The sequence below is a fragment of the Lontra canadensis genome, unplaced genomic scaffold (assembly GCF_010015895.1).
Source record: "Lontra canadensis isolate GAN:19392208 unplaced genomic scaffold, GSC_riverotter_1.0 scaffold35, whole genome shotgun sequence".
NCBI classification, from domain to species: domain Eukaryota; kingdom Metazoa; phylum Chordata; class Mammalia; order Carnivora; family Mustelidae; genus Lontra; species Lontra canadensis.
In genome coordinates this window covers 5,667,206-5,805,097 of record NW_022631029.1, presented here as the reverse complement: position 1 = coordinate 5,805,097, position 137,892 = coordinate 5,667,206, and the positions used below count along the sequence as shown (strand labels likewise).

Genomic DNA, 137,892 nt, shown 5'->3' with positions numbered 1-137,892 from the left:
GACCTGCCAGGGGGAGCGCAGGGCTTCCTTGTCATCTTGGAGAGCCTCTGCGAGAGAAGACCCCTGATGAGCAGTGAGACAGCGTGGGACCTGGGTGTGGTCTCAGGCTGTCACCTGATCCTGTGTTGAAGCAGTCAGCTTGCTGATTGTGCAGAGAGAGAGCGGGAGAGGGTGTCACCCCGTCCCTGCTGAGGTGTGAGGCCTGGGGTTTCCACAGGGGACTGGAGCATCTGGGGCTGGGAGATGTTTCCCTAGCATCCAGCGCGGATCCTGCCACATCCTGGAGCAATCCCGCGGTGGGCCCCCCTTCCTCAGTCCCTAGTGGCCCCATCCAGGCTCAGCCCAAGCCATGTGGAGGCATTAAGGAGTGTGGAGATCTTTGATGTCAACTGAATAAATGTTTGGAGTGTGTTCCTGTTCACTCTAAGTTCTGGTCTCCTGAAAGTTGTGGGCTTGCCTATGACATACTCTGTAGAGAAGTATGTTGCTTAGAACGCACTTCCTGGCATCCAGTAAACTCTAGAATTCTAGAGTCAGAGGTGGGGCACTTGTCTACCTTGATACAGATCTGATGGATGGCCTTAGCCAGTGGGTCCTTCTGCCTGTCCTCCTGTTAGAGCCACCAACATCTCTGTGGATGGAAGTATTGTAGTTGAGTGTGGCAGCCTCTGCAGTCAGGAGCAGGGTGGCAGGGGCAAGAGGACAGAGACGGGGGTGTGGCCCACTCACACAGCCTTGTGCCTCCCTTTGCTGCCCTGTGATGGACATGCCTTGAGGAGACACTATGGGCTGGGTGTCAGGACCCCTGAGCCCAAAGAGCTCCCCACAAGGAAAAGGTAGGTGGGAGGGCCTGGCTCATATGTGTGTGTGTGTGTGTGTGTGTGTGTGTGTATACAGTTTCTTTTTCCCAATCACCAGGTCTTGCGTCCCACAGTCACCTGGTACTGGCTGCTGATTCTCCCCCAGCCTTTCTTGCCCACCCGTCCTTCCAAATGCTCAGTGCTAAAGCTCCCAGTTATCCAGGACCTCAGTGGGCAGTCTGTGATCATCCCACCTGCTATCTGAGGGAGGACCGAGTGGGACACTCTGCTTTGCAAACCCCAGCTAGTTACAGCTAAATTCAGTAAAGGCAGTAAAGGCAAAGAGGGAATCCCACAACGGGCTAGCCCGGAGTCATAGCCGCGGCTGTAGGAACATATAGCTCTGGAAATTTATGGCCCAGATGGGATGCCCTATGGCATGCTGATATTAGACTGTGGTTCTTGCTGGGGACAGAGACAGGAATTTAGTCCCGTGGCTTAGTTCCTGAGGATCTGCCTCTGGCTGTCTGAAAAGCTAGGCAGAGCCTCCCCGAGAGCGGGGCGCCAACTGCCAAGTAAGTGGCAGCCACTTTTTGTCTTCCCGACCAATATTCCTGGAATACCTTTTGTGAACAGGCACTGGGCTGCAGCCATGAAGAAGATGGGGACTGCAGGCGGGAGGGGAGAGCCCGTCAGTAGGATGACCCTTACTCGGGTCAGGGGCTTGGTGGCTAGGCAGAGCCTCTGAAAGACATAGATGACATGGGCAAAGGAGGAGGTTGAGGGCAAGCAATGAGTTCTCCTGAAAATATTAGACTTTAAAAAGAAACAAATAGCGCTGGGGGTTTCTGGTCATAAGAAGAAAGCTACATCTAGCAATGACCATTCCTAGGGCCCAGATCACGGTCTTGAAATACAAGACCGTGGGGGATCCCAAAGAAATCAGTGCCTCTTGGGAAAGCGGTCTGCAAAATGTCCAGGTGTGGGGCAGGGAATGTGTCCGAGGAGACGGTAATGTCGTGTTGAACCAGATAGCAAGGAAGTCATCCAAATGGCCAGGATTATGTCAGAAGGACTCAGCAGCCAACCAGAAGTGGTACCCCTGGGGGACAGGTGGTGTTGCCACCCCCCCACCCTTATTGCAGAGAAATTACGTCATTCTCCCAGCTCTGGAAAATACCGCCTCAGCTTCAGCCCTCACAAAAGCTGCACTTGGCCGTGGGAATGGACACACTCAGGATCCCAGCTTTGTACAGGTGCAGCCCAGGGCAGGTGCTTGGCCTTCTTGCCTTTGGGGCCAACTTGTCGGGGCTGCTTGGAGGATCAGTTGAGACTCAGTTGCAAATGCACTGTAGCTCAGCTTCGCCCATTGCCCAGTTCTGCCTCCCTTGCTCCCTTCCCCGCGTATCTCCCGAGAGCCCTCCTCCACACAGACCCTCGGCTACAGTTCCTGCTTCCGGAGAACCCCATCGGAGACACTTGGCCAGACCAACATGGGACAAGAGTTTCAATAAGGGTTTCAGTTCCCTATTGCTGCCTAACCAACCACCCCAAACCCAGTTGCTAAAAATAACGTGGCTTTCTTTTTTCTTCCTTTTTTTTTGTTTTTTATGTTCTATTAAGTAGCCATGAGCACTGAGCTAGCAAATACCTAACAACCGGTCCTCAGGGAAATGCAGAAGGAGATTCACAGGAGTCTCGCCGCACAACTTTGTCATCAGGGGGTCAATATGTGACTTTATTTTCTGTTGGTTTCTGACTAAAGACACCTCATTTAACACACTCTGTTGATTCACTATCTTTGAACTCAGGGCCCACAGAAGGGTCTTTCGTGCCTGCACGAAGCTCACCTAACATGTCTTTTCTCTGCGACCCGAGAAAGCCCCTAAGAAATATCTTGGGGATCGTTTTAAACAGCAAAATCAGCAGAAAAAAAAAAAAAGCGCGCACAAAAATGGAACGATACAGCACACGATAGACGGGGAGCAGGACATGGGTGACCCTATGGGAGCTGAAGCTAGAAGGCATGGCGTCATCCTGTCGACCTCAGCTGAGATCGGCTCTTGCCTTGTTTCTGATGAGGCATCTACTGTCACCCTTCCCTTCACATTGTCATTGGTTTGGAGCCATTTCCTGAGGTTGTGCTTGGTCCAGTTTCATTTGTTTCGCGTTCATTGAGCTGCCAGGATCTCCGAGGCCATCGTTTTTATTAAATTTGGAAAAATGTTGGGCCATTATTTCTTTTCTTTCTTTCTTTCTTTTTTAAGATTTATTTATTTATTTGACAGATAGAGATCACAGATAGGCAGAGAAGCAGGCAGAGAGAGAGGAGGAAGCAGGCTCGCCGCTGAGCAGAGAGCCTGACTCAGGGCTCTATCCCAGGACCCCGGGATCATGACCCGAGCCGAAGGCAGAGGCTTTAACCCACTGAGTCACCCAGGCGCCCCAGGCCACTATTTCTTTAAATATTTTTGTTTCTCCCACACCACACCTCTCCCTTGTGGAAGTGCCGTGAGCCCACTGTGTTCTATGTTTTCATACTCTCTCTTCTCTCTGTGTTTCATTCTGGCAATTTTTTTTTTTTAAATTGTCATGTCTTTAAGTTCATCTGTCTCTTCCTTCTGACATGTTTAACATAGTGTTAATCCCATCAGTCATTGTCTTTTGTTTATCTCACACATGGTAGTTTTTATATCTAGCTGTTTGATTTGTGTCTTTTTACAGCTTCAATATCTCCACTTAAGTTTTGAGCCTCTATTTATAACTAACAGTTAAAATAATCCTGCCAGTGATTTTTTAAAAAGATTTTATTTATTTGATAGAGATTATAAGTAGTCAGAGTGACAGTCAGAGAGAGAGGAGGAAGCAGGTTCCCCGCTGAGCAGAGAGCCTATGCGGGGCTCGATTCCGGGATCCTGACACTATGACCTGAGCCTAAGGCAGAGGCTTTAACCCACTGAGCCACCCAGGCGCCCCACCTCCCAGTGATTTTTAACACCTGTGTCAGTTCTGGGTTGCTTTGGATTGACTGATTATTCTCATTATGCATTGTATCTTCATGCTCCTTGAGTGCTGGGTATTCTTTGATTGGATACCAGACACTGTGACTTTTACCTAGATGTTTGATATTTTACTAGAAATTTTCTCAAGCTTTATTTGGGATGCAGCAAAATTACTTAGAAATGGATATTCTCAGGGCTCGCTTTAAAGAGCTGTTAGGACTGGAACACTTCTAAGTCTAGGAACTGTTATTTCCTGTTGCTGAGAGAAGACCGACCTTCCTTCCTTTAGATTTTATTTATTTATTAGAGAGAGAGAGAGAGAGCATGAGCAAGGGGGATGGGCAGAGGGTGAAGGGAGCCGGAAGCTGGACTTGGTGAGACTTAATCCTAGGACTCTGGGATCATGACCTGAGCTTAAGGCAGACGCTTAATGGACTGAGCCACCCAAGTGCCCCGCTTGAGACAAGACCTTTCTGAACATGCTACCCAGTGCTCTGTGAGTCTTGGGTTTTTCCCAATCTGGCTGATGGAAACAGGCACTGTTCCTGAGCCCTGGTGAATACTGGGCATTGTTATTTCTAATCCTTTCAAGTGGTTATCTCTCTAGCTTCAGATAGTCCCTCTCCAACCCCCGCTCACTGATCATCAGTGCACAGGGGAGTACTCAAGGGGGAGTGTCTGCAGATCTCTGGAGTTCTCTGTGCCCCCTCCCGTCCCCTGTTCTCTGCATAGATGCCTTGCCCCCCAACCTCATAGCTTTACTTGCTCACTTCAGGGAGTCTCTGGGGTTCTGCCTAGGTTCCCCTCTCTGAACTGTGGCCCGGAAATGCTCTGAAGGCTGCAAGCAGAGCCATGATAGAACTCATCCCATTTGGTTTCTAACTATCAGTGGTCCTGCCCTTGGGGGCCTGGCATCCAGTGTCCTGAAAATGGTCATTTCGTATTTTTGCCCATCTTTTGTTGTTCAGGTGGGAAGGGCAATCCTTGGTCATCTATCTTGGCCAGAAGGACAAGTGAGCAAATGCATTTAATCATATTTTTCTATAATTAAAAGAAAAAATCTGTAATATCTTTAAGTTCCTTCCCTTTATTCTGTATTTTCCTTTCTTTTATTCATTCTTCCTAGAATGTTGTCTCTTATTAAGCTTTTCAGAGAACAAAATTCTGATTGTGTTCACCTTCTTCATAATTTTGTCTCTATTGACTTCTGCTGCTGTTTCTCTCTGTTCTTTCTTTCTTTTTTTTAAAAGATTTTATTTATTTATTTGGCAGACAGAGATCACAAGTAGGCAGAGAGGCAGGCAGAGAGAGAGAGGGAGAAGCAGGCTCCCTGCCGAGCAGAGAGCCCGATGTGGGCCTCGATCCCAGGACCCTGAGATCATGACCCAGGCTGAAGACAGAGGCTTTAACCCACTGAGCCACCCAGGTGCCACAAGATTTTTTATTTATTTATTTGACAGAAAGAGAGCTAACAAGCAGGCAGAGAGGCAAGCAGAGAGGCAGAGCGGGGGAAGCTGGCTCCCCGCTGAGCAGAGAGCCCGATGTGGGGCTCGATCCCAGGACCCTGAGACCATGACCTGAGCTGAAGGCAGAGGACTAACCACTGAGCCACCCATTGCTGTTCTTTCCTTTCTCCCAAGCCCTGTCGTGGGGATTACTCCATTGACTGTTTTCACTTTCTGAGCTGTATATTTAGCTCATTTGTTATCAGTCTTTTTTATCTTCTGATATGGTCGTAGCTTTACATTACTTTCTAGGACTACAATAGCTGCTACACGATATTTCATGTGATGCTTTCATTGTTAGTAATCTTTAAACTGGCATTATGTTTCTCATGATTTCCTTTTTAAAAATTATTTTATTTTATTTTATTTATTTATTTTTTTAAAGATTTTATTTATTTATTTGACAGAGAGATAACAAGCAGGCAGAGAGGCAGGCAGAGAGAGAGGAGGAAGCAGGCTCCCTGCTGAGCAGAGAGCCCGATGTGGGGCTCGATCCCAGGACTCCGAGATCATGACCTGAGCCGAAGGCAGCGGCTTAACCCACTGAGCCACCCAGGCGCCCCCAAATTATTTTATTTTAAAGTAAGCTCTACATCCAACGTGGGGCTGGAACTCACGGCCCTGAGATCAAGAGTTCCATGCTCTACCGACTGAGCCAACCAGGCACCCCTCTCATGATTTCCCTTTTTTTTTTTTTTTAAGATTTTATTTATTTATTTGACAGACTGAGATCACAAGCAGGCAGAGAGGCAGGCAGAGAGAGAGGAAGGGAAGCAGGCTCCCAGCTGAGCAGAGAGCCCGATGTGGGGCTCGATCCCAGGACCCTGAGATCATGACTTGAGCTGAAGGCAGAGGCTTAACCCACTGAGCCACCCAGGCGCCACTCCATTTTTTTTTTTAATTTTAAGATTTTATTTATTTATTTATTTAGAGCGCAAGAGATTGGGGGAGGGGCAGAGGGAGAGAGAATCTCTAGCTGACTCTGCCCTGAGCACGGAGATGTGGAGCCCACCTAGGGCTTGATCCCACCACACTGAGATCAGGACCTGAGCCAAAATCAAGAGTCAGATGCTCAACCAGGCACCCCTATGATTTCCTTTTTAATAGGAGGCCCATTTTCTAGGCTTTTGTCTTTGTTGCGGAACTACGGGATTTTTTGCAGAAGTTGATTTTGGTATTAGAGCTGTGAGGCTCAGGAATAGAAACTATAGATGTTGATTCCTAGAGTTTACTGGTCTTCATTTGTGACCTTCTTTCTGAATATTTCTTATGTGCTCAATGAGAATGAATGTTCTGTTTGTAGTTGTAAAATTCATCATACTGCTATCAGATCAAGATTATCAGTGGTGAGGTGCCTGGGTGGCCTGGTCGGTTGAGCGTCTGCCTTCGGCTCAGGTCATGGTCTCGGGGTCCTGGGATCGAGTTCCACATCGGGCTCCCTGCTCAGTGGGGACCCTGCTTCTCTCTCTACCTCTGCCTCTCTCTCTCTCATGAATAAATAAATCTTTAAAAGAAAGCTTATCAGTGGTCTTAGCCAAATATCCTGTAATTTTTGCTTAATTTTGCCTCCATAAGCTATTGGCTTCTTAAAAGGAATGTCTCAAAAACTCTGGTTTCCCATGAAGTTAGTCAACTGTTTTTTTTTTTTTTTAACCTATTAAGGGCTCCTCACTGCCTCTTCTTAATTATTTCTTATTTTTACTGTATCTAAATCTCTCTGTCCTTTATGGAGTCTTTTAATTAGTCAATTAATTAATTAAGACAGAGCACACCAGCAGGGGAACAGGCAGAAGGAGAGGGAGAGAGAGAATTTCAGCCGACTCCATGCTGAGTGTGGAGCCCAAACGGGGCTCTTACAACCCTGAGGTCGTGGCCTGAGCTGAAACCCAGAGCTGCAGACTTAACTGACTGAGCCACCCAGGTGCCCCCCGCCTCGGCGTAATCTTTGCCTTTGATCCTATGATCTGATAGAAAATTACTATCCCACCTTTCCTTTGCATCAGATTTGTCTGGTATTTCATTCCTATTCCTTTATTGCCGATGTATCTTCCTCTCTTTTTTTAGTATCTAGTATCTTCTGAGAGTCTATTTCTGGACCTTATTTTTTCTACCAACGTGAAAGTTCTTGTTTGTCTGCTGTGTCCAATCTGTTCATACTTAACTGCAAATACCATCGTGTTAGGACTCGATACTGCTCTTTGGTTTTGTATTTTCTATTTATCCTACTTCCCTTTTGTTTCTCGTCTTCCATTGTGTAGAAAGCATGTCCTCGTCCTTTTAAGGGCTCCAGTGATTAGGTTACTCTGGGGGCGTATGATCCAGAAGATCTCTATTTTAAGGTCCGTACAAGCAATGACATCTTCAAGCACCCGCGGAGCACCACCTGGATTGTTTTCGGTCGAATAACCAGGAGGCGGGAATCCTGGAGGTGCCACTTGGTGGGAATTGTGCCCCCTGCCCCTGGGTCCGTCCAACATGAGCGCAGGGCCGCGGGCCGCCGCGAGGGGGCGCCTCGAGAGGGCTGCAGCGCAGGTGGGTCCATGGCGTCCCGGGGTGGCCCCCTGGGTCTCAGCTCTGGCTTCTGCTCCTCCAGCCAGTGCTCCCGCGGGGGCGGGAGGTGGTGGAGCGTGGAGGGGGGGTGTTTGATGGCGGTGCCGGCTGAAGGGGCAGGCCAGGGGGTACGCTCGGGGCCAGTTCCTGCCTCACTGATCTTTGCCAGGTGAGCGTTATGGCCCCAGCGAGGATTCTGCAATGACTCTGACAAGCCCAGAGGCTCCCTCGCCACCAGGGCCCCTGGAGTCACCGCCCACCCCAATATCTACGACTGGTGCAGGGCCTCTAACGCTCACAGTGGAATCCAGCCAGACCACTGTATCTGGAACGTTCCCTCTTCAAGGTACTGCTTCTGGGCAGGTCTGGACAGGTCTGCCTGGGAGGCCAGAGGGGACGCTACTCTGCCCGGGAACTAGAAGGGTCAGACTCTATTTGAAGGGTTGGAGAGGAAACCTGAGTCTGCATGCTGATGGGTGTCCAGGGGCCGGCCGTGGGAGGAGGGGGGGAAGGAGCCTCTAGCTTCAGCTCCCATCCTTTCTCTTTAGTGAGCCAATCAGGATGCAGCCAGAGGTCTATGAGGATAGGGGGTGGATTGTCCGTCCCAGACAAGAAGTGGCCTTGGCAGGTGAGCCTGCAGGCCCAGGATAGACACATATGTGGAGGCTCCCTCCTTGCCAGTCGGTGGGTGCTGACCGCTGCCCACTGCATAACTGAGTGAGTGTCTGGGGCTCCAGGCTTGGCCCCCTGCAGGCTCTGTGACCCGGAGCTAGTCCTGTCCCCTTCCCCGAGCTTCCTCTTCTTCCTCTGAAAAGGAGTCACAACCCCCTAAGTTTTATTCAGTTTGGAGTGAGACCTGAAATGCGCATGGCCACCAAGTTTTGGGGGGCTGCTTTGGTAGTCGTGGGGCCTCACCTGGAGAAGCACCGGCTGGAGTAATTAGGGTCTGGGGACGGGATGTGCTTTGCAGGCAGGCAGGTGCCAGATGCTGGCCGAGGAGACAGGACCAGGCTGGGACGAACTTGGAAAATGTGGAGGGGAGTGCAGACCCTTCCGGATTTCTGCGAAGGGCATGTCCTCTTCCCACAGCCGGGAGGAGTATACAGTGAGGCTGGGAGACAAGTCGTTACATTCTCGCTCTTAAATAACACCGGTGGTTCTGGTACAAGACATCGTGTGCCATCACTTTTACGATGAGAAGAAGTTGAGGCATGACACCGCCCTCGTTTTGCTGGCCTTCTCTGTGAATTACTCCTCGTACATCCAGCCTGTGTGTCTCCCTGAAAGGGCGCGCCACGTAGAAAGTGGGACAGAGCGCTGGGTGACTGGCCGGAGCCGAGTGGTGGGAGGTGTGACAGGTAGGTGGGGAGCCGAGGGGGCAGCCTGGTACGCTGGTGTTGGCCTGCAGCCTGTCCCACAAGGGACAGGGAGGCTGATTCTTTAACAGGCGGGCAAGGGAGGAGGAGGGGGAGGACGGCCCGGAGCAATGGAACCTCAGTAAGAGTTGCTTAATGAGGGGTGCCTGGGTGGCTCAGTCCATGCAGCGTCTGACTGTGGCTCAGGTCATAGTCTCGGAGTCCTGGGATTGAGCCCCGTACTCAGTGGGGAGTCTGCTTCTCCTTTTCTCCTTGCCCTTCCCCCCACTTATGCTCTCTCTCTCTCAAATAAAAAAAAAATCTTAAAAGATTTTATTTATTTATTTGACAGAGAGAGACACAGTGAGAAGGAACACAAGCAGGAGGAGTGGGAGAGAGAGAAGCAGGCCTTCCACCCAGCAGAAAGCCCGATGTGGGGCTCGATCCCAGGACCCTGGGATCATGACCTGAGCTGAAGGCAGACACTTAATGACTGAGCTACCCAGGTGCCTCCTGCCAAAAAAACTTAAAAAAAAAAAAAGAATTGTTGGAATGTTGGCACCTGGGGGGTTGGGTGCCAGGGATGGTGGGTTCTGTCCAGCATGGATTTCAGCTCCCCTGGGATGAGCTGGTTGACATCCAGAGCTGTCCCTCCATGGAAGTCCCTGCTTTGTAGGGAGGGAGCTTCTCAGAGCAACCCTACTGGTGAGGCTAGAGGGCCTCCTATCTCAGGGAAGAGGCTGGACCGGAATCTTTGGGGGCACTCCCTGTCTGAGAGTCTGTGAGTCTGGCTGGCACAGGACACCTGTCACTTACTCTTGGTACTCAAGAGTGACACTTGCTTTTCTCTTCCGGTTGGGAAGGCCTGGACTCTTTCTGTCCTGAGGGGTCCCTCCTGCTCCTGTCATGGCTTTTCTCCCTTCCGCCTCTCTCCTCGCCACCACTGCCTCGGGTCCCTCCTGTCAATGGGACAGCATCCATTGCCCTGACTACCTCTGAGGGTTCAACAGAGTGGGTTTCGGGGACTACTATGCTGTCCCCTCACGCAGACCCTAACTTCGTCTTTGTCACTCCAGCTCCGGAGTCCATTCATCTTCAGCAGACCGAGAAACTCATCCCTCAATACAAGAAATGTAACGACACAGTGTGGACACAGTTACGATCACGGCGCAACCTAGTGAAGAAAGGGGATGATCTGCGGCTGTCAACAAGGGAAGAGGGTCTGCAGGGTCAGTTCATGGCTCTGTTGTGGCCTCTGCAGTGACGATGGCCCCCCCAAGCTTCCTCATTCCCAGGTGCCAGGGCCTGGGTGACCTGCCACCACCTCATTTCGTTCCTTCGCGAAAGAGATTCATGGGCAGAACCTGGCCCGCCCTCCTCTTCCTGCCTTGAGTGCCTTCTGGAGGAGGGGGCGTTTGAGCCTGAACTCAGAGGATGAGTCTTGGGATTTCTTGGAAAGAGGAGAACAGCACTGTAGGGAGAGGGAGCAGCACAGACGGTGGCTCCAAGGTGTGAGGGAACTTGTCACGTGTAGGGCCCACCTTCCAGGTCTGGAGCAATGAGGGGACCAGAGAAGAGGGCTGGAGTCGGGTTACGTGTGGACTGGGGCATTGGGCCGAGTTTCTCGATGCCATCCGGGCAGGACTGTAGGCTAGGTGTTTGTGTCCATCATCTAGGTGATGACGCGGAGTCCCGAGCAGGACCTGGGGCGGTGAGGGGGTGAAGGAAGTGTGTCTGAGGTTGAATCCTGACTGCTGGGCGGGTGGAGGCAAGGGAGAGGTTTGGAGGGCTCTATGTTTCTGTCTGAGCTGGTTGGTGGGGGGCAGTGGCCCCCGAGCAGGTCTGGGAAAGGACATGCCAGGTTCCGCATCCGATGGGGTGTCTGTGGGATGTCTGGGACAGTGTGGGGTTGGATATGTGGGTTTAAGGTCAGGGGGAATTTCAGGCTGGAGGAGAGGATTATGGGATCCTCCCATGCAGGGTTGATATTCAAAATATTTCACATCTGTGGAGGCCTGGGACTGGCCAATCAGAATAGGTATGAGCCTTAGCGCTGGAGGAGGGCTCTGGAGGCTGTGGACTGTGCTGGGGGTACCTGCTGGGTCATGGGAGGCTTGGAGAGGACTGTGGGGGGCAGGTCAGGGGCAATGGAGGAACAGGGACATTCAAAGAGGATGTTAAGACATTATTAGCGCTACTACTGCCCTGGGGCCCCCGGCTTTGTATCTGTGTGCATCCGTGAGCACCTGGGAAGGAGGAGTATTTCTCAGAGGCTGTTAAAGTTTTCACTTAGTTTTCATCTCTCAAATATTCCTAGGAACCTAGGGCTGGTGGATGCCTGCGGGAGGGGAGTCCCGGGGAAGGCCCTCGCGTGCCCATCTCCCCACCAGCCAGTTCTGATGTTGATTCTCTTCCATTCCTGTGTTTGTTTCTTTCTCTTTCTCCAGGGAGACTCTGGGGGGCCCCTGGTCTGTGAACTTAATAAGACATGGGTCCAGGTGGGGATTGTGAGCTGGGGCATCGGCTGCGGTCGCAAAAATTTTCCCGGAATATATACAGAAGTTAGTTTCTACAAGGACTGGGTCATTGATCGCTTGAGTCAGGCTTGCTCTTGGGACTCAGCAGGCTTCCTCCCACTTCTGTGCCTGGTGCTGCCCCTGGGCATCCTGGTGGCCCCGTGATCACCCCGGCCCACTCCCCTCCTATTTCTGCGTCTCACACCGGGCCTCTCCTCTGACCTCCCACTCCTGCTCAGACGCCCTTTCCTCCAGTTCTGGTTGGCATCCCCTGACCCTGTAGAGAGCCACACAGTAGGAACTGGCAGCAAAGCTGGAGCCCCAAAAGCATCCCAGTCTGATGCCCTAGTCACCTGCCAAGGCCACACACACGACCTTGGCTGTGCCCTGCCCACCTGGAAGGAGGGGGTCAGACATCCCCCAGGCTGAGAGCCGGCTGACCTGCCAGGGGGAGCGCAGGGCTTCCTTGTCATCTTGGAGAGCCTCTTCGAGAGAAGACCCCTCATGAGCGGTGAGACAGCGTGGGACCTGGGTGTGGTCTCAGGCTGTCACCTGATCCTGTGTTGAAGCAGTCATCTTGCTGATTGTGCAGAGAGAGAGAGGGTGGGGGTGTCACCACGTCCCTGCTGAGGTGTGAGGCCTGGCGTTTCCACATGGGACTGGAGTGTTTGGGACTCCAGACACTCAGCTCGGATCCTGCCACATAGACCCTCCTGGGGCAATCCCGCAGTGGGCCCCCCTTCCTCAGTTCCTAGTGGCCCCATCCAGGCTCAGCCCAAGCTATGTGGAGGCATTAAGGAGTGTGGAGATCTTTGATGTCAACTGAATGGTTTGGAGCGTGTTCCTGTTCACTCTAAGTTCTGGTCTCCTGAAAGTTCTGGCATTGCCTATGACATAGTCTGTAGAGAACTAGTTTCCCACGTAGAAAACGATCTGTTCATGGTTGTAATTAAGCCCTGTCTCCACCAGCTCAGATGGGAGTCCTCTGTGGGGTTTTAGCTAGCTGGGTCCTGGTCTCTGTACTCCTGTCTGCCCGGAGCTCTGTGGCTTAATTTCACAGCCTCTGCAGCTCTGAAAAGAGGACCACAAGAGACCAGAAAAGGGAGCAAGAATGAACTTAGGGCACTTCTCTCCTGCTTCTTCCACTTGCTGCTGCTGTCCCCCCTTCCACTTTTTCTTTTCTTTTTTAAAGATTTTTATTTATTTGAGAGAGAGAGAGAGAGTGCACAAGCCAGGGGAGGGGCAAAGGGAGAGGGAGAAGCCGACTCCCCACTAAGCAGGGAGCCAGATGCCAGGACCCTGGGATCATGACCTGAGCCAAAGGCAGACACTTAACGCACTGAGCCACCCAGGCACCCCCCACTTCGTTAACAGACATCTGCACTCCTACTGGGAGAAGGGAAGTGAGATTTATTGTTTTAGACACTGGATATTTACCCTCATTCTCTGGCTCTGTGTTCCAGCGTCTCTCTTTCTGGCTTGGTAAAACACACATCACTGGTCCCCTGCCAGAGTTTTCAGTCCTGTAGGTCTGGGGTGGGCCCTGAGAACTGCATCTCTAACCAGCTCCAAGTTGACAGTTCTGCCGCTCTGGGCACAAGTGCTCGGCCTGAACATGAGCAAAGAAGGCATTCTCCTCCCGACCACCTTGACACAGAAATGTCGCACATCACTTCTACTCACCTGTCTGCGGTGGGGACTCATTATGCGGACTCCCTTAGAGTACCTTAGATACCAGGCTGGGGAATGTGGTCCCCAGAACTGGACACCCCCTCCCTCCCCACTAGACAAAAGAAGTGGGAATCTTCTGCTTCTTGGTGGTCCTCTCCCAATTTTGCCACACCCACAAGATGCAAAGACCCCGTCCTACAAAGTTGCTCTGTGAAGGCCCAAGGCCTGTCATCTGCCCCGCCCCCATCTCTTTCAGGTGCGTCCATCTGCTTGGTGGTCTGTAGAGGAGGAGGAATGCCTTTCCTTTCTCAGGACTCCCCCAAGACTCCATATTCCAGTTTTACATCCAGCTCAGATGCCACTTTCCTAAAGACATCTTCCTAGATTCCCCAGCCTTACTGTTCCTTTCTTGTGCTTTTCAGATTCTCAGATCAACAAAATTTGTGAACCTTTCCAACGCACCAATCCCAGGGGACCAAGGGTGTGGTCAGAGGCTGGGTGACAAAGGTGCCCTCAGAGGTCCAGAGGTTGGGGACACTGTCCCCATCTTAAAGCAACAGGGGGGTGCTTGGCCACCCTGGAGACGATCCTGGATCCTGGGCTCCGATGCCATCTTCACGGAACAGGCACGAGGTGAGGGTGCGGATGCAGAAGATGTGCCCATGGGTGCGGGGAGCGGGGCGGGGGGAGTCCGGGGCGTCATCACGGGCTAGTGGGGCCGTCTTGTGCCCAGAACTCCATCACGTGCTGGAGGTGCCCTTGCGCGCGGCAGGGTCGCCATCACCTGCCGGGGCTCGCGGCACCGTGTCTGTCCCGTTAGGTGGCACCTCCCGGCCTCATGGCCGCCTTGCCGTTCAGCCACAGTGCTGGGCCTGGAGCCTCGGGGCTCTGGGGCCTGAGCCGCTGCGTCCTGCTGCTGCTGCCGCTGCTGACCTCGGGTGAGGCAGCGCCTCCTCCACCGCCCTGTGTCCCTCCGTCGGCCAGTCGGCCACCTTCCCCGTACTCCCCCCACCCTCCCCTCTGCCCCCCATCCCCGCACTTGAGCACAGATCCCTGCACGTGGCTAGCTCTTTGGCCACCTGGGACTCTGTCCCCCAACCCCACCATGCTCCCCTGTCCTCCACTGCCATCCTCCCCCCACCCCTTGTCGCCAGACTTCTGCTCGCCCCCCTCAGACTTCACCAGCAGTGCGGAGGACCCTCGTATCTTCTCCCGATGTGCAGCCACTTCCTCCGGCCTCCACGCTGGCGGGCATCGCGGCTGAGGCCAAAGGCACCCTTCCAGGCCGGCTCAGGCCGCCCGCTGCCCCTTCTCCTACCGCCCCAGGCCACTGCGCATGCGCCGCAGAGCGGCCGGCCCCACGCGGTCTCCCCCCTCTGAAACCCGGATCCCACCTTCCCGCTTCTCCCCAGCACCCTGTTCCCCCTGGAGTCTGGCTCACTGCTGCTTTACTCACCCTGAAGAACGCTCTCCCCCTTGACAGCCTCCAGCCCCCAGGGGCCCCTCTGAACCCCACTGCTCGACACCAGCCTCCCCCATTTCTTTAGCAATCAGAGACTCCCCTCCTGTTCAAGGTCAGCCCGCTCGCCCTGCCCGGGACCGCGGGCTCTCCCCGCGCTGTGCTCCCTCTGCCATCTTCTTGCTCATCTTCATCCTCTTCCTCTTTGCCGTGGTTGCTTCTCCCTCTGGGTTATGAGGCCCCTCGTGGTTGACCCCAGCTCTTCTTCCGTGGCATCATTTCTGGCCATCCTTGGCCTTGTCCTTCATTCTCATGGCATGCATCACGGTGTATCTTTTGCAAGGAATGTGATTGTGTTTTTACTGTCTTCTCATTTTTTAGTCCTGACCCCAAAACCCTGCTTCTCAGGATCTTCCTTGTCCCCCACTTCTTCTGGGCTCCCCTGAAACCTGTGGCTTTGTCCTTGCATTGATTTCACACAGGTGGTTTTGTTGACTCCCATGCTGGACAGCGTGTTATCTGTTTGATACACTCTGTGTCGTCCTCCCCCCACCCCCTCCACCCCCCGTCTTGGCTGGGAATGGAGTGGGAGGTTAGGAAATATTTGGTGAATGAATGAATGAAATAATTCATGATCTCTTGCTCATCTTTGTTCCCCCTTTCTCCTTCAGGTTATAAAGAAAACACATCCATACCAGGTGGGTAGGCTGAGCCGCTGCTTCAGAAAAACCTCAGCTCCTGGGAGGATGTGTTCTGAAGAGGGTCAGAGAGGTAGTGTTTCTGGGTCCGTAGGAAGCAGGAATTTAGTCTGAAGGGCCTGCTTTCTAAGAAGTCTTTTCCCTTAGACGTCAGGGATGGTGGGTTAGGTTGCTCACTGGTTCATGGGCTTCCGTTGTCATAGGTCCTCCCTAATTGGTTATGAATTGTTCGACTGATTAAATTAGTTATTCCTCCTTATGTCCGTGCCCCTCCTCTGCCTCCTTTCAGCCTTTCTTATATGTTCAGTGTGTGTCTCTGCTTATGTGTGTTCTTGTCAAAATACATATTGTGGTTTTGTGTGCACGTATTTTTAACTTACATAAATGATGTCTACCGTAGATCTCTTTCTGTTTCCTTCTCTTTTCACCAGTTCCATTAAAATTTTTTTCTATTTGGAAATAATTTTAAACTTACCAAACACTGCAAAAATACAGATAGGTCAAGAAACACATACATAAATTTTCCCAGAGTCAATTGAGGGTAACTTACAGCCTGACTTCTGATCTCTAAATACCTAGGCATGTTTTTTTCTAAGACTATTCCCTTAGATAACCACAATATCAACTGATTAACTTCACTTATCACATATCAGCCACTTCTCAAATTCAAAAATATACATTGAGGGGTGCCTGGGTGGCTCAGTGGGTTAAACCTCTGCCTTCGGCTCAGGGTCCTGGGATCGAGCCCCACAGAGGGCAGGGAGCCTGCTTCTCCTCTCTCTCTGCCTGCCTCTGTGCCTACTTGTGATCTCTGTCTGTCAAATCAATAAATAAAATCTTAAAAAAAAAAACAAGACCTTGGTTTTGATGTAATAAAATTAATCCATTTAATGTTTTATGGTTTGTTTTGAAATTTTGTTTAGGGAGCCCTTTCTCGCCCCGTGCCATATGGTCTATGGTTAGCTTAAGACTTTCACTTTCCTATTTAGGTCTCCAAGTGCTGCTAGGGAGGAATCTGGTTTTGTTTTTCTTAATTCTTTTGTTGTGAGTCAGTTTCCCCAGCACCATCTACTCAACATCCATCCTTCACCCACTGATGGTGGTGACTCCTTTATCTACATTAAGGTCCTGGGTCCCCAGGACAGTCTCAGGCTCTCTGTTCTTTTCCATGGCTTCATTGGTTTGTCCTTGTCAATACCACACCGTTTTTGTTGTGACGGCTTTGATGTGTGTCTTGATAACCTGCTAGGACAAGCGTTCCTTTATGTTCTCCTTTTTTGGAGACTGAGCTATTCGTGGACTTTTGTTTTTCTACTTGAATTCTAGAGTAAGTTTATAAAGCTCCCTAAAATTCTCACTTGGAAAATGACTTTATAGTTTAGTTTTGGGAAAAAGTACATCTGAAATGGTTAGTTGTTTATTTAAAAGCAAGGGATGTCTCTCCATTTATGCTGTTCCTTTTCCGTGTCCTTTATTAAGTTTTATTTATTTTTTTTTCTTTATTAAGAGTTTTAAATGTATCACCACGATAAACTGGCCTAATGTTAATTTCTTGTTACTTAAGATATTTTTGTTGTTGAAAATATATCTTATTTTGAATATATTTTCTCGTTGATTGTGCTGGAGTCAAGAAGCATAACTGATTTAAAAAGTAAGCCATTGGGGTGGGTGCCTGGGAGGCTCAGTGGGTTAAAGCGTCTGCTTTGGGCTCAGGTCATGATCCCAGGGTCCTGGGATTGAGCCCCACATCGGGCTCTGTGCTCAGTGGGGAGCCTGCTTCCTCTTCTCTCTCTGCCTGCCTCTCTGCAAACTTGTGATCTCTGTTTGTCAAATAAATCTTAAAAAAAAAAAAAAGGTAAGCTGTTGAAGTCTTACATACATGCACAACAGTACACAGATTTGAAGTGTCCAGCCTAAGAAATGATCACACAGTGAACCCACCTGTGTTAGTTACTCTCTTGGTGAGAAAGTAGAACTCTCCCAGCCCCCGATAGCTCCCTTATGCTCTCTTGCTTACTTCCCCAGCCCTCCTCCTGCAAAGTACCATTATTCTTGGCTTCTGACCATATAGAATCTTTTTGCCTCTTCTTTAATGTTATGTGGTGCTTGCTGTAGGTTTGTGGTCTCTAACTTTCATAAAGTTAAGGATTTCTTTTCTGTTCCCAAAGTAAGAGGTATTTTTGTTTCTGATTTGTTTTTAGTCGTAAATATATGTTGAAGTTTTCAAATGTCTTCTGTGTTTTTTGAGAAGAGCACATGGTCCTTCTCTTTAGAGAAAAAGAACTGTTTATGTGGCAAATACAGGGAGGGCTTTTCTAGTGCGGGACCTCCCTTGTGCTCCTGAGACAATCTCTACGCAATCGTGGTGCGTTATTTTTTCAAAATATAATGTTGAGTAATGCTCTATTTAGAAACTTTAGCATCTGTGCTCATTCATACCGCCGTACCACTTGCCTGTGTTGGAATGTGGTGCAGACAAAACTGTAAGCTGTGAGCGGGGTCCCTCCGTGGGCTCCACGCTGGTGGGGCTCTTTCTTGAACAGCCTGTGTAAAGGTTTCTGACACAGAAGCCTGGAACTTTTCTCAGCTCCGAGCAGTGGCCCTTCAGGAACATGGCCTTGGGATTCAGGCTAGACACAAGAGAATGCAGGGCTTGTGCCAGGACTCCTTCTATGCTTTTCCCTTGTTTTGGGGTTCCCTTTGAATCCCCTGTTGTCTCGGTATCTCTCTCTCTCTCGCCTGTGATGTCTTTATGTCTCTGTCTTACAGCCTTGTATCTCTGTCACTGTCATTTCTGTCTCACACAGTGCCTCTGTCCTTCTCTCACCCTGCCTCCCCATCTTTGAAATGAGGACAAGCCCCCGAGTTTACAGCTTTGTGCACATTGTCCCGGGGTGGGGGGGGCATCTTAGTCTCCGTTGTTCTCATCCTCCAATATGTGGTCCCTGTGTCTCCCTGGCACATCGTTCCTGAAGTTTGCGGCAGACCCTGGTGGTCCAAGGATTTGGACATGACCCGCCACTGGCCCTGGGAGGTGAGCCTCCGGCTAGAGAGTGAACACGTATGTGGAGGGGCCCTCATTGAACTCAACTGGGTGGTCACTGCTGCCCACTGCATCCAAGGGTGAGTGTGGCCCCTGTGTCCACGGCCTGGAGCAAATCAGGGGGGGCTTCTGCTAAGGGAGGGGGTTCTTGGTGGAGGTAGGAGCGTCGCGTTGTTTGCGAACCTGACTGGCTAGCCAGGGCAGTATGTCTTCTGTAGCACCAAAGAGTACTCAGTGATCCTTGGCACCTCCAAGCTGAAGCCCATGCAGGCTTCCTTGATCCCCGTGAAGGACATCATCCTGCACCCCAAGTTCTGGGGCCGGACCTTCATCATGGGGGATATGGCCCTTCTCCAGCTTCACAGCCCCGCCACTTTCAGCAAGTACGTGCAGCCCATCTGCCTCCCGGAGCCCAGCTACAACCTGAAGGTGGGGACCCAGTGCTGGGTGACTGGCTGGGGCCAGGTCAAACAGCGCTTCTCAGGTGAGCACAGTGGGTCAGGGTGGGGGTGCGGAACCACAGAGGGGGACACCGCCTTCCTGCTGGGGTCTTGCCTGCCGGACCCCTTCACGGTGCCTCTCAGGAAGCATGCGGCTGTCACCTCCGGGCCCTGGCTCTTTGGACGTGTTAGGACTCTCCTTGTCCTAACACGTCTCCAGGTCTCCACATCCAAGGCCACCGTGCTTGCCGTGGGCACCTCACTCCGGTCTAGCGGCGCTGGGGCTGGGCATGATCTTTTGGCCTCTTACAGCAGCTCAGAGTCCGGGAATCCTACACTTACTCGTCCTCTCACTCATTCATTTGACGGGTGGCTCACCAAACCCTTCGCGTGGGGAACACGTGCCTTACCTGCAGGGTGCTCGTCACTGAGTGTGGGCGGGGGCCCAGGCCGGTGGGGAAAGGGGGCTAAGACTTGGTCAGGTGATCTTAAGATCAAGCTGGGAGGAATCTGGGATGAGTCTGGCCAGGGGCACATCTATCTGAGATGCCTGAATGGGGAGCGAGGGTAACCAGGTGACAGAGGTCACAACCTGTGCCAGACTCAGAGGTTGGAGAGAGAAGCCAGACGTGGCTGGGGTCTCAGTTCGTCAGTGGTTGCACTGAAACTTGGATTGTGGCCTGCTTGGTGTGGAAGCCAAAGCTTCCCAGAGAAAGGGATCCTGAAAGAGAGCCTGAGAGGGTGAGGGGCTTGCCAGACGTGGTCCCCCCAGCCCCCTGCAGGGAGACAGACTGGTGAAGGAGAGCATGAGGGCATGAAGGGGTGTGGCTTGGCTGAGTCTCAAAAATGGAGGCGTCAGGACCCTGGGAGGAGGCCAGGGCTGAGTGGAGTGAGGAGAACTTTCTCACCCCGCTGGGCTCCCCCACAGCTAACTCTACACTGACCACGGAGCTGCAGGAGGCTGAGGTGTTCATCATGGACAACAAGAAGTGTGACCAGATTTATCGCAAGAAGTCCTTCCTCCCCCACCTTGTCCCCCTTGTCCTGGGGGACATGATCTGTGCCACCAATTACGGAGAGAACTTGTGCTCTGTGAGTGGCTGGGAGGCAGCTCTTCTATCCAGAGCGACTCCCGGGGTGGGGGTGGGGGTGGGGGACGTTCCCAGGGAGGGCTTTGCTTTGCGACCATCACCAGGCAGCGCTCTGCTCCCCAATTCCTTCCCCTGTGACTTTGATTTTGCCTGGTATTCTGGGATGGGTCTGAGGAGCCGAAGGGGGAGCTGAAGGAGGTAGTGAGATCCTCAGGGAGCGAAAGAATCTTCCAAGAGGAGTCAGAGGGGTGGGCATTCTCGGTCCTCCAGGGTCCTGGCTCCCAGAGCTTCCATTATTCCTCTCTCTTTACCTAGGGGGATTCTGGTGGCCCACTGGCTTGCGAAGTCGAGGGCCGATGGATTCTGGCTGGGGTGTTGTCCTGGGAAAAGGCCTGTGCCAAAGCGGAGAACCCAGGCGTGTACACCCGCGTCACCAAATACAGCAAATGGATCAGGAAGCAAATAGGCAGTGAGGCTCTCTCAGGCCCCCCAGCCTCCGCCTGGCTCCTACTCCTGCTCTGGCTGCTGCAGCCCCAGATGGGTCCTTAGTCTCCTCTCTCCCTTCTTCTTCCCGTATTGCCTCTGCCCTATGGGTCCGGATCAAGGTTAGACCAAGGTCATGTGTCTCTATTCAACAAGAGTCAAGGTGGGGAAAGAGGGGCCCCTGGGGATGGGGCTCTGCATCGGCATCCCAGTGGGGAGAGACACAGAGGATGACTATGCCCTGTGTGACTCCAGGAGAAGGAAAGTGTGGCCTCGAAGGGCTCTGGAATGGGGGACCAGGAGAGCAGGGATTAAATTTGTGCAAGTGTGAGCTGGCTCTGTTCTCTTTTGTGGGTGACCCTGGGATCTTATATGTATTGTTAGTAGTCTACATTTAAAAAAAAAATCACACACGTTGACAAACTTTCTCCGTCAATACCTAAAGCTAGTCATCATGTGATGTCATTGTGTATGTTCTGGGCAGCTGTGACATGGGTTTTGTAACCAGCACCAGGTTTTGGGCTGCTTCGGACTTGCCCCCCTGGCGGCAGTCCTGCATGTGGGTGGTGGGGTGGGGAGAGGACACTCTGAACCATTTCTGCAGCTGTCTCCTTAGGAGTGGGCTGAGGGCAGGACAGTCATCGAAGGACACACAAATTTTAGTACTTTTGGATGACTACACTCAAAGAGTCTTCCTTCCCAAAGCTGAGCCAGTTTACAGTCATACCTACAGCATGGGAGAGTGAAACATTTCCCCTTTTGCTAAAGATGGATATTATCAGTCTTTAAAAATATGTCCATCCAATGCTAGAACGTTCTATCATTGCTGTATTCATCTGTATTTTCCTGATTGGAAATGTGTCTTTTCATGTGTTTATTGATGAAAAGATATACCTTTTCTCGAGTGAATCCTCTATTCATAGGCTTTGCCTGTTTTTAAGATTGGGTTGCTTTTCTTCTTCTTAACGAAAGTTTTTATCTTTTCTGAGTACTAAGCCTTTGTCAATTATTTTACAACTATTTCCTTATCTTTTAGAAATATGTGGAATGGATGGAATGATGGAATTTTCCATAAAGACCTTTAAAATTATCATGGAGTCAAGGGGCACCAGGGTGGCTCAGTTGGTTAAGTGTCTGCCTTTGGCTCAGGTCATGATCCCGGGGTCCTGGGATTGAGCCCCGCATGGGGCTTCCTCCTGAGGGGGGAACCTGCTTCTCCCTCTCCCTCTGCACCTTCCCCTGCTTGTGCATGGCACACTTTCTCAAATAAATAAAATTTAAAAATAAAATAAAATTATTATGGAATCAAATCAGTCAATCTTTACTTTCCTTATGGGTTTTGTGCCTAGTAAAATGTGCTCTTCTCCATATCCAGGTTATAAAAGCTGTCTTCCCATATTTCTTTTCATCTCGATAAATTTATTTTTTATGTGTAACTCTGTGTGGTGTGAGGTGGGGATCCAACTGTTATTTCCAACTGGAGAGCCAATTCCACTGATACTATTTCTTGTAGCACCTGTCTTTTTCCTGCTGATTTGAATATCTGCATTTATATTAAGGAAATCTTAATATATCCATGTGTATGTTTTTGAAACCTCTGTTGTTTTCCCACTGATCTGTTTGTCCCTGGGTTAGTGCTGTATTGTTTCAAGTAGCTTTATGTCATATTTTGTTAAGTGGTAGCGAAAGCTCTCCTTTAAAAAAAATATTGCCTAATTTACAGAGTTTATCTTCCATGGAAACTTTACAGTCAGTGTGTCAATTTTCATTAAAGATACTATTGGTATTTTAATTGAAATTAGATATGAAGATTAATTTTTACAGTGTTGAATTCCTAACAGAGGTATGGTATATGTTTCCATTCATTCGGCCCTTCTATTCATGGATGTCTGGAAAAATACTGAGTGTATTTCTAAGCATTTTACAAATTTTGATTATATTCATTGTGGATGATTATCTCCTCCCATTATATTTTTTTCTAATTTTATATGTTAGGTATTTTAAAGCTGCTGATTTAAAAAAACAGTGATCATGGGGCACCTGGGTGGCTCAGTGGGTTAAGCCTCTGCCTTTGGCTCAGGTCATCATCTCAGGGTCCTGGGATCGAGCCCCGAGTCAGGCTCTCTGCTTGGCAGGGAGCTTGCTTCCCCCTCTCTCTCTGTCTGCCTTTCTGCCTACTTGTGATCTCTCTCTCTGCCAAATAAAGAAAAAAATCTTAAAAAAAAAAAAACACCAAAACAACAAAAAAAACCCCATAGTGATCTTGATTCCTGGTCATCTTGCAAAACTGACTTATTTAACTCATCAGTTTCTCAGTGGATTCTTTTGGCTTATTTTTGGCTCGTTAAATTCCCTAAAATGGTGAGAGTTACATCTTGTCCTTTTTGAAAATCCTACCATTTATTTTTGTTTTCTCATTGCCTGTGACCCCTAACACAAGTGTGAAATAGTGGCCATAATGGTGGGGGTTTATGTGCTGACCCTGACCTCATCCTTCATGTGCTTCTCAGACACTCACTGGGAACCTTTGCTGTGTGAGGCAGATTTGGGCCCTGGTGATGCAGTAATGAACAATTAAGATGATTATATGGTTTTTCTTATTTAATTTGTTCACATAATGAAATTCATTGCTAGATCTCAGTGGATTTCTTAGATAAATCCCTTAATACATTGTGGATTCCATTTGCTGGCATTTTGTTTAGAATTTCTGCCCCAAACATGGTGGGCCTCCACTTTTCCTCTCTGTTCCACCATTGTTCAAGTTTGGTGTCATTGCTGTGCTAGCCTCTTAAAACAGGTTGAGAAGCGTTGTAGTATTTTTCCTATGCCCTAGAGCAGTTTATATAAGGCCAACATTATCAGTTCCTGAGATTTTGTAGATTGTGCACATGAAACTCACTGGGCCCTGGAGGGGAGGGGGATGGGAGGGAGGGGATGGCTGGGTTATGGGCATTGGGGAGGGTGTGTGCTATGGTGGTGCTGTGAATTGTGTAAGACTGATGAATCACAGACCTGTACCTCTGAAACAAATAATACATTATATGTTAATAAAATTTAAAAAAATATTGGGAAAACTCACTGGGCCTGATAGTTTTTTGTAAGGGATAAATCTTTGATTATTTTTTAAAAAATATTGTATAGTTAATGGCCTAGTGGGTTCCTCACTGTTTTTGCATTAATTTGGTATAGAAAATCACTTACGTTAGCTTACATTCTTACATTTCAACCTGATGTATAAAATTTGAACCCACAGCCTTTTCCCATTTCTAATATTATTTATATACGTACTCATTCCCCTTTATTAATTATTAAAGACTAGAATTGCCAAATTTTTGTCTATTTCATAGGTGTTTCAAAAAAAAAAACAACCCATCTGGTAAGGGCGCCTGGGTGGCTCAGTCGGTTAAGTGTCTGACTTGTGATTTCAGCTCAGGTCATGATCTCAGGGTGGTGGGATCAAGCCCAGTGTTGGGTCTGCACTCAGTGGGGAGTCTGCTTGAGGTTCTTTCTCCCCCTGCCACTCTCTCTCTCTCAAAAAAATAAATAAATGAATCTTAAAAAAAAGAAATCCATCTGGTATACCTTATTGGTTAGCTTTATGGTTTCCATCCTTCCCACATATTACCCCGGGTCATGGTCTGCAGCCCTCCCACTCTGCCATGCTGTTCATGTTCTTCAGGGTGAAGCTGTCACCCTCCCAGCTCCCAGGAGTCTGATCAAATTAGCCTAGTCCAGTGCCCTGGCCAGCTGGCTCCAGTTGGGTTACCAGCCAGCAGAAGGTATGGTTAGAGGAAAGACATGCACACTTCTTCTCTGAATGTGGGTGAGAAAGCAGAAGGATGTGGGCTGTCAGCAACCATTTTTTAAACATTTTTGTATAAATTCCACTTAGTGCTCATACAGTGTGAGATTAGTTTCAGGTGTACAATACAGTGATGCAACACTTTCGTACATCACCCCGTGCAGTTGGCATCCATTTCTCAACAAGGGGACCAACTCAGGAGGAAGCCGCCACCACGGAAGGGAGGGGAAAAATTTTAAGCCTATATGAGTAGAAGGTTCTCTTCTTTGGGGACGCCTAAATGGTACAAACTAACCTTTGGTTTTGTAATAAAATCTTTTTTGTTCATTTCACTAAAACTCTTTTAGTTTTAGTAATTCTAACCTACTTTGGGGGGCACTTATTTTACTGTCCTTTTTCTAACTTCTTGAGTTGTATACTGAATCAGTTATTACAGACTTCTTTGGTTTCCAATATTTTCACTTAATTCTATGAAATTTTCTCTGGGTCTTCCTTTGTCCATATGGCACACGGGTTGATATGTACTGACCTCATTATCATTCATTTATGTATTGTTTCTAATTTCATGTGTATTTCTTATTTAACCCAAGAGTTCCATAGATGGGTGTTATTTGGGGAGGATGGGGACTTCTTTTTTCCCCCATTAAAAATTATATCACAGTGTGAATTTAATTATTTTTATGTTTTTCAATTTATTGATGTTTTATTTAGGCCTAGTATCTGCTCAGTTTTAGTGAATGTTTCATGTGTGTTTGAAATGAAAACATTGTGTGTTTTGAAGCAGAGTTCTAGCCATAACTGATTGAACCAGGTTTGTTGACTGTATTATTCAAATCCGTTCAACACTTCAAATATTTTATGTCTATATAACCCATTGATTTCTGAGAGGCTTACCATGAGAATTAAGACTTCTTGTAGTTCTAGCAATTCTTACTTTATGTATCAAAGCTACTTTGGTAAGATGCAAAGTACATGCATACTACACAATTTTGGTGGGTTATACCCTAGCGGTATAAAATTTGTCTTTGTCCCAATTGATATTATTTGTTTTTTCAAAGATCCAGATCATAGAGTTCATTCATAATTCTGCTGTCCTAATTGATTAGGGTATAATTTTATATTTTGTACATGTTTCCAAAAGATTTTCCTTGGTTTTATTTTTTAATATTTTTATTTTAAAAAATATTTATTTGAGAGAGAGAGAAGGTGAACAGGAACAGGGGGAGAGGCAGAGAGGGAGAGGGAGAAGCAGGCTCCCCTCTGAGCCAGGAGCCCGATGATGGGGCTCGATCCCAGGACTCCAAGATCATGACCCGAGCCCAAGGCAGAGGCTTAACTGGACTGAGCTGCCCAGGTGCCCAACTTGGCTTTATTTTATATCTTTTACAGTTTCCTGATTTGAGCTTTTAATTCATTTGCTTTCTTTGTTATTCAATAACGAATATCCCTAAGGTTGTAGATTTGCTTTGAACACACCCAGTAAATTTTTAATGCATTGCTCTAATTATTAATATTTTCTGAAGAGTTTATAGAATGTTATTTCATCAAAGTAAGTTAACAAAGTTTATTTTTAAAAATTTCAGCTAAGGCATTCACTGTTTTGTTATTAAATCCTTGAGTCATCATATCGTGGTACAAAAGTGTGGCCCAAACTGTTCAGGTTTCAGGGCAGTTACTGTGGTCCTGTTACTAGTCTAATGGGTGCTTCATTTTTATACCTGTTCCATTCCCCCTAAGATAGTCGGAGACGCCTGCCCCCTAAAGGGAGGTGTTTCGGTTTCTCGCAGATCACTGATTGACTTTGCTTTATGTGATCGATGTTATGTGATCGATGGAGAGAACTTTATGATGTTACGTAGTCATTCTAATTTTTATCTTTTCCCAACATGAAATAGCCTTTTCTGTGTAAAGCTTTTGTCCTGAATCACATCTCTAGCTAGCAACACTGCCACGTTTTCACTTGCATATAATTATATATTTTTACCTCTCTTTTTACTTTTATGCTTCATGTCACTTTGTGTTAGGTGGCTCTCTGATAAGTAGCATGTGAATGGACTTTTCTTTTACCCAATACAAGAATCTTTGACTTTTAAAAGTAAAGGGTTTTTGTATTCACATCAGTGGTGATGGTGGATATGCTTGGTTTTTTGTTGAATTTTCTTATTTTGTTTCATTGATTAACCCCCTCCCCCAGAGAATTATTTTCCACGAAGGCAGGAGAGTAGATAGGGTTTTCCTTCTCTGGATTTTTTTCCTCCCTTCCCCTCCCTTTCCCTCCCCTCTTTTCTCTCTCCCTCTTTCTCACTGTTTCCCCCTAGAGGAAATGTGCTTGTAGGGAGAATCATTTCCTTGGTTTTCTGCCATGGATCTCTAGACATAGTTTGTTTTGCCTGTTTTTGAATTTCACACAGTATGTACCTTTCCGTGTCCGGCTTCTTTCACTCCGTGGCATGTTATGACATTGGCCACGTCGCTACGTGGAGCAGGTCACTCACTGTTGGCAAGCATTCTGAGCCTCCTCCCTGCCTTGGTTAGCTTTCAGTTAGGGCTCTAACCAGCAGCACTGGTGTGAACCGTCCTTAGAATCTTCCTGTGCATCTGTGCATGACCGTGTCCAGGGCATGCAAGTGGGAGGGTGCGTACAGGTTGTGGGACAGGCACACACTCTGCCTTACTAAATGATCCCATAGTTCCCCACCATGCTGGTCCGGTCCATACCCCAGCAGCGTGCCAACAACCTGGTTACCCTGCATCCTCGGCAACCCTGGCGAGGAGGGGCAGGAGGGAGCTGTCCTAATGGATAGTGTGAAGAACATGGGGTCCCTGGGGGGAACGTGACTTTCGGAGAGGAAGAAGCTTACAGGCCTGGGTCTTCATGAGCCAGCAGAAGAAATGCCTTCTTGGGGACCTCAGTGAGGTGCTGGGGAGGGCTCCTCAAGAAGGCATTTCTTCTGCTGGCTCATGAAGACCCAGGCCTGCAAGCTTCTTCCTCTCCAAAAGTCATGTTCCCAGGCCCAGAACACCTGGCCTCCCTCTACCCAGGAGCCAAGGTTGTGGGGAAAAAGGAAACCTCCAGTTCCGGCTCAGGCACCCCCAGTAGGAACTAGCCATCGTCCCCTTCCAGTTCCTCAGTTCCCACACCTGCAGGGTGTCCTCAGAAGGGTTTCATGGAGACTGGACTGGGCATCGGGGTCTACAGGTGGTATAGTGGGCTCAGGACTAGGCACACAGGAGCACCATCAAGGTCAAGGCTGAGCCCAGGAGGCACTGTCATGAGCCAGATACCAGCTGCTGTCACAGGCTCAGGGCTAGGCACTAGGCGCATCATTCCAGGGAGTGGCCTGGCGGCAGCATCCCATTATCACGCAGGCCAGCCCTCACCATGACCACACTCTCTCCTTCTCAGGATCCTGCTTCTGTCCCAGCTGGGTGAGCCCCCAACCCTGAGGCAGAGGCCCACTCCCCGCTACCGTGAATAAACAAACCATGAATTCTAGAATTCTCACATAGTGGAGATGCCCTGCCCCACCCCCACCCCCCACGTCCCATTGGGGACCACTGCAGGCTAGGCACCTGCTAGCCATGGAGTGTGGGCCAGGAGATCTTCAGAACCTCACATCTCCACTTGCCTCTGCCAGAGTTGGGAACACCCTGTATTTTGAAGGTAAGGCTTTAAGGACATGGGAGAGAGGCAGGGGAGGGGGGTGCTGTCCTCATGCCTCAATTTCTCCATATCCTGATGGGCACATCATCACCAGCCTGCATGGTGTGCCAGCCTAGGGACCCAGAGGGTGTCGCAGAAGTTCTGGTTCACAGAATGGCCACGACCAGAGGGAAGTGCCTTGTTAGAACCTGGGGAACAGGGGTGCATGGGTGGCACCTCAGTTGAGCATCAGCCTATGGCTCAGGTCATGATCTCAGGGTCCTGGGACTGAATCCCGCATCAGGGTCCCTGTTTAGTGGGGAGCCTGCTTCTCCCTCTGCCTGCTGCTCCCCCTGCTTGTGTGCTCACTTGCTTCTCACTCTCTCTCTCTCTCACACAAATAAATAAATAAATAAATAAATAAATAAATAAATAAAATCTTTTAAAAAAATTGGGGAACAAGCTAACAGCCATGGACCAGATGAGCTTATTTGAGGGGCGTGATCTCGGAGAACCAGGACAGTGTGAGGTGTGAGTGACGGCTTCATGCTACCGACCCATGGTCTCAACCATGTGAGCTGGGCTTTACAGTGCCTCCATTTCACAAGAGGAAACTGAGGCCCAGGGGACTTAACGCGACTTGCGGAGTTGGAGTCAACACCAGTTTTCAGGAGACTCTTCTGGGTGAAACATTTGGGGCGCTGTGTGGCAGAAGTCCTCTCAGCTGCCACGTGTGATCTGGCCGTGGCAGCCCTGGCTCAGGTCACCAACCGGCTGACCATTCAGCCCCTTGTCAGGAAACATGCTGGTGTGGCGTCTATGGGTAGGGACATGTCCCCCAACGCAGGGACCTCACCTTTCTTTTTCCCTCACTGCACGCCTCCCCTTCTCATACCAGTGCCTTATACAGTGAGTGAGTGAGTGAGTGTCCTGCTCAGGGCTGCCCCTGGACATCAGGGATGTTTTAGGGCAGTGAAGGTGGGCTCTGCCCCCCCAGAGCTGACTGCGGTGCCTATGATGATGTGGGAGTTGGGGTGGGGTGGTGTGACCTTACAGAGACAGAGGTCAACGAGCCAAGACACGTTTTCCTGTTGCCACAGTTGAGCGTGGGCCGTGACGTCAAGGTGCGGCTTGTAAGTGGGCGTGCTGTGACTCTGGGCTCTAAGAAGGGGTAGAGGTCGTCTGCTGTGGAGTCCGTTTGAGCCCCCGAGGGTCCCCTGTGTGTGGGTTAGTGATGCTGGGCCTCTGGGGAGGGTGATCTGCCAATCCATCATGGCTTCCCCCAGATCTGGGGGAGTCTGGCATCTCCAGGCAGAATCCTGCAATTCCTGTGTGAGGTTTTGAGGCAGAAGGTTGGAGTAGGTGTTGTTATGGATGTGAGCCTGGGGAACGCATGCGAAGCCCATGCCTGCCCCTAGGCCAGTCACTTTTTAGGTGCTGAAGGTCATTGTACAGAACCCTGGCTCCGCAGGGCCCACAGCTTTGTGAGGAAGGAAAAGGCAGGCTTCTGGAACTCTTCTTTCCTCCCGGAGTGGGACAGTGTCCGTTGGGCAGGCTGTCCTCTGAAACAAGGTAGCCAGAACCCTACCATAGCACATGAGAGGAGCTGGAAATGTGGCTCCCTGCTGGGGGGAGATGGAACATCGGACAGCAAGCCACTGGACAGAGACATGAGCAAGAAAGGAACAGCGAGAGAAGGCAAGACAAAAGTCCATGGAGATGTGGGGCCTCGTGAGGGTGCCTGTGGACCCCTGTGGAGGGCCCTATTGTGGGCAAAGGTGTCCAGCCATCAAAGTCTGTGGCAAGGGAAGCGGCCATCTACATGTCATTGTACCAGGAGCCCTGGGACATGGTTGAATGGTTTGGGGGGACTTCTATGAGGCAGGGCTCACTAGATGTTTCTGCTAAAGTATATGGACCACCATAGATTATTAGGCTTGTCTGATTATTATTTTTTTTTCCAGGAACTTAAACATATAATATATTTTTATCCCCAGGGGTACAGGTCTGTGAATCGCCAGGTTTACACATTTCACAGCACTCACCATAGCACATACCCTCCCCAATGTCCATAACCCCACCCCCCTCTCCCAACCCCCCTCCCCCCATCAACCCTCAGTTTGTTTTGTGAGATTAAGAGTCACTTATGGTTTGTCTCCCTCCCAATCCCAACTTGTTTCATTTACTCTGGACCCCTCCACCAGCATCATGGACCCTCCCTAGGCAAAGACAAGTCTTGGTTACTGCTTCTGAGTCCCTGATGATCTGCTTGGCATGCACACTGAGGGAAACAGACTTTCTGGAACCACACCAGCTTCTGACGGCTGTAAACACATGTCTAGCTTTCCCTCTGATCCGTGATTGTGTGTTAACAGCTTGTTGGCCAGCCCAAACGTGACAGCAGGCTATATGCATAAAAAACCTTATTTGTCTTTCTTCTTGGTCTCCAACCTTTGTGGTAGCATTTTTCCCTTTCCTGTCCTCAACAATGTTCAGTTATTAAATCCCAGTGCAAGACGGTCCAATTCAAGATCTCAGTCTCCAAACTAGTTCCATGAAGCTCCTTCTCCTCCCACCCCTCCCTGTTGGGGACAGGAAGGGTCAACGTGGGGACTGACAAGCATCACTACTCACTTCCACCTATGGTCACACAGAGCACACCTCCTGGGGCGGGGCTGTGAAGGTGGGCCCTGGAGTTGTACAATATGGCATCACTGTCCAGTCCTTTCTGGCTGGGCATTTGCTGCCTCTGGGCCTTTGGGTGTCATTTTTAGGGCTGTATGAGATTCCCTTGGCCACCTGTGTGGTGGCTAGAATGTGGTGCTCTCTGCCTCGATGGTCTGCTGTGCACAGCAGTGGGAGGGCCATTTGAGAATCTGCTTTGGGCTGGTATAGTCCCCTTTTACCATTTTCCCTAGATCCCTGGTTCCAGACCTGTGGTCATACCAACACTGCCTGCAAGATGGTGAAGGGGAAGCTGGTGGAGGTAGGCAAGTGGCCTTGGCATGTGAGCATCCTGTTTCTGGGAGCATACATCTGCAGCGGCTCCCTCATCCACCACCAGTGGGTCCTCACGGCTGCACACTGCCTGCAGAGGTCAGTCAGAGTGGCCAGTGGGTCCCAGGGGCTTTGCTTTCTGGCCCCAGGGGGAGCCCCATGGTAAATCCGGGGATATGGGACTAGGGGGCTGGAGATGCTATGCTGTACTCAGTCTGTGTCTCTCCAAACACTTTTGGCCTCACTGCTGGCTACCTGCCTCCTACCCCTGGCCCTGCAGATCCAAGGACCCCAAAATGTACTCTGTGAGTATGGGAGTCCAGCACCTCCCAGGCAACGACACTCAGCTCCTGCTCACCCGCGTTGTGATTCATGAGGATTTCCGCAACCTCATATCCCAGGACATTGCTCTCCTGAAGCTCAGGGACCACATCTCCTGGTCCCCCCTCATCCAGCCCGTCTGCCTTCCCAACAACAGATTCAAGCCATCTGTCGGAACCTTGTGCTGGGTGATCGGGTGGGGACGTAAAGGCACTCGAGGTGAGTGAAGGCAGGCAGAGGGGCCAAGACCCTGGACTCTTCAGAACACAACTCCAGCATGGGCTCATTTTATCAGTCTATCTATCTATCAATCATCTATCTATCTATCTATCTATCTATCTATCTACTTGAGACAGAGAAACAGAGAGTGAGTGGGGGCTGGGGTTGGGGTGGGTGAGGCAGAGGGAGAGAGAAAATCCCAAGCCAGCTCCATGCCCATCCCGGAGCCTAATCTGGGGCTTGATCCCACGATTCCCGAGATTATGACCTGAGCCAAAATCAGGAGTTGGATGCCCAACCGAATGAGCCACCCAGGCGCCTCTTTTTGTTCATTCCTTTATTCACTTGTTCCCTCCATCAGCAGACATTCCTGAGAACTCACACACACTGCACATTACCCTGACCTCTGTTACTAGGAAGATACATACAGGGCTCTTGTGTAAAAGACATACATAACCTTCATGAACCTCTGTTGCCAAAGTGGGGTTAAATCCAGTGCCAAGCCCACAACTTGCAACATGGCAGGGAATTGATCTTTAGCTATTAATGGGGTTCTCTGTCTGCAAGTGGTATATGGACCATGGTCTCAGGAAGCATTAAGGCTTTGGGCAGCATTCATGCATACTCATTACCGCCAGGCACCAATAATTCCTGGAGATCTGGCCTTTGTGGGTGTCACCCTCGAGTCCTAGAATCGAGGAGTGTTTGTGGGATCCTGCCTTCCAGGGGGTGGCGCACTTTGGGCTCTGGGGTCTTGACATCTTACCAGGTAGCCATGGAGCTGTCAGAGTTTAGCCTCCACCCTCATGAAACCTGAATTATTGCAGGAATCTCTCCTCGTCCTCATTCAGTGCCTGGGTGTTGCTCTGAGCCCCCGGGGATAATTTTGCTTCAGTCTTTGTAATGAGTTTAGTGTTTTTTTCCCCCCAAAAAGTCAGGCATGGGGATGGGACCTTCACAAATTACCATCCCAGGAAACAGCCCTGCCTCCCACCCTAGTGAATCTGGGCAACTTCAAGTTGTAGGTGTGCCCGACAGTTGCAGGGATGACAAGGAAGGATCTCTCTCTCTCTCTCTCTCTCTTCAGTAACCCCAAAGAACCCCTACAGTCTTCATGAGATGGCTGTCAAGATCATAAGCAGTGAAACCTGCCATCAGCAGTATCAGTTCCTCTTCTTGAAGGACAAGAAGGATTTCATTGGGAAGGACATGCTGTGTGTCAGCTCAGAATGGGGCATGGACTCTTGTCAGGTGCGGGGTGTGTGGCCCAGGGCAGGGAGAGGGCTTTCAGGGGCTATGTCTTCCTTTTCACAGGGCACTATATGACCTTATAAAAATCTCCTTTCCTTGGTCTTCATTTTCCAAGTCTGTAAAATAGGGCAGAAAATAATCTTTGCATTTGTCCCCAATAATGGTAATAATTGGCAATACATCTCAGGTCTTTAAAAAAATTTTTTTTAAAGATTGTATTTATTTATTTTTGAGAGAGAGGGAGAAAGCAAGCACGTGCATGCACAGGGAACAGGGGAGGGGCAGGGGGAGAGAATCTCAAGCAGATTCCCTGCTGAGCATGGAGCCCAACACAGGGCTCCGTAGCATGACCCTGAGATCATGACTTAAGCCAGAATCAAGTCAACCGACCTAGCCACCTAGGCGCCCCAGGTTTCAGTTCTTTTCATATCACACACTGCTAGGTAGTCTCACACACATCTCCCCATTTACATGTTCCAAAATTTCTCGATGGGATGTATCCTGCAGGGAACTTGTGGGTCATAGGCTGTGCATACCTTCATCTTCAATAGTTATTGCCGAATTGTTTTCCAAAGTGATTGTATGAATCCATATTCTTAGAGCAGCATTTGAGAATTCTGCTGTTCCCTATTGTTGCCAACATTTTTGGTACTGGCAGACTATAACACGTTTTCCATTCTGTTAAGTGAGAAACAGAGCGATAGTACACCATTGTGGTTGCCGTGAGCATGTCCCCAGTTACTAGTACAGTTATACATCTTTTCCCATGCTCGTTCTCCATTCGTGATTCTTCTTCTATGAATCACTATTTCAGCTACTTTGCACATTTTCTATTGTTTGCCTTTTTCTTTTTATTATATTTTTATATTTTGGATACTGGTTCTGTCTTCATTGTATATATTTCAGGTATCTTGTCCCAGTTTTTCATTATGCTCCCACCGTCTGTTGCTGAAGAGAAGTTTAGGTTTTGTTTTTTTGTTTTGTTTTGTTTTTTTAAAGATTTTATTTATTCATTTGACAGAGAGAGAGATCACAAGTAGGCAGAGAGGCAGGCAGACAGGGGAGGGGAGGAAGCAGGCTCCCCACTGCGGGGCTCAATCCCAGGACCCTGAGATCATGACCTGAGCCGAAGGCAGAGGCTGAAACCCCTGAGCCACCCAGGTGCCCCAAGTTTAGGTTTTATGGTATCAAATGGAGATCCATGTTTTCCATTCTGGTTTATGCTTTCTGCACCTTATTTAAGAAATCTTTCCTTTTCCTGAGGTCATAAAGACATTTTCCTGTATTATTTTTTTCTTAAAAGTTTGGAAATTTTGGTGTTCACATTGACATCTTAAATCCATAGGCATTCATTTTGTGAATGGTGTAAGATTGAGAGAGAACTATTTTTATTTATTTCCTCATGTGGACTTGCATTTGTCCCAATGGCATCCATTGCAAAAAAAAAAAAAAATCATATACATAAAATGTGGAGGTGATGGGGATATAAAAATGTAGTGTTGAGAATATGTTCAAACTTAAGTGATGTTAACTTAAAATAGATTGCTATATAGATAGGATGTTATGAACCTCAATGGTAAACACAAGTCAAAAACTTATAATAAATACCCCCCCAAACACACAAAGAGAAAGGAATCCAAGCATGACACCAAAGAAAGTCATCAAATCTCAAGAGAAGAGAACAAGAGAGGAAGAAAGGAACAGAGAAGAACTATAAAAACAACCAGATAACAATTAACAAAATGGCAGTAAGTATATAACTATCAGTAATTACTTTAAATGTAAATGGGCTAAATGTGCTCCACTTAACTGAATGGATTAAAAAAAAAAAAGCAAGACCCATTTATATGCTGCCTATAAGAGACTCACTTCAGAACTAAAGATACATACAACCTGAAAGTGAAGGGATGGAAAAAGATATTCCATGCAAATTGAAGCAAAAAGGAAAAAAACCTGGGGTAACAATGCTTATATTAGACAAAAGAAATAAAAAAAAACCCTAATGTAATAAAGAAGGGGACTACATAATGATAAAGGAATGAACCTAACAAGAGGATATAACAATTGTAAATATCTATGCACCCAATATAGGAACATCTAAATACATAAAGCAAGTATTAACAGATGTAAAAGAAGAAATTAACAGTAGTACAACAATTTTGGGGTAATTTAGCAAGGAAACAACCCACTAGGTCAGATGGACTTTAATATAATATATATGCTGCTGAATGTTTTATATGTATAATATATATGTATGTGTGTGTGTATATATATATATATATATATATGGTGTATATATAATATATATATTATACATACATATATATATATAAGACATCCCATCCAAAAACTGCAGAATACACATTCTTTTCAAGTGCACAAGTGCACATTCTCCAGGATAGATCATTCTCCAGGATAGATCACATGTTAGGCCCCCAAAACAAGTTTCAGTGAATTTAAGAAGATTGAAATCCTATCAAGCATCTTTCTGACAACAACAGTATAAAACTAGAAATCAATTACAAAAAAAAATAAATAAAATAAAAAACCAATACCCTGGAAAAAAATGGAAATGTGGAAGCTAAACTACACACTCCCAAATAAGCAATGGGTCAATGAAGAAATCAAAGAGGAAATTAAAAAAATAACTTGAGACAAATGAGAATGGAAATGCAATGGACCAAAATCTTTGAGATGAGGCAAAATCAGTTCCTCTTTAAAAATATTTGTTGTTTTTAATTTTAATTCCAATATAGTTAACATACAGTGTTACATTAGTTTTAGGTGTACAATATAGTCATTCAGCAAATCTATGCATCACTATGCAGTGCTCTTCATGGTAAGTGGACTCTTACTCCCCATCACCTATTTCACCCATCCCCCCACCTCCCCACTGATATGCTTTATTTTTTTTTAAATTTTTATTTTTTTATTTGACAGAGAGAGATCAAAGGTAGGCAGAGAGGCAGATGGGGGTGGGGTGGGAGGGAAGCAGGCTCCCTGCTGAGCAGAAAACCCCATGCAGGGCTCAATCCCAGGACCCTGAGATCATGACCTGAGCCCAAAGGCAGAGGTTTAACCCACTGAGCCACCAAGGTGCCCTTGATATGCTTTATTTTAAATGAGTACCCTCAGTTAAAGTTACTATTTTTTTTTTCAAAAAGAACATTTTTTACTTGAAGCATATTTCAGAATACATGGTTCTAAGAGATGTATAGAATATATTCCATCCAAGAAAAATACATATTTTCCTCAAGTATACATAGAAGAATACTCTGATCAAAATATCATATTTAAATATGATAAATATTACAGATTTAAGACTGAAATCATACCAAAGGTATTTTCCAACCACAATGGTACAAAACTAAATATAAACAATAAAACAAAACTGGAAAGTTTACAATGTAAATATATTAAATATTTAATACATAAATATTATACAACACTCTTCTGCACATGCAATGGGTCAAATAAGACATAAAATGGCAAGTCAAAATATGTCTCAAAAGGAAAGATAAAGAAAACACTATTCTAAAACCTATGAGATGCAGCAAAGCAGATGTTAGAGTGAAATTTATGTTATAAGTGCTTATATTAAGAAAAATTTCAAATAAACAACATTACACCACAAGGAGCTAGAAAAAGAAGAGTTGTAGCTGAAATTTAGTAGAGGAAGGAAATAACAAAGAAAAGTCATAAATAAATAAAAATAAAGACCAAAATAAACAATAAAGTAACATTGAAAGTAATGACCAGTTTTTTCAAAACAAAACAAAACAAAGCAAAAAACAAAATTGGCAATGCTTTGACTAAAAAGAAGTTTATAATATACAGGCTTACCTTGAGAAACAAAATGTCAGACAATCTAAACTTACATCTGAAGGAACAAGAAAAAGAACAAATCCCAAAGTTAGTAGAAGGAAACAATAAATATTGGAGTGATATAAACAAAATAGAGACTAAAAAAGCAATAGAAAAGATCACTGAAATTAGGAGCTGGTTCTTTGAAAAGATAAAATTGATAAACCTTTAGCAGGCTCATCAAGGAAATGAGAGAGGGCTCAAATAAACAAAATTAGAAATGAAAGAGAAGTTCAACTAACATCACAGAAATACAAAGCATTATAAGAGACAACTGTGAAAAATAATACACTAAAAAATTGGACAACCTAGAAGAAACAAATAAATTCCTAGAAAAATGTAATTTTCCAAGAATTAATGAGGAAGAAATCAAAATTTGGAACAGGCTGATCGCTAGTAATGAAAAATGAATCAGTAATAAAAAAAACTCCCCCCCCCAAAAAAAGTCCAGGACCAGATGACTTCACAGGTGAATTCTACCAAACATTTATTTTTTATTTTTTTAAAAAAGAAGTTGGATTCTTTTATTTTATTTATTTGACACAGAGAGATCACAAGTAGGCAGAGAGGCAAGCAGAGAGAGAGGGGGAAGCAGGTTCCCAGCTGAGCAGGACCCTGAGATCACGACCTGAGCTGAAGGCAGAGGCTTAACCCACTGAGCTACCCAGGCGCCCCTCTACCAAACATTTAAAGAAGAGTTAATACCTGTTGTTCTCAAACTATTCCAAAAAATTGAAGAGGAAAGAATGGCTCCAAATTTATTCCATGAGGCCAGCACTACCCTGATACTAAAACCAGACAAAGACAGTACACAAAAAGAAAATTATAGACCAATGTCCCTAATGAACATCAAAGCAAAAATCCTCAACAGAATATTAACAAACTGAATTCAACAATACATTAAAAGAATCATTCACCATGATCAAGTGGGATTTTTTCCAGGATGCAAAGATGGTTCAATATCTGCAAATCAATCAACATGATACAACACATTAACCAAAGGATAAAAATCATATGATCATTTCATTAGATGTAGAAAAAGCATTTGGCAAAATTCAACATCGATTCATAGTAAAAACTCTCAGCAAAATGTGTATTGAGGCAAGATACCTCAACATGATAGAGGCCATATATGACAATCCGCCAGCACAAAATACTCATGATGAAAAACTGAAAGCTTTTTCTCTAAGGTCAGGAACTAGGCAAGGATGTTCACTCTTGCCACTTTTACTCAACATAGTACTGAAGTTTTAGTCACTGCAATCAGACAAACAAAAGGAATAAAAGGCAACCAAATTAGTAAAGAAGAAGTAAGACTGTTTCTATTTGCAGATGATATACTATATATAGAAAACCCTACAGACTCCATAAAAAAACTAACAGAATAAAGGAATTCAGTAAAGTTGCAGGATACAAAATGAATATATAGAAATCTGTTACATTTCTATACACTAATAATGAAGTAACAGAAAGATATTAAGAAAACAACTCCATTGCATCAAAAAGAATAAAATACCTAGGAATAGATTTAATCAACAAGGTGAAAGGCTTGTACTCTGAAAATTATAAGACATTGATGAAAGAAATTGAAGACAACCCAAATAAATGGAAAGATATACCATGCTCATGGTTTGGAAGAATTAATCATTAAAATGTCCATACTACCCAACTCAATCTACAGATTCAGTTCAATCCCTATCTTAATACCAACAGGAATTTTGACAGAACTAGAAAAAAAATCCTAAAATTTGTATAAAGCCACTAAAGACCCAGAATAGACAAAACAAACTTGAGAAAGAACAACGAAGCTGGAGGTATCACAGTCCCAGATTGCAAGCTATACTACAAAACTAGAGTAATCAAAACGGTATGGTACTGGCACAAAAATGGGCACAGATCAGTGGAACAGAGTAGAGAGCCCCCAAACAAACCCATGCCTGCATGGTTAATTAATCTATGGCAAAGGAGGCAAGAATATACAATGAGGAAAAGACTGTCTTATCAATAAGTAGTGTTGGGAAAACCAAACAGCTACACGCAAATGAGTGAAACTCAACCCTTTTCTTACACCATACACAAAAATAAACTCAAGATGGATTAAAGACCTAAATGTAAGACCCCCAAACCATAAAACTCCTAAAAGAAAACAGGCGATAAACTCTTGCATATCAGTCTTAGCATTATGTTTTTGAATCTGTCTCCTCAGGCAAGGCCAACAAGAGCAAAACAAAAACAATACAATTGGGACTACACCAAACTAAAAACTTTTGCACAGGAAAGGAAAACATCAACAGAATGAAAAGGCAACCTATGGAATGGGAGAAGGTATTTGCAAATGATATTTCCTATAGTGGGTTAATTATCCAAGATATGTAAAGAAACCATCAACATAAAAAAATACCCCAAACCAACAAAAAACCCAAAAATCTGATTAAAATGAGCAGAAGACCTGAAAAGACATTTCTTCCAAAGAAGACCTACAGATGGCTAACAGACCCATGAAAAGATGCTCATCGCTCATCATCAGAGTAATACAAATCAAAACCGCAATGAGATATCACCTCATGCCTGTCAGAATGGCTAAAATTAACAACACAAGAAACAGCAAGCAACCGTGAGGATGTGGAGAAAGGAGGAACCCTCTTGCACTGTTGGTGGGAATGCAAACCGGTGCTGCCACTGTGGAAAACAGTGTGGAATTTCCTCAAAAAGTTAAAAAGTAGAACCACTCTATGATCCAATAATTCCACTGCTGGGTATCTACCTGAAGAAAACGAAAACACTAATTTGGAAAGATAAATGCATCCCTACACAGATTGCATTATTTACAACAGCCAAGATATGGAAGCAGCCCAAGGGCCCATCAATAAATGAGTGGATAAAGAAGACCTCCAATGTATTTTTGAGCTTTTTTCTTTTCTAATAAAGGTGTTTAAGGCAGGGTGCCTGGGTGGCTCAGTGGGTTAAATCCCCTGCCTTCGGCTCAGGTCATAATCCCAGGGTCATGGGATGAGTCTCTCTGCTCAGCAGGAAGCCTGCTTCCCCCCTCCTCCTGCCTGCTGCTCTGCCTACTTGTGATCTCTGTCAAATAAATACATAAAATCTTTAAAAAAAAGTGTTTAAGGCTACAAATTTCCCTCTAAATACTGCTTTAGCCTAATGCCATGTATTTTAATATGTAACATTTTTACTGTTATCCAGTTTCAAGTATTTTCTATAATTCCCATTCTTATTTTATTTTGACCCATGACTTATTTAGAAGTGTTTTTTTTTTCCATCCTCAAATACACGTGTGCTTGTTTGTTTCATTAATGATTTCTGACCAAGTCGTCACGTGGTTATACATGTGGTAATGCATACAGCAATACCAATTACATGGAATATGTTGCAACTTGCCTAGTTGCCTGGTATGTAGTTAAGTTTTTAATATTTATCTCATTGTTTTCTATTTCTCTTAATTTTTCTCCTTCTTCCCTTGAGCTCGATTTTTTTTCTTGAGCAAAAAGATTTTGATTTAGATTTTGATTTAGCAAAAAGATTTAGTTTTGTGTTTGAAGTATTTAAAACCATGAAATCATCTTTTAATTAAATGTGGTTTCATCTCTTAAATTTTGTACTATTGTGATTCCTTTATGGCTACCTTATTTTAAAAATATATATAGTGTGATTTGAAAGGAAATGCATGCATTTCCTTCAAAAGGTAGTACATAAATGAAAAAATTGGGAAACGAAACTCTCCTATAATCAAACTACCTAGAAATTTCCCCTCTAAGTTGTTTAGTTTCTATCCTTAACACTTTCTTTCTATTCATATATGAACCTCTAAAAAAGTTTTAGGGTCTCTTCTTAGTTTTTAATCTTTAATGAAAGACTGTATTATAATTTTATTCTCCAAATTTTTTCTTTTACTTGAAATAGATCCTGAGCTATCTCAGACTGTCTATATAAATACAGTCCTTTCTTCCTAAATACTGAACAACAATTCTCTCATATTGTTATGGCAGAATCTATATAATCATTCTCCTATTGATAGACTTATTAACTCATTTCAGTATTTTTCTACCATGCCAGAGTAAAAATCTTTATTCATAGATCTTTGCACATTTGTTCAAATATTTCTCTAAATAAGTTTTTAAAAGTGTAATTACAAGATCAGTTGTATGCACATTTAAAATGTTTAAAAATATTGACAAATTAGCTTTCTCAAATATTTGATCGATTTATATCAATGCCAACAGTATTTTCTCTATGTCATCACCAGAATTAGGCATTATTTTTATTTTAACTTTTGTTCCTCTGGTAGACTAAAACTTTTATTTCTGCTTTAATTTCATGAAATCAGGTAATTTTGTAAATTGCTTGTGCAACAGGCTATTAAGTGGGAAGTTTCAATGAAGTCATCAAAATACACTGTGTATCAAGATTCAAAGGTAGTTGTGTGACTGACGTTCCACAATGTGTGTGTATCAAAGGATCAAGATGGTAAAGTGGGAGGTGATTTTATGAGAATTTCCCAGGAAAGAGCTGCTCCTGCGCACTCACTCCTCCCCATCTAAGGGATGGGGGTGGGGGTGGGTTCCTGTCCCACAGTCAGATCTCCTGGGAGGGGTTTCAACAAGACCACTCAGAGTATGGTGCTGGCCCACTCAGTGGTAGTCAGGTATCAATCTCCCCAAGATCCAGAGAGCAGGAAGTGCCTGGGGGATGAGTGGGTTTCCTTGCCTCTTCACTCTCCTGCTTTAACCTTGGAAGGTTTAGAAAACTGGTTAGCAAGATGGGGTTGGAAGGGTTGCTGAAGGGAAGGAATGGGGAAAACAGACCTGGCTTCCTCCTTCCCAGGCCTCCTGCTTGCCAAAAGCCCTAGATAGCAGTGGGGAGAAGTTTTACTTTCTGTTAAGTGTGGCATCGTGACTGTTGTGTGGGAATGGATATTCTGATTTCTGAATTGAGGTATGTTTATGTGACTGTGTCATCACAGCGACTATGATTACATTAATCACATGAGCAAAGACTTCTGGTTCTGCCCAAGCACTTACTCAGGGTCAGGTAAAGAACTCAACTTCTAAATAAATTGTAAAAGAACAGAAGGAGTCCAGACTGAGATGCTTGAGTTGTTCAGTGGACCATTAACACTTTTCTTGGTCCTTTGCTCCTGATTTTCTATTAAACTACTTTTTTTTATTGATTTGTAAAAACTCTGAATGTTATATGCTGTACTTATTATTGGTGAAGGAACATCATGTCTTTTTCAACGTAATTTAAAATGTTTTATAAATATGTATACTTTTTGTATAAACACACATACATACATGGAGAGAGAGTATATAAAACAAATATGGTAAAATATTAACAATTAGTAAATCTGGATAAAAATATACTTGTAACTTCTTTGTGAGTCTCAAACTACTTCAAAATAAAAAGTTATTTAAAGCTTTGGGAGCTGGAAGTTTTAACCCTTTATAAATGCTTTATAATATTTTACCCTATTTGTCCATCATTTGCCTTTTTTTTGGTGTGGACTTTTTTCCGAAGAGTTATTTAAAAATTTGATTTATCATTATTTCCCTTGATGATAGTGGTTTTTGTGCTGTGCCTAGAAGTACCTTTCCCACTCTAAGATTATAAAATTATTCACTCATACATGTTCTTAATTCTTTTCTTTAAATATTTTAATTTCGATTCATCAGGAAGTTTGAGAGAAGGAATATATTATTTTCCTCCAAATATAGCCTTTCCTCCAAATATAATCTTTTATTGAATACTTAATTTTTTTGGCAATGAATTAGAAATGGCCCCTTTAGGGGCTGCCTGGCTGGCTCAGTCAGTGGAGCATGTGCCTCTTGGTCTTGGGGTTGTGAGTTCGAGCCCCATGTTGGGCTTAGAGCCTACTTAAAAATAAAATCTTAAAAAAAAAAAAAGAAATGCCCCCTTTATTATAGTCTGCATTCCCATCTTATTTTGGTCTGTCTCTGACTCTTGCAGTCTCACTCCTCTGCCAACTCCACTCTTCTTAAATTATTGTAGCTTTTTAATTCCTTTTTTTTTTTTTTTTTTTTTTGGTATGTGGTCAGACAAGTCCTCCTTCATCATTTTCCTTTTAAAGAATTTGCCTGGCTGTTCTCCCATGTTCATTCCAACTGAACAATCTCAGTAGAATGTTAAAAAGAAAATGACTTTGGCGATTTTGGTGGAAATTAATAGATTAACTTAAGGAAAATAGACTATTTTGTTTGATTTCTTTCTGTCTAGAGCAAGGAATTTACGGTTTCCTCTGCATAGTTACTGCACGCTCCTGCTTAAGAATATGCCTACATGATTTATATCTCTTATAAGCAGTATGTTTTCTTTCATTGTATTTTCTGCTTGAATTATATATTTGGTTTGTGCGTGTGTGTGTGTGTATGTAACAAGCATTCTTTCTGGACCTAGTTGATTCTCTTTAATTTCACAGGTCCAGAGACAAATCATCTACAGTGATGACTTTAACTCCTTTCCAATGGGTAGACTTCTGATTTTTCTTGTCTACTGCAGTGCAAGAACTATATTCCATGGCTCTGTCTTCCAGGAGATATGGTGCCATTTTGTTTTGAGTGTGTTTCTCTCTCTTTCTTTTTTTGAAAGATTTTATCTATTTGAGATAGAGCAAGAGCAAGTGAGCAAGAGGGCACAAGGAGAGGCATAGGCAGAGGGAGAAGCAGGCTATCCACCGAGCAGGGAGTCCGACATGGGGCTCGATCCCACGACCCTGGGATCATGACCTGAGCCGAAGGCAGATGCTTAATGACTGAGCGACCCAGGCACCCCGAGTGTGTCTCTTGTTAAATGGCATAGAGCTGGATGCTGCTTTTGTCAGCATATCTGGGAGCATATCCTTTAATTCATTTACCAAGAAGAATGTTTCTTTTTGTTCCCCCTCATGTTTCTGGTTGATTTTTTTTTTTCCACTCTACTTTTCTGCTGTAATAGTTTAGAAGTTGTCACGTCTCAATTTCAGGCTGCTACTGGTCACTTTATATTTCCCACACACATATTTAGCCTTGAATTAACAAAATAGAGTCCATCAGCATCTACAGCTTCTTCCTCAGCAGGACAAGACCTTCCTTCATTTTCACTTTCTTTATTTCCTTCCCCCAGACTCATCCTTTTGTTGAAAATATCTTGTTGAAAAGAGTGAGCTGAACTCTTTTGTTATATCCAAGAATTTTTAGTTGACTCTCTCGGGCTGTGCAGGCCTACAATCCCAGGAGCTGTAATTAGTAATGATTTTACCTCTTTGGTTTTCACGATGTTTGGTTTTTTCATTCCTTTGGGTATGTCTCCCCCAAACAACCTGGAATTTGTAGCTGGGCCTTATCTTGTTGCTGGCATTCACGGATGTTCTCCCCACACTTCATCACGAAGCACGATGTTAATGTGGCATATCATCTATCAGGGAAAGAGACGTTCCTTCCTGATCTGCTCTAGCATTTTATTCCAGGACTGAATGCCTTGCTTCATAAGACATATTTTCTGCAGCTCTCAAGATGACTCCTCACTCTGATCAAATTGTCGAGTCAGCCCAGAGAGCAGACTCCTCATGTCCGCCTAGCCTGCTCGCCAGGATGTCTTTCCCTGCTCACCGTGTCCTTCTGCTTCACTCATCTGTCAGATTCAGATTTATAATATCCTTTTTTAAGAACATGTTTAATTTGTTTATTCATCCAACAGACAGCCCGTGCTGGGCCCTGGGCCAGACACAGGGCCATGTTGGGTGCAGGGCCCAGGAAAGGTACTGGCCTGGGAAGAAATGTCCTGGGACAGCCATCCATGCATCATGACCCACCTGGCCTTTGCATTTTGTTTTCTTCCTCCAATGAGGCTGGGCTTCTTTTTAAGGCATGCTGAGGAGGTCACCCCCTGTATCAAGATAAAGAATCGAGACTAGGCTTCACTTGAAAAATGTTAGCCCATGTTCTGGAACATTTGAAACAACATAAAGGATTTGCTCCTTGAATGCTGGATAGAAGTTGCCTGTGAAACCACGTGGGCCTGTTTTCCTTTGAGGGGTAGGTTGTGGGCACAATTTTAAGTTGTTTTGCCCGTGGTTATTGGACTTATGTGATTTGCATTTTCTTAGAAATTACTCATTTCGTCCAGAACTTCAATCCACAAAGAGGAGGTTACAAACATTCTTCAGATTCTGAAGAAGTGTATTTTCCCAGGATGCGGTTCTTGCCTCTTTTCTACTCACACCATGAAGTATTTGCATTTTCCTTCCCTTTCTGTTTTTCTTGGCAAGATTTACAAGGTGCTTATCTATTCTGTTGTTTTTTTAAGAACAAACTATTGATTTCATTTCTCAAGGTGATGATTTTCTGCTTTCTACTGCACGGATTATCCCTTTTTTGTCTTTATTAATTCCTTTTCAAGTGTCTTGAGCTGAATGTGAGCTAATACATAACTGAGAACAATAATGAATAAATTATTTTCATTCTCTCTTGTTTGAGTAAAACATTTAGACCAAGACTCCTCAATGTGAAATTCAGGCCCATATGCCATGGGCTTGGCCACATGTGGTTTTCTTATCGCTCTACATAATAATCATAGATTTTAATTCTGTTTTTACTTTAACATTTTTGAAAGTTAATTTCTTTTCCTTTGTTAGGGTAGTTCACATTTTGTTATGGGCTCTGGTTTTATTTCACTGTGGTAAGAAAATGTCCACATTTGAGATCTTTCTCTCTCCACACTATTGTCTCTGAGTTCTCTTTGTCTCTGGGCCCTTGGAGTCCAGTTAATCTTCTCTCTCAGGTAAGGCTCCTCACGTTATCATCATTAGCTGGATTATCACTGTCTTGATTTCCCCCTTCATCATCCATATTCTCTCCTGCAAAGGCACCTACTTAAATCTGTTTATTACATATCTTTAAAGATGCCTGTATCTTTGAAAAATGCATAGTGTTGCTGTATGTGTATTTTCACATGCATAAATGACATCGTGCTACTCATTCCCTCCTGTATTTGTTTGTGGAGCAGTCTCAGTTCGTTAGAAAATCCACACTAAATGGCTTTATTCTTTCAAATCTCTGTCCACTCCCTCAATCCAACGTGCCTTATGTCAAAGCTTCTTCCCTCCCTCAAACATCACTTTGGGCAGTCACTTTTAGTTATTACATGCACTGTCTGATTAGAAGTCTAGATTTAAATTGATTTGATTTAAATCTTGCCAAGCCCTACCACTTTGCCCTCCTTTGGTCTCCTGGGAACGGGGTCCCCACTTCACCAAACTGTCAGGGATCTGGAGACTGGGGTGGACACTCTGGAGTCTCCCTTAACCCTCTTTCTACCCCAGCTTCCTTTTCAATTCCATTTACATGATCAGTGCTTCTCCATCCCCTCACTTTCAATCTGCATGTGTCTTTAAATCTGAAAGTCGTCTTCCGTAGGCAGCCTATAGATGATTCTTGCTTTTTTTTTAATTCAAAGATTTTATTTATTTATTTGACAGAGATCACAAGTAGGCAGAGAGGCAAGCAGAGAGAGAGGGGAGGAAGCAGGCTTCCTGCTGAGCAGAGAGCCCAACTCAGGGCTCAATCCCAGGACCCTGGGATCATGACCTGAGCCGAAGGCAGAAGCTTAACCCACTGAGCCACCCAGGTGCCCTTGATTCTTGCTTTTTTGTCTGATTCTTCACTGTACGTCTTTTGATTGGAGCATTTACTTCATTTACATTCAAAGTCATTATTGAGATTTATGTACTCATTGCCATTTTGTTACTTGTTTTATGGTTGTTTCTGTAGTTCTTTTCTGTTCCTTTCTTTTCTTGCTGTCTCACAATTTGCTGGCTTTCTTTAGTGGTACACTTGGATTCCTTTCTCTTTATTTTTTGCATATTTACCATCAGTTTTTTATTTGTGGTTACCTTCAGATTTGTATGTAACATCTTCTGCATATAGCAGTATCTATTAAGTTGGTGGTCACTTAAGTTTGGACCCATTCTTTACTCCTCTCTCCCCTACCTAATGTTTTAGATACATGGTGTCAAACTTTACATCTTTTTATTTTGTGAGTCCTTGGATTAATTTTAAAGATATAGTTATTTTACTGCTTTTGTGCTTCCTACTATTCTTTCTCCTGCTTATGGTCTTTCCTTTCCACCAAAATGTCACCTTTAATATTTCTTGTAGAGCAGGTTTAGTGGTCATGAATTCCTTAACTTTTGTTTGTTTGGGAAGCTCTTTATCTCTCCTTTTATTCTGAGTGGTAGACTTACTGGATAGAATATTATTGGTTGTAGATTTTTTTTTTCCTTTCAGCACTTTGAATATATCAATATATAGGTCTTCAAGGTTTCTGCTGAAAAATCAGCTAATAGCTTTATGGGGTTTCCTTTGTGTATAGTTATATAGTTCTTTTCTGTTGCTGCTTTTAACATTTTCTTTTTTTCACTACTTTTTGCCATTTTAATTACTATGTGTCTTGGTGTGGACCTCCTTGAGTTGATCTTATTAGGAGCTCTTCATGCCTCCTAGATGTGGATCTTTGTTTCCTTCCCCAGATTAGAAAGGTTTTCAGCTATTATTTTTCAAATATATTTTCTGTCCCTCCTTTTTTCTCTTCTCCTTCTCGGATCCCTATAATGTTATTACACTTAATGGTGTCACCGAGTTCCCTTAATCTATTTTATTATTACTATTTTTCTCTCTCCTGTTCAGCTTAGTTGCTTTCCATTTTTCTGTCCTCCAGGCCACTGACCCATTTTTCTGCTTCCTCTAATATACTATTAATTCCAACTAGTGTATTTTTCATTTCAGTTATTGACTTCTTTATCTCTGTTATTTTTTATGTTTTCTATCTCTTCTATCTCTTTGCTGAGGGACTCACTGGGGTCCTCCACTCTTTTCTCAAATCCAGTGAGTATCTTTATGACCATTCCTTTATTATTATTTTTTTAAGATTTATTTATTTATTGAGAGAGAGAGAGAGCGAGAGCGAGAGAGAGCACATGAATGGGTTGGGGGGGGGGGGCGGGAAGAGTGAGGCAGAGGGAAAGAATCTCCAATGGACTCCCTACTGCCCTGTTGAGCACAGAGACTGACACGGTCTCAAACCCATGGCCTTGAGATCATGACTGGAGCTGAAATTGAGAGTTGGTGCTCAACCAACTGAGTCATCCAGGTGCTTTATTATGACCATTACTTTAAATATATTATCTCCATTTTGTTTAGCTCTCTTGCTGTGATTTTTGTCCTGTTCTTTTGCTTGGGACATATTCCTCTGTCTCATTTTGTCTAACTCTCTGTCTGTTTCTATGTGTTAGGAAAGTCAGCTACACCTCCTGCTATTGCAAATAGGAGATTTCTGAAGAAGAGGTTTTGTAGTGCCCTCAGTACAATGTTCCCGGTTCACCAGAACTTGGCATTTCAGGGATGTCTCCTATGTGTGTTGTGTGCACCCTACTATTGTGGTTGAGCCATGTTTGCCTCCAGTCCAGTCATCCGCAATGGCTCTCTTCACCTGCTATGGGCAAGATTTGGTACCTATATTGTTACTGGGTCAGTCTGGGGCTGCCATGGGCTTGAGTTGAGTCAGAGCAGGTATTTGCAAGAACTGTAGTAGCATTGAACTGTAGGATGCTCTTTTTAGGTGTTGTCCCCTGAAAACTTTCACTGGTGGGTGGGGCCTCTAGTCAGTCCTGATGTCTGCCCCCAGGCCACTGCTGGGGGCTACAGCTGGACTGGTATGTGTGGTTATCTTCCCCTCTCCCCAGAGCTAGAGTCACTTTGGAGTGGTGCTGGCCCCTGTTGGGCCTGGTTGCACCCTGCCAAGCTTGTGGCACTGCTTTGGATGGTCTCCTGCCAAGGGTGTGTTGGAAGGGGTGAGTTTGCAGGAGAATGTGGTGCAGGTTGCACAGTGCCACTAAGGTCTGTGCTGACCCACTGCAAGAAGATGATCTGCAGCTGCCTGGGAAAACTCCACTGAGGCCAGCTTGGATGGAGGAGTGGGATGAGGATGCACTCTTAGCAAACTAGATGGAGAGGGTTCTCAAGGGGCTGATTCCTGCCAGTGTCCATGTATCTAGGCTGGAAGAGTGGGGGTGAGAAATGCACCTGCTGGGTCTTTCCTTCCTGGAGAAGTCTCCCCAAAATCTCTGCCCCTCCAGCACACACTCTGAGATTAGTAAATGAATCTCCTTCTCATATATGCTAGGTGTTTTTTAAACTGCTGCTTCTATGTTGTATTTCCATGGCTGTTTGTTATGCTATCTCTTTAAGAGCAGGGGCTCAACTTCCTATGACCCTCTGTCTCTCTCAGAGCTGAGCCATTGATTTTTTAAAGTTCCAAGTGTTAAGCTCCATGGATTGTAAGAACTCACAAAGTTAGGTCCCTCTGGTTTTCAAAGCCAAATGATACGGACATTTGTCTTCGCAGAGGGGATCCCCTGTGCCTGAGGGACTCCTCTCTCCTCCCTCCACCTGTGGCATGCCACCCTCCCACAGATAGTCTTATAGGTCAGTTTGGCTCCTGACTGGGTCTGACCCTTCCTACCCTCTTCAATGTGGCTTCTTCTCTATATTTAGTTGTGGTGAGTTTGCTCTGCCAGTCTTTGGGTCATTTTCTGGTTTATTTACTCTGATGTGGGTGATATCTAGGTTTATCCATGGGATGAGGTGAGCCCAGGATTTTCCTACTCTGCCAGCTTCCCCAGTCTCTCAATTCTCTTTCTCTGCTTGTTAACATTCAGGGTGTCCTTACAATATATTAAATATTGACCTCCCCCTGGTTTTAAACAGAGTAAATGTCCTATCTTAATTCATCATCTATCTTCAATGAGATTCAGTGTCCTTCACTGAATAGTCATAATTTTGATGTAATTAAGCCCAACACATCTTCCCTCTGCAACTTGTGGGCTTTGAATCTTATTTTAAAACATGGGCTTCATCTCAAGGTAAAGTCATGGCCTGCATGTTTTTAATGAGCCTTTAACTTTACACGTTGAGAGTTTTAATTCCTCTAGAGTTTTGTTAGGTAGGATCCAACTTCATTTTTCTTCATCAGTTTCCCACCATTACCACAGAGATCTCCTTTCCCAGAGCTTTCTGGAGCACGTGCTACATCTTCTCACGTGCTGGCATTGGGTTGGCTCTCCAAGGCATGACTTATCTGTTTTCCTATTTTTATGCCAGTACCACAGTTTCTGTAATTACAGATTTGAAATACATCAAACTCTGGTGGGTCAAATCTTCCCCCAGCTTGACTCTCCCATTTGCTCTTCTTTCTCAGACCTGTCATAGAATCCATGGACTCATACCCTTCAATATCAATTTTAGAATCAGATCATCAAGGTCTTGAAAAAAAAATCCATCTGACATTTTATTTGGAATTGTTTGAACTTTAGAGAGTGACGTAAGGGGGATTGACACTGTTATCTTTTAAAATAGTTTTTGCTTTCTATTGAAGAGACAAAAGCATATTTATAGAACATATATAGAGAATAGAGAATAACACAGCCAACACCCATAGCCTCCCTCCCAAGCCTATGAAATAGTGCTGCATTTCCAGAAACACTGAACCTTCCCTGGGTGATAATCCCTGAGTCTGAAGCCAAGAAGTCTCTAATTATGTTCTTTTTTTTTTTTTTTTTTTCCCCTGCTGCTGGCACTTGCTCATGGTATCTCCACTTCCCCATGTGTGGGATGATGCTTTAAAGAGTGAGGAAATGTTCCTTAGGGTGTCCTCTGTGAGAATTCTCTGGGCACATGACAAACCCAGGACAACTTTGAACGACATCCTTGGTTGGGTTTTTGGAATCACACACATAGTGTGAATTCGAATTGCAAGTTCACATGAGGGGCAGGTGTTCCTAGTTTCTCTGTCCTCAGAGGGCATGGTCCTTTTTTGGAGGCGTAGCTTTTTGCAGGAGGTTTTGCCTTGGGCTCCCCTCCTTGCACAGGCCCTGGGTTTTGTCTTTTATCTCCGGCACCAGTGAGGAACACTGTGGAAACAGAAGCTCAGTTTCACCGGGTTTGGCAAATAGCCTTGGGACCAAAGCCACGTGGGCTTTGCTGACCTCTCTGGGTTTTAGCCCTCCCTTGGGTTTTGGACTCTGAGGAGTCTTTATTTTCTTTCCAGCTCATTTGTGCATTTAAAATGAGAACTTTTTAACATCACACATATTTAATTATCTACAGCAAGGTCAGATAGGGTATCTGGCCTTGCATACTACAGAAAGCCAAACGTTGAGCATTGGTATTTTTATGTTGTTTTCAGCCGTCTCACCTAAGAACCAAAATATATCTTTACCTAGTTGTCAGTCTTCTTTTAATTCTTAGGTATAGTTTTATTATTTTTTTCCTTAAGTGTCTCGTGCATTCTTAATTAGATTATGTTCTTTAAATCTTGGTTTGAGTTACATTAAATATATATATGTATATAAATGTATAGAGACAGCTCTTTTTCTGATTTATAAAACTTTTCAACAATACAGAAGAGCATAGAGGAAGTTTAAAAAAAATCATAAACCTGCCTTCAGCAGACATAACAGCTATGAGTTTTTGATGCTTGTTGTTATTAACATTATTCTTATACTTGCACTTGCTTTACACAAAAAGAGGGGTCTGGTTTGCATTTCAAATAGTCACTCTGCAAGCAGGAGTGTGGGAAAGAAGGTAAGGTGGTCAAGGGTGGCACCTTGGAGGCCCACCAGAATTTAAGGGAGCACAGAGGTGGGGACGGGGGTTGGGTGGAGGTTCTGGTCAAGAGTTAGCAGGAGAATGAAGAGGAAGGCCAGTGTGACCCTGAGCTGGGGCCCCAGGGCAGAGCTCCCGTGTCACAGAGCAGGTTCCTAGCCATGCCTCATTAGCAGGGATGACACAAGCCCAAGGCAGCTCGCACTCAGGATCTGGTTCAAGAAGGTGTGAATTTCCACAGCGCCAGCAGTGAGGTCCTCGTGCTGCCTCCCTCATGCCTCCCCTCCTCTGATCCACAGGATAATTCTGGCAGCTCCCTGGTCTGCCAGGTGAACAACACCTGGATTCAGATGGGCGTGGTGAGCTGGAGTCCGAGCTGCAACCAGCCCCGCCACCTGAGCATCTACACCAGCACCTCCCACTTCACCTACTGGATCAAGCAGCAGATCACCAACATGATGTTCATCAACAGGGCTGGCCTTGCCTTCCTGAGCCCAGTCGCCCTCATGGGCTACATTCTGCTGGTGTCCTTGGGCTCCCTGTGGCTCCTGTGAGCGATGTCTCTGGGGCAGGCACTCGCAGAGGCCCCTTCTTCCTCCCGCCGTCTGCCCTCAGGAGCCATGCAGACCCAGGGAGCACGTGACAACAGGACAGAGAGCCCGTGGGGGAGGGTCCCAGAGCCACCGGTTTTTAAGTTGTTCAATGAAGATGCTCTTGAGTTTTACGCCATGGAAGTCCTCTTTCTTCTTGACCGGGGCCAGAACCCTTCAGGGCCTCCCCAGCCCCGAGAGGCTTGTCTGTCGTCTCGAGGGGAGCCTTCCCTGAGGGGCTTCCCTGTGCCACTGCTTGCCATGTTCCCCGCCCCCCAACTCTGGGAAGCAGTTTCCTCTTCTGCCAAATACCAGGTGGGACTCTGTGGGCCCCACTCCCTATTTAATCATCTCAGCACCCCAGCAGCCCCAGTCCTCATGGCCCTCCTCTGGGTCTCTGACCAGCAGTCCCCTCAGGCCTTCCAAAGAGAATATGTCATCATCCCAAGAAACTCCGTGACCCGACTTAGATTTATGGACTTGGTTCCAGAATCTGGGAGCCTCTCCCAAGCATTCAGCTCCCCCTAAGGGTCTCCAGAACCCCACCAGTTCCTCTTCTCTCCCTGGCAGGGGTGGACGTTGGGGTGAGGGGGAGAAAAAGGGGCTGAGGAGGAGTGCTTGCTGGGATGAATTGTAGGAGATGACGGCACCTGGAGCTCCCAAGCTGCCTCAGCGACCTCCATCAGACTCTGGAGGTCAAGGCCAGCTGGCCCAAGGGAGCCAGAGCCCTGCCTCCAGAGTGGAGATTGCCTGGGGGCGGCTCAGAGCTGGTGGGCCTTGGGTTCAGAGCCCCTGTCCTTCGGGTGCCACAAGTGTCGCGGGTATGATTTGTTGTCTCCGCAGAGACTGGAGAGCTCAATGCCTAACCTGAGTGTCTCCCAAGACAGCAGGTCCCGGCAAAAGGTAGAGTGTCCTAACTTGATTTCACGTTCACCTAGAATTTCCCTACAGCTTTGAACCAAAGTTGCTCATAGGATTTCCCCACACTACTTATTAGATGTGTTATCTATGTCATGGAGCCATCAAAATGTTCCCCCAATTCCAGCATACCTGAAGGCACCCTTCTGCTCCCAGCAGGGTCTGCTGGCTACCGTCACTCTTCCTTTGTGACCAGGAACATCGCCTACACAGTCTTTCCCAAGCAGATGGATCTGTCAGAGAAGAGCATTTGCTGAATGGAGGGAGGGCGGGTGCTGCTTAAAATTATGCCATCTTCAAACATCGTTCCTGAAAGCCTTTCCAGCCGCTCAATTTCAGTGCCCTGGGGCAAAGCCCCACTGCAGTTACCAGGTTGGGAGGTGCGGGGAAAGTGGGCCCTTTGGAAATCCCGGAGGACAGCCCCAGAGGTTGGGTCCCATTTCACGGGGGTGGGGGGACAGAAGCACAAACCCAGCCAAGGGCGGTGGGCTGCAGGAGCGAGGCGGTACGGGAACTGGCTGTACTAGCCCGAGGGACTCCAGGAAGTGCCTGGCCAGGTGCAGTGAGCGAGACCGAGGGGCGGAGGAGGCAGAGGGCAGAAGTCCTGAGTCCCTCCCAGGCGCCCCTGGGCGGACGCGGAGAGCGCCACCGCGGGCTGCCACGGGAGGGCGCTCAAGCGGGACGGGGCAGCGGCACCGGCCTTGCCCACACGGCGGACGCCCGCGCGGGCGGCCGATGGGGGGCGCCGTCGCGAGAGGAGCACCGCGGCGCCATCGCTGCCACTCCCGAATGGAGTTCCCGTGCAGGACGCCGGCCCGCACGCAGGGCCCCCAGGGCCCCGGGGCGTCTGCTCTTCCTCTGCTGCTGCTGCTGCTGCTGCTGCTGCTGCTGCTGCTGCTGCTGCCACCGAGGCCCGTGGGTGAGCCCCGTCCTGCCCCCCACCCCCAGGCCCTCGCGGGGCCTCGTCTGACCACCTCGCCCGGCCTAGCCTGACCCTCACTGCATCCTTCCTCAGGCTGCCTGGCAAGCCAAGCCCCAGGGACACTGCCTGAGCTTGCTTCCGCCGGCCCTGGCGTCCCCTGCACCTCCAGTGCCACCTGTCCCTCAGACGAGCCTCGCCTCCCCCGCCAGGCCCCCACCGACCTGTCGCAGCCCATGCCCCTCCAGACCCAGACCATGTCTGTTTCTACCGGGTACAACAGCTTCCTCAGTGAGTACTGTGGACTCCCTGGGGGAGGGGCGTGCAGGAGCCATCTGAAGGACTTGTGACCCCTGGGGACCGATGGGGACGGCAGAGGAAGGTGCAGGGAGGAGTGAGAAGAGAGCTTCCTTTTACAGGGGTTTACCGAGCATCTACTGGGGGCCAGGCCTCCCGTCCTGGAGAGGTGGGAAGGAAGGAGACTCGGAGGAGCCTGGGGTGCGCTGCTGTGTCCCCCAGCTGAGAGCTGACCCAGGCTCCCAGCCAAGGACTTAGAGGATCTCCGGCACAGCTTTCAGGGAGCCAACCCATGGGTGTCTCGGGAGCACCCCCAGGTGACCTTCTCTCCAGCAGTGGCTTTCCATCGTGTTGAACAGAAACCCCCAGAATGATTTCTTATCTTGGAACTCAGTGCCCACAACTGAGCTGCCACCAGAAGCCTGTCTCACAGGGCCCAGTGCGTGCAGACACCCCCTCTTCTATGCCAACACGTGCTGGTGCTGGCCCATGCACGCTGATCTCCCCATCCACAGACACCCCCCCCCCCGCCACCAGGAAAACCCTGGGGGTGGGTTACTCTGAGGTTGGATATGTGCATTTTCAGTTTGAGAAGTTTTCCAAAGTGGCTGCACAGTCCCCGCAACCGGGAGTGAGCGATCTGGGCCAGTAACCCTCACCCATCCTTGGGGCCAGAGCCACTGAGTTTCGTCGGGCAGGTGGTGTGGAGGGGACCCTCCCTGTGCTGAGGTCTGCAGGGCTCCCGGAGGATTCCTGGGGCTCAGCAGCTTCAGGGTTGGCTTGCTGCTGGGGTGTCATCCTTGGGATGTGTCTGTTCACGCCCATGGCCCGTTTTTCTCTTGGGTCGTCTCACTGAATCACAGGAAGTTTCCCAGAGGAGGGAGAGGGGTCTGGCTGGGCCGATGTATGGGGGGTGGGTGCAGACAGAAACACGGATGAGTTTCTGAAGGGTCTGGTCAGAGTCCCAGGCCCAGTTCCATACCAGAATGGGGGCTGGGAATGCTCTGGGCCCCCGGTCTTGGGGAGGAGGGACAGGGGTACCTGGGCAGCGCTGAGGGCCTTTAGAAGCTGCAGACCTCCATTTTCATGTGCAAAAAAGAGAAATTCCTGTGGGAAAAGAGAATCACTGCCTGAGTGTAGGCCACAGCTGGAGAGGCAGGAGATGGTGCTGAGGGGAGGGAAGGCGCCTCGGGGAGGTGTTGCAGGGTCCCATCCTCCAGCAAGCTCTCACCTTCCTCCTCAGCCTGCGGCTCCTCCCACGAGAAGGACCCCACCCTCAGGGACCCAGAGTCCATGGCTCGGCGGTGGCCATGGATGGTCAGCGTGCAGGCCAACGGCACACACATCTGTGCGGGCACCCTCATTGCCTCCCGCTGGGTGCTGACTGTGGCCCACTGCCTGATCTTGTGAGTTGGGGCCTAGGCGGGTGGGTGGAAAGGTGTCCAGAGCCACGGGGCCTGGTCATGCTGCCAGCTGGGTCTTCGGCGGCAGCCGTGCTCTGGTCCCAGCCCTAGCCTCTCTCTTCAGCTCTCAGCATGTGCAGGCTGAGTCCTGCCGATTTCTGATTCCTTCCCAGAGGGCTGGGCACTTGCTCCCCTCCTCTTGGCTCCCCAGGCCCCAGCAGTCCTGCTGCAGATAGGAGATGGGGGCTTGGAAGCCACTCTCCAGACCTCCTTCCTCCTTGCCACACAGAGGAGGTCCTAAGTCCTCTGTCCCACACACCATTTGCTTCACTTACTCATGCCTGCCTTTCTTCTACCCATAGCCTTTGACCCTCCTTTGAAACCCTGGCCTGGGCCCCAGGGGCGCATCACTCCTCTTGGCTTGCTGGGGCCGATAGATGAGAAGACAGGTGCTCGCCTGGGAGTCCGGGCAGCGTGGGGACAAGAGAGAGAGCATGCCCGCGTGCCAGGGCCAGGGGAGGGCCTGAGGGCAGCATCCTCGGAAAAGCCTGCTCTAAGCCTAAGGGCTGACCTGGAGACTTGAGAGGCATGCTGGGAAAGGAGGCTGGAGGGCGAGGCTGTGGCTGATTGATTGTGCCTGGCCTCTGCCACTTCCAGGGCCTGCACTGGGTGCCAGACAGAGTCCAGAGTTTGGAACTAGAGAAAACCAGGTCCACGTCCCAGCTCTGCCACTTCCTGGCTGTGTAGCCTTGAGCTGTTTGCTGGGCTTCTCTGAGCATTGGTTTTCCTTTCTGTAAAGTAAAGGGTTGTTGTAAAGGGCAGGACCACACAGCGGGTGTGCAGAGGGCCCTGTTCACAGCTGTTGGGAGAGAGGGGCTCGGGGGGCTTGAAGTAGGTGGGTGGCCTGCCTGGACTGACTCGGAGTGCCACAGCGGGGTGGAGGCCCAGGTGGTTTGCCTGGACCTGAAGACAGACTCCCCTGTGGTCCCCTAGGCAAAATGTTACCTATTCAGTGCGGGTGGGGAGCCCGAGAATAGACCAGAAATCCCCGACGACCTCCGACGTCCCAGTGTACCAGGTCATCTTGAACAAACGGTACCGGCCGCATCGGTACTGGTCCTGGGTGGGTCGGGCCCACGACATTGCCCTCCTCAAGCTCACGTGGCCGCTCAAATACAACAAGTACGTCTGGCCCATCTGCCTGCCTGGCTTGGACTTTGAGGTGAAGGACGGCTCCCTCTGCACTGTAACGGGCTGGGGACTCCCCAAGTTTAACGGTGAGTCAGAGCCTCTCCAGACCCGGTGGGGGGCGGGGTGGTGTGTGGGGGAGGACCGGGGGGCGGGCGGGGAAGGCTGGGGTCTCTGTGGACAGCTGTTTCTGAGACCTCTTCCTGTCGGGCTCTGGTCTCCTTCCCCCTGGGGGGTCTTGGCCCCGATTGCGTCATGACCACTCAGGCCTGAAGGGTCCCAGATGGCCCATGAGCCCTCAGCCCCAGGCCAGGGCCTGTAAACGGGACTTCCTTGAAGGCAGAGGGGCACAGAGTGACAGCTTGCCTTGGGCACGCAATCCCAGGATTTGAAGCAGAAATTTGCCGTGGGAGGAGCAGGGTTTGGTGACTGTAGAAAGTTCCCCCAGCGGCCCTGCTGGTTGGCTAAGGGCAGTCTGCAGCCAGTGAACCTCAAGGCCTTTATCTTCCTCGGGGATGGAGCAAGGCCCAAAGTGTAGGAGTGTCTTCCCAGGCCCACCCAGGGGCTATTTTCTTAGGAGTTTTAGGAAGGCCCAGTCCATTCAGGGAGCCCCTCTTTTCCACAAGGCAGGTGCTCGTCCCTTTGGCTTCACGGAGCCATCTTGCCTAAAAATAGTCTGCAGTGGTTCCAGCCTGGGGCTGGGGGTGGCTGTTTGTCTTTCCTGCCGTGGCCTGTCTGGGGAATGGCTGAGGATGGTTGGAAGTCTGGCCGCCCAGGGGCTCCAGCTAGAGACAGAGTCACACTGGAGAGAGGGAGGAGGGGAGAGGAAGAGGGAGGGCCTAGGGCCCACAGAGCATGGGGGTCTGGGCTAGCTAGGGTGAAAGAGGCCTTTGCGGGAGGCTTAGCAAAGGAGGGATTTGGACCTGAGAGGGGCTGGGCAGGCCTTCGAGCTGGAAGGGCAGAAGCCAAGCTGCTGAGATGGGAACAGACCCCGTGGACTGGAGTCTGGTAGGGGTGAGACCAGGCTCGGCGAGGCCAGGCTGAGGGCAGCCTGCTCCGAAATCTCCAGGAGGGCCTCCTCAGAGGCTGGGAGAGCAGGCCAGCTGCAGAAAGGACAGCCCCCGGGCTGGCAGTGGTGAGAGCACCAAGCCTGAATGATGGGGGACCTGTCCCCGCAGGCGTGTGGCCCCAGTTCCTGAGCATTCAGGAGAAGGGAGTCACCATCCTGAACAACAAGGATTGTGACAAGTTATACCACAAGGTCTCCAAAGTGCCCTCTCTGGTTCGGGTCGTGGACTCCCAGATGGTCTGTGCGGAGGACTTGGACAGGGAACACTTCTGCTACGTGAGCACCTTCCTCCTTGCTCCCTCACCTCCAGGGGCGCCTGCAGAGATGGGGGGGCGCTTAGAGGGGAATGGAGGATGGAGGGAGAGATGGGAGAGGAAGATCGGAGAGGAGAGAGGAGGGGTGGTGAGAAGAAGGGGGGTGGGGAGCCTGGCATGAGAGAGGGGAGGTGAACCGCTCTGAGGGAGGTCTCCTGGGTCTGGACCTTGAGGGCATCTCTCGGCTAGTTGACCCCCTGGGTTGTAGGGGGGAAGCTGCTGTGGAAGAGAAGTGGCGTGAGGGTACCTTGCTTTGTCCTTGAGCCAGAGCACATCTCCCTCTGGCCACACCCGGGCCCCCTGACCCTTTTCGTTACACACCCCTCCTGCAGGAGATAAGTGGTGAGCCCTTGGCCTGTTCTGTGGACTCTACGTGGTACCTGGTGGGACTGGTGACCTGGGGCCCAGGCTGCGGGAGGAGCGAGGCCCCGCCCATCTACCTGCAGGTCACCGCCTACCAGCACTGGATCTGGGAACGGGTCAGCGGGCAGGCCCTGTCAGCCCCATCCAGGGCCCTGCTCCTGGTGCTCCTGCTGTCCCTCAGCCTCCTTGCTGCCCTCTGACATCCTCGTGCTGTCCCCTGGGGGTGCCGTCCTCACCCTCTGGGCCCAGCATGCTGCAGGTGTAGCTCTCCCTGCCCCGCAGGGCAGGGCAGAGCAGAGATGAGGTGCTCAATTAAAGGCTTCTCTTCCCCAAGCTGCTTCCTTCCTGGGTCTGCTTGAGTGGGAGGTGAGCGAGCCGGGGGGGGGGGTGGGGGGGCGGGGGGGAGAGGGGACTCCAGACTGTCTCTCCTGAAAGGCGCAGAGCCCCCTGGGTCTGTCTCCATCTATAGGTTTGGGGTGGCTCCCGCAGAAAGTGGAGGGAGAGTATAGGAATGATACTGGGGTCCAGAATGTACTCTATGGGCTGAAATGGGGCTGCTGGGACACAGGGTGAGGCTGGGGTGAAGGGGCGGCTATATCTGGGCCGGGGTAGGGAGCGTGTTTTCTGGGCTACTTTAGTGGGAGTCAGGCTCTCCTTGACTTTGACTGGAGCCACACCCCCTCCCGCTCCATCTCTGCCCTGAAGCACTGTAGTGAACTTGGACCTTCCAGCCCTGTGCCCTGCCTAGAGCCTGAGGCAGGTGCCCACGGGGCTCAGACGTTAAGGGTGGCAGCCCTGCCTGTCCAAGAGAGACCAATAGAGGCCTTAGGTCAGAGACCAGGGAGCAGGGCAGATGCAGCCCCGGCCTGGACATCCCCCAGTCTTTACCAGCAGCTTCTCGGACTTCCGGTGGCCCCTGCCCCTCTGGGCCTCTGTTGACTGGGCCACACAGGAAGACTCTGGCCTGTATGTGTCGTAGGACCTTAGCCACAACCTTAACTTCCTGCATGAGAAGCCCGTAGGCTAGACCGTGAGGACAGAGTCAGGGTTCTGACTCCAGGCCCACAGCGGGGCCTCTGGGGTTTCTCTGTCCCTTCGTGGCTCCGTGACCCGTGTCTTCCCGGGTTCCTCTCCTTGCATCACAATCATCCAGCTCCAGGTCAGGATCCACATTGGACCCCTCTTGTGTCCCCAGAATGGGGCTCAGGCCACAAAGTGGAAGGGAGAGGAGGAGAGAGGAGGCAGCTTCCTCTCGGTCTTGATGCCCAGCTGGCCGCCGGAGCCTCTCCCTCCAGCTCGTCCCAGTTCAGGCTGGGGGCATAGTTAGGGGAGAGAGCTCCTGCTTGGCCAGTGCCGCCCGCCAGCCTGTCACAGTGCGTCACCCTCTGCGTATATGCTCCAGGGACAGGGCACCCTGAGGGATCATCTCAGGCCACTCAGGTACAAGAAGGCATTCAGCTTTATTTACACATCCGTCGCAGGCCACCAAGGCTGCTCGCCCCAGCTCAGGAACCATGGCGTCTCCTCAGTTTCCAGGCCCAGACGTGTGCACCTCCGCGGAGGTTAGCCACCATTGGGAAATCCCTCTGTATGTTCCCTCCCCGAGAAGTCAGCCTTGGGGTGAGGGCTGTGGGCCTCCCCGACTCTGGTCAGCAGTGACTCCCTGAGGCACCACTGTTGAGGTGGTAGAAGAGGGAGCTGGATGCTGTTCTGCACAACGGGTGGAAGGCCGCCTGCTGCCTTGGCGCCCTGACTGTCCCCTGCGGTGACCCCAGCAGGGGGGGACTCTGACGACCCCCACAATGCTCCCCTAGGCTTCTCCGGGACTCCCTGGATTCTCCCAGATGGGGCCCTGCTACCAGCTTTCTTCTGTGCTCCCTTTAGCCCGCAGGCCTCAGCCTTCTGCACCCCGACCCACCCCTGAAACCCCCCGAGCCCCGAGTCCCTAGGCCTCACACTCGGCCTCCCAGCAGCCTCAGGTCCAGTGCAGCTGCCTGGCATGTGGGGCTGGAGTTCCCCTGCCTCCAGATGGGCGTTCTAGTCACCTCCCCGGCCAGGACCCCGGCTGGGCCTGGGCAAGCTCCCTGGCTACCAGGGCTGCTGTCTGGAGAAGGCTGAGAGCCTTGGCTCAGCTTCCCCCAGTGACCCTCTTCTCCCCCGCGGCCAGCCTGGCTGTGGCGTCACACTCCAGCCCCTCCAGTTCTGCCGTCTCCTTCTAAGAGGCAAGCCACGTCCCATCAGCCCCGTAGAGCCACTGCTGTTCCTGGAAGTAGGGACAGAGGCATGTCTGGGTGGGCGCAAGGCCACCCCACTCCGGATCTGCAGGGGGACAGAGGCCCAAGACCACCTTTGCTGAGCGGCCACATGGGTGGGGTGAAAGGATCGGAGTCCAGGCTGGGAGCCAGGATGCCAGGTGCAGTCCGGGCCCTGCCCCCCAATGGGCTGTCAGGATGGGGCCTCAGCAGGCCCCTCGGAGCCAAGAAGAGGGTGTTCTGCAGTCTCTCTAGTCCATGGATGTGCTGGGAGTCCAAGATGCCCGGACCCTGGCCAGAACTTGAGCCCCAGGGCTAGCCAGCCTGGGCTGCCACCTCCAGGAAGCCCTCCTCATTTCTCCCCTTTCTTCTTCTTGGCTTCATTCTTCTCATCCTCCTCTACCTTGATGGCCACGGTGTCCACACTGTCCTTCTTCTTCTTCTTCTTCTTATCCTCTGTGGGGTAGAAGAGGGGCAGGGGCAGGGGTGAGGCAGGGGGGGTCATAGGACCCACACCAGAGCCCCCCACAGCCAGCCCTTCACTTCTTCCTTCCAAACCTCTCCCACCTGCAGAAGAGCTCCTTGTGTTACCTGCCTCCCTCAGGCCCATTTGTGCACTCTGGTCTCCAGGGACCAGAACCTCATGCTGGGGGAGGGGAGGAGCAGGGCCACTCTCGGTGGCAGGACTGAGAAAGGGGCTGGTTCAGGCAGGACAGGTGGTGGGGGGGCGGGGTTGGGGGACCCCTGCCTGCTCACCCCCGGGGATCTCCGTGAGCTCGTTGAGGGGGGGCACCGTCTCGAGTTTGTCCGTGTACATCTTGGCGGCCTTCCGCTGCAAGTAGCGGGCTTCAATCTCCTTCCGGGTCCGGGGCACGCGGCAGTTGAAGATGCAGCACAGAGTGATGACTGTAGCAGGGGTGGGGGGGGGGGGGGGGACAGAGCAGGCTTGGCCAAGGCTGGAGCTCAGACATCCCAGGAACGGTCCCCACATTTCAGACCTGCCCTAACCTGCCTACGTGCATCTCACCCAGCAATCGCTGGCAGAAAGCTCTGCGTTTGCACGAGATCCCTGTAGGCTCTGGGATTCTTCCTGGGATCTCTTCTCCTGAGCGGGACCGACTTCAGAGAATCACGCAGGGGCCCGCTCTCCGAAGGACCTGGCGCTGGGCTTAATGGGCTGCTGTCGCTGTTCTTAACAATTTCTGAACAAGGGGGTCTCGTACTTTTTGCACTGGCCTCTAAGTCCTGTTGCTGATCTCGCTTTCTGACTAGATCGGGACCCCTGGAGGACAGGGCAGAGGCCTGCACAGTGACTCAAACAACAGTCACCCAGATGCTGGCCTGTGTTCCCACCCAGGCCTCTCAACTCCTGGTGCTTCCTCTCCAGGCTCCTGAGAGGATCTCAGACACTGAAGGATGGGGCCATGTCTTCCTCAACCTCCTTGAGGACAAGCCTGGGCTTCTCCTGGCCATGAGGGTCCCCCAGAGGGCACAGACCCTGCCCTGGGGTGTTTACGCAGATAGTTATTCCAGGAGCAGTTTTCCGGCTGAAGGCAGCTGTGCCCACGCAAGCTGGGCCAAGGAATGGAGCTGGCCTGTCTAGTGATGGGCAGGGCTGGGCACGGCTGCCAGGACCTGGCTGGACTGAGTTTGTTTTTCTAAGGCCCCACAGTCTGACCACCCTGGCCCCGGCCTCAGGGGAGGGGACCGGGCTGCCGCTTATTATAAATCGGATGACAGGACATAACTTCCTGGCAGACTCCTGGGGGCAGGATGGCCAAGCAGAACAAGCCAGGCCTATTTTAAGGAAGATGGATTAGACTGATGTAGCCGGGGCTGGAGCACCCTTTGGGGTCAACTTACGCAACCCCTTCAGCCAAATCTTGTGGCCCCACTAAGTCTCCCCCAGATTCACAGAATGAGAAAAAAAAAAAGAATGAATGAATGAATGCATGAGATGCTCTCAAATCCTTTGTTCCTGAAGACAACCAGATTCCCGAATGGATGGACAGGGGAGCTGACAATAATCGGGAACTCTGGGGGACTGCACGAGACCCCAGCAGTAGGTCTGACTGCACAGGGCTGTCCAGAGGCATGTGCTTCTCCTGGCACCTTGGATAAGCCTTTCTTATCCCTTCAAAGCTGGGTTCTAGTCTTCTCCAGGCCCCAGTGTGTATGCCCACAGCCCTGATCCTGCTGGCTTACGCCACCCCTTCCAGCCGCCCGCTGGGCACGTCCTCTCATGTGCTTGCTCAGGCTCTCACCAGAGGCTGGTCCCAGGCCCTGAAAAGCCTGGGCTCCAAAGGGAGCTCAGCTATTGGCACCTGGCTCAGGGCTCAGACGCCGCCCCTCGTTCCAGGCCTGCCCCACCCAGCCTGGCCTGGTCATTTCTCATCAAAGAAGGAAAAAAACAATGTGCCTTGGATGGAGTTCCAGGGCCCCGACAGGGGCTTGCAATGTGAGTCCCCAGGCTGGAGAGACCTCCCGAGGCACCCCCATCCAAACCCAGCCCCTGTGCACAAGGTTCTGGAGTGACACGCCACCAACAGCGGTGCCACTAGGCCCAAGTTGACTGAAGTCAGGAAAGATGCTTCATCCCCAGGAGATGGGGCTAGGCCATCTCTGCTCCCTAGAGCCTGGCACAGAAGGTGACAACGAGTAGAGACCAGCTGCTCAGAGGCCTTTGGGACTCTCCCTTACCCTTTTCTAGGAAATAGGGTGGGGTGTAGGAGCTGGTCTACATGCTTCACGTCCAAGCTCCTCTTTGGGTCTGACATTGCAACCTCCTTGTGTGGCCCTAGGCACCTCCTCTGTCTGGGGCCGAGCAGGGCCCGGAGAGGATAGCCTGTGTCTAGAGGCCCTTTGGTGTCCTCACTCCTACTCCCTGGAGTACCCCAGAATGGCTCCCTTGACCTGCACCCTACACTGCTCCAGCAGGCAGATGCCTCCTGGAATCCTGCCTCTTGGTGCTGGGGTGCAGGTGTGGGGTGGCGGACAGGGCCATGGTTTCCCCTCTGGATGCCTGGGCTGGGGCCGCAGCCACAGCTGGCTGTCCACAGGGCCTCCACGGAGAGGACTCAGTAGTTCTTGCCTTGGCCAGGAATGAAATGTAGCCTCTTGCTCGGCTCCCACTCCCACCCCAGCGGTGAAGAAATGGTGATGGTGGGGTGTGGATTATTTTCCCACAAGGAGGGCCTTCCTGGTGCCAGGAGAAGCACATGCAAATCAGATGTCTTTGTCTCCCTTGGAGTCCTTACATCTGGGTGGGCCCTCTGCCGGGACGCTGCCCTCCAGGGGACATCCTGGGACAGCTCCAGCTAGAACTTAAATGACATTTTCGCTGCCCAGACCCAGGGTGCAGTCAGCAAAAATCCTATAGCGGAGATCTGAGACTTGGTGTCGGGGGCATTTCCTCCCACCTCTGCTTACACCGTCCTCTCTGCCTGGAATGCTTTTCCACTTGCCCACCCGGCAAAACTATGCATTCTCTCACTGATGTGCAGCTAAGAGACCCTTCTCCATGAAGCTTGTGTAGGGGGAGTGGGTTTTCTTTCTCTTCCTTGCCTGCGTCTCCTCCGATCCATGGTGTATGGAAAGTGTTGTCAGACTCTATGTTGTACCCTGGCGGCCTCCCCCTTCCATTGGCCTTTCTCTGCCCCTCTTTCCCCAGCGGCAGACCCCCTACTCTGGAAGGGCCGAAGAGAGCATGCCAAACCCATTTCTGTTGTGAGTTCGCATCCAACAACTCCCAGTCCCGGGAGAGGAAGGGGTCTCCTGCTTTTAATTGAGGGGGGTGTGAGTCATTCCAGGGGAGTGGGAGTTGACAAGGCACGGTTTCCAGCCCGGGAGCCACATCTGCCGGGCGTCTGGGGAGCCTCTAGGCTGAGCTGCGGCCAAGGATGGCCTTGCTGGGGCCTCTGGGTGTGGGCCCTTTAAGCGGGCCAAACTGCAGGAAAAGCACCGGGAGGCCAGCGATAGGGAAAAATGACACGTCCTCATCCTGGTTCAGTGGAGTCCCCTGTAATTACCGTAATTGCCGTGTGGCTGTGTCCCAGCCGGGCAGAATACTTCAGGTCACCACCAGCCTGTCAGCCCTCCACAGGGACTCTGTGTAGAACAGGAGATGCCAGAAACCACAGTGGGCCTCCTGCGGGCGACTGGCCTGCTTGCACTGCCCGGAATTGCTGCTCTGAGCCCCTGGGGGGTGGTGCTGGTAGGGATGGGGGTGGGGACAGGGGGTGCTGGGCTTCTGCAGCGGCGTGGGAGGGGGCGGGGAGCAGCTACTCACTGATGGACAACACGAAGAGCGAGAAGATGCCCACGACGTGCCAGAGGCGCATGTCCCAGAACACCACCGTCTCCTTGGTCAGCGGGGGCGGCTTGGGCTTGGGCGGGGCTGTGCTGGGCTGCAGGTCGGGAGAGAGGGAAGTGAAGCCAGGCAGAGACCAGGGGCTGGGGCTGGGGCTGGGCCTGGGCGGAGAGAGGCCCAGGTTTCAGTAAGGACTCCGCCCGAGTATTCCAGAATCATCTAGAATCAGGTGTCTTAGACAGTCACAGCCAACGCCCTGGACCTTGGGAGGTTCCAGGTTTAGAGCAAGAGAAGAAAGCAGAGCCCCAGAACCATGGAGCCAGTGACCTGGAGTACCAGGGTGCCTGAGGACACCGAGGCCTAAACGGGCAAAGGTGGATGGATGGCTTGTCCCAATCAGGTTCAAGTCCCCTTCAGGCAGACTGCTAGTCTCCCCTCCTGCTCCAGTCCGGGGCCCCACAGGCAAATGGGGTCTCAGGACCAAGGCCAGAGACAAGGCAAGGCCAGTACTGTCCTGGGGGACTTTGCTTCCAAGCATCCTCAGTGTGGGGTGGGGTGTGGAGCTGGACCCAGGTCCCGTGGCTCTGCTTCCTGGCCAGGACCCCCACTGGGTGACCTCAATATTTGCCCCTCCTGCCAGAGTCCTCTTCTGACTATGGGCTAGGCCGGAGCCCTCCCAGGACAGGACGAGATAAATAGTCTGCAAGGCGGCAGCGACACCTAGAGGCCAAGCATTGTAAGCATGGCTGGAACATCCCACCTCCCAGTGGGATGCCTCCTTGCTCTGGGAGTCTAGGGGACACTGCCCTGCCCTGGGGGACTGAGGGAACAAGACCCTGCCCAGTGGGTCTGGGCAGGACCTGTCCCTAACCTGAGGGACTGAGAGGGCTATGACCCTATCTCTATCACCGAATTAGGCTGAGGGATGTGGGCCATGGAGGGGGGGGGAGATTGGGGGCGGGTGGGATTGGTTAAGGCTCAGAGGGAGAGAGGACGCTGGGGCATCTGTGGACTTCGCTGTCTCCTGACTAACTGAATCAGGACCTGCAGTCTCCTCTGGCTCTCTAGGAAGGAAAGGCAGCTCGAAGCTCAACCATCCATCTGGTCTTTCCCCTGGTCCATGAGCATGCGCTGTGCACCTACCACAAGCCAGCAGCTTCCTCATCTCAACAACACCGCCCTTTAGCACGTTCCAGGTAACCTGTGAGCTTGGGATTGGTATGTGATTCCCCAGCACTTTTCCCTGGGTCAGGGTAAACTTGTTACCTCTAAGCCTCAATTTCTCCATCTGTAACTTGAGCCAGGTGGTTCCTGGGCTCTCTGAGAAGCTCTCTCTACCCAATCAGAGTGGTAATGATGAGAAGATACCCTTCCTCAGCATCATCCCAGGGGCCTGGATCCATTTGTAGGGTGAGACACATGTATGTGGGGTCAGGAACCTCTGTGGGTTCAGGGCACATGTGTGTAGGTACAAGGCATGCATACTGTGGGGGTATGCATCTGTGGTCAGTCATAGGTCTGTAGAATCAGGGCCACGGTCTGGGCAGTGGCTGGCTTCCCGATTCTAAGGCTCAGTGTGTTTGGTGCGGATGGGCTGTATGGCTGGAAGGTTCTGAGGTCCAGAGACGAGATCTCAGATTCTGAGCCCGGGTAGCTGAGAGCCCACTTCTGACACCTCCTCATTCTAGCCTTGTTCCAGGCAGAATTGAGCTTCTAATCTCACCTTGATAGGGATCTTGGGTAGAGGGTAATAGGCAAGAGTCGGCCATCTCTGTGGTGGGCACTGCGGAAGGTCTAAACCTAAATCTTGGGAGCCCCAGGCTCCAGCAGCTGGAGAATGATGCCTGGAGGGGCTGTCATGGGTGGTGTTGCGGACTCCGGCCCTACCCATCTTTCTGGTGCTTGCCTGGATCCCCTGGGCTCAGCCAGGCCCTTGTTCAGGCTGTAGGCAAATGGCAGGCAGATGGACTGCAGATGCAATTTCCCTTGATGAGCAGGGAGAAGATGAGCTCCCGGGGGCTGAGGGGAAGAGTCCTTGGCTCAGAACTGACATGACTGCCACCCTCCACCTTCTCCCGCACCCAGGCCAGCTCAGTTTCTGCACCCAAGGCCTTGGGGCCGCCAAGAAGGGGTCCAGGTACACTCTGTGTGACTCAGGCCAGCCTGGCTCCCCTTACAGGGACACTGGAGCTGACACCTGACTCCAGCCCAGTCTTTTGATCACACCCCCTGGTCAGGAGCATGGACAGGCTTAGTATTGGTGAACGCAGCTCTGTCTTCTTCTCCCTCGGACCCTCAGGTTCAAGGCTGTGTCCTCTTAGGTCCTCAGGATAAGACTCTGTTCTTCCTCTCCCATCCTGTCCCCTGGCACCTGCTCCCAAGGGCTTTCCTGGACGCCTCACTGTTTCTTGTCCTTCTTTCTCTCTGCTCTCTCCTCTCTGCCCCTTGCACAGGCTCCGAATCCTGCTCCTTCCTAGCCCTGCCTCTTGGGCCTTTCCATCTGGCCTCATGTTTCAGAATTCTGGTTCTGGTCTGCCTCTTTGGCTCCCCTTCACGGCTCAGCAGGAACTGGGGACAGAGGGGACAGGGAGGCTGCAATGGTCCCCACTCTTCCCCTCCCAGCCCTTCCTGGCCCCAGCCATGCTCCTGGCCATCCACCCCACCCATCCTCCTCACCTTACCAGGCTATCTCAGCAGTGCCCCCAGCTCTCCCAACTACATGCCCTCTTCCGGTTTATCCTCCTCCTTCCACACCAAAACTCATCCACGACTCTTCCCTGCTCAGAGACCTTTGCTGGCTCTCCATGATCACCATGACCAAGTAAGACCCCCTGAGTCCTGGGTCCCGCCCTGCCTGTACCTCCCCTCTGGGGCCAAGTGCTCCACATGGGAGCTGAACTCAACACAGAACTCCTCTGTAAACGGTCTCGGTCTCGTCTCCCTGACCCCACCCTCCAGCTTGGAAAGCCCTCACCTTCTCAAGGCTATGTCACCCCCATCAGCAGAAGCTTTTTCCTCCAGCAGACCCTAAGATCAGGGACTAAGATCAGGGACTAGATCTAAGCAGACCCTAAGCTCAGGGACTAAAATCAGTGACTAGATCTCCCCTATCAGACTAGAGGTCACTGACACCAAGGACTCTGTCTCCCCCAGCCCTCCCTGGCCCTCATTAGACCAAAGGCAAGAGGGTAAGGGCTGACTGAGCATAGCTGTATCCCCGGACTGGGAATCCATATGATCAGAGTAAGTCTCCCCCACCAGACTGAAATCTGGGGCTGTACCCTCCCATCAGGGACCCTAAGTTTGGGGGCTGAGTCTCCTGCACAGCCTGGAAGCTCAGGGGACAGAGCAGTGTCACCCCATGATCCAGGTCTGCGAGGACAGTTGGAAGGGAAAAAGCCAGCTCCCAGGCAGAAGGGCTTTCCCTAAGCCTCTGCTGGCGGGCCACAGCCTCCCTGGCCCTTCCGCGTCGCCACGCCTCACCTCCACCAGCTGCCCGGCGACCCTCGCAAGGCAGAGCCCCAGCGCCCAGAGGGGCCCCGCGCCCCGTCGCCGCCTCGCCATCTTCGCGCCCGCAGCTCCGCGCCCGCGGCCGCAGGTGGGGGGAGCCGGTCGCGCGGGGCCGGGCGCGGTTGGCCTGGTGACCGCCCCACCAGCCGGCGCTCGCGGCGGCGATCTGGTCGCAGGCTGCGAGTGGGCATCATTTATTCATCGTTGGTGTCTGGTTCCCGTGCTGCCCGCCCAGGGCCCGCCCCCCATCCCTTGGGGGATACGAGTCTGGATCCCCCTCCTCTAACCTCACCCAGCCGGCCCGAGGGGTGGGAGTGGGTGGGAGGAGGAGGATGGGCTGGGGGCGGGTCCTTGAACTACAGGTCCCACCCCCACCCCACCCCACCCCACCCCCGCCCCAGTCGGGCCTCAGTTTCTCCATCTGGGGCAAGGGGAGGGGCTAACATCTGCTGATCTAGGAGGCCCTTCCCAGTCTGACGTTCTGAATTTGAAAAACCCTACTGGACCCAGGCTGGTGATGGTAGTTTGTGCGGGCGGGGGGGGGGGGGGGGTGTGGGGGGGGGGGGTAGGGGGGGGGGAGGGGGGGGGGGTTGGCAGGCAGGTTGCCATAGGGACGGGCGCTCAGGGATGTCCTGGGCTTTCTGGGCTGGCTTCCTGCCCAGAAACGGGTCTGGTCACTCTGGACACCAGAGCTAGAGAGGGGGATGGGGAACCTGGGGATGGTATGGTCAGCACTCTAGTTGTGGGTACTGTGGAAGGTTCCTGAAGAGCCAGCATCTGCTGCCCCACGAGACAGGGAAGTCTCCACCTGGAAGGGCTGGAGGGCCATTTCCTAACTCTAGCTGACCCTGAGCCTCTGCCACAGTCTGAGCCCCCATTGTCACTCCAGTCTGAGGCATGATCCTGACCTCACACTCAACCTGGCCCACATGTTCTCTGGTCGTCAACCCACGATGAGCCTTGACAACCCAGGGATGGAGGGAGGGTGGGTCTGAGGAGCTGTAGAGACCACAAGGGCTCTGAAGGAGGAGGAGGGAGATCTGGGGTGGGGAGACTTCTCTGGTCCATCCTTCCTCTTCTCCCCTTTCCTACTTCCCTCCCTCCCTCCCTCCCTCCCTCCTCCCTCCTTCCCTTCTTCCCTTCCTTTCTTCCTCCCATCCTCCTCTCTCCTTTTTTCCATTGTTATTTATCTTGTGCCTTCAGAGTGCTGGAGAACCAGCCAGCTGTTGGACCCTACATTCTTCATCACCATAGACAGGGGAGAAGGCTGAGGGGCTTCGAGCATTGGGTCCGCCCTCAGAACTAGGAACCTAGGGACAGAGCATAGAGATGCAGCAGATGGGCGAGGACCAAGGCGAGTGACAGCAGAGAGCAGAGGGCCAGCTATGGACACCCACAGGGGACAGGTCTGGGAGATCACCAGGCAGGCAGAAACAGAAGAGCCACTGGCAAAGGACAGCTGGCTCAAGGGATCCTTGCCAGTGGGGTGGCCAAGGCTGAGGGCTGGGTGGACTCGGCCACCCCATCCTCCCCATGCTCGCCCAAGCCAGGCAAATTCTACTAAGGCTCAAGTCACTTGCTAAAGTTCCCACTTCCTCGTGCCATCTGTCATAGGCCAGGCTAGGGAAAGCCACACTGACCAGCCAGGGAGGTCAGCCTTGGGACGTAGGGTCAGAAAGGCCTTGGCTGGAGTGGGCTGAGGTTAGTGGGCCTGACAGTGGCATTGGGGAAGCCATTACTCCTCTCTGCTTTGAATTCCTCATCTGTGGAATGGAAAGGATAAGACTGTATCAAGGGGCTGTTGGGAACATGATATTGAACTAAGGATTATGGGAGTGCTGAGCATAGGATGGCTCAGCCCAGGAGAGGTATTTCCCGCAAAGTTCAGTCTTTCTATCCAAGAAGTAGGGCAAGCTCAGTGAAGAAATCTGAAAGGGAATACAATCATGTGTGTCCCTACTGTCCCCTGAGATAGCCATTGTTCCACATGGGTTCCATTTCTTTGCAGGCTTTTTTTTTTTTTTTTTACACCCAGAGCTTTTACCCAGCCTGACAATCCTAGACCCACATGTCCCCCAAAGGCACTGTCAAATACTGTTGCATAGGCTTTGAAGTCAAACTGACTTTAAAAAAACAGGGAGTCCTGAAACAGGACAGTTTTAAGCTTTTATAACCTGAGAAGTATGAAGCTGCAAATTTACAAGAAACACAGTTCAGAAGTTTATTCAAATTTCCTCTTTTTGCCCTGTAGAGATGGCAAAAGTTGATTGAAAACACTGAAGTTATTATCCAAAGTTCACAAAACTAAAGTAGCATAAGGAAAATTTAAGGAAACTTTTAAATTATGTTTCTTATAGGTTTGTAGCTTTATACTTTATAACATTTAAAGTTAGTAAAGCTTAAAACTAAGACTCCAGGGGCATGGTCATCTTGATGGCTGTGAGACCTCAGTGGGCAACTAACCTCTCTGAGCTTCAATCCCTCATCTGTAAAATGGGTTACAGCAGTATCATGACCCCTGCAGGTCGGAAGCCTTTGGGCCATGCTAGTCGTTCTGTTGTGGTTATTGTGGGGAAAGGCAGTGTGATATCACACGGTAGTAAAACCCAGCAGCATTGGGGGTCCTGGGTGGCTCAGTCGTTAAGTGTCTGCCTTCGGCTCAGGTCATGATCTCAGGGTCCTGGGATTGAGCCCCACATTGGGCTCCCTGCTCAGTGGGGAGTCTGCTTCTCCCTCTCTCTCCTCCCCTGCTTGTGTTTCCTCTCTCACTGTTTCTGTTAAATAAACAAAATCTTTAAAGAAAAACAAAAAACCCAGCACCTCATTCAATGCCTGTCAAATATTTGCATTTTCCCCAGTTCTCCAAAATGTGAAACACCACGGTGAAAAAAACACCCGCAAAGCTAAAAAGGCTTTTTTATCTTGGAAGGCTCTTCTTCCTCTCCTCCGTGTACTTATGAGGAATTGAAGGCCAGAGAGGGGTTGTGCCCTCCGTCAGGTCATGCAGGAACGGAGGACTCAGACTCAGTATCTGTGGCCCCTGACCCAGGCTCTGCCCCTGCCCAGTACTATTTCTAGTCCCTCCCAGGATCCCCCTGCACCCTACCGCCAACAGGGCCCATCAAGTCTGGGTTGGCAGAAATCTAGACCCTCAGGCTCCCCAGCCAGGCTCCCCTGGAAGACAAGTGTCCCCACTCCATGCATGGTGACATGAAGCCTGGCCCACAGAATCCTGTTTGTCCTTTGTGTGCTTTTTTTAGCTCCTGTGGATTTCCGGTGGGGACCCAGTCCCGTCTCCTGGGCCTCTGGGTTGGAGGCCATGGGCAGAGTCAATTGATGGTGGCCAGGGGGAACTGTGACAGCTCCTTCTTGGGGCCAGAAATGCCAGGGCTTGAGGCTCAGTTCTGGTGAAGCAGAGGCTTGGGACTGGGTATCTTCCTGGCCACAGAGCCAGGCTGGGATCTGAGATATCTTGGACTTAGCCTGGGCTGGGGGTGGTGGGGGTGAGGTCAGGTGGGGGTGGGGAACGGGGCCAGCCAGGCCTGTGACACAGTGGCTGGGGCCTGCTGGGTGCTGGCCATCTCTGACCTTGTTGGCCTCAGGTCTGGCCCAGAATAACTCTGGGGCTGGGCTTGGACCTGGTGAGACCTTGTGTCCCAGGGCACGCATGTACACAGAAGTGCAGGCACACTCTGCACTCACCTTTCTGCGGGTCTGACTGTGAGTCTTCGTGTGTATTGCATGATGCAGTGTGTAAGTCTGTGTCCATGGGGATGGGCACGTGGTCCACATGGACCCACACACAGGACTGCCTCCTGAAATGTGCTACATGGGAGTCCTGCCATTGAGTTCAGTAGTAGATGGGTCCGTGTGGTGCGCTTAAGTGTGCACACCACACATCCCTATGACTGTGGAATCATACATGTGTGCAGGGGGACATGGGAGTGGTGTGCACGGGTGTGTGCCGCTCTGTGGTGGGACTGGGCATGGGCCCTTGGCCATGTTGCAGGGGACCAAGGGCAGGCAGACCCGGGGAGGTCGTCCTTCCTATACTACTGGGGGCATTACAGATGACTTGGCCCCATCCGAGAGAGACAGAGAGGCTTGGCAGGTTTTGTCCCATTTGGCAGACAATAATACCACGCTTTGCAATGCTGCTGAGGTCACCCAGCCTGGGGGTGGGCAGTGGTGAAAAGAAGACCAGCCCCAGCCTTCCAATTCCCCTAGATGTGGCTGAACAGGAAGTCTGGGCTGCGGGGAGGAAGCGGAGGGGGCCTGTCCCTTCCTGCTCCAGCCCAGCTCCCCTCTCAGCTACAGGTACAGATGAGGACACTGAGACCCAAAGTGGGGAAGTGCTGGCCCAGAAATGCCAAACACAAAATCAGCTTCCTCCTGCTCGGGACTCTGTCCTGCCTGCCTTGCTTGTCACGCATGGTGAGAACATGTACTCTTGGACAGCCTTTCGCTTGCTGCATGTGGCTGTGGCCACTCTCCAGCCCTTGACCCTTCCTCCCAAGCCCCAGAAACCTGACCACCCCCATGTGCCAGGGGACCTGCAGACCCACCGGGACCTGCTCTTTTGGGAAGGAACCCCTTGAACCATCATGAGCCCCCTTCACTGGGGGATCTCTCTTCAGCTTGATAGGATGAGGCATGACCCCCCACCCCTCAGACTTGAGTAGGAGGTTGGCGGGCTACGCTTTCTGCTCTTCCACTGCCCGCAACCGGTCCTGTTGGCCTCAGTGTTGTCAGCCATGAAAGGGGCAATGACTCCTGTCATCCCCTGGAAGCTGAGTCCCACGGGAATTGATGGGGGTTGGGGGGACTGGCATGGCCCCTGGAGGGGGACCAGACAGCAGACAGGGGGCTCCTTTGTTACAGGCTGAACCTGTCCCCCCACTCTTGGGATTAGGCTTCCACCACCCTTTCCAAGGTCACAGGCTCTGGAGCACACAAGCGCTGGCTTCTCGCTCTACTGGACCATGTAGAGACCCAGCAGTTTGGGCAGGGGGATTTCCCTAAGGTCACACAGAAAGGAGTGGAGGCTGGCCGTACACACCTGGCCCACGGGGCCGCAGGGCAGCCTCGGTTTCCCCCACTCTCGGCTTCAAATTTCTTGTGATTCTTGTGATTCGGTATCGGCGGAGGGGGTCAGGGGCTGCACCCAGGCCCCAGAGCGTCAGAACAGGGGCAAGTGCACCGAGAAGGCTCTGGCAGGACCAGGAAAGCCACGCTGCTTCCCTGACACTGCTTGCTACGCCGGGAGACCTTTCCCCAGGAAAACAGGCTGGCCTGGGCCTGAGTAAGTGAGTGAGTGGGTGTATGTGTGTGTTTCAGGGGGCGGAGGAGTCAGTACCCCTTCTCTCACTCCCATCGGGTCCCAGGAAACTTCGGACCCCGGAGAACTCCAGGTAAAGGCCGTAAGAGTAGACCTCTGGCGGGGCGGACCGACGCAGCGTCCCACCTCCTGCCAGGCGGGCCGGTCGGCGCCAGCTCCAACTTCCACTGGCAACTCCCGGAGGCGGGGCGTGGCGAGGGGCGTGGCGGGCGCCGGGGGCGTGGCGGACGCCAGAACCGGGGGCGGGGGGGCGGTGGGTGGCGTGCGGGCGGCGGGCTGCGAGCGGCCGCGGCAACACTCCCCGCTCGGGGTACCGGCACCGCACAGGTAAGGGCGGGGCGGAGGTCGCGCGTCTGTGGCCTGGCTCCTGTGCTCCGCGTTCCCTCACTCCAGGTGGGACCTTCGCCTAGCGCCCCCTTGGCCAGCGCGTCGCGGTCCCTCCACGACTCCTCGGTCCCAGGCGGCACTCACACCGGGGCGGTCCGAGGTTGTCCCAAGGCCCCCTCCGTGCCAGCGGACTTAAGCCTCGTCCTCCCCGCCCCGTGGTCACCCGGCTCGGGTTTAGGGACAGCGCAGGGACAGCCCCCGCACCCCCGTATGGGGTGCGAGGGCTGCTCCCTGGACCTCACCCAACCTGGGGGACTGCCAGGAGGAGGTGACGCCTGCAGTGAGACCAGCATGGGCAAATGCCTGGTGGCTGGAAAAGGATCCCATGTTTGCGAAACTCTGGGGACTGCGTGTGCCGGGACAGGGAGGGGCAGGAGAACTGTGAGAGCCTGGGGAGGCAGGGGGTGGTGGTGGGGGGGTGCTGTGGGCTGTCTAGGAGGAGAAACTGGGAGCCATGGAGGGCCAGAGAAGGGGTGCGGGGGTGTGGGGGAGGCCCAAGTGGTGACTGAGGGGTCAGCTGTGGCAGTTGAGTGCTGCCTCCCTGGGGCAGCCCCCTTCTGCTCTACTACTGTGCTTGGTGGTTGTTTTAGGGGGCCTGGGCAGCCCAGAAAAAAGTCACCAAGCAAAACTTTCTTGCCTGTTCAGACCAGGAAATACCAGAGTGGGTGCCATGACAGGGTGTGGCCCAGGGGCCTAAGGGGCCTTGGAGAGGGTAGGGGATGTCCCAATGACCCTGCCCGAGAGCAACCTGGCTTGGACAGAGGCCATGAATGCAGGGGAGAAAGCAGGTCTGGCTGCTGGTTAGATCGACACGGGGACGGGCAGCTGACTCACCTGGGCACGCTGAGACTAGCCAGTTCTGTCCTCACCCACCCCACAGAGAGCACCAAGGCTGCCTGAAGAGGTAGGAGGCTGGGCCGTGCTGGGGATTTGCTGTGTGCCCTGAGGCAAGTTGCCCAGCCTTTCTGAACTACCTAGCTCAGGTGAGCCTGGTGGGACATGGAGCCAGAGGCCTGGGTCAGACTGAGCCTTGCACGTGCTCTACAGATAGTGTCTTGGTCCTCCAGTCCCTTTCTAGGCCTCAGTTTCTCCATATGTACCTCCTGTGCAGCCTGCCACTAAGGAACCTTAAACCTGGGTAGAGGGCGAGGGTAAGGAGGCCATGCCCTTGACCACAGCCGGGTGGGTTGGGGGTATGATGGGATTTGATCAGGGATTACTCCTGCTGGGTGCTGGGTCCCTCTCATGTTATGGCTTAACACCTCCCCTCCACCCCCAAACACACTCATACCTGATACCTAGTCTGCTCCCTGCTCTTGCACCCTTGGTTACCTCCAGGATGAATCCCAAGCACCCTAGCCAAGGAGTAGGGTCCCATGGTCAACACCAGGCCAGACCCCCAACCTCATCTACAGCTTTCCCCCCACCCACTACTTCACCAGTCATGCTTAACTTCTGGCCTTTCCTCTGGGCGATGTGCCTCAGTTCCCTAGGGGTAGACATCCCTTTGGGGCCACAGATCTGGAAGGGTCCTAGAGTCGTGTCTGCCAGTCTGTGTCTGTAAGACTCATCCTGAGGGGCCCAGGCAGCTTTGAGCGGGGAGGGAAGCAGAGGACTAGGTCTCCACACCCAGAGCAGCTCCCCGCACCTGTTTGTCCCTTCTAAGGAGGGCTTACATAATTTGAAAGCTCTGATCTAATCAGACCCCCATTTCACAGAGGAGGTGACTGAGGCCTAGAGAGGAGCAGGGCTCTGGATAAGCTGGACCATGACCAGCACTGAGCAGTGGTGGGTGGGGGGTCAGCAGGGAGTCCCTTGAGGGCGGCTGAGGTGTGGGCCAAGGGTGCAGGCAGATAAGTAGGGAGCGGTAGCTGCCAGCCCTGCAGTGGGGAGAGGGGGGTAGTCTGAGGTGGAGAGGGGTAGAGAGCTCCATGTCCTGGGTCTGGCGTGGGTGAGTCCCAGATCAGTGTGAGTGTGGGGCTGCTTGCTACTCAGGACCTCCCAGCCTCTGGCTGTTGACAGCAGGTCCACACTTGCCCTCATCTGGTTCCTATCCACTGGCTTCGGAGGATGCTGGCTGCACCCTCTTCCTCTGCCTTTAGCCCGTGTCCTCACCTCTCAGTTCAGACCCCGACTGACTGGCTGCCCACTGGGGATAGAAAAGTCAGCCCCCAAAGGGTCTTTCCATTCCATCCGTTTCTGGAGATAATGGGGGAGGGTCAGGCGGCCCCCACTTGCTGTACCCTGGCCCCAGGTTGGGGGGGGTGCATGGGGGTTTACAGGGCTGTCACAGGGGCCTGGAGGGGCCCAGGGAGAAAGCAGGCCACAGCTGGGTGTCTAGCTGCTTCCCCTTCCTGCCTGTCCCTCCCGAGGCCTCGCCCTCCTGAAGCTGCAGCAGCAGGAAAGGTGGGGCAGGAATGCCGGGGCCTGGGCCCTTGGCCAGAGCTCTGAGGCACCCGCCCCCCCTTCCCCGGAGCCTGTGCTATGGGAGTTGCAGGTTTTGCCAGGGGCCTGAATGCCCTCTGTGCCGCAGGGCTCGGGTTGGGAGGGATGAGACCCCTTCTTCTTTGCCCTTTTGGGGCTGTCTGTGTTGCCTGCCCATTCCAGAAGCTTCCATTGTATCTCCCACCCCACCCCACCCAGCTAACTGTGGAGCCTCAGAGTGTCAGAGCCAGGGAGAGGCAGTGAGAGGGTCTGGGGCTAAGAAACCCTCCAGCTCTCACCCCTGAGACATCTGGTCAGGTCATTTGGGCAGATGAACTTTGCTTGGTGAGGGCATCCAGCGCTGGTGGGAGAGGGCTGTGTCTCTGGGAGGCTGCAGCCTGGCTGGGGGTGGGTGGGTGGTGTCTTGGAGCCCAGGCCCCCTGCTCCCCCTGCCTCTCATCAGAAAGCTGCATTCCCAGGGGATCCCCTGCCTGCATGGTGGGCCCCTCACTCCGGGGTGGGAAGTCCATAGGCTCAAGCCCACCTGCCCACCCCTGCAGCCCCTCCCTCTTTCTTCGAGGCACAGCAGGGTCAGCCGGGTTGAGGGGCACGGGGGTCTAGCTGTTACCCACGCTGACCTCACCCTCCCACTGCTCGGCACTGTCATCATGCCCATCTCTGCAAGTCTGACTCTGGGTCCTACCGCTTCCTTGCCCTGAGGTCCTCCATGGTTCCTCTGATGACCACTTAGGCCACTCTTACCCATGGAGCCTGGACCCTCAGGCCCATGGTCCTTTGCTCTCATGGTGTCCCACCTGCATGCTTTGTCCATCTCTCTGCCTCTTTATTTCTTGCCCATCCGTGATGGCTCCAGCAGGAGAGCACCTCCCTACTCCCCTAGACCTTTCCTTGCTTACACAGCCCTTTGGGTGACAGGGGGTCCTCGGTCATGGTCTTGAGAAAAAGGCTGGGTTCTTCTGACAGTGTTTCCTCGTTTCAAGAGACTCGGAGAGGGAGTGAGGTCAAAGCGCCATTAGGTATGACTGTGAGCCCTTGGGAGCCATGGTGGATGTTTGAGCAGGGGAATGGCTAGGCCAGAACTGGGCTTGAGGAGCACCTGCTTGGTCAGGTCCCTCAGCTGGGCCCAGGGGCAGAGCAGGGCAGGGGTCAGTGGCCTGTCCAGAAATTCCCCTTTGAGGCCACCCAGGCCGATTGCTCAAACCTGTCATGGGTGGTCCTGGGCACATGGACGGAAGGCATGGCACTGACCCTGCTCTCGCTGGGGCCCTCACTCTTGCTTGTGTCCCTTTCACAGGCCCTGAGGGCAGTGCCCTGGCCATGTGCAGCCCAGAGGAGGAGGCCCTGCGGCGGCTGGAGGAGGTCTTCTCAGCTACCCTCGCCCGCATCAACAGCCTTGTCCTCCAACCCCTGCTCGAAACCAGTGAGTCTCGGCTCTGCAGTGGCGAGGGTGGGGGACACTGGAACCATCCTGGGGATCTGAGCCCTACCCTGTGAGACCTTCCGAGGCACAGCTTTCTCAGCCTCAAACGGGAGTGAGAACACTTGGTATTGGCATCCTCTGACGGGACTGGGGCTCTGCCTCCGGTCGCTGGCTGTTCCCTTCTCCGAGGCATCCCCCGGGGCCAGACTGTGAACCCCTGGCCTAGACCCAGCTATACACAGAGTCAAAATCCCACCTCTTCCAGTGCACAGGCCTCGTTCTCTGCTTGAATTCTCATCCCACTCTCACCTGGGCCATGACCCACTTGGGGGCTCACCTGTGAAGTGACCTTGGTCAGGTGCCTTCCACCTGGGGGCTCTGTCTATGCTTCTGTGGGTACCAGAGGACCACGGGATCTTACAGACCCCATATCCCAGACCTGAGAAAGCCCAGAGTCTCGGGGGATTTAGTGTACTTGGTGCCCCTAGGTCATGAGTGCTGACCCTGTTTTGTGAGGGGGTGGATTGGTCCCCCCGCCCCCGATTCCTCAAGGGCACTGCCCCGCACTCTAGCCTGCCTGTCCCTGCTGAGCTCAGGGTGCCACGCCGGCTTCCTTTCCTGTCCTAAGGACCCCAGCTGCAGCTCCTGGGCTCCAGGGCGCTGCCCCCCTCACATTGCATTTGTGCTGCCCCCCCCCTTGCCCCAGCCCCAGAACCCTCGGACCCCCAGATCAGGGAGTGCCTGCGGCTCGTGCAGCAGCTGCACCAGAGCTCCCAGCAGCTCTGGGAGGTGACGGAGGAGAGCCTGCACTCGCTACGGGAGCGGCTGGGCCACCAGGACACCGTGGGTCTGGAGTCCCTGCTGTTGCTACGTGATGCTGACCGTGTCCTGCAGGTCCACGTGGAGTAAGACATCGAGGAAGGCTGGGGCATGAGGGCTCACCTGGCTTAGGTCAGGCTTAGGCCAAGGTCTGGGTTCAGTCTGGGGTCGGGCTCCGCTGGGGTCGGCCTCAGGGCCTTGGGCTTCACCCCCGCCCCCGGGCACCGGCTCAGAGACCCCAGACTTGAGCCTTGGGGCCCCCCCAGGGAAGAAAGACTAGGTAGAATTATCTGGTCAGGGGCAGGGCTGCAACCAATCAGTGAGTGGGATCTGGGGATCCTGGCATGGCAGGGGTTGGGGAGCGAAGCTGCGGGCTGGGCCTGCAGGCTGTCTCCTGTGCTGCTGGCAGGTACATCGAGTCCTACGCTAGCTGCGTGGCGGTGCAGGCCTTTCCGAAGGCAGCAAAGAAGAGGAGGTGAGCCCGGGACGCTGCAGGGTCCCTCTGCGTGGACGGGGGTGTCCGGGACAGAAGGTCAGGGACGTCCCATCCCCAGAGCAGCGGGTGTCAGAGCCCGTGATTCATCCTGGTTCTGAGAGTTTCACACTGCTCCACACCGGAAGAGAGGGAGGGAAGTCTAGCTGTGAGCACAATCCAGACATCCAGTAGCCAGACTTGACCCTGGAAAGGGGAAGGAGGGGCCGTCCTGTTCAGGGTGGGTGCTTGGACTCAACAATCCCTTCACACGGAGAAACTGCCATTGACTCTCCAATAGGGCGGCTGTATTAACCTGATGGGAGAGCCTTCTGGGGTCTGGGGTTGCCCCTGGGATCTGGGGGCTCAGCTGGGGGGTGGGGACGGCCGTGGGTTCAGGAATGGAGGAGGGGAGTGAAGGTGGTGTGTGTGGCCATCCATCCACCCAGGGAGTTCTGGCGGGGCCAGCGCAAGGCCCTGGGGCAGCTCCTGTCGGGCGTGAGCTCCGAGGCCTCGGTGGGCACCGCACTGACCCAGGCCCTCCGCCAGCCGCTGGCCCATCATGTGCAGCAGTATGTGCTCCTCCTGCTGAGCCTCGGGGACAGCGTCACGGAGGTAAGTAGCAGGGGTGTCGGGGGGGCCATGTACCACTCACCAGGCCTGTTGCTTGTAGGGGAGCCAAAGGAGGAGGTAATAGGGCCCTGGCTCTGGGGACTCACCTTACTCGGTTTGAATAAGACCCAGCCACATGTTGGGGATCATGCAGTGTCCTGGGCCTGGTGGGGGGAGGGGGGGTTGATGGGGCCTGAGGTCCATGGCTGTGCCCTAGGGGGGCTGGCAGAGACCCAGGAGCAGACGGAGAGCCGTGTTACCAGATGTGAGGACCCCTGGCCCAGGCCCAGCGGTGCTCTGGAGCCCCTTCGCTTTGGCCTCACCCTGAAGGAAGGGCTGGCAGGCAGAAAGGGACACACTTCGGCTTCGATCCAGACCTTCCGAGCAGCTGGGCCAAGCCAAGGCTGGGGCAAGCATCACAGGGTGGGGGAGGCTCCGACGAGTCCCTCGTCTCCCCGACTCACCAGCCGCTCTGTGTCCCCACAGCCTCACCCCGCTCGGGAGCTGGTGGTGCACGCAGCCACCCTCTTTGGGAACCTGCAGTCCTTCATGAAGCAGGTGCTGGACCAGGCCCTGGCCACGCAGGCTCTCTGGCACTCCCTGAGCAGCCGGCTGAGAGTGAGTTTAGGGCTTGATGCGTGGTCATGGAAGGGGCCTGCTGGACTCGCTGTGCCTCCATTTCCCCATCTGGGAGTGGGAGCGGGGGCCGAACCAGGTTACTGAGACGTCTGTCCATCCAGCAGTCCTCAGGCACTTGCGGAGCACCTCCCTGGTCAGGGGTCATGCACCTGGTGAGCTGGCTGTGGGGAAGGGGAGTCAGAATTAATGCCACCAAATGATCCCATGGTGACGGCACTGCCCGCTGTGGCATGTAGTGCCCCCGCTGGGGGGGAAAGCCCCCCATGCCCTGGGAGGGTGTGACAGGCCTGGGGCACAGGGTAGATAATTAGGTGAACAGGAGAGGGGACATGACTTGCCAGCGAGAGGCAGGGACTGCAGAGCCCCAGTGAGTGTTGTTGGGGGCTTGGCGGGGGCAGTGGGTCGAGGGGTGGTGGGCGTCAAAGCGAAGCTTCAAGACAGGCTGTGCTGCCCCTCCAGACCTTGGAGCCCCGGTGTCTGCCACTGAGCTGGGGGTCTCCAGGAGATGCTCAGACTGGCGGGGGCTGGTGCGCCTGGCAGAGGCAGGTGGAGGAGTGGGTACAACCACTGGGATGGGGGGTGCCTGAGCCCTGTGCCCCCCTGCTCTGCTCCCCAGGATGTGCTCTGCACCCCTGTGCGCCGACTCCTGCAGGACAGCCAGGACTTAGCCGTGACGGTCACCCCGCTGCGGGCAGAGCGTGTGTTGCTCTTCAACGATGCCCTTGTCTTGCTGCAGGTTTGGGGGAGCTGACCAGAGGTCCTGGGGCCGCAGCAGGGCCCTGGGGTCTGGCCGAGAAGCAGGAGGGAGAGAGCTGGCAGCGAGCGAGAACTCAGACTCCCCGGGTGGGGGGTGATGGGGAGCCGAGAGGCTGGCAGGCCGGGGTGGGGGCGGAGGGTAGAGTCATTCCTGCAGGAGGGGACGCTGTGGGGCAAGGCCGCTCCAGGTGTGTCCCAGCCTCAGCCCTTGCAGGCTGGCATCCCTGCTAAACATCCCCTCGGTTTCCCCTGCAAAATGGGACGCTTGGGAGTGAGTTTGTCCTTCTGCGGATGCCGGACAACTCTTAGTTCTCTTCCTGGTTGGCTCTTGGTGGCTGGGAGGGCTGGATAAAACCTCAGGGCACACAAGAGGCTTCTAGAGAAGAGTGCCACGTGGGAGCAGTGCCTAGGATTCTGGATATCACAGGCCGGGGTTTTGGGATTGCTCCCTGGCCCATAACCTTGACTGTGCCTAGCTCCCCCTGAACTCAGACTGCCCTTGTGTTAGCCAGAGCACTGTCTTCTCTGTCTCCTCTGAATGTCAGTCTGGGACTCCCCTGCACACAGGGAGGCTAAGACCTGGCAGGGAGGCTACCTGCCCAGACCCGTGTCTCCTGAAACCTGGTTCTGGGGTTCTGATTCGCTTTGAACTCCCCTCCACTCCCGACTTCGCTGTCTGTGCTCCAGATACACTGATGGCATGTCACTTACATGCTCTGTGCCCTTTCCTACCTCTGGACTTTTGCATTTCCTGTGCCGGGCCCGCCCTTGTCCCTGCCTGTGTCTGGCCCCCTCCTCCTGCCCTTTGGGCCTGGGCCTGGACCCCCTTTCCTCCTGGGGCAGTGAGGCAGTGATCAGCTTGCCTAGGCCAGGCAGGAGGTCGCTGCATGAAATCTTTTAGAGGAAGGGATGTTCATCAGCTCTCAGAGCAGGGATGGCTTTCCAGGTAGAGGAAGCAGCATGAGCCAAGGGTCAGATTGAGGGGGACTAGGGGAGGCTTGAGATGGTGTGAGTGTGGCAGGGCCATGTTGCCTTGGTGTGGAGGGGACAAGGAGTGGGGACCTGGGAGCCAGGAGTGGTTTTTGTGGTCTCAGGGGTCTGGCTCAGCAGCGAGGTCCCCATCCTCCAGATGGTAGGAGCCTGAGAGGTTTCTAGCAGGAGTCGATGGTATCCGAGCTGTGGACATGATGGAGCAGGATGTGTTGGGTGGGGGAGGCTGCTCCCGAGGTCCCAGCCAGCCCTCAGATAGGAAGGGAGATGGAGAAGCTGCCCTGGAGATGGGGACCAGGCTCAGCTGCCCTGGAGATGGGCATGCTGGACACTCAGGGGACACTCAGTGGTGTGGCCGCAGGTCAGTGCCTGGACCCAGTCTGGGCCACATCAGTAGGGGAGCGTCTGGGCTGGGCCCTGGGTGACCCCGGTGCCCCATCTTCTTCCAGGGTCACAGTGTCCACACCTTTGATCTGAAGCTGGTGTGGGTGGATCCTGGGCAGGACGGGTGAGCAGCCCCCTCCAATGACACCCCGGGCCTTCTCTCCTTCCACCCTCATGAAACTGCCCGCACCCCAGGGCTGGGGCCTCCCGGAACACCCTCCCGGACAGAGCTGGGGCCTACTCGTCACCTCCATCTGTCTAGGTGCACCTTTCACCTCCTCACACCTGAGGACAAGCTCTCCTTTTGCTCCAAGAACCCTCAGGACCTGGTGAGTGTGGGTGGGCTGTGAATCGGGGCGGTGGGGGGAGAGGAGTGAGGGGAGACACCAGGAGGGGCGGGGGAGGGCACAGGTATGGCACCCTGGAGGCCCTCTGGGAGTGGCCAGGCCTCTGGGGTCATGGTCAGAGGGCGGCGGTGGTCAGCCTGGGGTCAGGCATCAGAATGCCACAGAGTCTAGGGCATTTTCCCCCATGAAGCCGGGATTGGGGCCTGTGTGGATCCCAGTGGGTCTGTGTGGCCCCTCTGGGCAGACCCTGAAACCGCACAAGAGGAGCTCAGGTCTGGATGCGGGGCCCTCTGGCGCAGCGTGGGGCGGTGGGAGTTCCCCCAAGTGCCTGAATAGGTCGGGGGTGGTGGAGGCGGTACTCTCTGGAGCTACCCCACAAGGCTTCCTAGAGGGGCCACCGGCACAGCAGGGACCTCTCCTGTGTCTCCCCTGTCCCCACCAGATGGTCTGGCAGTGGAAAGTGACTCAGGCTGTGTGCCAGGCCCTACGTGGGAAGAAGGACTTCCCTGTGCTGGGGGCGGGCCTGGAGCCCTCCGAGCCCCCCGCCTGCCGCTGTGTGGCATACACCTTCCGTGCTGAGGGCCGGCTCTGTCAGGCCACCTATGAGGGCGAGTGGTGTCGGGGCAGGCCCCATGGCAGGTGAGCGACCAGGGCTCCTCCTGGGAGTTGGAGGGGCTGACAGGACCTAATCACCTCCGGCCACCAACCGAAGGCTCTTCCTTCCTACATCCATCAGTCAGCTCTGTTTGTCTCCCATTCTGTCTTAAGCGCCGTTGGACAGGACCTGGCCCATAGTAGGTCTGTGCCACGTGGAGTGTTGATGATGGTGATGAGCCCGGGGCACATGGGACAGACTGTAGTTCTGCAGTTGCTGTTCTCAGGAGGGCGGAGGGGTAATTTTCATGTCCCCATGACACTAGCTGGTGATGGAAATGGTTTGCAGACCTCCTGTCTTCACCAGTCTTTACAAGAACACGCCGGTGGAGTGTTACTGCCCATTCTGTAGGTGCAGGAACTGAGGTCAGAGACTGGCATGACTTGCCCAAGGCCTTAGGGCAGGTTGTAGGGTGAGTCCAGCTTCAGCCACAGGTCTGTGTGACCCCACAAGCAGGACGGCTTTGGGAGCACATGCGCTCCCACTCCCTGACCCCCATGCCACAGCTGGGAAATCCGAGGCCCAGAAAGCAGAAGGGACTTGCCCAGGTGATGCTCACAAGCGTGTTAGTCTCTGAGACCTTGCCTACTTCCAGAAGGGGCTCGAGGAGACAAATGAACAAAACACAACAAACAAACAAGCAAACAAACAAAACCCAGAAAACACAAGGTCGTATCAGAAGAGGAAAGGAGGATGCTAGAAACCACTGACTAGCGTTTGATTTAAGCTTGAAGTTTAGCTTGGACCTTCCTGTTGGTCAAGGGGAAAAGGGAACCTGGATGTTTCCAGAGACCTCTCTGTGGGGTGTGGTGAGTGTGCTAGTGGCTGCTGGGGCCATTGTGTCAGGAGTCGAGAAGGGCTGAGAGTCCCTGTGGGTCAGGGAAGAAGGCTGGGTGGGGGCAGAGAGTCCGCTCCGGGGGGAATGTAGACCTCTGAGGGAGCCCGCGTTGGAGGTCAGCCGGGGGCCTGTGTTTGTTGAAGCGTGGGCCTGGCAGGACTGATATGCGTGGACCTCAACTGTCTTGCAGGGGCACCCTGAGGTGGCCAGATGGCCGGAATCACGTGGGGAGCTTTTGCCAAGGCTTGGAGCATGGGTAAGGCGGGGGGTGGGCAGATGGGTGGCTTTCTCCTCGCCACCGTCCCCAGCCTGGCCCCATCCTCGATTCCCAGACCTCAGGCCGGAACTTAAGGCCATTTGGTCCAGCTCCCCTTAGTGCACAGAAGGGAAAGCCCAGAGAGGGGGCAGGCCATGGAGGGCATGGTTGGGGCTGGAAGGTGCTCCCGGCATGTGTGAGGGGTAGGGACAGGGGTGTCCTGAGAATGGCCCTTGGGAAGTAAAGATTCCTGAGCACCTAGGAGATTCTCCCCGTCGTCTGAGAAGGCCCCTCAGAGGCAGGGACACTCCGGGGCAGCATGGAGGGGTCCTGTGGTGTGTCCTGGGTCAAGGTGACAGCCAGGTGCTGACGGCCCTCCCCCCGCACTCACACTGGCAGCTTTGGCATCCACCTGGTGCCTCAGGCCTCTGAGGACAAGTTTGACTGTTACAAGTGCCACTGGCGGGAAGGCAGCATGTGCGGCTACGGCATCTGTGAGTAAGTGCCCCTCGGCCAGGTGGCAGGGCAGGTGCGAGGGGCGGCCGCGTGCCCCGGGCTGAGCTCGGGGAGGCCAGGCCAGCTTTGGTGACCCTCCGCAGGTATGGCACCGACGAGGTGTATAAAGGCTACTTCTGGGCAGGCCTGCGGCATGGATTTGGGGTCCTCGAGAGCGCCCCGCAGGCCCCACAGCCCTGCAGGTACACGGGCCACTGGGAGAAGGGCCAGCGGAGCGGGTATGGCATCGAGGAGGACAGTGACAGGTGAGCACTCTGCTGCCACCCCTGCGGGGTGAGGGCAGGGTTAGAGCTAGACCCCCACACAGACCGGGGTGCCTCAGGGTGTAGCACTGTCATCAGAGGGTCTGGTCCATTTGTCCCCCCAGAGCCCCCCTGAAACCCCTCACTTCCTGTCCACAACCTTGGTTGATGCTGAATCTCAGAATGAGGGGGCCCTGAGCTCGCTGACCAAGGAGCGTCCCCAGTCTGGCCCCTCCTTGCACTGTCCAGGAGGAGTTTCTGAGCCCTGGTCTAGTCCATGTAAGGACCAAAGCCCTTCCCCGCTCTCTGGGCTGTGAGACAGAGCCCAAGGCCCTCAGCCTGGCATTCAAGGCTTGCCTGTTTCTCTGACCTCATGCCTGCCGTGCTGCCCGTGCACCCCGCCAGCCTTCTAGACCACCAAACGCCCCCTCGTACATCGTTTCAGTTGTAGGCTCCTACCTCCATGACTTTGCTTTCCATCTGCCCTTCCTGCCACCGCTTCCAAGAAGCCTGCCAGGATACCCTCCCCCAGGCAGGCTCCCTCCTCCTCCACCCTCTTTTCCTCTTGGAGGTCCTGACCTCTCTTGCCCCGTGCGTGAGTTGAGTGGGTTCAGGCGATATCATTGCTCCTTACCTGCTCTCCACCCCCATCCCAGTCCCAACCATGCCGACAGAGCACACAGAAGTGCCTGGGAATGATTCTGACCCCACTCTGGCTCCTCTCCAGGGGGGAGCGCTATATCGGCATGTGGCAGGCTGACCAGCGCCATGGCCCGGGGGTCATGGTCACACAGGCTGGTGTCTGCTACCAGGGGACCTTCCAGGCAGACAAGATGGTGGTGAGTGGGGTGACCCATGTGTGCCCTGAGCTACCCTCTCCCTGCACTGGTGCTGCATTCTGGAGCCCCCCTGCTCTCAGGGCCCCGATGTTGAGCAGAGGCTGGGCAGGGGTGGGTGGGGCAGGAAGCTGGGTTCCTAGGTGCTGGAGGAAGCCAGAGCCTCAGCAGGAATGTAGTTCTGCCAGCCCCTGATGCTGGCCTTGGCCCTCCCAGCCTCAGTTTCCCCATCAGCAACTCAGGTTCGCTACTTACTATAAACACTCAGGGAAATTAGCAGGGATGAAGTGCACGGGGACAGTGATGCCAGCCGCCTCTGCAACGGACATGTAGACACCCCTGCCTGGAGGCCTAGCTCTGGGCTCAGCTCCCGGTACAACATCACAGGACCCTCCCAGTAACCCTGTGGATTGTTTCATGTCCCCAGCAAATGAATGACAATGTGAGGCTCAGAGAGGTCAGAGAACCTACCTGGTGTCACATTCTATTGAGTGGCAGGGCTGAGCCTCACTCCTAGATCTCCTGAGCCCTGGCACACCAGCAGCCGCCTCCTGCCTCATCCACACCTGGCCATGTGCTTTGGCACATAGGAAGGCTCTGGCCTGGGGATTTTTATTGTTGTTATGGCTTGTGCTTTGGCTTGGGCTCCACTTCGTTCTGGAAAGGATTGGAGGAGGAAGAAACTATAAGAATAGACAAATTAAAGATTCAAGTAGGACACAAATTATACCCCACTGGGCCCTGAGCTTCCTGGCAGCCAGTGCAACAAGGGAGCCTGTTCAGCTCCACTGTCGCTGAGGGTCAGGGACAGGGGAGTAGGGTTGGCTGAGGAAAAGCCCAGCACTTCCTGAACCATCGGTGGGGAAGGAAGGGCCCCCAGGAGAGAGCAGGAGCCAAGTCCCAGGCAGTCGTTCAGAGGAACGCAGGAATGAGGTCTGTGGGTCTGGTGCTTAGTGCTCAGCGGGCCAAGGGCTGGCATCCCACCTCAGTACAGTGCTGGGAGGTGTGACAGGGCTCAGGACTGTTCTGCCCCCGGGGTTGATGCATACTTCCTGTCTTCTGCCGTTCCCTCCCCACTCCCAGTCTCCTGGCCCTTCCCTTGCTCCTACTCCTGCTTCCGTCCCTAGGGCCCTGGGATCCTCCTCTCTGAAGATGACTCCTTGTATGAAGGCACCTTCACCAGGGACCTGACCCTTGTGGGGAAGGTGAGGACCACTGAGACCCATTCCACCCTCACCAAGGTCTTGGGTGGACCCTATAATCTCCCCACTCGGACCCAGGGCTGAGGGTGTAGGCAGTGGGTGGGGAAGGTAGGGGAGGGCCTCTCTCGTCTCCATGGCGTCCGGTGGGCACCGTGACGCCCTCTTGCTGTGGAGTTGTGATTCGATCCTGAGGGGAGGCAAGAGGGGCCAGGGGTACAAGGTGCTGGTAGCTGGGCTCTGTCTCCCGAGAGGGTCGGAATCCATCCCTTCCACTGGCATCGGTGCCTTGGGCAGGGGCCCCTGGAGTAACTGTCCTTCAGCATGGTCCTGACCGAGCTGACCCTTGGGCCTTTGGAAATGTGGGGGCTGTTTCAGTCTCCTAATGATTGGGGGGCACTGTGGCATCAAAGTGGGGAGGCCAGGAGTGCTTGGAATGGGAAAGCCCAGGCAGCAGGACCTACCCTTCCCAGGGCCAGTATAGCTCATGCCTTCCCCAGGCCTCTTCCTACTTCTGGACTTACCCCGTGTCCCACCCCTCCCCAAGTCCCACAGTAGTGGTTCTCCTGACCTGAGAGACCCTCCCCTTCTCCCTCCCAGTCTCCCACCTTTGAGGTGAGCTCCTGGGCCATTGGCACAACTCCTGATCGGGGGCTCCTGCAGGTGTGGACGATTATGAACCCCCCAGGGTGGGGCCAATGGAATGGATGGTGGGAAGGCTACCTGTCCGTCCCTAGCCTCTATGACCCGGGATGGACAGGCACGAGGCCTGTCATGATTGGAGGGAAGGGCAGCTGGACAGACAGACAGACAGGTGTCCCTGCCTCCTTTCCCTGGTTTGCAGGGCAAAGTCACCTTCCCCAATGGCTTCACCCTGGAGGGCTCTTTTGGCAGTGGGGCAGGGAAAGGACTGCATACCCAGGGTGTGCTGGACACGGCTGCCTTCCCGCCAGATCCAAGCAGCACCCGAAAGAGGTGAGAGCCTGGCCGGGCCCCTGGCCTGTGCATTCTGGAGTGTGTGTGTGTGTGTGTGTGTGTGTGCACGCTTGCACATGTGTGTGTGTGCGCACCGTGCATGTGCATGTGTCTGTGTCTGTGTCTATGTCTCCACCCCCGGGACTCAGGCCTCATCAGAAGAGCTTTTCTGTACTTCCTTTTAGCTCTTTGGAGAGTTCAGTGGACTCAGGTCACACAGCCCTCGAGTCAGAGACTCCTGGGATCAAGGGCTACGGCATAACTTCACACACCACCAAACCAGAGAAAAATATTATGCAGAGACTGCTTAGACCCTCCTTTTTTTTTTCTGGGAAGGGTACACGGCCGTTTGTAAACACAGCACAAATAAGCAAGAATAAAATGGAAATAAAAGTATGAGTTGAACTTAAAGGAAGGGAAGGGACAAGTAAGTCCTGTGATAGTGATGACTGAGTGTGAGCCTGGCTCTGAGTTCCCTGGCAGCCAAGGTAAAGAAGGAAACTTGCTAAGTGGTCTTATTGTCGCTATCATAGGGTCTTTGAGAAGGGGATTGACTTCTTCCCCATGGGGACAGAGTTCTTCCTTGGAAAACTAGTTCAGTTGGTGACTTGGACCATGTCTGTTGAGGTGCAGGTGGTATTTCTGATGGTCCCAGGCAGCACTGCAGGTGTGGGGAGGGAGTAGAGTTGATTACTAGACCCACTGTCCTTACATGCTTCTCCCAGGAGGTGGGAGTAGACGGCAAACCCCAGAAGCATGGCCAAGCCTAGGTGGGGTGCAGATGTAGGAAAATCTGTGAACCTGACATGGGAAGGTGGGGCTCTATTAGGCACACACATGGCCAGACCCCCAGGCCTGCTGGTCAAGACAGGATCAAGCTCAGGAAGAAACCAGGTGTGGTGACAGGGAGCGTGGGCTCTCCAGGCAGGAGGATCCTGGACTTCGGGCCGTGTTCTCTCTTAGGCCAAGAACCTGCTGTCTGGACTTGGCCTCCAGCTCTCCAGATCTCTCTGTCTCCTTTCCAGGGCTCTGTATGTCCCTTTCTTCTCCACTGTGGAGTAGATTCTCTCTCCCTTTCTCTGCCTCTCCTTTCTTCTCCTGGAGCCTTGGAGGTCAGCGCCCCCCAGTCTACCCACCATTCCTGGGCCCCGGCTCGGGGCCAGGTGGGATGTCCCCACCTCTCCAAGGGCCTGGACGGGGTCCTGCCCACTACAGCCCCATCCCTACTTACTCCACCCCCCCACTGCCTCTGTCACAGGCAGCTAGGTGTGGGTGCCTTCCCCGTGGAGAGCCGCTGGCAGGGAGTCTATGGCCCCTTCCGGGACTTTGTTAGTGCCGGCTGCCCTGGGGACGAGCAGGAGGCCCTGCTGGGCTTCCACGTGCAGAACTCGAGGGAGCTGCGCAAATCCCAGGAGTATCTGTGCTGTGAGAGGTAGGTGCATTTGCGCGTGCACATGTGTGTGCATGGGGGTACCTGCTTGTATGTGTGTGTGTGTGTGCATGGGGGCACCTGCGCATACACGTGTGTGTACATATGCGTGCACATGGGGGCACCCGTGGGGACATCCAGAGGACCAGGGCGGGCGTCCATGGGGCTCCAGGTGGGCTGGAAGGAAGGCCTCCTGGAGGGGACAGGCCGGGGCCCACGGGTAGGTGAGAGATGTATGTGCCTGGTGCCCCAGGACCCAGCCCGAGGCCTGTGCAGGCAGAATGGAGGACGTCCTGGACGAGCTCTTGCTGCACCGGGAGCCCAGGGCCCTGCGGGAGTGCCTTGGGAAGGTGAGGGCCCTGGGGGAGGGGGTCTGAGGGGAGGGAGGTCATCTCACTGCCCCTCGTGCTGTCTGGATGGCCCAGGCCCGCGAACCCCTTCTCCTCTGAGGGTCTCAGTGCTCCCATCTAGGAAATGGGAGCAGCCTTGGGAGCCCTGCTGGGGCATGCTTTGCTCCAGCTCCTGGCGCGAACACCTCTCTATTGCCTTTGCACCTGCCAGGCTCTGAGCAGCTCGCTGCACCCCTTGGGCAAGCTGCTGCGGACGCTGATGCTGACCTTCCAGGCCACATATGCAGGCATCGGGGCCAACAAGCACCTGCAGACGCTGGCCCAGGAGGAGGTGAAGCAGCACGCTCGGGAGCTCTGGGCCGCCTATAGGTGAGCTGCGTGGTCCCTGGGGACGACCGCCGCCTGGTCTGTGAGCACAGGCAGGTACAGCTCCGCACTTCCCCGGGGTCGGGTGCTCAGCCTAGCTCCCTGGGCAGGAATGGTGCGTCTGGATCGAGAAAGAACCAGAGAGTGCGTTGGTCAGTGTTCTGCCGGCGAGCAAAGGGATTAGAAGGTGGGAGATTATAGCAAGGACTGCCTGTAGCCAGAGTCCAAGCCTAGACCAGGCTCTGGGCTGACCCCTGACCCCAGGGGAGCTCTCAGCCTCCGTGGGCTGAGCTTCCCTCTGGACTCACACCAGTCTGGGCTGAGCCAAGACCCCGTCTGTTATTACAAATGGGGGCCCCAGATGCTGCAATTCCAGCATTCTGGGGCTGAGGTCCTGTGTTCCCAGCTTCCTAACTACAGAGGTCTGGGAGGCTGGGCTCCCCATGCTCCGTGGCTCTGGGGGGCGGAGTTTGCCGCCCTGGACTTTGGTGACTAGGGCTCTGTGGGAAGTGGCAGCTCTGCAGTCCATGTCATCCATTTGCAGGGGTCTGCTGCAGGTGGCTTTACGGCGCAAGGGCCAGGCTCCAGAGGAGGACGAGGATCCGGAGGCAAGGTGACCGCTCCCATGGGGTCTGTAGGGTCCCTGCCCTGGGGGTAGCCAGGCTCAGGACCAGGGAGGCTGCCCACGTTCACTCCTGGAGCCTCCCTTGGGGCATTGGGGGTGCTTCCGGAGAAGCGTTGGGGGCTCATGCTACTGACCGTTGTTTGTTGAGCATCTGAGGATCGGAATGCCCCATGACCTCGTCATTGGGTCACGTGGGCAGGGCCCCCACCGCGAAGTATCAGGTGCATCTTTGTTGGAAAGTTCCTGTCCCAGCCTCCTCTCTATGGTGCCCAGAGGGTGAGCCACCGCCCCAGGTGCCCTCTCCCTACTACATGCAGATGGGGAAGCTGAGGCCTAGCAGGGGCCGAGCCCGAGGCCACACAGAGCGGGAGTGAAGTGCATCGTTAAATCTGTCTCCTTCTGTCCCCCAAGACCGGACCTTATAGTTTGCCTTCCGACTTTAGGCCCAGAGATCCCGATCAGGGAGGCGTATGGCTGCATTGCCGGAAACATGGGAGATGGGGTTAGATGTTAGGTAGAACTTCCCCCACGGAGTGCTAGGAAGCCCAGAAAATGAGGAGGCAGCCCTGGACCAGCGTGGCATGGCTGCCGGAGTGCTTCGCTACAAGCCGGGGCCTGGGTTTTGCTTTCGATCACATGGGGATCAAATCCTGCCCCAGCCACCATAGTGGTTCTCAGCATCCAACGAGAGGATCCAGGGCCACAGATTTCAACCGAGGGAGTGAATCACTGAGAACGGACTTCGGAAGCATTTTCTAGGGAATGGAGGAGGCAGGGATGCTGTTTGCTGTTGGACAAGGAGCTCTGTGGGCTTTTTGAGGGGCAGGCCAAGTAGGGATCCCTCCCCCCCAGGGCCCACCCTGCCGGCCCCAACCTGTTCTGCTGCTGTCACTCAGGGACCTGCAAGTATATGGCCTCGTGCTGCCCCTTATGCTGCCCAGCTTCTACTCGGAGCTCTTCACTCTCTACCTGCTTCTCCACGAGTCGGAGGACAGTCTCTACAGCCAGGGTATTGCCAACCTGAGCCTCTTCCCTGACACAAAGCTGCTTGAGTTTCTGGATGTGCAGAAGTAAGCCTTCCCTCCTTGCCATGTTTGCCGGGGCCCATGTGGACAGAGGGTACACACAGAGTTCAACGGTCTTTAGCAGCAAAGGGGTGGTGTTCATTGGCTCACACACCCATGAACTTCTAGCTTTATGCTAGTGTGGCTAGCTTCAGGTGTGGCTGGATCTAGCTGCTGGACTACCTAGTGAAGGGAAGCAACTTTTCTTTTTCTCTTGATGTATCTCTGGCTCCCATTTATGGTGCCAGACATGGTACCAGCCATTCAAGGTTTATACTCCACCAGCTCTGTCCCCCACTGTGCCCCAAGGAGCCTGTGTCCCCTTCCTCACAGCTCTAGCAGGGCCCCTGAAGTCCCTCACTGGCTTGTCTCGGTATGTGAGACTGCCCCTAAATGCTGTCTGTAGCCCATGTAGGCCAATCTACTTCCCTATCTACTACGGGGGCTAGAGTGAGGTTTCCTGTTCCCAGCAACTGGACTGAGAGTGGGGGAGGGGAGCTCCTCAAGGGGAAACTGAGGACTGTTCTGGGAGCAAGGCCCTTTTACCCTCAGTTGCTAAAACATCCTTTCTCTTCAGTGCCCCTTCTGATCTCCTGATGCTACGAGTGACCACCTGCCCGATAGGGCATGGGTGCTCTCTCTCCCCCCACACCCAGTATCCCTTGTCACACAGCTGTGATCTTTCCCACCCACCTGAAACCCCGTTTCCCCTTCCATCATGAATGTCTCCTGCAACTGGACAGCCACCAGCCCAGAGGCCTGGGTGCCAGCAGCTTCTCTAGTGTCCCTTCCTCCCCACCTCCTCCGGCCTCCTCTCTGCTGCTTCCTCCACGCTTGCCTCTCCGCTCCATTGTCTCCCCAAGTCCCTGCCCTGTGCTGTGTCGTGTGGTACCCATGTCCCTCCCCATTCACCAGCCTGTCTCGGCTCACAAAGCCTCCAGAACAGTCTCTTCCACTGTCATTCTCCGGCCCAAGCCCTGGGACTTTGCTCACAGGGTCCCTTGGCCCGCAGTGCCGCCCCTCATCCCTCTCTTAAGTTTTGGGGTGGTGTCTTCTCCAGGAATCTCTCCCATCCTCGCCTTGCCCTGGCCGCCATGCAAGCGCTTGGAGAGGCCATCGTGGACCCCTGTCCTGTGCTCAGCCCTGCTGGGGGACACGGTGTACAGGGAATGTGCCCCCTGACCTCAGACCCTGCCCCCTCCTCCTCGTAAAGGCTCTTTGTCACTCTTGTTTCATTTCAGGCACCTGTGGCCCCTCAAGGACCTCAGGCTGACAACCAATCAGGTGAGAAGGTGGGTCCATTACCTGCCCCAGGTAGGGGAGGCCTGAGTGTTGAGTAGGGCCCGCCCACAGAGTCTGCTCACCCTCCGCCTTCCTGCTGCAGAGGGGCCCAGGCAGTGCTGGCCAACAGGTGTGGAGGACACCCACCTTTCTGGGTTGTTCTGATCTCCTGTGTGGGTGAGGGGGGCGGCCACTGGCACCCCCACGGGTGGGTGCAGACCCAGGCTCCGCCCCTCTTCCTGGCTGTATGGTTGTGGGCAGAGTACTTGTCTCTGAGCCTCAGTTCCCCCACGGGTGAGAGTACTCCCTGCTGCGGGGTTGGTGCTCCCTCATGAGAGTGTTGGGAGGGGGCAGTGGGCCACTACACACCAGGCTGTGGCCCTCCAGGTATGCGTGCTGGGCCAGCAGCAGCTGGGAAGCTGTTAGAACAGCAGATTCTTGGACCACCCCCACCCCTGACCCAGATGTACTGAGTCAAACTCAGCGGACCTGAACTCTGTGTTTCAACAAGTCCTTGGGTTGAGAGCTGCTGACTTAGGGACCCACCCCCAGTGGCTCCCAGTGGCCATTGGGATCATTATCTTCCTTCCCAACCCCCTGGAGACCATTATCCCACTTTACAGTTGAGTAAACTGAGGCTCACGGTGGAGCTGTGACTTGCCCTAGGCCACTCAAGCCTCGGGGAGGGGGGCTGTCCTGGAGCCAGTGATGGGAACTGTGAGTGGTGAGAGCTCTGACTCTGGGAGGGAAGGGGTGACAGGGCTGGGGGGACCCTGACCTCATCATCTGTTCCCCCTGCCCCCCACCACTGTAGAGACTTTCCCTGGTCAGGGACAAGTGCTTCCTGTCAGCCACTGAGTGTCTGCAGAAGATCATGTGAGTTCACGCCCTGGGCAGGGTGGGAGGAGGGGGGACAGGAGTGTGGGGGCCCCTGGTTGGGGCTGAACATGAGGGCCCCTGCCACAGCACTACGGTGGATCCCCGGGAGAAGCTGGAGGTGCTGGAGAAGACATATGGGGAGATTGAGGCCACCGTGTCGCGTGTGCTGGGCCAGGAGTACAAGCTGCCCATGGACGACCTGTTGCCGCTGCTTATCTATGTGGTGTCACGTGCCCGGTGAGCCCCAGCCAGGGGGAGGGGTGCTGAGGGGTGGGCTGCGGGAGGACCCCGTCCCATCCTGCAGAGAAACCCCACCTAGGGTCCCGTGGGGGCCAGGAGCAGAGCGGGGACCGCAGCCCAGGTGGCCAGCCATCCGGGCCAGGGCTCCGTACCCAGCTGCTTGGAACCTGTCACTGATGGGCCCCTTTCTCCCTCTCACTGTGGGGCTGGGTGTTCTCCAGAATCCAGCACCTGGGAGCCGAGATCCACCTGATTCGTGACATGATGGACCCCATCCACACAGGAGGCTTGTATGACTTCTTGCTCACAGCCCTGGAGGTGAGGGACCGAGCTTGTGGACAGAGGCAAAAATACTCTGGCCCGTGGGGCAGATTCCTTCCCTGCCCTGGACACTGTTGTGGGGATGACCCCAGGTTCACTGCTCATATGTGCTTCTGTGGGGAGGGCCCCACAGGGTCCCTGGTCCTGCCCTTGTTAAAGGGGCTGGGGAAGGGCTCCCTACTTCATCCCAGCCCTTGGGTCCCTGGGACCTCGGGCATGTTCCAGGCTGCCTCCCTGAGCATAACAGGAGGGGGAGGCCCCCTTCCTTGCAGACCACGGCAGAGGCTGAATTGGAGTCAGGGTGGTCCAGGCGGGGGAGATGGGTGCATCCCAGTATGGGGCCGTCTTTGCACGGGGCCAGGGGTGGGCAGGCCAGCTCCCCCTCAGCCTGGCCTCTTTCCCACCAGTCCTGTTACGAGCATATCCAGAAGGAAGACATGAGGCTGCACCGCTTTCCTGGCCGCTGGGACTCCAAGGAGCTCTGGTAGCTGGGCCGGCCTGGGCCCACTGCAGAGCGGAGAAGGGCCACCGCGGACATCCCTGGGGAGCAAACGTGGCCCGGCCAGGGCCTCATCACCCACAGAGCAGACGGCAGACTGGAGGTGGCTCTCAGAGGAGATGAGCAGTTAGTGTCTCCCGAGGAGATACGGCTGCTACCGCCCAAATGACACTGGAGCTTCCCCTCCCCCTTGCCCTGCCACTAGGTCAGTCTCAGATGACCTCCTTGACCTGCCTCGGCTCACAGGTTTTTTGCCACCCGAGCCTCCCCAGCCTCAGTGTAGTTGTCTATGTCCCAGTGGCCCAGATGGTCTGTGACGGACCTTCCGACCATCTTGCTGGATTCTGGAGTCCTTCTGGAAGTTTGCCATTAGTCTGCTGGACTGATATTCTCCCATCATTGTCGGTGTTGTTCTCTGTTTCTCCACTCTCGGTCTGAGGCTCCAGGTGGCTAGTGACTGCTCTTTGTATTAGAATTCTTGTCCACGAGCGGCCTCCTGGGGACCTGCCTCTTTCCTGACTCTGTCCCAGGGCGGAGCTGGCCTCTCGGTGAGGCAAGGCCGAACAGACTCCCGGGCCCCCTGGCTTGCTGGGTGGCCTCTGGCCAGGCCCTTCCCCTTGGTGGTATGCAATCAAGCAGGGGCTCGGGGGTGTCCGCCGGGGCCATGCCTCTGTGGGGTACGTGGAAACGCCGGAGCAAGCCGCGGGCAGGGTGGGGGCACTCACCTTATTCGCTTAGCCTCCTGCGGGCCCCATGTGCCAGCAAACTGCACACCTATGGCCCATGGGCCTGCGGGCAGAAGGACAGCAGGGGTGTGGGGCCCTGTGAGGGTGGGGGGAGCCCAGGGGGAGTTCAGGTGCCTTTGGGAGCTTTGCTCCCCTGCTGGTTCTCCTGTGGGACTAAGAAACACAGGAGCAAGGGCTTGGGGCAGCTTCATCCCTGCCCAGCCTCGTTCCTTGTCCCCACAGCGAGGGGCTTGGACTGGGTGACCTAGACAGGCTCTCCCTGTGCTAATAGGAGATATGCAACGGTAGGCAGGGTGACTGTGTTCTGAAGGGGTCTAGGGGCAAAGTGTGGGGAGAGGGTAGATTTATGCAGGGACGTGGCCCCAGAAGGCAAGCTGGGCCCCAAGGTGGCTACCATGGCCACCTTGCCACTGTGCCCCAGGTTGTGAGTGATCAGGTCACCATTCTTGGCTGTGCTTTCTGTAACCAGAGCACTGACCTCAAGGCCTGTGAGGGAGGGGCTGAGGGAGGCTCTGAGAAAGCCCAGTCAGCCATGAGCCCAAGGCTGAGTCCCTTCCTGGAGGCTCAGGGGTGGGGGACTGCTGGTGGTGGGAGGGGGTCACCCACAGATCCGGCTGTCAGATGACATAGGGCCTTGGGGCGGGGGTGAAGCTTTCTCCGGCTGGTTCCCCTGAGCATGGCAGTGTGAACGAAGTCTTGGACACTTGTTTTGCCAGAAACCCTGTAACCATGCCTGGGGTACTGTCTGGACCATGGAACAGGTGAGGGGGGCTGGCTCTCCTCCCAGAAAGGCGCCCATGGCAGAGAGAAGAGAAAACCAGCAAAGCCGAGTCCATGGCTACTCCAGAGTGGGAGCTGGGGGACAACTAGAGGGCCCCAACTCCTGACCAGGCCTCTTATTCAGATCACTCCCGAGGGTGCTGGAAGCCAGGGCACGGCCCAGACAAATCCCTTGCCCACTGCAGCCTTGGAGAAGGCTGGAGGGAGTGGGGGCGGCCGGTGGGCGGGCAGAGGATTGCTGGAGAAGTCTCCGCAATGCTGTTGAGTAAACGCTCCCTTAGTGGGGATCCTGAGTGAGAGCCACCTGGCCTCAGCTGTCTGCTCTCCCAGACGGATGGCTGGACACTGGAGAAGGGATAAGTTCAGGATTTGGGTCAAGTTCAATGTTAGCGATTAAGGTTAAGGTCAGAAGCAGGGTCAGTGTCAGGTTAGGGTTAGGGGTTAGGATAGGAGAGAGGGCGAAGAGTTTAGAAGGAATGATGGTCAAGGTCGGAGTTCAGTCAATGTCAGAGTGAGGGTAAAATCAGGTACTGGGTCCAGATCAGGACTTTCCTGGTTGGCCTTGTCCAGGGTTGTGCAGAAGGGAGCTCTGGCTTTTATTACTCTTGCTATGGGCAGGAATCAGGGGTGGGGGCCGGGCAGCCAAGGCCTTGGTCTCTCTGTGACTGTGGCCCAGTTGTTCCCCTTCTGCGTCCTGTTTGGCGTCTGCAAGAACAGTTGCTGTGCAAGACCACTGTTCTGCCATCCGGGGAAGGAGGAAAAGCAGGCAGGAGGTAGAGCTGGGACCCAGGTGCTGGGGAGCTCCCCGTGTCGTGACCCCTTCCAGGTGTGGTGCTCCGTGCCCATAGAGGGAAGGGTTCGGTTTGATTGTAGAACGGTACTCAAGCAACTACGCACATTGTTCGCGACACACCTGAGGCCAGGGGCTACATCCCGCCCCTCTTCACATCCTATTGCGATTTTAAACAGAAACGTTCATTCCGCAAGGCAGGCTAGGGGGAGAGTGTGGCAGGATCTCAAAACTGTGGGGATAAGACCCGCTGGCCTCTGTGTTTGGGAAGTTCTGGCGGTGTCTGGGGACATCTTGGATGAAAGCTTCTGGTGGCTGGGGACAGGGGAGTCCTGCCCTGGCTTTTCCCTGAGCCCATGACACCTTCCCTCCTTCTGCTGGCTGGCAAGGATGTGCAGGGGCTGGTCAGCCCAGAGCAGCATCAAGGCCCTTCCTCTGTCCTGTGGGGCAGGGCGCAATGCACCCCCAGCTGCTGATCCCTCAGAGGGGGCAGCCTGGAGCTGGGGCAGCTGTGCCCAGTCCAGGGGGAACTCGGTCTATGTGTGCGGAAGGGGGGAGGACATTCAAGAAGGGGCTAGCAGTTCTGCTACCCCCTGTGCAGTCCTTGGACTGTCACTCCCAGGCCTGCCTTCAGAAGCCAGTGTTTCCCCCCAAACTGCTGTAGTCCTCACGAGAAGTGTGGGGTTGGGGGGACCCTCCTAAAAGGAGTGGCAGCGGACGAGAAAGCAAGGGACTACCAATGCACATGGGACCTCGGTCTCAGGAAGCCACTGCTTCATACAGAGGGATGCTGTTCATACGGCCACACCAGGCTCAGTGTCAGAAACCAGGTACAGACCATCAGCTGGTACACCTTGCCTAAACGGTGCAGACCAGCTGTCACAGGTTGCCTCTGAGCTGTCCCAGACACCAGCGCAGGACCTTATTCATCACTAGTTCATGAATTTCATTTCATTTGGCCAAGGGTCCGTACCAGGCTGCAGTTCATGAATTTCATTTTGTTTGGCCAAAGGTCCATACCAGGCTGCAGGCATCCCCAGGGGCAAGCAGAGGTGACAGATGAGCGGAGAGGAGCCGTGTACTTACACAGGGAGTGTTGCCAATGCTTCCGAGGAAAGGTGATCTTGGGGACTGGGGGCTGTCTGCGTCCCATGGGTCCTGTCCTGAGTGAGGTCCTGCTCACTGCTGGAGAAAGAGCTCAGAAGACACTTGCCCTCTGTATGGTCAGGACAGGACAGGAGGTCTGTGTCCTGGCTGATGGCACCGTGGAACTGGACCTTGAGGAAGTTGCCAGAGAGAGGGATGGCCTGCCTAGCAAGATGGAAAGGCAGGGACAAGGGCTTGGCTTTCCTAGAATGCAGAGGGTTGGGAATGAGTCAAGGAGAGGTCAGGTAAACCCAAAGTGAGAAAGGCTTGCAAAACCAATGGGGGCCTTTTCCATTTCCTGATTTTCAGCCTCCCATGATGTTCTCTGTCCTGGTTGGTGGTTGGTGGTTGTCAAATACCCACCAGTTCTTTCTCCCTCTTCCCAGCAAGACATGGAGGCAGGGGCCCCTCCCCTTCAACCTTTGCCTTCTGAGGCTGGGCTCCAGTAGCTCCCATGCCCTCTGCCGGTTCTCCAGGACACGTGGGCTGGGAGCACATCACCACTGAGTGAGAAGTTGCCACCCCGAGCAGCCAGGTGGGGAGACCATGTGGGGACACCGAAGGGAGAGATGGATGCCCAACAGACCCAGCTCCTCTGGGATCTAGTTGCTTGGGTCTCCCAGCCCAGACCCTGAGCATGTGAACAAAAACAGTTTTGGGTGACTGCTGCCTTGGCTGCCATCTGGCTGGAACCTTAGGAGATGTTCCCTACCCCAAGCTGAGCTGCCTAGCCGAGCCCGTCAACCCCAAATTCAAGAGCAAACCACACAACTGCTGGTGTTTCAAGCCACTGTCTGGGGGTGTCTTTTTGATGGGACAGCAAGTACATAGAACTGTCCTTTCTCCATTATTCACTACCTATCCTTTCATCAAAAGCACTTCTATATGCTTCCTTTTAAAAACTGGAATGTATTAGGATGGGAAGCTTCATATCCCCATGGTACGTGGAAGTCTGCCATCAATGGCCATAAATGGAAGACAATTGTATAGAGCAACACAGGAAATGGAACTACATGATCAGTTTCTACATAGGGACAGTGGCCGCCTCCCCCCCACCTCCTCTGGGTGGGGCTGTGTCCCACTGGCAGCTTCCCAGCTCTCGTAGAACCTGTTCTCAAGTCCATTTCTAAGCCCCACCACCAGCTGAGATGCACCCCTTTCTCAGAGGTCCGGGTTCCTGCCCCATTCTGCCCATTGTCCGAACTTCTAAGTTTCACTATTTCCAGCCTCTTTCCCTTCTTCCTCTAGCCCTAGGGAGAGGGGCTGCTTTCTGTAATTCTTTGAGAATTCTTGCGTTGCCATTTCAGTTCTTCAGCTGCTGGGTGTAGAAGGCAACATCACTGTCACCCTAAGATATGCACGCTCTAATCCTCAGAGCCTGTGAACTAGTCACCTTAATGGCCAAAGGGACTCTGTAGATGTGAATAAGGATCCTGCAATAGGGAAATTATCCTAGATTACCTGCATGAGCCCAATCTAATCAGGAGGGTCCTTAAAAGTGGAAGGCAGAAGAAAATCAGAGGGAGATGTGGCTAGGAGGAATGGCCTGAGAGATAGGGAACAGGACAGAAAGCCTCTAGAAGCTGCAAGAGGAAAAGAAATGGACTCTGCCGTAGAGAGCTTCCAGAAAGGAGCACCGCCCAAATGAGAACTAGGTTAGATTTCTAACCTCCAGAACTGAAAGATAATGAATTTGTGTTGTTTCTAGCCACTCCATTTGTGGTAATTTGCGATAACAGCCGTAGAAAACACACGGGTTAACACTTATGTATGAAATTCTCTCAACATAACACGTGGTCATCCTCCCCGGCCCTGGAAACGCAGGTTCCCTCCCACTCCCTCAAGTCTGGGCTGTTCCCTGTCACTCCAAATGGTGGGCAGACCCCACTTCTCCTGCCACTGCCTCTGGGTGCTGGAGGGCTATGGCTCTCAGCAAGCTCTTCCCTCTGTTGTCTCTGACCTTACACTTCCCATCACTGGTCCCCCGATGACACAGAGTCCCCAAGATTCAAGGATCCCAGGAAGCCAAGACTCTGTCCCCTCCTCGCTTATGACATCTTCAGCTCATATTCCTCTGTCATTGTGTAGGACCTTCTCAAAGCCAGGACTTTTGTCTCTAAACCCTCTCCAGGCCCTTCTGATCATGTGGATCCCACTCACTCAGGGCAGGTGACAAACCTGCCTCCAGTTCTCTCTCTTACAAAAGGAGTGGTGTTGCTTCCTCCAAGAACCTTCACAAAAATGAATACCAGATAAATTGAATAATTAGAAGGTAAAAATAAGACTCTAAGAAAATTAGAATATCGGAGAGTAAGTATGCAAATTAGGATGTGAAAGACTCTTACCTGTGGACAAGCATCAACTTCTGTTGCTGCTGCCTAAAGGTTCTTTGGGCAAAGTTAAAACCGTGGACAACCTGACCGACCACCTGTCAGAGCATAGGCTACAAAACCAATTCAGAAGTGGAGGGTCAAATGAAGTCCCATTGTATGTAAATAAATAATGGGTTTGGTGTTGGTGAGCAGAATATCCAAGATAGCCGGAAAGTTTCAGGAATTATTGACTGGGGTGGCCGTGCTCCTGATATGCCAGACAATATAGAAAAAAGCCTGTGTGGATTGAGAAAGGATTTAAAAATTTAGCTTTGAAGGGCGCCTGGGTGGCTCAGTGGGTTAAAGCCTCTGCCTTCGGCTCAGGTCGTGGTCCCAGGGTCCTGGGATTGAGCCCCACATTGGGCTCTCTGCTCAGCGGGGAGCCTGCTTCCTCCTCTCTCTGTCTCTGCCTGCCTCTCTGCATACTTGTCTGTCAAATAAGTAAATAAAATCTTAAAAAAAAATTTAGCTTTGAACCACTGTCTCTATTTAAAAAAAGAGAAAAAAAAGGTGATTTATTTTCATGTGTGTGTTAGTCATCTATTTAAAAGACAGGAGGTGAATCTTTGCAGTGTTTATTGACTCCAGGAATTGTTTCCTTCCTTCTCTCTTACAGGGTGTTCTTATCAGGCCTGGGAAGAGTAATAATGTAGCACCTGGGGGCAAAGAGGCAGCCTAGTAGCTTGGCACTGGGGGCCATGATAGAAAGGATTTCCATGGCAATGTTGACCTTTCCCCTTGGTGCTGTGATGGATGGGGAGGAAAGTGTCCCAGGCACTGCAGGAGACCAGCATGCCTGAACTTGGCTTCATCGAAGGTGTCAGACAGACTTCTGGACAGGAAAGCCACAGCGATGCTCCCCAAAGCCAAGGATCCCAGGTATCCCTGGACATAGCAGAAGTCAGTGAGAGCCCTCACTGCATCCAGTGATGATGTGTGTAGACGCAGAGTGTGTGTGCATTTCAGTGAAAGGAGGAAGAGATCCCAACCAGATTCCACAAACAGTGACTTGGATCAAAGCACAGATGGGAATGACAGTTGACTAATGACTAATAACAACAGTGCCTTGTCCTCTTCCTTGGCACAGTCGTCTTGAAAGCCAAAAATCACAGTGATGATTTTAGTCAAAACAGTGAAAGTAGCCACAGTGAACACAAATGCAAACATTCTTTGTTGAAATATGCAGGTGCCTTTGTTGGGAGGGGCAATGAAGAAGAAGAAACAGGGGGAGCCCAGGAAAATGTTGGTGAGAGTTGGCTGTTGGCCTTGACAAAGGGACGTCTTTGTGCTTCACAGAGACCCCAAGGACCACAGCCATGGGGACAGAGAAGCATAGATCTGTGCAGGCTGGATTCATCCCAGTGGGACTTGATAAGTCAGGAAGGTTGGTTTCTTTGGGAGACAGTGATCTTGATCTGGGCTTGAGTACAGATGATATGGTATGAAATTTGTCCCTGATTTTCATTCAAGTGATTAGTGGTCCTACCTCGGCTCTGGAAGATACCCAGGGCAGCCTCTGCTCATGAACCAGGCTGGTCTGAATGATGGAGTCTCCCTAACTTTCTCCTTGCATGCTAAGGGGGAGGCTGCAGTTGCTGATACATTCTACTAAACCCGGATTCATCCCTTGGGCCAAGGGGAGCTGTCAATATAGAAACTTAAGGAGAAAACCATTTGGCTTTCTAAGGTAGAAAGATGGTTTGATGGGATTTGATCCACTGGTTGGATCCAGGAGCCTAGAGGACTTGGCTCTGGTCAGTACTACAGACTGGCTTCTTGCTGTGGCTTGAAGCCCTGCTCATAGTTGGCGTAGTGGTTGTATTCATCAAACTAAATGAATCTGGCTAGCATGTCAGGCAGATGGATCCGGTCAAGAATGAATTCTTCTAAATCCTGTGCAAGTGTCTTTCCAGAAAACGACACCATCTTTCTCCTCTGTTTTACTGTCCTTAGTTTTGTCCTCTGCCTTCTTCATATCCTTCCCTCTTCTTGTCTCAAGTTCTATGTAGACTCAGGAGCTGTCCTCACAGACAGCCTTCTAGGGCTGGTAGGATCTGAATGGGGCCGGTGTGGTGACCGTGGGGCACAGACCACCCATCACTAAGGCCTCTCAGGGTGTAAGTGTACAGTTATGTTTATTATTAACTATGGGCCAAGGAGCTTCAGACCACAGGTGGAGAGATTGTGAGAAGTTTCCAGAAGTACCACACCCTTGTAATGCCCTTCACTTTATAGGCCAAAGGGAAACATTGGGACAGTTATGAAATCCTGAAAAGTTCCTGTTCAGGAAGTGGTCTTAGAAAAGAGAGAAGCATCTGAAACTTAGCAACTGACCTCAGCCTGTTCTATATCGACGGACTTAATACCAGCTGAGCAAGCTGTCTGCTAAAAGGGGGAGGAAGTAAGCCTTGAGTGACATCCGCCCTGCTTTGAATGGAGTGTTATTTAGAGGACTTTGTCTTCAAGCAGCATGCTTGTGCTATAGGCAAATGCTCCATTCATTCGTCCAAAAGAGAAGTTTTGGGTCTCATAACAGATTGTGAGCGTTGTTCCAGACCCTAGGGCTATACTGGATGTCAAGGCAGCCAAAGTTTCTGCCTTCGCATTCAGCCTCTGAAACCAACCCCACTCCTGGAGATGGGTCCTAGCCCTCCCTGGCCCTGGGCTAACTTATCTACCCTTTCCCCACAGCCAGACCATGTTGCTAGAACCATCCTTCACAGTCTTCTCCCATCTCAGTTCTCAAGTTCTCCCAAAGTTGGCCTCCAGCCCAGTGGGTGCTTTATCCTGTTGATCCTTTCATACATCAGAGAGGAGGGAGGCCGTGTCGGCTCATCTCCAGGGAGTCAAGTTTTCCAAAGGGCAGCAATAGGACTATTCAGATCTCTGAGAGGTCCCCATGCCAATGGGGCAGAATGAAGCCAATGGGCTTCAAGTCCTGAGTCATCCTCTAAAGCTCTTTTTGACCTTGAACAAATGAATCCTATGGGTTACATCAATTATTTTCCAGGAACAAACCTGGGTTCCATAGAAACACGTTGTTTTCTAGAAGAGAATTCCAGTAGAACTTTAAAAATGACAAGTTACATTCACACAGGTGGATATGAAAATTTGACTTTATTTATCAGTCCTATGAGAGTAATTTCATACTGCTTGTATTTATGTGCATTATGAAAAAAGCATCTAAAACACTTGTAGGGGTGTCTGGGTGGCTCAATCGTTAGGCATCTGCCTTCAGCTCAGATCATGATCCCAGGGTCCTGGGATTGAGCCCTGCATTGGGCTCCTTGCTCAGGAGGAAACCTGCTTCTCCGTCTCCCACTCCCATTCCCCCTGCTTGTGTTCCCTCTCTCTCTGTCTCTCTCTCTGTGTCAATTAAATAAATAAATAAAATATTTTTAAAAATAACTAAAGCACTTGTAACCAAAACATAACAAGCAATAAAAATCTTTTCAGGACAGATTCAGCCTGGGAATAAGATAGAGCCCAACAAGTTAGCAGTGCTTGGGTATTTCAAAAGATAGACATCTTGGGGTGTTTGGGTGGCTCAGTCAGTTAAGCAGCCAACTCCTGAATTCAGCTCAGGTCTTGGTCTCAGGGTAATGGGATCAAGCCCCGTGTTCAGCTCCATGTTCAGCAGGGAGTCTGCTGAAGGATTCTCTCTCCTCTCCCTCCACCCCTTCCCAATTAGTGCATACACTTATGTGTGCACGCTCTCTCAAATAAATCTTAAAAAGAAAAGAAAAGAAACAAAGACATCTCTTTTTTTTTTTTAAAGATTATTTATTTATTTATTTGACAGAGATCACAAGCAGGCAGAGAGAGAGGAGGAAGCAGGCTCCCTGCTGAGCAGAGAGCCCTATGCGGGGCTTGATCCCAGAACCCTGGGATCATGACCTGAGCCGAAGACGGAGGCTTTAACCCACTGAGCCACCCAGGTGCCCCAAGACATCTTTTTTTGATACTCAGAGACAGGACGTTTACAAATGGTTTCATCTGTCAGCACATCCATAGTAAAACCCTCCCCACGGAAGTGGGGTCTCCAAATCCAAAACTCTTCTTCCTACTCATCATACCCTTGGCCGAGAGTTCATTATTGTCTCCGATGGATCAGAAGCATTGCGCTGGAGACCAGCATGGAACCAACCAAGATTCCTGCCAAGTCTCTATCCCCCATTTAGAAGACTAAACAGACATCAAAACAGGCCCTGAGATGTCTATTTTTACTATTTTTACTATCTAAACAGTGTCCTGACTTAGGAATAGAATACCTTCTCTATACTACACTCCATTTTAAAAGTACTACATCCACCAAGTTTCTTGAGTGACATTCTACAACCCATCAAGCCAGCTCTCTTGCACCTCTCCTGAGTAAGCCATCGCTCATGGAAATGAGGTGACAACTGTCCAGAGGAAGGGAGGATGGGGGACTCTGAGCTTCTCTTATAAAATGAAGCAGTCTAAAGATGATACATTTTATTACTTTAAAATTACCATCACCCTTAAACGAGGGTGTAGTGACCTGATGCTAAACCTTGTAAACTTCAGGAGGTGGAACTGACATTTTGAAGATGCACCTGGCGGATTTGTAAGTGGCCTAGAGGGGAGGTTTTAAAGGAAGGGAGGGAGTTGGGGTGACTGGGTTTTAGTGTGAGTATCTGGGCAGGTGGGGCACTAGTTACAGTGAGAATGAGGTTAGGGGTATGTGAAAGTTGGGAGTGGGTATGGAGAAACCTTCTGGGAAAATCTCCTTAGAAGAAAAATTTCTTTGCTCTTTAAAGTCTCAAGGTAGAGGTAGGCTTTAAGTGAACTCATTGGATGGCCTTTGATGACTCTGAAAATTTTCACTCATAGAAGCTTAGTGATCTATTCAGTTGTTTACCCTTAACTGTCACCATCTGTTTGCATCCCTTAACCTACCAAGGGTCAGGTACCATACTTTGCTTATGAGGAACTGTGTTTGAAGATGATGCAGCTAAATCTGAGACCTAACACAACTTGACTGAGGCCAACCAGCTACAAACACGCACAGTAAGTTCTCTTCCTGTGTATTTATATTGTATGAAAAGTCAGCCCAATCCAGTAGGTGCTTTGTAGCTTCCAAACAAACAGCACCAACTCCCTGGTCCTTGTGAAATGCCTGCTACCCAGAACCTTCTCCTGACCACCAGGGCCTTCCTCCAGTGAGGGCACAGTCCTGTGGGCCAGCTAAGAGAAGCGAGTTTGAGAGCGATGTCTTTGAAAAACCCTTGGAAACTTCTTGGAATATATTTATGGTGACCCTATTTCTTCACCAAACATTTTGACACAGGATCAGATATTGGTAGCCCATTTGCAGTAGGGATTGCTCTAGAAAGTCCAGCTTATTCAGTTTCTCTGGAGACAGAACTGGGAGGATCTGTTTGCAGGATTTAGTACCTGTAGTGAGTGAAATCTGGGTGGTTTCCTCCCAGGGAATAACCCCTCATACCAGATGTCTCAGACTGACACTTTCCCCTGGAGCTATAGCTTGGTGTTCTAGAACATTGTCCAAAACCGGGGGCCTCAGGTCCTGGCCAAAGTTACAGGGAATATGGGAGGCCTTGCTCTTAAAGAACAGCTTCACTTCCTGATCAAGATCCTGAAATCCTCTTTAATCTGTATGATTTGTGAACTTTGGGAGTAAGAGAAATCAACTCCAGGCAGCTTAAAAGAAAGGAATTCATTCTATGAACACAGCAGTCCCTCATGGATCCCAAGGCCAGAAAGCAGCCAGACTCCTGGAAGGGACCAGCACCAGACTGGAACGTCACCCAGAACCTTGGAAGGCACTTTTTTCACTTCCTATGCTTATTCTCCAGGCGTCTGCTTCCCTCCTATTTCCAAGTGGTTAGACTTCTCTGCTTTCCAGTCAGAGTAGGCTCCAAACCCCCCACTCCCAGAGTGCTCAGATTTTCATGGTGTTCATTCAGATGCGGGGAAGAGAAAGGATTCTTTCTCGGTCCCACCCCACCCTCTGGGGAAATGTCTGCTGGGTCAACACTGTGCTCTCTCCTGAACCCAAGTCAGGTCAAGGCTTGGTGGTTCAAACATGGCTGTCTTGGGGGGTGCAGATTGGGAGAGGAAGAGCCTGAAAGAACTTCTTCTCTGAGTTTGGTCCTGAGCAGACAGTGAGGGTAGGAGCGTGACTGGGTCCCATCAAGGAGGTCTGTGGATCTGGGTCCTGTGGATGCTTGCCATTTGGTCATAGTCCTCTTGGGTCTATGGAGACTGTCATTAGTTTATACTCAGTACACTTTCCGCTATTTACTTCAGAAGCTGCTTCTTCTCCATTCCGTGTAGGCCTGAGAGAAATCATACAGTATTTGTCCCTTTGTGATTGGCTTGTTATTATTATTTTAAGCAGGCTCCACGCCCAGCATGGAACCCAACGTGGGGCCCGAACTCACCACCCTGAGATCAAGACCTGAGTTGAGATCAAGAGTTGGACGCTCAACCGACTGAGCCACCCAAGTGCCCTTATGATTGGCTTATCTTACTCAGCATAATGTCTTATAGGTTTATTCATGTTGTAGCTTGCATCTGATATTCCTTCCTTTTTTAAGGCTGGATAATATTTCATTGTATGGAGGCATCACAGTTTGTTTAATCATTCATCCATTGATGGACACTTGAGTTGCCTCCATATTTTAGCTCTTGTGAATAATACTGCTAGGAACATGGGTGTACAAATATGTCTTCAAGATCTTGTTTTTTATTCTTTTGGGCGTATATGCAGAAATGGGATTGCAGGACGCCTGGGTGGCTCAGTCGGTTAAAAGTCTGCCTTCAGCTGAGATTATAATCCCGGAGTCCTGGGACTATTAGTCCTATTAGTAGTTCTAACGTTTCTTTTCTGTGTGTTTGTGGGATCTTTTGGGTTTTCTGTCTGTGAGGTCGTGTCATCTGTGAATAGGGATAAGACTTTTGTTTCTTTTTCTTTCCTGATTGCTCTAGCTAGACTCAGCACTATGTTGATTAGAAGTGGTGAAAGTGGACATCCCCTCCTTTCAGGACCCCACTGACACAAAGTTTAGATCTTTTGTTATTGTCCCACACGTCCTGAGATTCTGTTCCTTTCTGAAAGAAGAAAATTACTGGGGCATCTGGCGGCTTAGTCTGTAGAGCATGTGACTCTTGATCTTGGAGTCATGACTTTGAGCCCCCTGCTGGGCTTAGAGATTGCTTAAAAAGAAAAAAAAAGAGAAAATTACCTTCTTCTTGTTGTCCAAATTAGGTAATTTTATTAAATATCTACAAGCTTGCTAATCCTTTCCTCTATATTTTCCACTCACTGTGGAGCTCATCCCGTGTTATTTTTGTTGTTTGTTGATTTTAGTTAATGCATCTTTAATTTATAAAATTTCCATTTAGTTCTTTATATATATATATATTTTTCATGTCTTTGCTGAGATTTTTTTTTTTTTTTTACTTCTCCCATTTGCTTAAAGAGTGCTTGTAATTGCTTGTTGGAGCATTTATATAACTGCTTCAAAATCCTTGTCAGATAATTCCAACATCTGGTTTTCTCAGTACTGCTATCTGATTATCCTTTCTCATCTGAGTTGAGATTTTCTGGGCTCTTGTTATGAGTAATTTTGGATTATATCCTGGGCATTTTGAGTACAGGGTTATGAGACTCTCCCCTTTCTACATATCTATTTTAGCAGACAGTCAAGCTATTTATATTAAGAACTCATGTCCTGGCCCACTTCTGTGGGCTATATTTTAAATGTCAATTACTTTTCAAAGCCCTTGGCTGTTCATTTGTGGTCTGTTGCTCATGAGCTACCCAGAGGCCAACCTGAAACCTGGGCAGGATTCCACACTGTCATTGAGCTCCCGAAGCTTTTGCTGTGTTTATCCTGGTCAGTTTTATAAATGGGATGTGTCCAGGACTAGATACTTTTTTTTTTTTTTAAAGATTTCATTTATTTATTTGACAGAGATCACAAGTAGGCAGAGAGGCAGGCAGAGAGAGAGGAAGGGAAGCAGGCTCCCTGCTGAGCAGAGAGCCCAATGCGATGCGGGGCTTGATCCCAGGACCCTGAGATCATGACCTGAGCCGAAGGCAGAGGCTTTAACCCACTGAACCACCCAGGCGCCCCCAGGACTAGATACTTAAAGCAGCCCATTCTGCTATGAATTTGTGTCCTCTCCCCCTCCCTAGCTCCCCAAATTCATATGTTGAAGCCCTAACCCCTCCCGTGATGGGTTTTGGAAAGGAGCCCTTGGGAGTTCATTAGATTTGGATAAGATCAAGAGGGTGAGGCCCTCATGATGGGATCACTGTCCTAAGAAGAGGCCTCAGAGAGCATTCCCCTCCCACCCCATGCCCTGTGAGGACACTGAGAAGGTAGCAGTCAGCAAGGCAGGAAAGAGCCCTCACCAGAACTGAGATGTTGGAGCTTTGATCTTGGACTTCCAGCCCCCAGTACTATGAGAAAATGGCCCTCATGCTTCTTTCCCCCTTTCTTCAGCAGTCCCTGCTGCCAGGGCACCAAGGCCTTAGTGTGTAGACCGTCTTGCCTCTTGGGAGGCATCTGCAGAGGTTCCTGGCTGGCCTTCCCACCTCTCTCCTCCTACCTTTCGGTGTAGGGTAACCCTTCAGAACCCAGGCCATTATGACCCTCCCCTGCCCACACCCTTCGGTGGCTTTCCATGCCCTTGGGAGAAGCTCCAAGTCTCCCAGCTAATGAGGCCCTGGGGGGTATTTCTGCAGACTCACACCTTATCCTCACTCCCACTCTTGTGTTGCTAAATGTATTCCCCCAAAGCCACCAGGACCCACCAGCCCTGAACCTTACCTTCACCTGGGTCACGTTTCCTTTACTAGCCTGCTCTTAAGAAGCCCTCCCTAGACTAGAATTGTGGGGCAGCTTTGCCTTCCATGGTTCCCAGTGTGAAAGTCCCTTACAGTCAATGGCCTTGAACTTCCTGCTATCTTTGTCAGACTGTGGCCTCCAGAGCCAATGCTCTGGGTTTCTCTGCTGTCCTCTGGCTGTCCAGCACCGTGACTGGTGTGCGGCAAATGGGCCAATGAACGAATCTCCATCTGCGCTTGGATCCCATTGTAGTTCATGATGGCAGGCCCATGCCTCTGAGAGTCCCCTGCCTGCAAGCCTTGACCTCACTTCTCCCTCTGTTTAATTCCTATCTTCCTCCTACTCAGCAGGAATTCCTCTTCCATCACAATGCTCTTGCCTGAGCCCAGCTGGCCTTCATAGTTTATTATTTGACTTGAATCCCACGTTGAATGAGACACCGTGGGTGGGAGGAAGGGCTCTGAGCCCTGTTTGCTGGGCCAGGGGAGCATGGGACCTGGGGAAAAACCCTTCTCGTCTTCTGGGGGGCTCCCATTGCCTTCTGGGCTCCCTGGGGATGTGGATGGAAGCATTGCCCTGCACACTGGGGCCCTTAGAGCACGAGATGGCCACACTTGCCGCTATCCAGAATTGCCCCTGCTTTGCTGTCTGTGCTTGTATAGCCTACAGCTTCCAGATACTTCACAACATGGTCCTCAGAGCCCTTATCTTGGCTAGAAACTGTTGCCAAGGCCCAATTTCAGTTCGTGCTTTGGGGAAGAGCAATCCTCTACTGGGGATCCGGGAGAAGGCTGGGGAGTGACCATGACATTTCAAAGTCTAGAACGTAGATGGCAAACACTTTGCTGGGATGGCCAGATACATGTGAGCTGAGCTGACAGAGAGCTGGCCAGTGCAAGCATGTGGGGATTTAAAATAAGCCATGAAACACAGAGCACGCACATCCGTGGTTCCCGGACAACCAAGCTTTATTAAAATTATCCTGATCCGATCGAACAGTTCCAGCAACCGTGCTTTGAGGGAACCAATTAAACTCCCATGAAGGAGCAATAACATTAGATCAGTTTCTTGGCAAAACCTTATTTTTATAGCTATTTACGATACAGCTACTTCTGCAGACGGGTACGTTTCCCTTCTCATAAAAGGAAAATAAGAGAAAGGATCATGGGAAACTGTTTCTAGGAGAGATGTGGAAAGACACTGGTGAGCAATGTTTAGAGTGCGACCATGAAGATCAGCTCCCAAACCGTCCCCCCTCACTGTCACCCCTGGCATGTGCTTAGAATTTAAAATATGTAGACTTTAAAATTAGGAGGTAATTAATTATGTGCAAATAAAGAATGCTGCATGGAGCTCTGGTATGAAATAATCTCGTCTTTAGGGATACTTGGGCTAATATCCTGGGCCCATGTGGAACGGGCTGACTTGGCTGATCATTCCCACCTTGGGCCTGGGGCGGGGTGGGGGGCATGAGCCGGTAGATCCGTCACAGGTCGGGGGGAGTGTGACATCCATCTGGCATAGCTCAGGGACTCAGGCACTTGCACTGACTTTTCCTGGTAGAACCACCTCAGTGCTTTGAATCCTCTTGTGTCAGCGAAGCAAGAAGCTCCCGGCCCATGTTTGCCTGCTTTTCGGTCTCATCTAGATTGTTCCGTAACCTTAGCTTTGCTTCCAGTCTCTGCCTCCATTCCTCTCTGAGCCTGAAAATAGAAACCAAACAGCAAGCAGAGCAACCATGTCCGTGGTGCTTGGTCTGGGGATGCCTTCCCCATCCTGACGGTGTATCTGTGTGTGTGTGTGTGTGTGTGTGTATGCGCGCGCGCGTGTGCATGCGTATTCAGGTTTTAAAAGGTATGCAGAGGACTTGAAATTTAAATATATGCATATTTTATATTTTATAGGTATATCTTTAGCTCTCACTTCTGCCCAGCCTCGTCTAGTCTTAATCCTTCAAACTTTTCCTTTGAGAGTGCAATGTCTTTCAAGTACAGGGAGAGGGGCGCCTGGCTGGTTCAGTGGGTAGAACACGCAACTTACTCTTGATCTTGGGGGTTGGGGGTTTGAGCCTCATGCTGGGTGTAGAGATTCCTTAAAAGTGAAGGAAAAAAAAAACACAGTACAGGGCGGGGGGAAACCTCTGTGCATCTAGAATTGTTTACTCAGCCAAGCTATCTTTCAAAAAAAAAAAAAGAGGTGAAATAAAGATGTCCTCAGCCATACAAAAACTGAAAGAATTAATCACCAGCAGCCTGTCCCTACAGGACAAGTTAAAGGAAATCCATCAAGCGGAGGGAGAATGACTCCAGGTAGAAATCGGAATCTGAAGGATGGAGGGAAGGGCCCCTGAGAAGGTGACTGTGTGGGTATGTTAGTCATTTTCCCTCACAACTTGATTCTCCCTAAAAGGTAATCGGTGTCTGAGAGCAAACCTGTTAATGATGCTGTGTGGGGTTTATGACAAATGTGGAAGCAGAGCCCTCCTTTGCACAAAGGCCAGGAGGTGAGCAGTGGGGGGTTGTGTGGCTAGAAGCCTCTCGTGCCCTACAGGGGACCATGTGGCACTAGAAGGCACACCGTGACAGAAACCCTAAAGCAACCCCTAAAATAACACCAGGAGATATTGTGGCAAAGCCGACAGAGGAGATGACATGAAATCACGACAAATAATTAACCCCAAAGAAGGCAGAAAAGGAAAGGACTGAAGAACAGATGAGAGAACAGGAGATAACAAGATGGCAGATTTAAACCCAATGGCACCAGGTAGCGTTAATGATGTGAGCCACTCGATTAAAATGCAGGATCATCAGGAGTGCCGGGTGGCTCAGTCATTAAGCATCTGCCTTTGGCTCAGGTCACGATCTCAGAGTGCTGGGATCGAGGCCCACATTGGGCTCCCAGCTCGGCAGGAAGCCTGCTTCTCCCTCTCCCACTCCTCCTGCTTGTGTTCCCTCTCTTGCTGTGTCTCTCTTTGTCAAATAATCAATTAAATAAATATTCCTTAAAAAAAAAAAAGGCAGGATCGTTAAATTGAATAAAAACCAATGTTGAAATAGATGTCGCCTGCAAGAAAATCACTTTTGATATGAAGATAGCAATAGGTTAAAATTAAAAGTGTTAGGAGTTAACTGGACACTTAGGGAGTTGGGTCCAGGGTCCCCAGCAAGAAAGCAAAAGAAGCTGGGACAGCTCAGACAAGACCATGCTAGCATCCTGTCCAGCAGCCTCTGTGGGAGTCACTTGCTAAACATCCTGAAATAAAACAACATTGGTCACTATCGCAAGGTGAGGCAGTTCATCTCCAGATGTCAGCCCCAAAGACTTGCAACACAGGAACAATGACCCCATGGGTAGACAGGTACATGAGCAAAGCCCTGACTGGCACAGCTTAGCGGCCAATCCACAGGGACCCACACTCAGGATGCTCAAGATAGTTCCTCCAAAGAGTTTTTTAACCCCATAGATTTGAATGCCCAAACGGCAACCCTCCTGGGTCCCCTCCCTCTCCGGGAGCTTTATACTATGGCTCAATAAACTTTGCTTTGCTGCCCACCACTCTTTGTCTGATCTACTACTTCATTCTTCCAGGGGGTGTGACTAAGAACCGTGGGCACTAAGGGAACAGAAATCCTGTAGCAAAGGATGGAAATAGATTCCATCTTAACCCCAATCAAAGAAAGCCAAGTAGTTGTAGTCAAGCCAGACAAGGTAGATTTCAAAGGCAAGAACATTACCAGAGAGAAAGGGTTTTTTTTTTTTTTTTTTTTTTTTTTTGCAATAAGGGGGTCAATTTTTCAAGAGAATATAACAATCCTAAGTGTTTGTAATAAAACAGAGCTTCAAAATACACGGAGTGAAATGAGACAGAGCTGTAAAGAGAAACAGACAAATCTGCAATTAAGGCTGAAGATTTCCATAACCATTTTCCAGTTGTCGAGAGAACAAGCAAGACATCAGTCAGGCCATGGAGCACTTGAACAACAATAGTGACCGCCCGCTCCCGTCTGATGGAGGGCGAGGACTCTCCAATAGCCCTTTCCTCTTAGTGTCTGTGGTAAAAGTAACAAGGAGAACCAAGGCACAGGGAAATCTGTCACCCTGGCGTTCTGCCTCCGCTGCCTTTAATCCTGAACTAAGTGGTTGAACTGAGGATGCAGGGGACCAGACCTTAGGCATGTGTTCCTGTCCCTGCCTGGCAACCACCTAATGAGCTGGGACGGTCTTTTCCACTTTGTGGAGGGACAAGGCGGATTAGTGGGTGAGAGCAGAGACCCTCCGGAGGGAGGTGCGTGGTTCAAATGGGAAGGGGAAAAGCAGAAATCTTATTTCCTGCAGTCTTGTGTTAAGTGCATGGGTGGGACACCGTGCACATATATTTTCATATTTTTAACGAACTGAGGTTTGTTTCAGAGCTGATTTGCTCTCCCCTCGGCATGCACCTCGATTTCTGCATCTTCTTCAAACAGCTCTCCTGCACCTGAGACCTTCTGCGTGTTCCCCGGGGCGGCGGGGGGGAGGGGAGGGACGCAAGGCTATGCGCGGTGGGGATGCACACCTATGCGCAGCGTGGGCAGCATGCTGAGTGGCCTGGCCTGGGGAAGGGAGACAGCAGGGACCACAGAAATGACTAACTGTCCATCCACCTCAGTTTCTTAGAGAATCCCTGGAGGATACTCCCTAACACGACCCTCCGGCAGCTAGGACAGCCTGCTTCTCCTCCTTGCCTGGGGTCAGGAATATAGCCAAGCAGGTCTCCACGTGTGGAAGAGGCTGGTTCCTGTCTAGGGCTCAGGAGGGAGTTTGGAAGGCAACTGTGAGTTTCAGTGGTGCGAACTGGTGCATATCATCAGCCCAGCAAGCATGCTCGGGTGGAGTCATAGCCCTGCTGTCAGGCCAGCACACAGCTGTCCCACCACCCCTGGTTGTGCCCTTTGCAAACAGACAGCAGCTGAGCCGTTCCATGAGGGCACAGAGGACCCAGAAGAGCTGGTCCCTCACTGGCTCCCTGAAGTGAAGGCAGTGTGTGAGGGTGGTGGGCTGCCCCTGTTCCCACAGCCACGGCAACCCCGGTTTGCCCAAGTTCGTTACTGCTCTACAGGGGGCAGACTGGCATGTGGCCGGCGCAGGGATGGGCATTAGAGGGGTGACAGCTCATGGGCCTCCCTCAGAGAACTCTGCGGGGCCTCCTGTGTCTTCACCCAAATGAGCACTAAGTATCGATCACTCTCTCCTTTGCTTGGCTGCTTTTCATGGACACATCTGCTAACCTGTTCCCCAAATTTAGTGCAAACCTTGTGCCCTAGAAACGTGGACAGAGAAGAGAGATTTTTCCATTTACAAAGATATGCATCAAAGTGTCCATTTGTTAATGTGCAAGAATGGTTAAAATTACTGCCCACAACCAGAGGTGATGGCAGGAACATATGCAAGGAAAATAGAAATAATTATGTCCTCTAAGACGCCAGTCTGGCATTCTTCCAGGGAAATCCGTTTTGTTCTTAAAAAAGAAAATAAACAAAGGTGGTGATGCGTTTGTGGTGGGGACATTGATGGTGGGGAGGTTGTGTGCGGGGTGTGGGATCTATGCGAATTCTACTTTCTACTTAATTTTGCTGTGTACCTAAAACTGCCCTAAAAAGTAAAGTCTATTTTTATTTTTTAAAAGATTTTATTTATTTATTTTAGAGCGAGAGCACCCACGTGCATGAATGGGGGGTAGGGGCAGAAGGAGAGGGAGAATCTTAAGCAGACTCCCACCAGGGGCTCCGTTCCATGACCCTGAGATCATGACCTGAGCTGACATCAAGAGGCGGATGCTTAATGGACTGAGCCACTCAGATGCCCCCAAAATAAAGTCTATTTTTAAAAACTAATTTGAAAAAAAAGTAGACAAAGGAGCCACATACTTTCTCAGGGCACTTCTTCCCAGGCGATATTCCTCGTATTCCCGGTAGTAGGTCTGCTTGCCAATCTCCCGCTCCCAGAAGCGCTTGAGCTCGTGACAGGTGTTCCCGCAGAAGACCTCCCGGCGGACGTACTGATTGTTCATCCCCTGGAAATGGAGATGTCAGTGGAACCTCCGTGGAACATGCTCCTGCAGACTCTGGAGGGCAGAGAGTCTGTGGACCCAGCCCTAGCCACGTATTGGAAGGGGAACCCTGGCCAGCCGCCGAGCCTCACCTGGGGGAGGACGTCACGGTTTCACCGCCTGTTGCCAAGATATAGTGATGTGAATGCCCACGCTCCGGGAAATACCTCTGACCTTTCTTCCTCCTCCCTTTCTCCCATTTGAGAAGCATAGGCCTTCTCAGCGTCCTACCAACAGGTGATGCTCGCCAGGCATAGGGTGCGTGGTCTGTTTCATTATCTCAGCATCCCCGCGAGTAGGCGTTCCTGTCCTCATGTTAGTGGTGAGATGTAAGAGGAGTTACAGGACCTGCCTGTGGTTCCGCGATGCAGAAGGCAGGCCACACACTTATGTTTGAATGTTTTCTTGAGCCCTTTGCGGAAGGGGTTTGTTACACAAAGTGATCCCCGTGTCTGACGCCCTGGGAGCAGGCAGATTTGGGGTGCACATGTGCATGCACGCGCTCTTGTATGGGGCTCTACCTGTTAGACACTCCAGAATGCTCGCCGTTCTACACGAAGAAACCCTGCCCAGCTCCCAGACCTCAGTGAGGCCAGCGGACAGGCCAGAAGCAGGAACTGGAAGGGCGAAGGGGGAATGGGGATGACCAGCGGGCTATTGGAAATGTCCAGGTAGAAGCAGTGACCAGGCAGTGGAGGCGAGGTTAATGGAAAGTGGGCAGGTTCAGGAGGCATCTTGGGCATGGCCAAGTCCACCCACCAGATGCAGGTGAAGGGGTGCCTGAGACTTGAATGCCTGTGCACAGATGGGAAACAAGGGAGGGGTCTTGAGCAGTGCTGGGCAGTTTGAACTGCCTGGGTGCTAACATTGTGTGTGTGTGTGGGGGGATACTGAGGGGACATCTGGACCCAGGGTCTGGCACTCAGCCTATGGGTCTAGACCATAGCTCGACGTAGAGATCAATGGGGATGCGGGGACAGGGTGGATGGAGAGGGCTTCAAGTCAGATATTGACTCTGGACCTGTTTGTCCATTCACTTGACACCTTCTGCTGGTAGATAAATTCTCCAGGCCTCAGTTTCTCAGCTTTAACATTTCTCTGAAGGGATGCATGGGCAGCTCAGTCTGTTAAGCATCTGCCTTGGGCTCAGGTCTTGATCCTGGGGTCCTGGGATCGAGCCCCGCATTGGGCTCCCTGCTCAGCGGAGTCTGCTTCTCCCTCTCCCTCTGCCTATTCCGTGGGCTGGTGCTCTTTCTCTCTCTCTCACTCTCAAATAAATCCATAAAATCTTTAGAAAAATTTCTCTGAAGATGAAATTTGATCATAAATTTGAAACTATTTAGCAATGTATAAATTTATGAATAAATATAACATGTCATTTGTAAACCTCAAATTGTACAGGGCATAATATTATAATTAACAGTGAGTAATAATAACCTCGCCCAGCTTTCTGTAGAGTTGAAATAATTCCACTTCTCTTTCCTGCTGGATCAGTGGCTGTTGACCTTGGCTGCCCACTGGAATCTCTCAGGGAGCTTTGTGAAAACCTGACACCTGGGCTTCATAGCAGCCTGCCATGTGGCCTGGGCATCCGGGTTTTTGAAAGTTCCCCGTGTAGCCAAGGTGAGAACTGCCATCTTGGATTGTGTCCTCTTGTGCAGTAGTCATGTCTGTGTCCAGTGTTGGTTCCAAGGTAGCTGAGGTGGTGAGGGCTGGGCATAGAGGCAGAGAGATGAGGTGGTGAGGACTGGGCATAGAGGCATAGAGATGTCACAGCCATCTTTGCAAAGTAGGTGCTGTTTTCCCATTTTGCAGGTAAGAAGACTGAGGCTTGGAGGTAGTAGTTTGACTTTTTCAAGTCATTCAGACAGTAAGTGGGGCAGCTGTCACACTCAGAGCCCAGGCTCCATCCCCTGCCCCCAACTGTTCCCCATGAAGGAGGTGAGTGATTTTCTTACCTCCTGGAAGGGCTCAGTGATCTCATATGTTCCTGGCAAAACTGGAGAGAGCTCACTGATGGCAGCCAGCCCCCCAGCGCAGAACAGAATTTTTTGGAAATGAGGATTTTTCCTGTTTTATTTCAATGTCTTGGGTGTGTCGCAGGGTTCAATAATTATCTGTTGAATTTAATAAATCCCCCCTTCTGCTGGGGGGATTTATTATCTCTCTCCGGAAGGGCTGGCCTGGGAGCGGTGGGGTCCCTTTGCAATGCTGCAGACATTGAGGGACAATTGTGTAGGGAAAGTGGGAGGGGCTGTCCCCTGTCACCTTGCCCGCCCACTGGGCCTGGAGGACCTGGCGGGTTGCTGTAGGGCTGTTTCTCTGGGGGTTGGGAGGTGGAGGGGTGGGGGAGGGCAAAGGAAAGAATTTTCTGATCCTGATCATTTTGAGTTTACCTTAAGCTTCTGGCATTCAGGAGGGAGTCACTTTGGGGAGGTAAATACTCTTTAGATTTTTTTGTCCCCCCGCCCCCAAATTTGGAAGTCTCATTTTACTCTGAAGGTTTTTTTCATTTATTTAGGAAAATAGAACCCCGAGCCTGAACATGGACTGTGTCCAATGTCGGGCACTTTACAACTCCTCGCCTGGATTCCCTAGCTGTGTTTGGGTCTGGGGGGTGCCAGAGCTACGGATGTAGGAGGCAGGTGAAGAGAATTGTTGAAAACAAGAGAGGCCTCCCACCAAGCGCATGAACACATCGAGGCTGGTTGGTGGCATGTGGGCAACAAGCTGTGGAAACCACTCACACTCCATCTGCTCCAGGCCCCTTTTGGGCTGAGTTCTGGGGCCCCAGGCCAGGAGAGTCACTAAGAGCAGAATCACAGACCCAGCGCCCAGGGCCAGGCGCACATCACAGGAGAGTGAGACACCTGTGCCCAGCAGGGAGCCTGTTCCCCCTCCACCGTGGAACATCAGAACACTTTCTCTTGGGCCCTGCTGGCCAGAGGAAAGAAGAGTTTGGGAAAAATTGGGCCCATTTGCAGCCATGAATGTAATGTACTCTACACCCTTCTTACAGATGCGGACCCACCCTGTGCCCCGGGGAAGGGCTGGCCTCCCAAACCGGCTGCAAAATCCCATTGGGCTTCCCAGCCCTCCTCAGAGCGCCCTACCCTCTCCAGCTCTCGCTCTGTCTCTCTCTGCTACAGAGAGACTCAGGGTCTGTCTGGGCCTCTCCCTTCCCCAAGCCACACCCTGTGCCTGGTTTGCTGCTCTTCTGTCATCCTGTCCTGGCAGCTCCTGGAATCGGATATTTCAAGAAATCTTGTCTTGCCTGTAGCAGCTGTGCAGACACGCCTGCCAGCCGGCTTAAGGTGGCGAGCTCCTGGCTCACTCTGGGGATACAGAGTCACGTCACGACAAGCAGGAGGGTAAGAGAGAGGAGCTTGGGCACCCTGCCGGGGTCACCCAGAGCTCTGGGATTCTTTTTAGTGTGTTCTGCACCTCAGTTTTGTCATCTGTGAAATGGGATTGTTATGAAAATTAAATCAGATCACGTTCATGAAAATGCCTAACACAAATGTGTGTCAAGCATCAGGCTCTGTTGCTGGATGCTGGTGAACCCAGTCCCGGCCCCTCCGATCTTCTCAGACTGTGGTCTGGCACAGGGACATCACTAGCCACAGCTAATAGACTGTAATTGCCAACCCTAAATTAAGTGTCACTTTTCCTTATTTGTACATAATATTGAATGTTTGGCTTCTTGAGTCTGTGGCTGAGGTTCATTAAGCTTTGTCTCTGGTCTGCTAGGCACTATTTAGGAACACTTAGATGACAAGGCCTAGGATTTTCAGATTTTAGGATTGGACAGTGTCCTATACAGCATCATACTCAGTGGAGAATTTGATAAAAGCTTCTTCTTCTTCTTCTTTTTCTTTCTTTCTTTTTTTTTTTTTTTGATAAAAGCTTCTGATTGGTGTCATTCTTTTTTTTTTTTCCAAGATTTATTTATTTCAGAGAGAGAGAGAGAGAGCACAAGTGGGAGGGGCAGAGGGAGGGGGAGAGAAAATCTCAAGCAGATGTTGCACTGAGCAGGGAGTCTGACTTGGCTCTTGATCCCATGACCCGTGAGATCAGGACCTGAGCTGAGACTGAGAATTGGACGCACAACAGACTGAGCCACCCAGGCGCCCCTGAGTGGTGTCTTTCTTCTGTCCGTTCGCCTCTGACACCTCAGAGATGAGCCTCACCACGCCCATTCATTGGGAGGTGCCCACATGTGGAAGAAGGAAGATGTGTGTTTTCCCACGGAGGTGCAAAGTTCCCAGTGGGGTAAAGACTGGAGCCTGTCTCCACTCCCATCTCCCCTGTGTTTGTTTACAACCTAACCAACTGTTTTGCTGGAAAATGCAGGCGGCACCATGGTAAAAACAAGCAAGATCTACTCTGAGAAAAAGTGCATTTTACTGTTCGACAAATTACTTCATCTTCTTACCAACCTCTTCCAGTCATTGTTCCCAGTATGACCAGAACTGGTAGCAGCTGCTGTCCCCAGTGGGGTAGCATCAAGGAAACAAAATTAATGACAACTTTTAGGAAAACACAGAAGTACAAGAAGAAAGAGGGAGTGTTAAAGATATCTGGGATTCCTAGGAGTGCCTGGATGGTTCAGTAGGTTAAGGGGCCAGCTCTTGGTTTTGGCCCAGGTCATGATATCAGGGTTGTGAAATCGAGCCCTATAACAAGCTCTGCGCTCAGTGAGGAGTCTGCCTGAGATTCTCTCTCTCCTTCTGCCCCTCCCCCCACATTCTCTCTCTCTCTAAAATAAATAAAATATTTAAAGATTTTATTTATTTATTTGACAGAAAGAGAGACAGAGAGTATGAGAGACAGCATGAGCAGGGGGAGAAGCAGAGGGAGAGGGAGACCCAGACTCCTCACTGAGCAGGGAGACCGATGCAGAACTTGATCCCAGGATGCTGAGATCATGACCTGAGCCGAAGGCAGGCAGTTAACCATCTGAGACATCCAGAAGCCCCTAAAATAAATAAAATTTTAAAAAAGATATATGGGACTTCTAAGCCCCCATTCCCCAAGGGCTGATATCAGGCTAATACAGACTTCCTTTCAGGTGACTTCAGGTGTAACAGGGAGTGAGCGGAGGGGACTCCTCAGACAGCACTACCTGTGACAGGAGCTGGGATTGGGGGGTGGGGCACAGGAGGAGTCACCTGACGTGTCTCAGGAGAAGGGACCTGCAGGATGAGTGGGTGCGCGCCCCCATGGGTAAGAAAGCAGAGACACTGCAGGGGCCTCTGATTTGAGGCCTGCAGAAGCAGAGGGGGTGACCTGGGGTGGGGGCGGAGGAGGGGACTGACTGCAAAGGGGTGCAGGGACTTTCTAAGGTCATGGAAATGTTTTATATCCTGTTTCGAGAGACGGTTTGCCAAAACGAATTAAACTATACATGGAAATTTGGTGAATTTTATTCACATAAGTGATATCTCCATAAAAGCAGAGAAGAATTGTCTTCTGTCTTCGGGCTAGAGAGAGAGTCATCCAAGTCCCCTCGTTCTAAGCCCTCAGGAGGCTCTGCCAGCCCCTCGGTGTGGGTTAACCCATTCCTCCACAGGTAACAGGTGTTTCTGTGAACCCTGCTGTTTTGGGTCCCTGGTTTCTAAAATGAAGACAATTACTCTACTTTGCAGAATCGTGACGAAGAAGATGTCAATAGTTGGAAAGCCCTTTGGAAACAAGGAGATTGTCCTTGATAAACAAATGGTTCTGTTCTCTCCATCTCTCTGACCAAGAACACCAGCCACTAGTGTCCTCCCATCGAGAGAATCAATAGCACAGCTTCCGTTCCATGGCCACCAACTGGGAAAAGCCATAACCTCCGTGACAACGAGGAACTCAACTTCACAAAAGCTATTAGTGCTTAAAGAGCACGGCAGCACAGACCACGTTCACAGCAGGTCACTTAGACAGACAGGGTTGAACTTTGACCATCTGTGAGGTTTCTGTGCTGCACAGAGCCAACTAACATTATTGAGTCCACAAACCAGAGGCACACTTGTCCCCTGTGAGCCCTGATGTCATGGAAACCATCTAATTTTCCAGCTCTTAGGCTACTCAGAGGATGAAACCCAAGTTGAGGAATGTGAGGGGTTTTTTGTTTGTTTGTTTTAAGGAATTTTGGCTTAGACTGATCATTCCTTGACTCTCAGCTGGAGTGGCTCATTATACACCAGCTGACCCCATGTGCCACCAGTCTTGCACATCCAACACCTCGTAAGAGTGGCCATTTTGTGATGATTTTTCACAGCATTCCAAAAAGCTTCATGGAGATCATGGCTTGAAATAGAACAGAGGGTTCCAGTTCCAGATAAATGGAGGAAGCATATGGCACCCTCCACCCCCTGTCTCTCCAAAGAAGGCAACTCCAAAGACTGGACCCAGGCACACGGCGGCTGATTGAGGACTCCAAAAAAGGAAACAGTCACGGGTGGGTTGGAGAAGACCAGAATTCCCATCACCACTGTGTGGTGTGCTGAGTTTCCCATTTTTACTCTGGCTCCCCAGTTCAGACCCAAAGCAGTAGGGGACCCAGAAGCGGCACCCAGCCAGAGAGAGCTCCATGTCCCCTGACTCAAGGGAGAAAGGAGAGTCATAATGTTCAGGGAACAAGGGAAATCACGTGCTTTTCCTTTTCCTACCGTCTCTGGTCTCTACGAAGTTCTGACTTTAGGGAGGCTCGGCAATGGAATTGAGCCCATGGCCGCAGCAGCCCAGCTGCACAGACACAAAATCCCCAGGGCAGCACAACTTGCTCCATAAGGAGGGGCTGTGGTCTTCCTCCCTCCACTGCTTTCCTTCTCTCAGTATCCCTGCACTTGACCCCAGATGGGAATGCAGCACCAGAAGCACTCAGCAGACCAGGAAACCAAAGCCCTGGTTTCTGGCCAAAGGACTGCAAAGGGGAGTTCAGGGAACCGGAAAAAACAGGGATAGATACCACGGAAGGGGCGGACCTTGGGAATGAGACCGCTAGAAGTTGCTAATGCCTAAGCTGGCCTCTGGGATGCACATGCATGGACCTGACCCAGACAGGGAACTAGCAGAGAGAAAATTGTCACAGATCTAGAAAAAATTGAATAGCATCACCAGCCAGCTAGATCTAAGTATAATTTATAAATCTCTCCACCCAATGATGGCAGAAGACAGATTCCTTTCTAGTGCACCTGAAGCACATCACGAAAAAAATTCCTAGAACTAATTCCTAGCAAGGGTGAAGGACATGAGAGCAATACATAAAAATTAGTGGAAGTTAGCAATGAACAACTGGAAACTGAGATTAAAAACACAACATCGTTTATGATAACTCCCCCCAGTGAAATACTGAGCTACCTACGTAGCACAACATACAAAATATGTTTGCCAAAAACTGCAAAATGCTGGGGTGCCTGGGTGGCTCAGTGGGTTAAAGCCTCTGCCTTGGCTCAGGTCACAATCCCAGGGTCCTGGGATCCAGGGATCGAGCCCCACCCCCCACCCCCCCACCCCGCCCCGCCCCGCCCCAGCATCAGGCTCTCTGCTCAGCAGGGAGCCTGCTTCCCTTCCTCTCTCTCTGTCTGCCTCTCTGCCTACTTGTGATCTCTGTCTGTCAAATAAATAAATAAATAAAATCTTTTTAAAAAACCCCTGCAAAATGCTGAGGAATGAAATAAAAGAAAAACTCAGTAAAGGGAGAGATGTGCTATGTTGATGGATTGGAAGACAACATGGCAGGGACACAAGTTCTCTTAAAAGTAAGGTGTAGATTTGTCACAACTCTAAAACCCGAATGTTTCATAGTTAAAGACAAACTGATTCTAAAACGTATGTGAACACACAGTGGGTCTAGAGTACTTGTACAGTTTTGAAAAAGAAGTTGAAGTGGAAGTTGAATCAGTTACCTGATTGTTTAAGACTTACTACAAAGCTATCATGTGGGGCTGGCAAAAGTCCTTGGAAAAACAGGATGCCAAAATATCAAAACCCAAAGAAACCACCTCTACCTGAGCCCCAGAACTTATTAACTCAAAGTAGATCACAGATCTAATACAAAAATCTAAAATGGTAAAACTTTTAGCAGAAAACAGACTTTTTTTGGGGGCTTGGGAGCAGGCAGAGTTTTCAGTTATGACATCAAAAGCACAATCCATAGAAGAAAAATGGACAAATTGGGTTTCATCAAAGTAAAAAATAAAAAAATAAAAATAAATTGTTCTGCAAAAGACACTGTGAAGGGAATGAAACAGAAGATACGAACTAAAAAAAACATTTTTACAAACCACAGAGATGATAAAGGGTTTGTATCCAGAATATGTAAAGAACTCTAGAAATTCAACAACATGAAAGCAAACAACCAATTGAAAGATGGGCAACGCCCTTTAACAGACACTGCATCAAAGAGGATGCGCAGATATCAGCTAAGGACATTGAAAGACATTGAACATCGTTAACCCCTAGGGAAATGCAAATTCAAACCAGGTAGTGATACCACAATACCCCTGTAAGAATGGCCCAGATAAAAATCACTGGCCTTGGGGCGCCTGGGTGGTTCAGTGGCTTAAGCCTCTGCCTTCCTCTCAGGTCATGATCCTGGGGTCCTGGAATCGAGCCCCACATCGGGCTCTCCGCTCAGCAGGGAGCCTGCTTCCTCCTCTCTCTCTCTGCCTACTTGTGATCTCTGTCTGTCAAATAACTAAATAAAAATCTTAAAAAAAAATCACTGGCCTTATCAAGTGCTGGAGAGGATGGGTGTGGAGCAACTGGAAGGCTCATACTCTGCTGCTGGAGATGCGGAATACAGATATTAACCCAGAAACCAGTTTGACACTTGCTTACGAAGTTAAACATACATAGCAATCCCACTCCCAGGTATTTTGCCTGGAGAAAGGCAACTCGTGTTCCAGCAGAAACCTGCGCACCTGTACACACTTCTATTTGTAACTGTGAAAAAGCAGAAACAGCGAAATAGCCCTTCAGGGAATGGATGGGTAAGAACTGGCAGACATCCACACAATGGAATTCTGTGGGGCAATAAAAAGGAACAAGCTATCGATACATTCAGTAACTTGGATGAATCTCAAAGGCATCGTGCTGAGTGGAAGAGAGCCAATCTCAGCAGACTATACATTCTCTATGATTCCATTTATAGGACATTCTTGGAGAGACAAAACTATAGTTGCCTGGGGTTAGTGGGAGAGAGTGAGGACAACCACAGAGGCTCGGCACGAGGGAACCGATGGAATTGTTCTGTGTCCCGATTGTGATGGTAGCTACACAGAACTGTACTTTTGATAAATTTCATAGAACCCAGCATGCGCGTGAGAGACCCTTTTTTTGCTGTATGTTCAGGTAAAAATACAAATTTTAAAATAGGACAGAATTGTCTTTAGTGAAACATACCTTGACTATTTGCTGATTGGATAAGATTCAGTCACTGATGATTTAAAGATTATTTGGGGCACCTGGGTGGCTCAGTTGTTAAGCTTCTGCCTTCAGCTCAGGTCACAATCCCAAGGTCCTTGGCTTGAGAGCCCTGTATCTGGGCTTCCTGCTAAGCGGGGAGCCTTCTTCTCCCTCTCACACTCCCCCTGCTTGTGTTCCCTTTCTCCCTCCCTCCCTTTCTCTCTCTGCCAAATAAATAAATAAAATCTTAATAAAAAGTAAAGATTATTTACTGTCCCCAAAACAAGCCTGAACCCTGATACTCAGTTGTCCCATGAGCCAGCATGGGCATCACCTAGAGATTATTGCAAGCATAGAATTTATCAAGACAGAATCTGAATCAAAAACTGCATTTTAGGGGCGCCTGGGTGGCTCAGTGGGTTAAAGCCTCTCCCTTCGGCTCAGGTCATGATCTCAGGGTCCTGGGATCAAGCCCCACATCGGGCTCTCTGCTCAGCAGGGAGCCTGCTTCCCCCTCTCTCTGCCTGCCTCTCTGCCTACTTGTGACCTCTCTCTCTATCAAATAAATAAATAAAATCTTTAAAACAAACAAACAAACAAACAAACAAACAAAAAACAACTGCATTTTAACCTAATCCCTAGATGATTCACATGCGTATTAAAGTTTAAGAAGCTCTGCTCTAGAATCCCAAAGCCGCGGATGGAGTCCTGGCTCTTGAACATCAGCCCTCTGAGAAGCCCTCCAGGTGGCTAAGCATCTCTGTTTAAACATTACCGGAAGGTATCGGTTCTGGGGTTGTGCATCTCTTCCTCAACAGGCACTGTTTTTCTTTCTAGTATTTCATCATATCAGAATCATGTTAAGTGAACCCTGGCACCGATTTCTGGCTTTCTTACGGAGGTTAGCTCATTTTGAAGATATCGTTTAAATATACATATATCAGATATGGAAAAGCCTCACTAAGATTTCTAAGTCATTCCCGAGCAGATGCGAAGTAGGGGGGCTCAGAGGGAAAGATGCATCCCAGGGACTGAAAAAGACAGGCTCTTACAAAGACTATGTCCATTTCACTCGGCCCGGCAAGGGCAAGATAAAACATCCATCCCAGGCACACTCAAGTTCAACACCCTGTACCTTGGAGATGAATCTGCTGTGGTCTTGAGCAGGTAGAAGGAGGGTGAGTATTGCAGCTCTGGGGGTTACAGAGGCTACGGCCTGGTCCTGAAACCTCCGGGTCCCAACCCTTTATATGCAGAGAGGAGGAGTTACAGAAAGGACTCAACCTTTCAAGGTTACATACTCCAGATTAGCAGCAGAGTCACGGAGGTCTCATTCTAGGGACACGGTGGCCTCCTTCCTGATGGAAAATAGCCCTTCTCCCCTGCTCCCCCTACCCACCCCAGGGCAGGCGAGCTTCTGTTCTGGCAGGCCCTGCAGGGACCATGACTTGGCTGGAAGCAGAGTGAGGGTTCAGAACATGTTCTGGATTATCCAGGAGCTCAGAGCTGCCGGGCATCAGGCAAAGCCGCCCCCCACCCTGCAGAGGGTAAAAGAACCTGGGATGGTGTGACAAGTCACATTCAGAGGTGGCTTTACAGGATGACTTAGAGAGGCGTGTTGTCCTTCAGAGCTGCTAATCTGCTGATGGAGCTTGGTGACGACCTGTTACGGTCTGTTTGGTTCCCCCCCAGGGAGAGCAGGAGCTGGCCACTGGTGACTGCCTCCGGGTAAAGGGCACCACACCGGACGGGCTTCTCAGTTGAAAAGGACCTTCACGCCATCTCAAGTGGTGTCCTTGCATGAAACATCTGTAATGGTCCCTGCCTGAGAACAGGGTCAGGTCATCATCCAACTCCGATAGGTCACTAAGAAGCACGCTTATAACTCAGTAACCCGAGTCACGGTGTCAAAACTCAGCCCTTTGCTGTGGATCTTCACAAAGTGAAGGCAGGTGTGATCGCTGATGTTGAATCTGAGAGCTATTTCAGGAAGACTTTCTCTCCACCCGTGGATGCCTGGTTGGGGAGAGAGAAGGAGGGAGACCAGGAAGCTATCCTTCAAAGCACCACGTCATCACAATGTCACCAAGAGCAACATTTAAAAGATAAAAGGCCCCATTTTACTTTTTATGTGTTTCTGCTGTTAAGAGTAATATGCAGGAGGAGAGGATAGGATAACAAAGCTAGTGAAATATTTGTACTGCACGTTTTTAAATATCCTCTTGCCCCTTCGCCAAAAAAAAAAAAAAAATCCACAGTGGAAAGATTATCTTGAAGGATTTTTTCAAAGAAGATTTTATTTATTTATTTGACAGAGAGAGCGAGAGAGCACAAGTAGGCAGAGCAGTAGAGGGAGAGGGAGAAGCAGAAGCAGGCTCCCCACTGAGCAGGAAGATATGGGGCTGGATCCCAGGACCCTGGGATCATGACCTGAGCTGAAGGCAGGCGCTTAACAACTGAGCCACCCAGGTGCCCTTTGAAGGATTTTGTTTTGTTTTGTTTTGTTTTTCACTGATGAATGCTGGCAAAGCCTTTCTGGTTATCTGGGTTCCCTCAAACTTTATTGAAGCCATTAGCATGTCCTTTCAGAAGAAAACTTAGTAAGGGTCTGAGTGTTGCTGTCACTACCGCTGGGCTCACAGCAATCTGAAAACTGATTTAATCCCCTAGCGTGGAATGTCCATACTTTGCTTACTTCAAAGAACAGACATTTGTGATTTTCCCAATTCAACTGAACTATGAATTGACAACCTTCTGAATTTCCAAGCCTTCGTTCTGTGTTTGTAATTTATTTAATGGGGAGAACTCCTCCTAGTGGGGATCCTTCCCAATCAGATTCCTCATTCAAGTGAAAGCAGGCATCTTATGACAATGAGGGTGTGCCCAGGATCCATGCCACATACAGACTTTCTCTGGGAGGTGTAAGATGACTTCAGAGACAGAAAGAAGCTTTTCTTTGGCGAGCAAGGGGGGAGGCTGATTCTGGCCACGTGTGCATTTGGAACCAATGTCACTCACTTGGACCTGCTTACCTGTTGTTGACGTTTTTTTCTTATGTTTTAGGGTGTATGATCCTGTGGGAAAGAAAGAGCGCTATTTAAGGCCAGGTCCTTTCTGCTCTAATACCAGTATTATTCATATTATAGGCTAAGAAATATTTGAAGTTGTCTTTAAGAAAGCTCACAGCATAGAAGGGGACTGGGGACAACAGAGCACAATTATTTTCCCAATTCAGCGTGCTTCTATTTTTTTTAAATTTTGCCCAAAAAATTCAATAAATTTTAAAATTTAAATTTGCATATATTTTACTTACTTATATTTTACTTAGTATCTTCTTTTTCACGTGTCATGTCTTGCTTTCTTTCTAAAACTTTTTTGTTTTGCAATAATCTCAGGCTTAATAGAATAGCACAGAGGTCTCCCCTATGCTTCACCAAGACTGACCAAATGTTAATTTCGCTACATTTTCTATAGCATATCACACATCTCTCTATCATCTATGTATCATCTCTCTATCTTTCATCATCATCTCCCTACCTTACTATCATCTCCTTTCTGAACTATCGGAAAGTAAGTTGCAAGCATGATGCCCTTTTACTTCTAATTACTTCGTATTTTCATTTCCCAAGAACAAAGGCACTTACATAATCACCAGCGAGTGGCCAAAATTAGGAAATTTAACAATTATTATCTAATATACAAATGGTTTTCAAATTTTCTCAATGCAATTTGTAGCAGCTTCCCTCCGCCCTCCACCCCCACCATGGGATCCAGTCTCAAATCACCCACTGTATTCCCTTGTCATGTCTCTTGAGTCTCTGTCAATCCAGGACATTTCCTCAACCTTTTGTTTGTTTGTTTTTGTTTTTGGTCTCTCATGACCCTGACATTTTTTTAAGATGATAGGCCTGTGTTTTGTAGAATGCCTCACTTGCTATTTGGTTTTGTGTGATGGTCTTTCTTCCTTGGGTTCCCTAGGGACCGCCATTCCCTCCAAGAGCTCATGGTGACTTACCCATGACATGCTAGTCACCTCAGCACTTTATAACCAGGCAAGTGTCAAGTTGGTAAAAAGATAGGCTGTTTCAATGTGCGCATAGGAGACTGATTTTGTACGAGGGGGGAAGAGGAAGATGAAACTAATATTATGAATGTTATACTGCAGAGCATTTTGCCTTCTGTTGTGGTTCTTCACAGACGGCCTCACGTGAGGCTGCCATGCTGTCTTATAGACGTGGAAACAGAGGCCGAGAGGCTGGGTGGTAAACGCAGGGCCCCACATCTATGATGGGAGAGTTATGTCCGTGTGACCTCCCAGCAGGTGAGTGCTCTTGAAGCTGGTATGTTTGTATCTGGTTGAAATGGTCCCATATATTAGGCACATAAAATATAAGTTGTAAATATCCACATAATACATGATTAACATTGCATGATTTGAGCCGCATTTGACTAAGACATGTCAACATCCCTGGTTTTCATTTTATTTTATTTTATTTATTTATTTTTTAAAGATGTTATTTATTTATTTGACAGAGACAGTGATCGCAAGTAGGCAGAGAAGCAGAGGGAGAGGGGGAAGCAGGCTCCCGGCTGAGCAGAGAGCCCGAGGCGGGGCTCGATCCCAAGACCCTGAGATCATGACCTGAGCTGAAGGCAGAGGCTTAACCCACTGAGCTACCCAGGTGCCCCCCGGTTTTCATTTTAATAGGGCGGAAGAGTATGGCCAATGTGGTCTTCTTTTCTTCTTCCTCTTCTTTTCTCCCATGTGGTCAGTTAAAAAACAGATGACTCGGAGCGCCTGCGTGGCTCAGTAGTTAAGCGTCTGCCTTCAGCTGAGGTCATGATCCAGCATCCTAGGATCAAGTCCTGCATCAGGCTCCCTGCTCAGCGGGAAGCCTGCTTCTCCCTCTCCCACTCCCCCTGCTTGTGTTCCCTCTCTCTCTCTGCCAAATAAATAAATAAAATCTTAAAAAACAACAACAGATGACCGAATACATGATCAAGCAGGATGGGGCTGTTGGGGCTGGAGCGATAGGCAGTGAGGGCTTGGAGTCTCAGACGGTGGGTTCTGGAGTCCCGCTTATTCCATAGGATTCCTGGAGCTCAGCTCCATTCGCTGTGCAACGTGAAGCAGGTCCCATGTGGTTACGATGTGGCCAGGGACTGAACGGGAAACAAGAAACCCTCATGAGTGCGCAGACCAAAGGCCATACCACTAAGCAGAGATGGTTAGGAGGTGGGCAACAGAGGTATAAGGACCTTCCCACGTGACATTGTGAAGACAGTCCTGACAGCAAATACTGTAGCCTGTTATCCCTGGAGGATGCCGCTGCTTGAAGACCAACCTTCCTTCCTTCTTCCTTCCTTCCTTTTGTTCATTGGTAAAATGTGGTCACCACCTGCAAAGAGGTCTGCGCGTGGCCAGGCCAAACCCAGGGAAGTCTGGAGGCTGTGTTAGTCGTGAACACAGGCTGTGTTGTCCCTTACTCTGCCCTCTCTGATCTCTTCACCAGGACCGTGGGGGATGACTAGGAAGGTGTAGAGTATCCTTCATCTCCCCCATCTTCTTTCTGCGATTCCCTCCCCGACTCCTTTCTTCCAGGTTCCTCTGGGACTGATGGAGAAGACACGAGTCCCGAGTCCTGATTGTGATCGTGCGGAGCTCAAAATTGAATTCTGATTTCGTAGGACCCTATTTAGTTTACAAAGTGCTTTCACCTACATGATCTGCTCTAATGAGTTACCAACGAGAGTAAGGAAAAGTGATAAGAAGTGCAATAAATACGATAAGAGACAGAAGTTGAGCATGGGAGGTCCCCAGATGCAGATGATCCCACTGAATGAGGTGTGATAAGTGAAGGAGGAGGTGTGTAGGTGAGCAGGTCCCCCAGGGCAGCGCAGCCGGGGTGAAGGCAGGACAGCGCTTGCCAGACAGAGTTGCTGACCCACAGGCTCTGGTTTCTAAGACCCCTGCCCACCTTGGATCCCACCGATACGGAGCTGGGAACTGGAGCTTCTCTGAGACAGGTCCTCTGCAAACCAACAGAAGCCTCCCAGGAGTGCTAGACATTTTGTGATGCAGGAGTCTCTAGGGAATTGGAATCCTGTCCCCCAGAGTGGGGGGGTTTACCTTCAAGGACCTCATTTATTTTATTTTTTTGATTTTAAGATTTTATTTATTTATTTGACACACAGAGAGAGATCTCAAGTAGGCAGAGAGGCAGGCAGAGAGAGAGAGGGAAGAGGGCTCTTTGCTCAGCTGGGATGCAGGGCTTGATCCCAGAACCCTGAGACCATGACCTGAGCTGAAGGCAGAGGCTTAGCCCACTGAGCCACCCAGGAACCCCTCAAGGACCTCATTTAAAATCGTGTTTTGCAATAGATAAGAGTTGCGAAAGTGACAGGGCCCTAGCTTGTGTCTCCCTGGCCTGACCTTTTCTACTCCTTATGAATCTGATCCATGTTCCATTACCTTCGGATAAGCTGTTCCTGCTTGATGGGGAGGGGCTGCCAGTTAGCAATCGGCCCTGGATTACACCTGCATTTTCACCAGCCATCCTGGTTGTTCTCCGAAGAAAAATGAGAACGGGGAAGATTCTCCGGCAGAGCCGTGGGGAAGGTTATTTTGAGCAAGGACTTTTTGGGGTCTTTACAGACACTAAGAACAAGGCTGCTGAGCCCAGTCACGGCTGGCCAGGCACGTCCTTACTGTTTTAAGGATACAGCTCAGGAAGGGCAGCTCTCTGGCCCAGTCCTGAGGCTGGCTTTGTGGAAGAGGGGAGGGCTGAAGTGACATTAGGAGGGGACTCCTTCCAACTCGTCCTCTGTCCTCTGGGAGACAGGGGAGTGGGTGAGAGCTTGGGTGCAGGGCCCGGCGCCCTGACGCCCTGGGTCTGTAGGATGGCTGGTGGTCTGTGGGGACTATGGCACCCAACATGCTGTTCAGCATAGGATGGAAGGGCCCCCAATGTTGGGTCGGGACCCCGGCCAATAGCCTACGGGCTGTGCATTCCGGCGCCTGACCCTCTCCTGTCGGTTGAGGCTTCCCAGGGTGTTAGGGGATGATCCAGGTCTGTGTCGGGGCCAGGTGGGGGTGAGGACTGGACAGATAGGTGGGAGAGTCCAGAGTTAAAGCCTGCCTGTGCCTCTATCAGATCTCGTGGCCTTGGAAACTCCTGTTCTCCCGTGAAGCCAAGTGTTTCAAGGTCATGTCCAGCTTGAATACACAGTGGTTTTTCCAGGGAGAGTTCTCAACCCAGGGTTAAGGACAGGCTTCAGAGGATCTGTGAAGGCCTTGTGTGGACATTCGTATGTGCATTTCTTTCCGAAGAGAGGGCACAGCTTCTTTAAATCTGCAAAGGGCACAGTGACAATGACACAGAGCATGCATTCGAGGCCAAGTACTGTTTTCCTTCTATGTGCATAACTCACATCCAGGCCTCACATCAGTGCTCCGGCACACAGAGAGGGTAAGTGATTTGCACGAGGTCACGCAGTGGGCATGGGGGGCCTAAAGGCCAAGCTCTCGACCATTATGCTATGTTGTGGGTAGGAAATGACCCTCCCCAAGGGGATCTGACAAAACGCCTCTCCCGAGAGAGGGGTGTCTCCTTGTCATCTTTCTTGGTGAATGCAAAACTTATATGTAGATGTAAGATGTGTGGCTTTTTATATATAAATGAAATGTTATATGCGCGTGCTTTACCTTTAAGATCTTTGCACGTTTGTATACACAGCTTTTTGCTCTCCTTGTAACAGGTGCAGAACATGCCCATAGGGGGTGCCTGGGTGGCTTGGTGGGTTAAAGCCTCTGCCTTTAGCTCAGGTCATGATCCCAGGATCCTGGGATCGAGCCCCGCATTGGGCTCTCTGCTCAGCAGGGAGCCTGCTTCCTCCTCTCTCTCTGTCTGCCTCTCTGCCTACTTGTGATAAAATCTTTTTTAAAAAAAGAACATGCCCATAGGATATACTATACTTTAATTGTTCCCTTCTTTGTAAGCATGTAGATTGTTTCCAGACTTTTGTTCTTATGAATTATGTCACCTTACCTGCATATCTTTATGCACACGTGCAGTATTTCAATGGGATAAGATCAAAGGGCAGCCCACTTAAATTGGAGGCAATCCAGCCCAGTTGTCCTGACAAAGGCTCTAAGAACTTACCTTCTCACTGCAAACCTCTGAGAGGGTCTGCTTTTATAACTCAAAAAATACATGTTTAAGGTACTTTGGTACTTTGTATCAAAATTTTACAATCCTACCAAAACAATCAAACAAGTGTACCCATATGCAGGCATAAAGGTAAAATTTCCAGAGATGGTAAAGAGCTAGCAAGTGACGGGACGCCCAGCAAAAGGTAACCGGTTAAAAATTCCTGGCTGCGGGGCGCCTGGGTGGCTCAGTGGGTTAAAGCCTCTGCCTTCAGCTCAGGTCATGATCCCATGGGCTCTCTGCTCAGCGGGGAGCCTGCTTCCTCCTCTCTCTCTCCTGCCTGCCTCTCTGCCTACTTGTGATCTCTGTCTGTCAAATAAATAAAAAAATAAAACTTAAAAAAAAAAAAAGAATTCCTGGCTGCTTCATCCCGTGTGCAAGGTGAGGGTGGTTACATGTGCTGGGAGAGTCCCAGTGTAGGGAGGATGTGTTTAAAGCTCATAGAGTTCACCCTGGAGGGGGTGCTCAGCGTCACAGAACCCCAGAACCCGGGTCTCTCTCTGCACTTGTCCGGGGCCCCCCATGGTAAGATGGGACGAAAAGGCATTTCCATCTGGATCTTGCACCAGCCATCTGGAGCCCCTGGCTGGGCTGGGGCTCAGGGAGATGCAGCCTCATGGGGGTCAATCTGAGAATTGCAGACTCCCCGCAATGTAGGAACAAGCTGAGCATCAACTCAGGGGAACCACTGGTCCTATTTTGACGCCCGTCCTTGGGCTTTGCTGCAGCAACATGGTGGGGAATGGGTGAAAGGAGCCCACAAACCCTGGTTCTCCAGGAGAAAGGCTGTGCAACTTCTGGAAGCCTCCCAACACCATGGCTCATGTCTGCCTCAAACATTACTATAAACTGCAAATGGTTTGGGGCAGGTGCAAATTACTTTTATAAGTTAAAAAAAAATGAAGGAAGTAGGAAAAAAATGTAGTAGGCATGGAAAGAAAGCCCTCACCCTGAGAATAAATAAATGAAAAAAATAGAAAAAAAAAAAAAGCCCCAAACACCTCACATAGTCTGTGAGGTTCTAACTTAAAATATTTGGGGAGGAGAGAGGGTGTTAGGAATGTATATAATTGGTGTTTATTTCCTGTTCACGGCAAGGACTGGGGCGGGGAGGATGGGAGCAGACCATGTATGAACAGATACCTGGGCTTCCCCTGTCCCAAAGAATAAAGAGAAGGCCAGTTCCGCCTTGTAGTCTGGGAAAGGCAGCTGGGTGGTGATGAGGGGAGGTTAGTTGGTTTGTCCTGAAGAATCCAAAGCACTGGATCCTGGGAAGATGGTGATATGAATGCGTTCTCCTGCCTTCCTGTCCTCTCGATGCCTTTTTGAACTAACACTCCTACCCCAAAGGCCATCTGAAACATCGAGTTCTCCTGAGACCCACAAGGGAGGGTGTGGATGTGGGGCTTCCTTCCCCAAGCTTCCAGGTGGAGGCAGGGGACCAGAAGCCAAGGGGAAGGCTTGCTTCTCCTCTGGGCATAAGGCAAAGTCCAAGCTGGTCACCTTTCCTTCCCTGCAGAAGGCAGACTATCCGCTGCCAGCAGTGGGGGGCCGTGGAGGGGCAACCCCATCTCGTTGACTGTTAGGGAGTTAGAGGGTTCTGCAAGGGTGGACTGACTTGTTCCAGAACCTCACAGCTAGGACAGGTGTCCCTGGTCCTCATGCTTAGGGTGCTCTTTCCATCCCCTCAGCCGATAGCCAGTTTGCAAGCCCAGTTCCAGCAAGCCTACAAATACAGAAACCTGGGAGAACGACAGACCACAGAGGAAAGGAAATCATAAAAGCCATTCATCAGCAGACCCCCTTCGAGTTCACATTTCAGGACACAGCTTAAAGGAGTCTGTGTGGAGTCTGAGAAACCTCAGCACAGTTGAATATCAGTCTGAGTGCCAGGCACTTGGAGTGAGGGGCACCAGAGGGCTGGGACTGTGGGTTCTGGGGGCGAGAACAGCATCCCAATCTCGCTCTGAAAAGAGGGGAGAAGATGTAACATGGACAGAAAATTCCAATGAGAGAAGTTGGGGCTGTGAAGGTGATGAGTTTGGGAGAAGCACAGCAAGGAAAAAAGCAAGGAGCCTAAGAAGCCAGGCAGGAAGCAGGAAGGAAAAAAGCCTTGAGAAAGTGGCTAGAAAACATTGTCAGGTTCAGGACGTGGGGGAGAGGGTGGAGAAAGGGGATGGCATCTGCTCAGTGGTCCTAGGCTACTAGTGGGAGTTTTTCTTGACGTAGTTCCAACACACTTTGAGAAGCAGGAGAAGTCAGGGCCACCAAGGTTTTGGAGCTGGACCATCAGCCAGTCTTGATTCACTGGTAAGTAACGGACTAGTTACTGATGTGCCCCAGGCCTCATGGCCAGGGAGGGACAGAGGGGACACGGACCCTTCTTCTGACTTCTCTGTGTTTCCTTCCACCTCTGTCCTCCTTGTGGTGGGAGGCTCATCCCTGGGCATTACCGAGCCGGCTGTCTCTGTAGTGCACTGTCCTCCATCCTGACTCCGAATGCCGCATCTGGTTCCTCCTCTTACCTGTGCAATACTCCTGGTTCTATATTGGTGAGCTCACGAATTTTATTCATAGTCTTTGCCTCTTAAAGACTGGTTTTCTAGGCACCCGGATGGCTCAGTTGATTAAATGACTGCCTTTGGCTCAGGTCATGATCCTAGAGTCCTGGGATGGAGGCCTGCATAGGGTTCTCTGCTCAGCAGGGAGTCTGCTTCTCCCTCTGACCCTTCCCCTTCTTGTGCTCTCTCTCTCTCTTTCTCTCTCAAATAAATAAAATCTTAAAAAAAAAAAGACTCGTTTTCTGTGCAGGGTAAATAAAGGGAGGCCCACGGATTTACCAAGGACCACAGCTCTGACGGGCACATTCCACCAGTTTCTTCTCATTCTCATGCATGTCCTGCCAGGTAGGGTCCTTTTAGCATCCCTTTGCAAGTGAAAGTGTTACAAGACTTTTGTTCCCTAAATGCTCGCGGCTCTTGGTCACACCACCTCAAAGAATGAAGAGGTAGACCAGATGAAGAGTGGTGAGCAGCAAAGCAAAGTTTATTGAGAATTAGTATAAAGCTCCTGGAGAAGGAGGGGACCCGAGAGGGTTGCTGTTTTGGTGTTCAAATCTAGCGGGTTTCATAGGCTCTTTCGAGGAACTATCTTGAGTATATCTTGAGTGTGGGTCCCTGTGGATTGGCTGCTAAACTGTGCCCATCAGGGATTTGCTCATGTACCTAACTACGGGGTCATTGTTTCCATGTTGCGGGTCTTTGGGGCTGACATCTGGAGACGAACTGCCTCACCTTGCGATAGTGACCAATGTTTTATGGCTAATTGTTTTGTTTCGGGAAGTTTAGCAAAAGTCATGCCCACAGAGGCTGCTGGACAGGACGTTAGCATAGTTTCGTTTATGCTGTAAAACAGAATCCTAGCGTGGTTTTTGTCTGAGCTGTCCTGGCTCTTTTATTTTTTTTTTTTTTAAGATTTTATTTATTTATTTGACAGAGAGAGATCACAAGTAGGCAGAGAAGCAGGCAGAGAGAGAGAAGGAAGCAGGCTCTCCACGGAGCAGAGAGCCCGATGTGGGGCTCGATCCCAGGACCCTGGGATCATGACCTGAGCCAAAGGCATAGGCTTTAGCCACCCAGGTGCCCCTGTCCTGGCTTTTTTGCTTTCTTGTTGGGGACCTTGGTCTTGACTCCCTAAGTGTCCAGTTAACTCTTAAAAAAAGCAGCAACACAGGCAGGCCCCTGAGTTGCTCAGTTCAGAAGCAGGGACAGAACTAAGTCCCTGAGGCCAGGCTCACCATCCTCTCCAGACAGGGGACTTCCTGACTCCTT

General features: G+C 51.2%; 6 protein-coding genes across 12 annotated transcripts; 4 read left to right on the top strand and 2 right to left on the bottom strand.

The window, feature by feature from the left end:
- The first annotated feature begins 13,973 nt into the window (after positions 1 to 13,973).
- Positions 13,974 to 20,972, top strand: LOC116874103 (serine protease 45-like). 3 transcript variants are annotated; one of them, XM_032868523.1, is made up of 6 exons: positions 13,974 to 14,032; positions 15,530 to 15,556; positions 18,532 to 18,679; positions 18,818 to 19,083; positions 19,968 to 20,131; positions 20,446 to 20,972. In XM_032868523.1, the coding sequence occupies exons 3-6, from the start codon at positions 18,567 to 18,569 to the stop codon at positions 20,677 to 20,679; spliced, it is 777 nt and encodes a 258-aa protein (XP_032724414.1). In that variant the 5' UTR covers positions 13,974 to 14,032; positions 15,530 to 15,556; positions 18,532 to 18,566; the 3' UTR covers positions 20,680 to 20,972. The 3 variants fall into 3 exon arrangements, with proteins under 3 accessions (XP_032724414.1, XP_032724412.1, XP_032724413.1); XM_032868521.1 differs by lacking the exon at positions 13,974 to 14,032 and adding an exon at positions 14,198 to 14,337; XM_032868522.1 differs by lacking the exons at positions 13,974 to 14,032; positions 15,530 to 15,556 and adding an exon at positions 15,562 to 15,629.
- Positions 20,973 to 27,997: 7,025 nt separating this feature from the next.
- LOC116874102 (putative serine protease 46) lies at positions 27,998 to 52,098 on the top strand. Its single transcript, XM_032868520.1, has 5 exons — positions 27,998 to 28,079; positions 30,977 to 31,154; positions 31,336 to 31,595; positions 32,683 to 32,846; positions 51,679 to 52,098. Exons 1-5 carry the CDS (start codon positions 27,998 to 28,000, stop codon positions 51,931 to 51,933), a joined length of 939 nt encoding a protein of 312 aa, XP_032724411.1. The 3' UTR covers positions 51,934 to 52,098.
- Positions 52,099 to 53,615: 1,517 nt separating this feature from the next.
- LOC116874100 (probable threonine protease PRSS50) lies at positions 53,616 to 58,767 on the top strand. Its single transcript, XM_032868519.1, has 6 exons — positions 53,616 to 53,806; positions 53,903 to 54,097; positions 55,347 to 55,509; positions 56,500 to 56,783; positions 57,873 to 58,039; positions 58,410 to 58,767. Exons 1-6 carry the CDS (start codon positions 53,623 to 53,625, stop codon positions 58,638 to 58,640), a joined length of 1,224 nt encoding a protein of 407 aa, XP_032724410.1. The 5' UTR covers positions 53,616 to 53,622; the 3' UTR covers positions 58,641 to 58,767.
- Positions 58,768 to 60,920: 2,153 nt separating this feature from the next.
- On the bottom strand, positions 60,921 to 68,672 carry TMIE (transmembrane inner ear). Its single transcript, XM_032868518.1, has 4 exons — positions 68,485 to 68,672; positions 64,981 to 65,098; positions 61,449 to 61,598; positions 60,921 to 61,148 (listed from the first exon to the last, which is right to left on the bottom strand). Exons 1-4 carry the CDS (start codon positions 68,563 to 68,565, stop codon positions 61,045 to 61,047), a joined length of 453 nt encoding a protein of 150 aa, XP_032724409.1. The 5' UTR covers positions 68,566 to 68,672; the 3' UTR covers positions 60,921 to 61,044.
- Positions 68,673 to 74,103: 5,431 nt separating this feature from the next.
- On the top strand, positions 74,104 to 95,742 carry ALS2CL (ALS2 C-terminal like). 5 transcript variants are annotated; one of them, XR_004383893.1, is made up of 26 exons: positions 74,104 to 74,176; positions 77,976 to 78,101; positions 78,808 to 79,006; positions 79,330 to 79,395; positions 79,842 to 80,007; positions 80,491 to 80,622; positions 81,260 to 81,379; positions 82,839 to 82,897; positions 83,036 to 83,102; positions 83,563 to 83,759; positions 84,804 to 84,869; positions 85,269 to 85,367; positions 85,469 to 85,630; positions 86,355 to 86,466; positions 87,591 to 87,668; positions 88,507 to 88,637; positions 89,896 to 90,069; positions 90,320 to 90,416; positions 90,628 to 90,785; positions 91,327 to 91,395; positions 92,304 to 92,477; positions 93,713 to 93,763; positions 94,567 to 94,628; positions 94,719 to 94,868; positions 95,093 to 95,189; positions 95,600 to 95,710. XR_004383893.1 is itself a non-coding variant. In XM_032867860.1 (26 exons), the coding sequence occupies exons 2-26, from the start codon at positions 77,999 to 78,001 to the stop codon at positions 95,678 to 95,680; spliced, it is 2,817 nt and encodes a 938-aa protein (XP_032723751.1). In that variant the 5' UTR covers positions 74,104 to 74,176; positions 77,976 to 77,998; the 3' UTR covers positions 95,681 to 95,742. The 5 variants fall into 5 exon arrangements, 4 of the variants coding, with proteins under 4 accessions (XP_032723751.1, XP_032723748.1, XP_032723749.1 ...); XM_032867860.1 differs by having other exon boundaries at positions 85,269 to 85,363; positions 85,510 to 85,630; positions 93,713 to 93,755; positions 95,600 to 95,742; XM_032867857.1 differs by having other exon boundaries at positions 93,713 to 93,755; positions 95,600 to 95,742.
- A 15,586-nt stretch (positions 95,743 to 111,328) lies between these two features.
- Positions 111,329 to 127,011, bottom strand: FAM240A (family with sequence similarity 240 member A). Its single transcript, XM_032868517.1, has 3 exons — positions 126,988 to 127,011; positions 116,275 to 116,420; positions 111,329 to 112,071 (listed from the first exon to the last, which is right to left on the bottom strand). Exons 2-3 carry the CDS (start codon positions 116,415 to 116,417, stop codon positions 111,939 to 111,941), a joined length of 276 nt encoding a protein of 91 aa, XP_032724408.1. The 5' UTR covers positions 116,418 to 116,420; positions 126,988 to 127,011; the 3' UTR covers positions 111,329 to 111,938.
- Positions 127,012 to 137,892: the final 10,881 nt, after the last annotated feature.

Bases quoted from the DNA above. Each gene is read 5' to 3' on its own strand.
- LOC116874103 (XM_032868521.1), top strand. From the start codon at position 14,238: ATGGCCGCCTTGCCGTTCAGCCACAGTGCTGGGCCTGGAGCCTCGGGG. The intron at 15,557-18,531 runs GTGGGTAGGCTG...TCGTTCCTGAAG, and splicing joins AGAAAACACATCCATACCAG to TTTGCGGCAGACCCTGGTGG. The intron at 19,084-19,967 runs GTGAGCACAGTG...GCTCCCCCACAG, and splicing joins GGTCAAACAGCGCTTCTCAG to CTAACTCTACACTGACCACG.
- LOC116874102 (XM_032868520.1), top strand. From the start codon at position 27,998: ATGGAGTGTGGGCCAGGAGATCTTCAGAACCTCACATCTCCACTTGCC. The intron at 31,596-32,682 runs GTGAGTGAAGGC...CTCTCTCTTCAG, and splicing joins GGGACGTAAAGGCACTCGAG to TAACCCCAAAGAACCCCTAC. The intron at 32,847-51,678 runs GTGCGGGGTGTG...TCTGATCCACAG, and splicing joins GGGGCATGGACTCTTGTCAG to GATAATTCTGGCAGCTCCCT.
- LOC116874100 (XM_032868519.1), top strand. From the start codon at position 53,623: ATGGGGGGCGCCGTCGCGAGAGGAGCACCGCGGCGCCATCGCTGCCAC. The intron at 55,510-56,499 runs GTGAGTTGGGGC...GTGGTCCCCTAG, and splicing joins GTGGCCCACTGCCTGATCTT to GCAAAATGTTACCTATTCAG. The intron at 56,784-57,872 runs GTGAGTCAGAGC...CTGTCCCCGCAG, and splicing joins GGGACTCCCCAAGTTTAACG to GCGTGTGGCCCCAGTTCCTG.
- TMIE (XM_032868518.1), bottom strand. From the start codon at position 68,565: ATGGCGAGGCGGCGACGGGGCGCGGGGCCCCTCTGGGCGCTGGGGCTC. The intron at 61,599-64,980 runs GTGAGTAGCTGC...CCCCTGCTACAG, and splicing joins GCTCTTCGTGTTGTCCATCA to TCATCACTCTGTGCTGCATC. The intron at 61,149-61,448 runs GTGAGCAGGCAG...TCTACCCCACAG, and splicing joins GCTCACGGAGATCCCCGGGG to AGGATAAGAAGAAGAAGAAG.
- ALS2CL (XM_032867857.1), top strand. From the start codon at position 77,999: ATGTGCAGCCCAGAGGAGGAGGCCCTGCGGCGGCTGGAGGAGGTCTTC. The intron at 85,368-85,468 runs GTAAGTGCCCCT...GACCCTCCGCAG, and splicing joins TGCGGCTACGGCATCTGTGA to GTATGGCACCGACGAGGTGT. The intron at 91,396-92,303 runs GTGACCGCTCCC...GCTGTCACTCAG, and splicing joins GACGAGGATCCGGAGGCAAG to GGACCTGCAAGTATATGGCC.
- FAM240A (XM_032868517.1), bottom strand. From the start codon at position 116,417: ATGAACAATCAGTACGTCCGCCGGGAGGTCTTCTGCGGGAACACCTGT. The intron at 112,072-116,274 runs GTATGTGGCTCC...TTCTATTTTCAG, and splicing joins GGAAGAAGTGCCCTGAGAAA to GCTCAGAGAGGAATGGAGGC.